Source organism: Onychomys torridus, chromosome 5, assembly GCF_903995425.1.
Source record: "Onychomys torridus chromosome 5, mOncTor1.1, whole genome shotgun sequence".
Classification (NCBI taxonomy): domain Eukaryota; kingdom Metazoa; phylum Chordata; class Mammalia; order Rodentia; family Cricetidae; genus Onychomys; species Onychomys torridus.
The window spans coordinates 12,113,171-12,248,340 of NC_050447.1; the positions used below are offsets into that span (position 1 = coordinate 12,113,171).

The 135,170-nt window shown below is 49.7% G+C and overlaps 11 protein-coding genes and 1 non-coding gene across 26 annotated transcripts; 8 read left to right on the forward strand and 4 right to left on the reverse strand.

Moving 5' to 3' along the window:
- The first annotated feature begins 6,237 nt into the window (after positions 1–6,237).
- Hook2 (hook microtubule tethering protein 2) lies at positions 6,238–18,654 on the forward strand. 3 transcript variants are annotated; one of them, XM_036189002.1, is made up of 23 exons: positions 6,238–6,397; positions 6,865–6,950; positions 7,021–7,093; positions 9,217–9,267; positions 9,350–9,482; positions 9,601–9,668; positions 9,993–10,055; positions 10,455–10,535; positions 10,717–10,877; positions 10,955–11,095; positions 11,734–11,935; positions 13,026–13,136; positions 13,229–13,316; positions 13,444–13,513; positions 14,090–14,227; positions 14,309–14,396; positions 14,489–14,494; positions 14,592–14,626; positions 16,069–16,151; positions 16,228–16,331; positions 17,852–17,962; positions 18,031–18,102; positions 18,192–18,637. In XM_036189002.1, the coding sequence occupies exons 1-23, from the start codon at positions 6,353–6,355 to the stop codon at positions 18,339–18,341; spliced, it is 2,160 nt and encodes a 719-aa protein (XP_036044895.1). In that variant the 5' UTR covers positions 6,238–6,352; the 3' UTR covers positions 18,342–18,637. The 3 variants fall into 3 exon arrangements, with proteins under 3 accessions (XP_036044895.1, XP_036044896.1, XP_036044897.1); XM_036189003.1 differs by lacking the exon at positions 14,489–14,494 and having other exon boundaries at positions 18,192–18,654; XM_036189004.1 differs by lacking the exons at positions 9,217–9,267; positions 9,350–9,482; positions 14,489–14,494.
- Positions 18,655–23,705: 5,051 nt separating this feature from the next.
- Best2 (bestrophin 2) lies at positions 23,706–29,667 on the reverse strand. Its single transcript, XM_036188999.1, has 10 exons — positions 29,386–29,667; positions 28,573–28,777; positions 28,381–28,475; positions 27,321–27,554; positions 27,092–27,246; positions 26,735–26,812; positions 26,086–26,238; positions 25,920–26,000; positions 25,623–25,777; positions 23,706–24,452 (listed from the first exon to the last, which is right to left on the reverse strand). The coding sequence occupies exons 2-10, from the start codon at positions 28,722–28,724 to the stop codon at positions 24,029–24,031; spliced, it is 1,527 nt and encodes a 508-aa protein (XP_036044892.1). The 5' UTR covers positions 28,725–28,777; positions 29,386–29,667; the 3' UTR covers positions 23,706–24,028.
- A 4,474-nt stretch (positions 29,668–34,141) lies between these two features.
- On the reverse strand, positions 34,142–41,457 carry Get3 (guided entry of tail-anchored proteins factor 3, ATPase). The gene is made up of 7 exons (XM_036187954.1): positions 41,260–41,457; positions 40,393–40,540; positions 36,174–36,322; positions 35,942–36,092; positions 35,213–35,320; positions 34,935–35,132; positions 34,142–34,481 (listed from the first exon to the last, which is right to left on the reverse strand). The coding sequence occupies exons 1-7, from the start codon at positions 41,418–41,420 to the stop codon at positions 34,350–34,352; spliced, it is 1,047 nt and encodes a 348-aa protein (XP_036043847.1). The 5' UTR covers positions 41,421–41,457; the 3' UTR covers positions 34,142–34,349.
- Positions 41,458–42,831: 1,374 nt separating this feature from the next.
- On the forward strand, positions 42,832–46,319 carry Trir (telomerase RNA component interacting RNase). 3 transcript variants are annotated; one of them, XR_004944996.1, is made up of 3 exons: positions 42,832–43,248; positions 45,495–45,688; positions 45,908–46,319. XR_004944996.1 is itself a non-coding variant. In XM_036187955.1 (3 exons), the coding sequence occupies exons 1-3, from the start codon at positions 42,913–42,915 to the stop codon at positions 46,013–46,015; spliced, it is 522 nt and encodes a 173-aa protein (XP_036043848.1). In that variant the 5' UTR covers positions 42,832–42,912; the 3' UTR covers positions 46,016–46,319. The 3 variants fall into 3 exon arrangements, 2 of the variants coding, with proteins under 2 accessions (XP_036043848.1, XP_036043849.1); XM_036187955.1 differs by having other exon boundaries at positions 45,611–45,688; XM_036187956.1 differs by lacking the exon at positions 45,908–46,319 and having other exon boundaries at positions 42,832–43,225; positions 45,611–45,687.
- A 5,862-nt stretch (positions 46,320–52,181) lies between these two features.
- Tnpo2 (transportin 2) lies at positions 52,182–73,239 on the forward strand. Of its 9 annotated transcripts, none has more exons than XM_036187154.1 (25): positions 52,182–52,308; positions 53,646–53,800; positions 55,551–55,626; positions 55,711–55,860; positions 59,668–59,774; positions 59,860–59,993; positions 60,080–60,161; positions 60,235–60,357; positions 60,455–60,573; positions 62,633–62,693; positions 62,796–62,961; positions 63,102–63,254; positions 65,355–65,580; positions 65,776–65,947; positions 66,340–66,426; positions 66,498–66,605; positions 66,687–66,845; positions 69,151–69,238; positions 69,439–69,537; positions 69,989–70,084; positions 70,350–70,455; positions 70,651–70,750; positions 70,828–70,902; positions 70,989–71,116; positions 71,191–73,239. In XM_036187154.1, exons 2-24 carry the CDS (start codon positions 53,702–53,704, stop codon positions 71,094–71,096), a joined length of 2,694 nt encoding a protein of 897 aa, XP_036043047.1. In that variant the 5' UTR covers positions 52,182–52,308; positions 53,646–53,701; the 3' UTR covers positions 71,097–71,116; positions 71,191–73,239. The 9 variants fall into 9 exon arrangements, with proteins under 9 accessions (XP_036043047.1, XP_036043052.1, XP_036043056.1 ...); XM_036187159.1 differs by having other exon boundaries at positions 70,380–70,455; XM_036187163.1 differs by having other exon boundaries at positions 70,380–70,455; positions 70,989–71,090.
- On the forward strand, positions 65,627–65,696 carry LOC118584940. Its single transcript, XR_004945107.1, has one exon. It is a non-coding gene; the product is annotated as a small nucleolar RNA SNORD41 (small nucleolar RNA).
- A 1,912-nt stretch (positions 73,240–75,151) lies between the features above and the next one.
- Positions 75,152–82,148, forward strand: Fbxw9 (F-box and WD repeat domain containing 9). The gene is made up of 10 exons (XM_036188844.1): positions 75,152–75,658; positions 77,350–77,489; positions 77,564–77,692; positions 79,456–79,568; positions 79,654–79,745; positions 80,865–81,013; positions 81,100–81,213; positions 81,316–81,405; positions 81,488–81,553; positions 81,633–82,148. The coding sequence occupies exons 1-10, from the start codon at positions 75,172–75,174 to the stop codon at positions 81,705–81,707; spliced, it is 1,455 nt and encodes a 484-aa protein (XP_036044737.1). The 5' UTR covers positions 75,152–75,171; the 3' UTR covers positions 81,708–82,148.
- Positions 82,149–82,575: 427 nt separating this feature from the next.
- Positions 82,576–83,091, reverse strand: Gng14 (G protein subunit gamma 14). The gene is made up of 2 exons (XM_036188845.1): positions 82,853–83,091; positions 82,576–82,766 (listed from the first exon to the last, which is right to left on the reverse strand). Exons 1-2 carry the CDS (start codon positions 82,943–82,945, stop codon positions 82,641–82,643), a joined length of 219 nt encoding a protein of 72 aa, XP_036044738.1. The 5' UTR covers positions 82,946–83,091; the 3' UTR covers positions 82,576–82,640.
- Positions 83,092–86,626: 3,535 nt separating this feature from the next.
- Positions 86,627–90,528, forward strand: Dhps (deoxyhypusine synthase). Its single transcript, XM_036187960.1, has 9 exons — positions 86,627–86,932; positions 87,342–87,506; positions 87,973–88,094; positions 88,174–88,270; positions 88,357–88,443; positions 88,835–88,940; positions 89,018–89,121; positions 90,160–90,285; positions 90,359–90,528. Exons 1-9 carry the CDS (start codon positions 86,726–86,728, stop codon positions 90,452–90,454), a joined length of 1,110 nt encoding a protein of 369 aa, XP_036043853.1. The 5' UTR covers positions 86,627–86,725; the 3' UTR covers positions 90,455–90,528.
- A 130-nt stretch (positions 90,529–90,658) lies between these two features.
- Positions 90,659–97,876, reverse strand: Wdr83 (WD repeat domain 83). Its single transcript, XM_036188272.1, has 9 exons — positions 97,586–97,876; positions 97,385–97,505; positions 97,196–97,301; positions 96,884–96,932; positions 96,676–96,802; positions 93,062–93,129; positions 92,859–92,967; positions 92,655–92,769; positions 90,659–90,955 (listed from the first exon to the last, which is right to left on the reverse strand). Exons 1-9 carry the CDS (start codon positions 97,686–97,688, stop codon positions 90,806–90,808), a joined length of 948 nt encoding a protein of 315 aa, XP_036044165.1. The 5' UTR covers positions 97,689–97,876; the 3' UTR covers positions 90,659–90,805.
- On the forward strand, positions 96,508–99,345 carry Wdr83os (WD repeat domain 83 opposite strand). Its single transcript, XM_036188273.1, has 4 exons — positions 96,508–98,127; positions 98,240–98,345; positions 98,805–98,902; positions 98,974–99,345. Exons 1-4 carry the CDS (start codon positions 98,078–98,080, stop codon positions 99,038–99,040), a joined length of 321 nt encoding a protein of 106 aa, XP_036044166.1. The 5' UTR covers positions 96,508–98,077; the 3' UTR covers positions 99,041–99,345.
- Positions 99,346–100,328: 983 nt separating this feature from the next.
- On the forward strand, positions 100,329–118,864 carry Man2b1 (mannosidase alpha class 2B member 1). Of its 3 annotated transcripts, none has more exons than XM_036188645.1 (24): positions 100,329–100,540; positions 101,485–101,587; positions 101,723–101,896; positions 102,368–102,561; positions 103,547–103,679; positions 103,909–104,054; positions 105,416–105,532; positions 108,119–108,201; positions 108,284–108,404; positions 108,476–108,554; positions 109,314–109,423; positions 109,664–109,771; positions 110,001–110,117; positions 110,765–110,950; positions 113,913–114,010; positions 114,108–114,225; positions 116,361–116,479; positions 116,562–116,663; positions 116,754–116,841; positions 116,946–117,026; positions 117,465–117,692; positions 117,947–118,102; positions 118,195–118,297; positions 118,674–118,864. In XM_036188645.1, exons 1-24 carry the CDS (start codon positions 100,382–100,384, stop codon positions 118,781–118,783), a joined length of 3,033 nt encoding a protein of 1,010 aa, XP_036044538.1. In that variant the 5' UTR covers positions 100,329–100,381; the 3' UTR covers positions 118,784–118,864. The 3 variants fall into 3 exon arrangements, with proteins under 3 accessions (XP_036044538.1, XP_036044537.1, XP_036044539.1); XM_036188644.1 differs by having other exon boundaries at positions 100,339–100,540; positions 108,116–108,201; XM_036188646.1 differs by having other exon boundaries at positions 100,339–100,540; positions 103,909–104,021; positions 108,116–108,201.
- The last annotated feature ends 16,306 nt before the right edge of the window (positions 118,865–135,170 follow it).

Consider the following 135,170-nt stretch of genomic DNA (forward strand, 5'->3'; position numbering starts at 1 on the left):
GGAAGGGACTAGCCCAACAGGTTCCGCCTCATTCCTGCCCCGCCTCTCACTTCCTGGGTGCCAGCCCGGGGCAGGGGTGGACAGAATGAACCCCATGGCCTCAAGAGTGCGTGGGTGGAGCATAGAGTAGGTGTTTTCTGCTGGGCACCTGGACACCCAGGTCTGAGACACTCCTCCCTAGCTCTGTGTCCAGCTCTGAATTCCGAGCGTCCCATCTATTATTCATCTAATCAGCACGACTACTCAACGAGCTGGACAGAATTTTCAGACGGGGAAACAAGTGAGGGAAGAGACGGGATTTGAACGGAATTGAACTCTGCACGCAGCTACTGCTTCCAAAGACCCACAGGCAGCTAAGCAGCCATGTTCCCCCTCTATGCGAGGTGTCTGTGGGGTGCAGTAGGAGCCCCAGTCCCCGTGAGGCCAAGCTTTCAAGGGGGTACCCGCTTGCTCTGAGTCAAAAAAGCCCCTGGATGAAATGAATAAGAAAACGATTTTAACCGTTTCATTGCCACGCTAAGGCTCTGCCAAAACTTCCTGTGGGCTGGTGGGTGGGGGCACTGGGTTCCCGGAGCCAGGCCGGGAGAGGCCTGTTAATTCAGGCATGGGGGAAGTGCCCCCAATGAATTTCGCAATGGCCAATGAAAAGGGACGCCAACCTGGCCTCCAGTCATCTGAGCGGTAACCCTCTCACTCAAGGTCTTCAGAATCTGATTCCTAGTCCGGGATGCCTTGTGTGTGTGGGGGGGGGGGTCCCAAAGTCCCCTCCCCAGGGCCCTGAGTCATACACAGGGAAAGCCGCGAGGCATGAGTCACCCAGGCAGAGCAAGGCGAGTGAGGTGGAGTGCGGCCTGGGGACCCCAGGGCTGGCTTGAGTCACGCACGCCCTGGCCCTACTGACCCCCGAGCCCCCGCGGTGCAGAGATCAGGAGCGGGAAGCACATGGTCCGAGGGAGGACGGGTAGAGCGGGAGGAAGCAAGCGCGGGGCTGATCCAGGAAGCTGTTTCCATGGCAACGGGGGGCTGTCTCAGCTCTCCAGAGGAAGGTCTTCCCAGCAGGGACTGCCCCGCCCAGCGAGCTGGGGAAGCACCCGTTCGTTCGGCCCTGGGGCCCCAGTTTCAGATCGGGCAGGAAGGGGTTAACGGCAGTCCCCTCGGAGTTTCACCTGCGCTCCAAAGTCTCTGGTTCCGCAGCACTGGCCCCCCCGCGCGCTCCCGCACACGTACAGCCAACCCACCCCCGGCTTGCACTCGCACGCACAACCGCGTCGAGCTCCACGCACACAGCGAACTCCGTCGTGTCTCACGTCACGAACGACGCACGCGCCCCCGCAGTGCGGGGTGGAGTCCTCCCAGGCGGGGAGAGTTGCGAATAGAGGTGCGCATGTCCCTGCCTCCACTGAGTTGGCTGTCTGGTGTGACTTTGACACCCTCATCCACACACAAGGTCACAAAACAACTCTGACCCACAGTGTCACAGGGACACAGGATACACCTGCTGCACTCCAGCAGAACCCCCCTGTTCAGGCACACAGGGACTTACACCTAGAAGCAGTTTCTCGGCACAAGGGCTATATAAGGTGTGTGTAGATTCACAAACATAACCATATGCACACACAGAAGTTTATATATGCCACACCACTGAGGCAAAGTATAACAGCCTCTGTCACCTGGGATTTGGACTGTCCTGCAAGCACCCCTCACATGGAAATTATGGCTGAGACGCATGGTAGAGATAGCCATGTCCTCACCGAGTTATCACAGGTGACATACACAGTTTGATTGTTAAAGCCCGGACTCATGAGGAGGGCACATTATCACAAAAAGACAAGAGCTGGAAACAAGCGGAGTGTCTAATAAATGATGGCATTGCTCAGAAACATGGGCTCAACTGTGGAGCAAGGACAGCAGTAGAATATGGTTACAGACATAGATCCGAGGCACCGACTGTCCCCACACAAAGCATAACAGTCACAGACCCAAAAGAAGGGTCACACTGAGAAGCCTGTAACTGGCAGACACAGGAAGACAGAGTCAGAACAGAACAGTCTCTGGACTCTGTTTGGACCATGTAGAGAAATACAAGGGAGTGTGAATGAGGCTCCCTGGTACCCCTAAACCTGAATTTGTGTGTGTTTGGAGACAGAGTCTCACTCTGTAGCCCTGGCTGGGCTCACTCTGTCGTCCTGAAACGTGTTAAGGAGGTCAGTCTAGCCTTGAACTCACAGACCCACCTTCCTTTGCCTCCCTTGTGCTAGGATTAAAGGTGTGTGCCACCAAGGCTGGCTGACTGTAATCTCTGGTTTGTTGTTTTGAAACAGGGTCTTACTATGTAGACCAGCTGGGCTTGAACTCATAGAGATCCATTTACTTCCTTCTGAGTGCTGGCTTAAAGGCATACACCAAGTTGACCTGGGCTTACTATGTGTTTTGAGACAGTGTCTTACGAAGTCCAGACTCACCTCCAGCTTACCTTGAACTTGCAGATATTACATGTACACCCCACCACTCACTCCTAGCTTTTTTTTTCAAGTTTCTTTTTTAGATTATATTTTTACATTTTTATTTATTTATTTTTTGGTTTTTCAAGACCGGGTTTCTCTGTGTAACCCTGGCTGTCCTGGAACTCACTCTGTAGACCAGGCTGGCCTGGAACTCACAGAGATCTGCCTGCCTCTGCCTCCTGAGTGTTGGGATTAAAGGTGTGCATCACCACTGCCTGGCTTCTTTTTTTACATTTTTTAAAATTTTATTTTATTTTATTTTTTTTCCAGGGCCTTGTGCTTGCTAGGCAAGTGCTCTACCACTGAGCTAAATCCCCAACCCCTCTTTTTTTACATTTTTATGAGTATGAGTATTGGCCTACATGCATGTATGTGCACCAAATATGTGCCTCAGTATGTCAGATCTCCTGGTACTGAAGTTATGGATGGTCATGAGCCACAATAACCAAACTGGGTCCCTAGAAGGAGCAACAAGAGCTGTTCCCTTGCTGAGCCATCTCCAGCCTCCACACTCATCTTCTAAACTTGTGTGTTATGCACATATTGGTGCCCTGAACTTCCTGACAGCCATCAAGTCACATACACATACTCAGTTGTACAAACTCCAGGATCCCAAGACACCGGTGGAGGCTAACCCAATCATAAACCCACCACCTCACAGCTACACAGATATGAGCACATTTCCCTAACACAAAATGGTGGGGTGGGAGCAGGATAGGCTCCTGCAAAACAGGAGAAATTGAGTGCAGAAAGACTGTCAGTGTTCCCACGGTAAAAGTAAATGGAATTCACATGGAGGGTTTTCCATATCCAATGGGGGGGGGGGGGGTGGCCTCTGGTGTGGAACCCAGGGTCTCCATCCCAGCTGTGATGACTGGATCAATGTCCAGATGTGCAGGCTGAAGGGGCTGGGCTGGGGTCCAGCTGTGGCCTTGGGGAGAGGCTGAGTCACTCACTTCCCAGCAGCACAACCCAAGCTGGGCCCAGCTGTCCCTGGAAACAGTAGCCAGCTAGAGGTTACTGATCCAAACTTGCAGAGTGGGGCCTCTTGGTTCCTACAAGTGGAAGCCTACAGATCTCTGCAAACTTCCAGGTTCACTGTATCTAAAATGTGCTGGCATCCTTCTAAGTATGAGGGTAGTCCCAAAGGAAAGGTTTGTGGTTCTTTTGCAGAATTAAAGGTACTTATATCCACAACATGGCTCCTTGGTTGTAAAAACAGATTGCCAGCCAGGTGGTGGTGGCGGCGGTGGCGGTGGTGGTGGCGGCGGCGGCGGCGGCGGCGGCGGCGCACACCTGTAATGCCAGCACTTGGGAGGCAGAGGCAGGTGGATCTCTGTGAGTTCGAGGCCAGCCCGGTCTACAAAGCGAGTTCCACGACAGCCTCCAAAGCTACAGAGAAACCCTGTCTCGAAAAAACAAACAAACAAAAAAAACCCCCCAAAAAAACAGATTGCAAGTCTTCCCAGCTGCAGACATCACAGCCTCCTTTTCGTCCCAAAAAGGTGGGACTCCCTGCTGACCCAAGAGAAAGGTTATAGCTCCTTCCCCAACAGAGAATGAAGCACCTTCATTTATTTATTTGTTTATGTATTTACTTACTTATTTTGAGATAGGGGCTCTCTATGTGGCCCTTGTATGGACCTTGACATAGTAATCATTTGTCTCTGCCTCCAAAGTGCTGGGATTACAGGCAGGCACCATCCCACTCAGCTTCCAACCTTCATTTAAATCTTTTTTTTTTTTCCCCCTGTTTGTTTGTTTCTTCCAGACAGGGTTTCTCTTCTTAGCCTTGGCTGTCCTGGGATTCTCTCTGTAGACCAGGATGGCCTCGAACTCAGAGATCCATTGGCCTCTGCTCTCTAGCTTCATTTAAGTCTTGACTTTCTGAACATCTAGGATGCCTATAACATCAAACCAACATTGGAACAATTTAAGTCACCCTCCCAACAGGGCAGCAATGGCACACACCTTTGATCCCAGCACTCAGGAGGCAGAGGCAGGTGGATCTCTGTGAATTTGAGGTCAGCCTGGGCTACAGAGTGAGTTCTAGAGCAGCTGGAACTGTTACACAGAGAAACCCTGTTTCAAAAAACCGAAAAAAAAAAAAATGAATAGAAAAGCCAAATACATAAATAAATAGTAAGTCACCCTCCCATACATAAACACCTGGATTCTCAGATTTCTTCTAAACTTCAAAATCCCTGCAACTCTTCATTCCAAATTTTTGTGTCCCAGATATTCACCATACATTCTTGTAATAGTCATGGCTCCTGGCTATGGTGTATATGTGTGTATATGTGTGTGTGTGTGTGTGTGTGTGTGTGTGTGTGTGTGTGTGTGTAGGGCAGCATAGCTTTGTTTCTGTTTTGAGGTATGTATCAGCTCCTCTGGTGGATGTAGGATGGGGGAGCCAGCAGCAGCTGCCATGCCCACGGGAAGCCAGTCCAGTCCCAAAGCAAGTTCTTCTCTACCCCTCTGCACAGGTTCCCAGAGGCTGGAGTCTGGAAAACAAGGCATGAGGGTTGTGGAAGTGTGAATCAGCCTCCAAGCTCTCCTGTGTGTGCAGCGGAGAGTTTGAGTGGGTTGTAATCGAATGTCTGAGGTAAACTGACAATTCTCTTGTAAGACAGGGCGGGAGGCTGATGTCACTGGGCTCACCCCACTGGGGCAGGGGCGCTAAATGCTCAATGCGCTGAACCCGGGGGCTCAACATTCCCCCCCCTCCTGAACCCTCCCTAAGGCAGAGCTGGCTGCACTCCTCCCTCTGGGTACATCTAATAGCCTCTAATTACAGCATATTACCCCACCCGCCTGCGGGGGAGGGGCTTTCAGTGGACCCAGAGGTCAAAGGGCGCGGTCTGGGGCTCTAACCGGGCGTCAAAGCCCGGGTACTTTGTAGCCATTTTTTACTCATCTACAAAACGTGGGATTTGCAATTTTTTAAAATAACAAAGTTTCTAAAATTAAGGAAACAAACCCGGGCATTAAAGTAGCCCTTGACCTCTAGGGTTGTGGAGGGCATTCAATTGTCTGACTCTATCTATAGCTAATGTAAAGATTGCAAATAGTAAGCACTCCACAAATGATATCTTGAGACTATTGTTGGCAATTGATTTCTTTCTTTTGAGCCCCCTGCGATCCTCTAAGCAGGCTCAACCGGTGGACGCACCCTTTCCCTGAAGGTTTACCTGCGGTTCGCGCGCCCCCTGGTGGGTTTCAGAAGACTCGCAGCTTTGGCCTGGCCAAGTGTTTTCAGACAAGATGCTCGAAGCCCTGGCGGCCGGGAAGGAGCAGGGAGCTCAGTGGAAGGCGACTCCAGCGGGTATATCCTTTACTCAGGATATGTGCCTGCTGGACCCTTCCTGCTCCTGACCACACCCGTTCCTTCTTGAAGGACTCCAGAGTCACTGCTCCGGGGAAGACTCATTTATTAATATCTCTCCGCTCATATAAAGAAAGGCTCGGGTCATAACGCGGCTAAACCGGAGGATTTCTTTCAGCTTTGAGGAAAGAGCATGCATGTGCTCCTGAAACTGGGTGCCGGAGAGGAGCCGAGGCCACCGCTCTCCCAGCGGCACGGCTGGGCCGAAGCGACACCTAGCGGCAGGATGCGTGCCCGCCTGCGTCCCGTACCCAAGATGGCGAGGGGGCGGGGGGCGAGGCAAGAGCTCGCGTTTGGAGGAGATCACGTGTCTGGGGCGGGGTCTTCTAGGGGGCGGGGTGGAGCGGGGCGGCGCTCTAGGCCGAGCGGGAGGTCTGGGCTTCGGGCGCTCGCTGGTGGCGGACCCGGAGGCTGCTGCTGCGCGCCGGGGCTCCTTGGCCCGGATCGAATTCGATCCGGAGCCATGAGTGTGGACAAGGCCGAGCTATGCGGGTCTCTGCTCACCTGGGTAGGTCTGGGGGGCGGGGCTGGGTCAGGTGTGTGCCCTCTCTTCTTGCCCTGTCGTGGTCTTCTCCTCTGTCTTGGTGCTGAAGGGAGGAATAGGTCGTAGGCTTGCTGGGCCGGTGGACTCTGACCTGACCACCTGCCTCTGTCACGTGGGCAGGCCTGAGAGGCAAGAACAGGTGAGGCCCCGCCCTTCTGGGGCACAGGCCTGGTCACATGTTAGCTAGCAGTGGGGACCAGGTGGCTCTGGTAACGCCCTGACTTAGACTTGTAGGGTTTGTCCGGCTAGGTGAAATGAGGCCACGCCCCCTCCTGCCCAGGTGTGTAGAAGCCACGCCCCCGCAGAGTTGATGTGGAGCTACAGGCTAGTGCACTCCCAACCCTGTAAAGTGTCTGATGGCTGGGGCGAAGTCTGCAAAAGAAGTGTTCCAGATCTTGAATTTTCCTGTTGCCCCTCCCGGCCCTCTTTAGTTGCAGACGTTCCAAGTTCCACCTCCCTGTGCCAGCCCCCAGGACCTGAGCAGCGGACTCGCCATAGCCCATGTGCTGAATCAGATGTGAGTTGGGGCTGAGTGGGAGGATCCCCAAGGGCTCCCCAGCCAGCTCATCCCACCTTTCCGCCCCTAGAGACCCTTCTTGGTTCAACGACGCATGGCTCCAGGGCATCACAGAGGACCCAAGTCCCAGCTGGAAGTCGAAGGTGACAGGTGGACTCATGTCATGACTAGGGAATAACTAGAGGATGGACTTATGAGGTGATCGTAAAGGGACAGCTAGACATATGTCCTGCATAATGGACAGGCAGACCTGCCAGGAAAAGGGCCCAGATGTCTGGTGATCAGCAAGCTATTTTTGTTCTTTATATTGAGCACCCACAGTAAGATAAAAACTTGCCATCATTCTTGTGATGTGGGCAAAAAGCATACACACAAACACATGTTAACTTCCAAGAGGTATGGTAGCAAATGCCTATAATCCCAGCTATTTTTGGTATGGTGAGTATGGAGGATGGCAAATTCTCCATCCACCTGGGGAACTTATTAAGATCCTGACTCAAAACTTTAAAAAGGGGGTCATGAATGTAGCTCAGCAATAGGGAATTTTCTCACCCTACACAAGGTCCTGAGTTCCATCTCTAGTATCAGGGGGTATAGTGGGAGTGGTAGACAGGCCAGGTGGCATACATGGGATCCCAGGACTTAGAAGGCAAGAGGATCAGGAACTCAAGGTCAACCTTGGTGGCTACATAGCAAACCAGAAGTCATTCTGAGCCACAAGAGATGCTGTTTCAAAAACAAAACTGGGTGGAAGAATGGTCGAGTGGTCATGAATACTGCTCTTCTAGAGGACCTGAGTTCAATTCCCAGCACAGATATTAGGATATTAGGCAGCTCTGAACCACCTGTAACTCTAACCCCAGGAGACCTGACACTTCTGGCCTCTGCAGGCACACACGCACGCACACGCACACGCACACACACACACACACACACACACACACACACAGTAATTTAAAAAATAAAATAAGCTGGGTGGCAGTGGCACATGCCTTTAATCCCAGCACTTGAGAGGCAGAGCCAGTTGGATCTCTGTGAGTTCGAGGCCTGCCTGGGCTACAGAACAAGATACAAGACAGGCACCAAAACTACATGGAGAAACCCTGTCTCAACAAACCAAAAACAAATAAACAAAAAATAAAATAAAATAAATCTTAAAAAAACAACAACAGTGGGGTGTTGCAGCGCACACTTTAATCTCAGCACTCGGGAGGCAGAGGCAGGTGGATATCTGAGTTCAAGGCCAGCCTGGTCTACAGAGTGAGTTCTAGGACAGCCAAGGGCTACACAGAGAGAAACTCCAAAAACAAAAACAAAGAAAGGGTATAGGAGGTGGGTGGGTGCTTTCTTGAGATGGGCCTATCTCCATGCCTGGGGAGCAGTGATTGCAGATCCTAATGTGGGAATGAGCTGAGTGAGGAGGAAGGGTGAAGAAGTCAGAAGAAAGGAGATCACCAAGGGCCTAGCAGGCCTAGCAGGCCAGGGAGGCAGAATGGATTCTCTCTCTCTCTCTCTGGCTTTTGTTGCAGGGTTTCTTGTATGGCCCTGGTTGTCCAGAACTTGTTCTGTAGACCAGGTTGGCCTCAGGTTCAGAGATCTGCCTGCCTCTGCTTCCCACGTGCTGGGATTAAAGGCGGAGGCCACCGTGCCTTTTTGTTTTATTTTTAAGTACTATGGAAAGAGGGAACAGTTTTAGCAAAAGAAAGACACAACCTGGCTCAGCCATTTAGAAGCTCCCCCTAGTTTCTTGGGGAGGAATGGGGTGTAGGCAGCAAGAGTAGGAGATGAAGGGCTGGGAATGCAGTTCAGTGGGCAACAGCTTGCCTAGAATCCAGCAGTGAGAGGCAGGAAGCATGGCTCAGTGGGAGAGCCCGTGCTTAGATATACTATGGAGGGCAGGGGAGTGGTTCCATGGGAAAGCCTGTGTCTACCATACCTAAGGCCCTGGGTTTGATCACCAGAACTCCTACCCCCCCCCCAAAGGTGGGAGATGAGAAGCTGTGGGTACAGGCATCCAAGTGGGATATGACATTAGTAGTGCCAGGTAGTGAGAAACTACTGGATTCTGGGACTTGTGAATAATGATGGGGAGGTAGGCGCCGAGTATAGGCAATGCAGGTCAGCCCTAGAGGAGAAGGATATTTAGAACAGGACCAGACAGCTAGGGGATAAGCAGGGAAAGGAAATTGAAGGGGGAGGGAGTGAGGATGGATTTGGGGGCACTGCCCTAGACCTCCATGTGTAGATAACTCCTTGGCCTCACCAGGTCAGGAAACTGGAGAAGATCTTACAGAGCTTGATGGAATACTCCAAGGATGTGAGTACTGCAAAGGGATTTAGGGGGCTGGGTTGGGAGACAGTTCATTCTGAGTCCTGACATCTCCTCTCTGTGTTCTCAGGTTCTAGGGCATCCTGTATCAGAGCAGCACCTTCCAGATGTGAGCCTCATTGGTGAACTCTCCAATCCTGCAGAGCTCGGCAAACTGCTTCAGTTGGTACTGGGCTGTGCTATCAGCTGTGAGAAAAAGCAGGGTATGAGGAGGGCTAGAGGGGAGGAAGTCAGAGAGCCCCCAGAGGACACCTGGGGAAATATTCTTTCCTGTCTAACCCATCCCTGGTCTCAGCCTCTCACCTCCACCTTCATCCCCAGAGTATATCCAGAGAATTATGACACTGGAGGAATCTGTTCAACATGTAGTGATGGAAGCCATCCAGGAGGTAGGTGAGAGCATCCCTTGGGGCGATCCAGAAGTGTCAGGGGAGGGGACACTGGGCAACTGGGCACAGCCCCTGCCCTGCCTGGTAAGGTCTGTCCTCTGCCTAGAAGTCAGAAGTTCCAGATCTGTGTATGTCGGCTGTAAGTCAGAACCCTGTAGCCTCAGAAGTGTTGGCCTTTTTCTGCATTGGCGGGAGCCTCTGGGCAGGAGTTATCAGGCTAAACTAGCCTTGGGGAGGGGCAGGAGAGAGGTTCTTTGGCTGATTTGCAGAAGCCTTGAAGGTTGTATCAGAGAGCCTAGCTCATCACAATGCCCCCTTCCGCAGCTCATGATGAAAGACACTCCTGATTCCTTGTCATCAGAGACTTACGGGAACTTTGATACACAGGTAAAGATAGAAACTTGCTAAAGGTCTTGCTCCTGCCCCTGCTTCTCTGGTTGCTAAGGTGAACAGGCTTGACCTTATGTAGTCCAGGCAGCAAACGGGTGAACTTTAGATCTTCCTGGCTCAGCCTCCTTGTAGCTGGGATCACAGGAGAGCAGCTGATAAAGGGTTTGTTATTCTTAAGCTTAAATGACCCTCTCTGTTTCTCCAGCCTTAGCCTCTCGCCTTGCCCCATCTCAGGGGTTAGAAAATTACTCTTCTTCCATTCTCTTAGGACCCCAGCCCACTCTTAGATCTTGGGGTTCCTTGACCCCTCCCCAGGGCCCCTGGAAATCACAGCTTTTCTACTTCATCCCTTCTGACTGGAGCCCTTCATCTCCCACCTCTTGTCCATCTCCTCAGTCCCGAAGATACTATTTCCTGAGTGAGGAGGTGGAGGAGGGTGATGAACTTCAGCAACACTACCTGGATCTGGAACGGCAGGTGGGTGAGGCGCAGGTGGGTGAGGTGCAGGTGGGTGAGGCGCAGGTGGGTGAGGTGCAGGTGGGTGAGGCGCAGGTGGGTGAGGCGGAGGGAACAGGGCCATTTACATAAACCCACCTTCATAGACCCATCTACATAAAACCTGGTTCGTGCTCCAGTTCACCTGTCTTCCCGCCCACAGCTTGTGCTCCTTTCGGAGGAGAAGCAGAATCTGGCACAAGAGAATGCTGCCCTGCGGGAGCGGGTGGGCCGCTCGGAAGTGGAGAGTGCTCCAGGCCTCACTGCTAAGAAGCTGTTGCTCCTGCAGTCACAGCTGGAACAGCTGCAAGAGGAGAACTTCAGGTATGGTCAGCTGGGTGGGGCCAGGGCAGTGGGGCCAAAGGGCGTCCTTCTGATGTGTCTTTCCCCTGACACCCCAGGCTGGAGAGCAGCCGGGAAGATGAGCGGCTGCGATGCGTGGAGCTGCAGCGGGAGGTCACTGAGCTGCAACAACGGAACCAAGCACTGACCAGCCTATCCCAGGAGGCACAAGCGCTAAAGGATGAGATGGACGAGCTTCGGTAGGCAGCAGGTCCTGAATGCCCACCACATACCTGCAGCATTGGCACAGAACGCTCTCCAGTGCTGTGACACCTCCAAGTCCCAAGGAGGCAGTGCTTCCAGCTACACTAAGGCCCACTACAGAGAGACCTCCTGGATCCATGGAGCCCCCTTGGTTTTACAGTGTCATTCATTAGCCAACACCCAACAGCACAAATACAGCCCCTCCATTTAATATTCTGCAGACCCCACTGCACCATTTGGATCCCATCATGCCCCTAGGTTCCAGGATGTCCTCTAAGACTGTATCATCACAGCGCCCTGTGAACCTACTGTGCCTTCTGTATCTTTAAAGACCTCTCCTATAACCCTATATATTCTTATATATAACCCTATATATTCTTAGAACTGCTAACACACCCAGCGAACCATCCCACCTCGCTTCTGAAGACTCCTCGCAGCTCCCCATGACCCCAAAGTGTCCTTATCACTCACTCTGTTATCTCATAGTTCTTTAATCTATTACTCTAATGACCCCTACCAGAATTACAGACCTGGCTGACACCTTCACCTTGAACCCGAATCCCTCAGGCTGAAACCCTTCCCTGCCCAACATCCCAGCCGACCTCTGAAATTTCCACTCCCTATGCCTTCTCAGGCAGTCCTCCGAACGTGCGAGGCAGCTGGAGGCCACTTTGCACAGCTGCCGTCGCCGTCTGGGTGAGCTGCGGGAGCTCAGACGGCAGGTGCGGCAGCTGGAGGAGCGCAATGCGGGCCACGCGGAACGCACGCGGCAGCTGGAAGAGGAGCTGCGCCGTGCGGGGTCCCTGCGTGCCCAGCTCGAGACTCAGCGCAGGCAGGTAAGGCAGGCAGGGAGCGCCACCCCATAACGGCTGGACCCACTCCCAGCACCGCTCTGTAGCCAACCCTCTTGTATTACCAGGCCATGCCCTCTAGGAGCGCCCCTCCCCTGGCTGGGTTTGTAGGTCCCACTATCTCTTGAGCACCCTTCCTCCCAACTTCTTGTTACCACCATGTCCTATCTGGCCCCACCCTCTTCTGGCTCCACCCTCTTCTGGTCCCACCCCTCTTCTGGCTCCACCCCTCTTCTGGCTCCACCCTCTTCTGGCTCCACCCTCTTCTGGCTCCACCAGGTCTTCTGATGCTGCCCCTCCTATCTCTGCTGTCCGCCCTCCTGCCCGTTCCCCCTGGTCTCTCTGTGTAACAGGCCTGGCTGTCCTGGAACTCACTCTGTAGCCCAGGCTCGCCCCGAGCTCACAGAGATCCACCTGCCTCTGCCTCCCAAGTACTGGGATTAAAGGCGTGTGCCACCACTGCCCGGCCACATAAATTTACTTATAAATTTATAAATAAATAAATAAGAGCCAGGTGGTGGTGGCGCACACCTTTAATCCCAGCACTCGGGAGGCAGAGGCAGGGGGATCTCTGAGTTTGAGGCCAGCCTGGACTACAAATCGAGTTCCAGGACAGCCAGAGCTGCAACACAAAAAAACCCTGTCTTGAAAAAACAAACACAAAAAAAACCAAACAATTTATGTGTATGGATGTTTCCTCTACATGGGTGTCTGTGTACCACATGTGGTCCTGGTGCCAGAAGAAGGCATCAGATCCCCTTGGTCCAGAGTTACAGACAGTTGTGAGCCACCACATGGGTGCTGGGAATCGAATCCCTGTCCTCTGGAAGGGAGAAGCCAGTGCTCTTATCTGTTGAGCTATCTCTCCAGCCTCTAACTTTGCTTCTTTTCTTGTTACATTTTATTTATTTTGTGTGTGAGTTTGTGTATGTGTATGAGTGTGCAAGCGGGGTTCAGAAGACAACTTGCAGAAGCTGGCTTTCTCCGTCTACCCTGTGGGTTCCAGGGATGGAGCCCGGGCTGTCCGGCTTGGTGGCTTGCGTCTGCCAGTCTCAGGCCCACTCCTCTCTTGCAGGTGCAAGAGCTGCAAGGGCAGCGGCAGGAAGAGGCCATGAAGGCCGAGAAGTGGCTGTTTGAGTGCCGGAACCTAGAGGAGAAGTGTGACTTGGTGACAAAGGAGAAGGAGGTGAGGCCCTCTGTCCAGGCTCTGCCCTGTGTGTCCTGGGATAGCCCATCTCCCAGGAGGTCCAACGGGCATCTTGCATCCTGTCCCTGTAGCGGCTATTGACAGAAAGAGACTCCCTGAGGGAGGCCAATGAGGAGCTCCGCTGTGCCCAGCTGCAGCCGAGGGCATTGGCTCAGGCGGGTGAGTTTCAGGTCGGGGTTGGGGTGGTCGGGCTGTGCTTTAGCCCTCAAAGATGACCCTTGAAAAGAGAACCCCGGGATAGAGACTGCGGGTGCACAGAAACCTGAAGATTTCTTGTTTTCTTCAGACCTCTCGCTGGATCCTACCCCTTCTGGCCCGGAAAACTTGGCCTCAGAGATCCTACCTGCAGAGTTCAGGTATACAGGGACCTCTTAAGGCTCTGGACCCATCCAGGCTAGGCTCTTGCCCAGCCCCACTCCCAGAGTGCAAGCTTACCATTCCTCTTGGTTGCCTGGTTTAGGCTTCCCTGTACCTGCTTCTGCTCTGGCCACGGGCTCTTCTATTTCAAAGGCTTTCAGTGCACAAATTAAGTCCAATCCACGTGGTTTCGCTTCAGATGCAAAATTCCTACAGCTCTGCTTACTTTGATCTGAGACCTAGGTTCCTGCCCTGGTATCACTGGCCCCTACTAGGTCCAGTTCCTTTTACCCTGTTCTAGTAACCCCACCCTAGCTAGCTCTTACTGTTTCTGCAGCTGGATGCAAGTGTTCGAATCCTCTCACCCCCACCCGCGCACCTCTTTGGAGCCCCGCCCACTTTGATTTCCCTCCTTAGTCCCCCATCCCGGCCCACGTCAGCCCCCAGAGCCTGAGCCCCTGGAGTGGGCGGGGTCTTCAGTACTCCTACCCGAAGGCAGGCTGGGCAGCATTTGACCCAGAGTTTTCACCTAATGGGCGGTCTAGGAGCCCAGCAATACTCCTCCCTGTCCTCAGGGAGAAGCTCCTGCGGCTTCAGCTGGAGAACAAGCGGCTGTGCCAGCAGGAGGCTGCGGACCGGGAGAGACTGGAGGAGCTGCAGCGCCACCTGGAAGAGGCCAACCGCGCACGCCACGGGCTGGAGACGCAGCACCGGTAAGAGCCCTAGTCGGCTTGTTTGGAGAGGAGATCCACAGGCACGACCAAGTGCAAGTACTGAGCACCCTTCCCCACCAGGCTGAACCAGCAGCAGATGTCTGAGCTGAAGGCCCAGGTGGAAGAGCTACAGAAAGCCTTGCAGGAGCAGGGGGCCAAGGCTGAGGACGTGAGTGCCCACCTCCTCCCTGCCTGGCCCTCGTAGTGCCCCCCAGTAATCTTCCTTTCTCCCCAACCCCTGCTGCCCGATGCCCGATGAAGGCCACTGTGAGTACCACGGTCCAGGGAGGCACCCCATCGTTACCCGCACAGGTTTTCAGACCTGTCCCCCATCCCTCACTCCCTGCCTGCTTCTCTCCCCCAGCCCACCTTGCTGAAGAGGAAGCTGGAGGATCATCTGTAAGTGCTATCACTCCTGGGGTGGGAGCCCTCGGGGCGAAGGTGTGGAGAATTGTGGGTGAGGAGATCCAGTCAGCTAGGTCAAGTTCAGTCTTTATTTTGAGACAGGATGTCATATAACTGAAGCTGGCCTTGAATACCTGCCCTCCTGGCCCTCTGCCTCCCAAGCGCTGAGTTTGCAGGTGTAAACTACCAGGTCTTGCTCTCAAGTATGATCTTTTGTTTGCTTTGATTTACTTATTTTATGTGTATGAGTGATTTGTCTTTATACCACATATGCCCCTGGTGTTCAGAAGAAGGCCTCCCATCCCCCGAGTTACAGGGTAGCTGTGAGCCACCATGTTTGTGCTGGGAACCATACTTGGGTCCTCTACAGGAACCGCGAGTGATCTTAACCCCTTCCTTTGTTTTATTATGAAACAAGTTCTCTCTGTAGCCCAGACTGGCCGCGGCCTTGTAATCTTCCTGCCTCAACCTCCCTTCTGTGTGTTCATAGCATGTACCATTAAGCCTGGCTCAGAATCTCTTTTAGAAAAAGTAGGGGATGTGGTATGGGCCTGTGATTCCAGCACTCAGGAGAGAAGGAGGAGGGCAGGAGTTCAAGGCCATCCTGGGTTATGTGAGACTATCTCAAGCCAAGGGGGGGGGTGTCAAGGTACACACAGGGACTGCCCACCTCTACACGGGGCAAACCCCCAGCCAAGCGACCATATCTCTGACTTAGTGGTAGAGCACTGGCCTTGTATCTACCAGGCTTTTGGGTTCTATTCTTAGCACCGCAAGAAGTAAAACATAGAGACAGCCCTGAGGCTTGAGAGACAGCTCAGTAGTTAAGGTCACTTGCTGGTCTTCCAGAGGCCATAAGTTTGAATCCCAGTCCTCATGTCAGGTGGCTCACAGTGACCTGTAACTCCAGCTCCAGGGACCCCAATGCCCTCTTTTCCTCTCCCAGGCACAGACGCCATGTGATATACACTCAGATCCATACACACACACAAATAATAATTCCTAAAAAAAAAAAAAAAAAAGCTCCAAACAAAACCCTGGCTGCTGGGTGGAGAATGAATCTGAGGTACTGAAAGGAGAAGAGATGGCCAGGGATGAAGGGATGGGTGATGAGGACCAGACCAACTTGGGGACCATAGGATGGGGAGATAATTAGACAGAGCAAGGAGGTTTAAGAGACCATAATGAAGCTTCTGACTTACTGGGACACCACTAGGAGAAAAGAGAAGCCAGTTGGCTGGGAGTGTGTATCTGCTGTAGAGATTCAGCCTAGAGTTCAGTGAGATGCTGGAGCGTGGTCAATGGTAGAGCACTTGTATAGTATGGACAAGGCCCTGGGTTATACCCCCAATGCCACAGGTGGATGGATGGACGGACGGACGGACAGACAGGCAGGGATGCCAGTCCACGGCCATCCACTTCTTCCATGCCCGCAGGCAGAAGCTGCGTGAGGCTGATCTGGAGCTGCAGAGGAAGCGGGAATACATTGAGGAGTTGGAGCCCCCCACCTACAGCAATAGTAAGTGGGGTTCAGCAGTAGCCAGGGCTAGAGGGAGCCCAGAGTGTAGCGTGCAACTTTAGACCTTGTTCTGCAGCGGCTCGTCGGATTGAGGAGCTGCAGAACAGCCTGCAGAAGAAGGATGCAGACTTGCAGGCCGTGGAGGAACGCTACCGCCGCTATGTGGATAAGGCACGCACGGTAAGGATGCTCAGTGTCCCCTGGCCCTCCTGCCTCAGGTCCTACTTCCTGTGCTTCCCGTCAGTCCACATCTCCTGCCAGTTGTACATCCCTGCCTTCAGCGTTCACACCCTTCGTATATACCCATGATATACCATATATATACACCCATGATATACCATATATATACCCATGATATGCCATATATATACACCCATGATATACCATATATATATATACCCATGATATACCATACATATATACCCATGATATACCATATATATACCCATGATATACCATATATATACACCCATGATATGCCATATATATACACCCATGATATGCCATATATATATATACCCATGATATGCCATATATATATATACCCATGATATACCATATATATACCCATGATATACCATATATATACACCCATGATATGCCATATATATACACCCATGATATGCCATATATATATACCCATGATATGCCATATATATATACCCATGATATGCCATATATATATACCCATGATATGCCATATATATATACCCATGATATGCCATATATATATACCCATGATATACCATATATATACCCATGATATACCATATATATACACCCATGATATGCCATATATATACACCCATGATATGCCATATATATATACCCATGATATGCCATATATATATACCCATGATATGCCATATATATATATACCCATGATATACCATATATATACACCCATGATATACCATATATATACACCCATGATATGCCATATATATATATACCCATGATATGCCATAGCCTTCTGCATGGTGCTGCTGCTAAGAGCTGTCTATCCCTTGCACTCCATGTGTCAAGGGGTCTACAGAGAAGCTTTGGGGCATAGCTCAGTGGTAGAACTTCTGTCTTAGATCTACCAGTGAGGTTCTAGAGATGTGGCTAAGTGATAGAGTGCTTGTCCATAACCTGCTAGCTGGGGACTGGGTATGTGGCTCACTGACTGTACTTGCTTAGCAGGCAGGAGGCCCTGGGTTTGGTCCCTAGCATTTCAAAAAATAAGTAAATATATAATATTAAGCCAAAGCAAGGGGCCTGGGTAGTTCAAGTCTGTGTTCCCAACTATTCTGCAGGGTTAGGCAGTATGGAAAATAAAGAGGCAGGCATGGCGATATATACTCCTTTAATTCCAGCACTAGGGAGGCAGAGGCAGGTAAATCTCCATGAGTTCAAGGTCAGCCAGACTGCATACAGAGACCTTGTCTCAGATAGGTGATAGATAGATAGACAGATAGACAGATAGATAGAAAGAAAAAGATCCAAGCGTGACTCAGAGGCAAGAGGATCTTAAGTTTGAGGCCTGATCTGAATGAGATAGACTCTGTCTCAACAAAACAAGATAGTGCTAGTGAAGTAGCTGTGTTGCCTGGCATGTGTGAGACCTTAGATTCAACCAGTCCCCAGGACTGCAGAAAGTCACTACCATTCTAATCATGCTCACTCTTTTGTGATTTGGTTTTTTTTTTAATCCCTAGGTCATTCAGACCCTGGAACCCAAGCAGCAGCCACCTCCTGGGGTGTCCCAGGAACTCCACACCCTGAGGACACAGCTCTGGGAGAGAAACATGCGAATACGGCACCTGGAGGTGGGTAGTCTCATCCCTCCATGGGGCCCTCAGCACACCCAGGCCCCTGACTCTTGCTTCCCTGGCAGATGGACTATGAAAAGAGTCGGGGTCAGCGGGAGCAGGAGGAAAAGCTGCTCATCAGTGCTTGGTACAGCATGGTGAGTAGGCTGCTTCCATGGCTGGTGGATCTGGCTCACACGGCTTAGGTAGGCTCACTCACTCCCTGTCGATCATACCGCCTCTCCAGGGCATGGCCTTAGAGCAACGGACTGGGGAAGAGCAGGGTCCTGCCCATGCCCAGTCCTTCCTGGCACAGCAAAGACTGGCCACCAATGCTCGCCGAGGACCCCTGGGACGCCTGGCTTCTCTGAGTCTTCGCCCCACGGACAAACACTGACAGACCTCAACTTCCACTGCCTGCTGGAGTCCTCCAGTTCCCATGATACCCAGCGTGGGCCCTTGACCTTAATTGAGGCTATGGCCTCTGCCCTTTGCTTCCTTAAATGGGAAAGAAGGGGAGAGGCAGGTAGCAGGTGTAGGCTATTCTTTTTAACAATGTGATTCTTCTCCTGGGTCTCATGTACAACCTGGGAAGAGCCTGATTTTATATTTGAAAAGAATAAAGACTTTAATAAATCTGTCATGAATGGACTCTGGATATCATGGTGAGGAATAAAATGTCAGCTAGGGTCACAGGCCATTGCTTTTAAGAAAGCCTTGTCTTGTCTTGGATTCTTTTTTCTCTACCTTTTTTTTTTTTTTTTTTAACATTTTTTTTCTTTACAAGTATGAGTGTTTTGCCCTTGTGTATGTTTGTGTACTATGTGTGTACCTGGTGCCCACAGAGGCCAAAAGAGGGCATCAGATCCCCTGAAACTAGAGTTACAGATGGTTGTGAGCTATGATGTGGGAGTTGAACCCTGGTCCCTGGAAGAGGAACCAGTGCTCTTAATCACTGAGCCATCTCTCCAGTCCTTGTCTTGCATTCTTGTGGGGTTTTTGTTTGTTTTGTTTTTGAGACAGGGTTTTTCTGTGTAGCCCTGGCTGTCCTAGAACTCCCTCTGTAAACCAGACCCTCTACAGAGATCTGCCTGCTTCTGCCTCCTGAGTGCTGGGATTAGAGGCATGTGCCACCACTGCCTGGCTCCTGCTTTTCATTCAGAATGAGTGAATAGTAACACACAGTAACAGATGTGAATCCTATGGTATTTTTGTTGTTATCATTTTTTTTAAGATTTATTTATTTATTATGTATACAGTGTTCTGCCTGCAGGCCCAAAGAGGGCATCAGATCTCATTACAGATGGTGTGAGCCACCATGTGGTTGCTGGGAATTGAACTCGGGACCTCTGGAAGAGCAGTTGGTGCTCTTAACCTCTGAGCATTCTCTCCAAACCGTAAATGCTTTTAATCTCAGCACTTGGGAGGCAGAGGCAGGTGGATCTCTGAGTTCTAGGACAGTCAGAGCCACATAATAGACCTTGTCTTCAAATAAATAAATATAAATCTTAAAAAAAAAAAAAAGAAAAGAAAAAATAAGTCCAGGAAGGTAGTCCTGGCTAGAAAAGGTAATATTTAAGCAACATATAAGCAGGCAGAGATTAGGGTGGGGCCATCTAGACCCCTAGGGAAGAACAGTCCATTTGGGGGACTAGCATGTGCAAGGCCCTGAGATGAGCTGTCGTTTGGTAGGTGGAGGCTAGTGTGGCTGGAATGGAGTAAGGAAGGAGCGAGTGCTTCAGCCTGGTTCTAAGTGAGAAGATTGAAGGGAGGAAGCCTCCCTTCAGTAGGGTGTTTGTAGGTGTTCTCTGGTGGCAAGGCTGAAGGGTCACACCCAGAGCAGAGGTCACTAATCTAAGTGACCTGTAGAGAGTGATGTTAGAGCCTTCAAGGTTTGCTGCTGGGTGGTGTGCTTAAGAGGAAGGTCCGCAGCTACTCAGACCCAAGTAAACACACAGAGGCTTATATTAATTAAAACTGCTCAGCCATTAGCTCAGGCTTACTACTGACTAGCTCTTACACTTAAACTCAGCCCATTTCTGTTAATCTATGTTTCCATGTTTTCCGTGGCTTTACCTATCTGCCATTACATGCTGCTCCCTGGACAGCAGGCTGACATCTCCTGACTCAGCCTTCCTCTTCCCAGAATTCTCCTTATCTCTTATCCCACCTATACTTCCTGCCTGGCTACTGGCCAATCAGTGTTTTATTAAACCAGTGTACAAAAGCATTATTCCATAGCAGAAGAATCCCAGTAGGTATGGTTTGGGATTGATATCCTGGAAGTGTAGAGAGCTGTGCACAGCCACACCCATAAGATGGCGCTGGCTTCCGCCCCCACCTTCCCGATGGTGAGTGCTCTCAGGAGTAAACAACTCCATATTTGGCTTAGTCCTAGGATCTGGCTTGCTTCCATGAACCTGGACCTATCTGCAGTACCCACGTGGCAGGCTGGGGTTGGCCACCCAGGGACTATTTAGGTTGTGGGCGGGCTTTCCCCGGGGTCAGAAGATTGTTCAAGGTTCCTGAGTAAACTGCTGAAAGAAGAGCTCGGTGTTGCGTCTTCCTTGCTGGTCGAGGCGGTCGTGACATGGAAGTACACATGTGGCCTGGATTGGGGAACCACTGGCAGCTGATTTGTGGGATTTAGGGGAGGATTATCTTTGAAATGCTCAGGCCAAACAGGTGGTCAAGGAAAGGGTCCCTGCTAAACTTCTAAATGTCAAAAGTCAATGGCATATAAGAGCAATTCAGTTAAGACCTGGAAAGTAAGCAGGGTGGTGGCGGCGAACGCCTTTGATCCCAGCACTGGGGAGGCAGAGGCAGGCGGATCTCTGTGAGTTCGAGGCCATCCTTGTCTACAGAGTGAGATCCAGGAAAGGCACAAAGCTACACAGAGAAACCTTGTCTTGAAAAACCAAAACAAAAAATAAATAAAATAAAATAAAATAAAGACCTGGAAAGCAGTGGTCCTAGCCCTGAAGAGGCTGAGCTGAGGCAGTAGGATTGCTGTTGAGTTTAAGATCATCTAAGACTAACAAGCTTTAAAAAAGAAAAAAAATAAGTAACGAGGAGGTAGTAGTACATGACTTTAATCCCAGCACTCAGGAGGCAGAGTCAGGGGGATTTCTGAGTTCGAGGCCAGCCTGGTCTATGGAGCAAGATCCAGAACAGCCAGGGCTACACAGAGAAACACTGTCTGGAAAAACCAAGAAAAGAAAAAGAAGAAAGGTGCCCTGGCCAGCAGGGTTTCAACGGGGGTGACCCACCTGTGGGAGTGAATGAAAGAAATGGGACACAAGAGACAGCAGCAAGACAGTATTCTGATCAAGCTGCCAAACTATTTTCCTCCGCATGGCTATTATCGCATAAGAGGGGAAGGGGTGGGAAGGAGGGAAGGGGAAGGGACGTGGAAGGCGTGCAGTATGTGGGAGATGTGCAGGTTGTGCAACTGCAAAAAGTCTGCTAAGGTAACTGGTCAGGGGCCATTTGTTCTGTTGCTAGGCTACCTGACCATGGAATGCTCTTTACATTCGGTTGCCATGGCACCTGACTGTGGAATGTTCTTATCTTTGGGAGCCTCCAGTTAGCAAACAGGTGTTACTGCTCTAAGGGAGGGTGGTGGGTTTATGACTTGTTCTCTGGCTTAGCTAGTACTTTCCATGGCTCATGTTTGGTTCCTGAAATCTTGGTCCCTAACAGAAAGGAAGGAAGGAAGGAAGGAAGGAAGGAAGGAAGGAAGGAAGGAAGGAAGGAAGGAAAACCCTGCACTTGGGAGGTGGAGGCAAGACCAAGAATTCAAGGTCATCTTTGGCTGTATAGTGAGTTTAAGGCCAGCCTGGGCTATATGAGTCTCTGTCCAAAAGAAAAACAAATCAGCGTGGAGAAATGGTTCAGTGGATGAAGGAGCTTGCCATTAGGCCTAAAAACACAAGTTTGGTTCCTGGGACTCACATGGTAGAGAATTGACTTCTAGCTCCTTGCACAAATACACACACACATACACAAATACATGTTTGAGAAAATGTTAGGAGCTATTTTTATTTATTTATTTGTTTGTTTGTTTGTTTGTTTGTTTTTCGAGAAATAAGTTTCTCTGTGTAGCTTTGCACCTTTCCTGGATCTTGCTCTGTAGCCCAGGCTGGCCTCGAACTCACAGAGATCCACCTGCCTCTGCCTCCGAGTGCTGGGATCAAAGGCGTGCACCACCACCGCCCAGCTACTTTATTCCTTTATAACACAACTCTCTAGCCTCAGTTCCATCCTGAGCCTCAGCTCCTTTTGTATTGACTTGTTCTGCCCCCACAGCCCTGGTAATGGCTCTTCCATTCTTGGTCCCATCTTCATCCTCTGTTCCTTTGCCCTCCATCTATCCTTCCTGGATCCTTACCCCTGGCCCTGATACACTTTACAAGAGATCTGCCTTACCCTCTACAGAATCTCCGTATTCTCCTCCCTGGCTACACAGTCTGTCTGCCTCTGGAATTCTGCTCCAGTCCTTACTGCCCCTGGTTATGCAAAAAACCCTCTTGTTCTCAGTCAATCTCTCTGCCAAGCCCCTAGTTCTGAAGGAAGGGGATGGTTTGAGCTTCATTTGCACAAGAAACAAAGCTATGCATCTCCAGCCTGCTTGTCTCCTAGGCTCAGGAGAGAGTTAGTTACTTAGAGGTTCAGCAGGTCTGAGAAGCCGAACTGTTTGTCAAATGGTCTATAGTATATGGGCACGCAAGAATTTCATAGCGAGGCACAGCTGAATATTAAGGCGGTATAACACCAAATATTCTGTGATAAATGGCTCCCCATTTGACAGACCCTTGGACGGTCAAAGTATAGCTTTAATACACAGCTGAATCTCTATAACATGTTCTTGCAGCCAGCAAGACATAGTAAGTTCTGGGACAGCCAGAGCTACATAGTGGGCATCATCTTGAAGAGACAAAATAGGGGCCAGAGAGATGGCTCAGCAGTTCAGGGCTGAAGAACTTGAATTTGAGTTCCAGCAGCCACATAGCCGCTCACAGCTGTTTGTATCTCCAGTTCCAGGAGATCCGACATCCTCTTCTGGACTCTGAGGAACCAGGCAAGCAAGTGGTACACAGACTTACATGTAGGCAAATGCTCATATACACAATTGCCAAACCAAGAAAAATAATTACTAAAGCAAACAAACCTGGCATATTTGGACTGGGGCAGCACAGTGGGCAGAGCAGTTGCCTGGCTTAGCCGGTGTGCAAGAGGGCCTGAGTTGCATCCCCCAGCACCATACACACAGGAGTTGGAGTGCAGAGAGAATATTTGAGAATGCAGGAGCTTGGAGCAAGGGGGAAATGGTCGCTTTGAAACAGTGGCTAACTTACTGATGAGTAGGCCTGGCGATATAACTCAGTGTTGCCACTGCTTGTCTTTCATGCTAAGGGCTCTGATCACCAGGCAGCATTTCTCTCTCACCAGTGAATAAAACCAAAGGTACTACATCAAAATTTGGGGGGTGGGGATGACTAGAACATCAAGAAAGTTTGGAAGGCCAGGTGTGGTGTCACCTGCCTTTAAGCCCAGCACTAGGTAGGCAAGGGGGTGGATGTGAGCTCCAAGACAGCCTAGTCAGGAGGTACAGGCCAGCTGCAATTTGACACCCTGTATCAAAACAAAACAAAAAAGCCATAGGAATTTCCAAATCTTATAAATGATCTGGTTAGAGACACCACTTCAATGTTAACCATTTATTGAACACCTACTATAAACCATCCTCTTCAAAGCCATCATTTTGTTTATTTTTGTTTTAGCCCTCACAAGTTCATGAGGTAGGCACTCAGTTCCACTAGAAGGGAACAACCCAGGCGGCTGGTCAGGTGGTGGTGCTTGGGAAGCAAAGCCACTTAAAGAAGCTGGGAGGAGGGGAAAAAAAAAAGCAACAGCAGCTGGGAGAGCATGGACCCCTAACACCATCAGCCCCAGTGGGAGACATAGCTGGTCAAAACGGGCAGGTCAACTTTGTGCAGGCCTAGCTAGCTTGTGCAGACCTTGGTGGTCGCCAGCATGCCGTGTGCAGGATTGGGTGTCCACAGGGGTCCTGGTCCCAGGGTCTCAGGCCGGACTCTCTTCCTCCTCTCCAATAGGGCTGGGCAGCCAAGGCGGTGCCGGAGCTCGGGGCCCTGGAAGTGGTACGACGGTGAAAGGTTCAGTAGTCAGACCCAGGACCGGGGCAGGCGGCTCAGGACATGCCGGGGACTCGAGCTCCGACTCCCGCAGGCTGGGGTCGAGCAATGGCTCTCCACAACCGCACTCAACGCCTCCGCTCTCCGCGGCGCCTGCACATCCGCAGCTGGCGGCGGTGGATGCCTCGGACACGCAGCTGTTCTTACGCCTTAACAGCGACAGGCGCCGCCCCAGCGGACCCACAGTGCCCGCACCCGCCGGCAGGAGGCGCTGCAGAAGGTCCCCGTGAGCCTCCCCCAGAGGGCCGTCCACGCCGTCCAGCCGCTGGAACTGCATGTCCTCCTTAGCCAGCCTGCGATGGACAAGGGGTCAGCACTGAGGCCTCGCTCTCTTGTGTTGATTTATTTAGCTTTCCCGTGTTTTTGTTCTGTTTTTTTGAGACAGGCTTTGTGTAGCCTTGGCTGTCCTAGCACTAACTTTGTAGACACAGGGTTTCTCTGTGTAGTAGTTCTGGCTGACCTGGAACTCTCTTTGTATATTAGGCTGGCCTCGAACTCACAGAGATCCGCCTGCAGACACCCCCCCCCCTCGCCCCCGCCCCACGCGCTGGGATTAAAGGCGTGTGCCACCTCTGTCTAGTTTTGTGATATTTATCTAGTTGTTGTTTTATTTTTTAGTAGAGGGAAGGTAGGTTAAGGAAAAGGAATTCTCAGGAGAGGTTCCAAAGGAGGAATGTGTTCGTTCTCTCTCTCTCTCTCTCTCTCTCTCTCTCTCTCTCTCTCTCTTTCTCTCTGTGAGTGTGTGTGTGTGTGTGTGTGTGTGTGTGTGTGTTACCTGTTGTTTGTTTTGACAAAGTCTATTATGTAGCTCTAACTGATCTGAGATTCGCTATGCAGTTCAGACTGGCCTCAAACTTGGTGAAGGAACCTTTGCCTCTGTCTCCCCTGTCCTGGGACTGGCTACAGATGTGTGCCATCAAATCCGGGGCTGTCTGTCTATCTATCTATCTCTCTATCTTTCTATCTATCTATCTATTTATCTATCTATCTATCTATCTATCTATCTATCTATTGAGGCCTCGATGTTTGAGGTAAAGGCTGGGACCTCTTGCATGATAGACTAGACCCTACCCTCTTCTTGATCCACAAAGCGGATCCAAAGCGCCTGAGATTTATCTTTCTCACCCACCCACTCCTTTGTATCACTCTGAAAGACCTAGCCATATTCTCTGGCGCTGCAACCTCAACCGTGGCCGCATCTTGTCTCTGAAAGTCTTTAGATCTGTCCCCAGTCTCCAACTGATGACCTGTTCCCACCCCAGTCACAGCCCAGAACTTGATCTCTCTATGTAGCAGAACTCCTGATCCCCTTGGCTCCACCTCCCGAGTGCTGGGGTTCCTGGTTTACGCCACATTTCTCGGCCAAATTGCCTAGCTTGGTTACTGGAGTCCCCAATAACCCCACAGACCCCAGACCCTCCTAGGCCAGCAGAGCCTAAGCCCCGCCCACCGCGCTAGCTCACGCTATATCAAAGGTGGAGCCCTGGAAGGACGGCTGCTGCATCAGGAAGGCCGTGGCCGCCGTGTAGGGCGCGCGAGCCTCGGCCGCATCCCAGTATAGATCTTTCTCCAGCATAGCCAAGTCGTCATACATCTCGTCCACGGCTAGCATCGACACCTGAGGATGTGGAGACGCAGGCTGGGGTGGGTGGAGCCCTCATGGCGCGTGATCAAAGAGAGAGGGGTGTTTAGGGTGAGGACTCGGCGCGCGAGTCCGGGACCACTTCGAAAACTAGGGCCACCAGGAGGGAGACTCTGACCTGGAAGTTGCGGTCAATAAGAAAGTTGGTCTCAAAGTCGTCGTCGTCCTCTCCGAAAGGGTTGATGAGCTGTTCTGCTACCTGAGTACAGAGAAGAGAGGCAGGAGGAGCTTGGAGAATCGTTCAGACCCCACTCTTCCGGCCACACCTCCCCGACCCCTCCCACCTTAAGCCAGCCAGCGTAGAAGAAGAACTGCAATAAGGTGAAGATGGGGATGCACAGGTCCAAGGTGTGGTCTTTGTAGCCCTGGGCAGGGTCTAGGAATTGACGGCCGATGAGGCAAGCCAGGAAGTAGCTGTACACTGCGATAGTCACCACCTGGGGGCCAGACAAATGGAAACGACATCACTGCTGATCCCCCACCCCATGTGCCTCAGAGAGTCGTGGAAAGATTAGGATCAGCAATGAACCTCAGGATAATTGAGTTTTAGCTGGCTTTCAGTCCCTACACTCTTTTCAGTTGAGAAAGGATCTTGATATGTAACCTAGCCTGGTTTCAAACTCTGGGTCCTTTTGCTTCAGCTTTCCAAATGCTGGGAGTGAGTACAAATGTGTGCCATTATGACTGACTTCCATTTTCCCTTAAGTGGAATAGGGAGGCCGGGCAGTGGTGGCGCACACCTTTAATCCCAGCACTCAGAGGCAGAAGCAGGCGGATCTCTGTGAGTTCGAGGCCAGTCTGGTCTATAGAGTGAGATCCAGAACAGCCAGGACTGTTTCACAGAGAAACCCTGTCTTGAAACACAAAACAAAACATCAACATCAAAATAGAGGACTCCTATGCTGAGTGTAAATGGAGGCATGGAGAAGTTACCTGGGTGTAGACGAGGGGTATGCTAATCCAGTCGTAGTGAAACAGCATCCCACATTTGCTCCGAAACACATTCAGCTCCTATAGGCAGATGCGGGTCATGAAGGGGTTGAACCCTCATTCACGTGGAGATTACATATGAGTATTCGGATAGAGAAGGGTCGTATATTAGGAATTAGGCGACTATTTGGTGTTGGTATACAACTGGGTGGGGGTACCACACGCTACAGGGCAGCCGCCGTAGAAATAAGTGCATTGGTAAGGGTGTTTGGAATACAGACTTGTGGGAGATGCAGGGTCAGCCGCCCTCGACCCACTCCAAAATGTTATTCTATAAGAATGACTTCTTCTCAGGCCCACCTCCAGCAGCAGCTTAAGGGCACTGTTGTCGCGGATGCGTCCCTCTCGCCGCGCCTGCGCGGCCAGGCTAGAGAACCACACGCAGGGCACCCAGTATTTGTTGTAGGATGAGTTCAAGTTCTCGAACTTCTTACGCTCCTCGCGGGTCATAAATCCTGGAGGGGTGTGACCCGAGGTTACTCTCGGTGCTTTTCTGTCTGGCCCTGTCATCCCCTGGCCAGAGACTCACCAGCCTCGACCACGTGGTCTATGGTGGGGAACCGCTTGAAGACTGCTGTGCTGACCGAACGCAGGATCAGCACCGCGGAGAGCCCTGCGTAGCGCATGAGCGTGCGCCGGTAGAGGCGGCCTCGATCGTCGCGCCCATGCACGGTGCCGACCACCACGCACATGAGTGCGTCCGGCAGAGGCATGCACAGGTACTGGTTCCACCAGCGATGCACCACCAGAGTAACGTAGAAGCCTGAGGGCAAGCCGGAGATGGAAGCTCAGCAGGGATTCAGGGGCCAAGAATTTGGGAGCCCAAACCGTGGAACTGGGATGACAGAGGATTTGCATCAGGGGCACCTGGAAAAGGCTGGTCACCCTGACCACACGGGCCATTTGGCTTAAGAACGTGGATATTCAGCCCTGAAGTCAAAGTGATTGGAGCAGCCTGGGGTACCCCGAGATGGGGGATTAAATCCCAACATGGATGTGGAATCCTAGGGCCCATGTTAGGGGCATGAAGGAACATGTTTCTCTGACCCCAGGGAATCACTGGGCTTGGGGTATCTGGATTGGAAACAAGGTGGAACATTAGTGTGTGGACTTGGAATGAACGAACACCAGAGACAACTAGATAGATTTACCGCGACAGCCATTTAGTCCCTGAACCTTGGTTATGAAAGAGTTTTTCCCTCAGCCTGAGTTACGTAAGGAGTTTCAGGTCGGCCAAGGTTACATAGTGAGAGACCCTGTCTCAAACCAACAAACAATACACACCTAGAAGGAGAGGGATGGCTCTCAGGATGTGTGGGAGGTTAGTAATCTGATGTAAACACAACTAGCAATAAGTCTGTGGGTGAGGTGGAGCTCCCACGGGGGCACCTCGGAGTGTACCGTAACCAAGTGATATCCAGTGTCTCAGGATGTAGGGTCATATGGACATCTTCGAGGTGTGGATTCAGAAGTGGGAAGCCCTGGAGGTTAGATTTGAGTGAGGGTAGGAATGGGGGTCTCCAAAAAGCATGGATGGAAAACAGATCTCTCCCTTAAGTAGTAATGGGACACTCGGGACGCAACCTCACCAAGCACGAAAGAGATGGGGATGAGGCTGGCGTACTGGTCGCAATACAAGACAAGCTTCTCAAAGTAGCGCTTCTGTTCTTCTGCCAGTAAGAAGCTGCGGGGTAGGGAATGCAGTGGCTCCAGGGCTCTCCTCCACTCCCAGTCCCTTCCACAGGGCGCAGATCCCCAGGCCCCACCCCAGGTCTTCTCACCGATAGGCGGCGCTCAGCGCCATGTAGAGCCCCAGGAAACACAGCAGCTCTCGCCACAGGAGCTTGTAGATGCTTCCGCGCCACAGCAGCAGTAGCTGCGAGAAGCCGCCGAAGCGGGCGTTCGCCACTCGGGCTGTGTAGGTGACGGTCATGGCTGTGCCGGGCCAGTGTGGTCAATGGAGAGGGGGTTAGCCTGAGCCCTGACCTGTGAGCCAAGGGAGAAAGACCGGGAGGGACTGGTCTTCACTGCACTGGAGCGGTCCCCACCCGCGTCCTGTTACTCCGTCCCCCGCCCGGGTCCTGCTCTCTCCCGAGTTCCCTTCGCCCAGGCTTGCTCTATCCTCCCCTAGACTGTTGGTCTAAGCCTTTTGGATTTTTAGTTAGATCCCCCACCTCCTAAGCCCCTGGATGAATCTAGTCACTTTTTGAGCGGTCTCCCACGTCCCCTCCCTCCATCCTTTTTACCTGTACAACGCTCAACCTCCTTGACTTCCCGAGTCCTCAGTTTCTAAACTCTCAGAGCTTCAACACCCCGCCCCCCCCCCGCCCGACTCATTGCCCACCTTCCTCCCAACTTTGGTTTCCTCTCTCCACCGCCTTGAGCCTACAGTCTGCCCCAGCTGACTCCTAGTCTGGAGCTACTATCTCCCCTCATATTCAGAACTACTCCGAATGCAGTCTTTAAGGCTCCGGGTCCTCAGTCTGTCCCTCAGCCTCCCTATCTTCCGATGGGAACCAGACCCCTCCAACCCTCGCTTAATCGTCTGGCCCTGACCCTGCCGGTTCTACCCCAGACACTCTTGTCTCTTCTGCCTCCCCTCCTTTCTCGCTGCCCCTCCTACCCTTGCTCCCTGTCCCCTAGGAGCCCTGCCCAAAGCCTGCCACTGCAGGGCCTTTTTCCTCCCAGGCCTGGTCCTTCTCACCTGTGTTGAGGGTAGCAGTACAGGGACAGGCAGGGACAGAGACTGAATGGGAGGGAGGGTGGCTTCAGTTTTGGGTGAGGCTGAAGCCAGACTCTGTGCGGGAAGGGAGCTGGGGAGTGGAGGTGGGCAGCCCCTCCCAGGTCCATCCTCTCTAGCTCAGCTACAGTCTCAGAACTTTGTTTGGAGAAGGTCTGCCAGTTTGTCTCCTGGGCAGGGGGTGGGGTTGGGTAGGGTGGTGTGTGTGCCTTGTACTTCCTTGCTCCTCTTTGTCTGGCTCCCTAGTAGGGAGAAGGAACCTACAGCTGGAAGTGGGAAGAAGCTCCCCCCCCCCACACACACATACATACACACACACACACACACACACACACACACACACACACACACACACAGCCAACAAGACTGGGTCACCTTTCAGTTACCTGTGCTCAGCGCTGTCACAAAGATGTAGAGCCAAGCACACGTTTAGCTCCCCTAACACAGCTTTACTTTACCACAATGGCCGTTCACAGCCACACACAGCCTTTCAGGATCTGCCAGGTATGTTGGCAGCTAAGATAGGACTGTCATGAATTCCAGGCTAGCCTGGGCTATAGAGTGAGAATGAATCTCAAAAAGCCAATAGAGGGGTTGGGGATTTAGCTCAGTGGTAGAGCCCTGGGTTCGGTCCTCAGCTCCGACAAAAAAAAAAAAAAAAAAAAAAAAAAAAAGCCAATAGAGGGGTTGAAGAGATGGCTCAGTGCTTAAGAGTGTATACTGCTCTTGTTAAGTTTGTTTCCAGCACCCACTCTGTTGGCTCACAACCATCTGTAACTCCAGCCCCAGGGGATCCAAGGACACCCATACTCTATACTACACAGTTATAGAGACATATACCCACAATTGAAAAAGTAGGGCTGGGGATATGGCTCAGAAGTTAAGAACTCACTGCTCTTGTAGAGTCTGGTATCCAGCACCTACACTGTTGCTTACAACTGTCTGTGACTCCAGCCCCAGGGCTTCTTATGCTCTCATTAACCTTCTTGGGTATTTATTCATGGAGTGTATTATGTGCATGCAGGTAAAACACACTTACAATAAAATATAAACAGCCCAGTGGTGTTGGGACACACCTTAATCCCAGCACTTGGGAGGCAGAGGCAGGCAGATCTCTGAGTTCAAGACTAGCCTGGTCTAGAGTTTCATCAGAGTGAGTTCCAGGACAGCCAGGGCTATATAGAGAAATCCTGTCTGGAGAGGGTAAAAAAAAAAGTCACCTCTTTAATTCCAGCACTAGAGAGGCAGAGGCAGACAGAATATGTGTGTTTGAGACCAGCCTGATAGAGAAGACAGTTCTACATAGAGCGTTCCAGACCCCTCTCCAAAAAGTATAAAGGTGCATATCTATGATCCTATCATTTTTTGGGGGGGGGCAGAGGCAGGAGGATCACCGAGAAGAAATAAAGACACCAACCTGGGCTACATAGTGATTTGGGGCAAGCCTCAGTTTGCTACATGGTAGGATTCTATATAAAAAATAATGCTGGGGGCTGGAGAAATGGCTCAATGGTTAAGAGCACTGACTGCTCTTCCAGAGGTCCTGAGTTCAATTCCCAGCAACCACATGGTGACTCACAGCAATCTGTAATTAGATCTGGTGCCCTCTTCTGGTTTGCAAGGACACAAGCAGGCAGAATACTGTATATGTAATAAATAAATAAATCTTAAAAAAAAAAGGATTATGTTTAAAAAAAATAATGCTGGACAATAGTGGTTCATGCCTTTAGTTCCAGCACTTGGGAGGCAGAGGCAGGCAGATCTCTGTGAGTTCGAGGCCAGCCTGGTCTACAGAGCGAGTTCTAGGAAAGGCGCAAAGCTACACAGAGAAACCCTGTCTCGAAAAACCAACAAAACAAAACAAACAAAAAGAACCCCCCCAAAACCCCCCCAAAAACAAAAAACATGGCATGAGTTTAATCCTTGGAACTCATATAAAGAGAACCAACTCCACAAAGCTGTTCTCTGACCTACACACCTACACACACACACACACACACACACACACACACTATGTTTGGAGTCACACAAGCTCCACCCCCTTCCTTCCACTGGAGCAAGTGAAACCTGGAAGCAGCCAGTCCTCAGCTCATGGACCCACACCAGCTCCAAACAGCCTTCTGGGAGGGCAGAAGCGGGTCAGGGGCCTGCCTTCCTGTAAGCTCTCATCACATGACAAGAACTCAGGAGAGCACACAGCAACCGTGCCTTCCCATCCCTAGCCACAGACATTCATATTTAGTTCGAAGTCTCCCTTTCTTCTGTACAAAGACTCATCCAAAGTCACTTGAGAAGTGTGGGGAGATCTTCCTCAACACAGTGGGATAGTCCTAGGGTCAGAGCAGGACCTTGGTGGTTCCCAACACTTGCCAATTTGCAAGAGTAGCTTAATGGTAGAAGACTTGCCAAGCAATTATGAAGCCCTGGGGTCCATCCCTAGCATGGCAGGGGGATGACAACAGGGACCTTTCCTTACCATTATCACCAACTAAAACCCCAGTGATATTAATGCATTTGTACAGTAATGTATTTTAGGCAGGCATGGTGGTGTATACTCACAATCCCTGCATTTTGGAGGCTATGCATTCAAGGACAATCTAAGTTATAAACTGTCTAAAATGAAAAAAAAAAAAAACAGGCCTTGTCTCAGTGCTTCCTCCTTTATGTGCTGTGTACTGAAACACCCAGACATATACTCAGGTCTCATACTCAACAATTTCCTGAACACACAACCAGGGACATAAATCTTTGTGCGTTTGGTACTGACTCAAGACAGATGTTCTGTCTTCAGAGACACACCAACAGGAGAGCCACTCCCAGCCTGGCACACAGAGCACTTCCCACTGCCACCCCCAACCTCAAGCACGTCCAGATACGTGGGTATGAGAGGGGCAGAGGCTCAGGGGGCCGACCTGGGAGGGGTGCTCAGAGGTCCCCATGGGTCCCTTGGTATCCACCTGCCTCGAAGCACAAGTGAGAATTGACCCAGTGCAGCACCACTGGGAGGCCCATCTGGCCAGGACAGTGTTCCTAGGCTGGCAGATGTCTGCTCTACCTGGGTAAATAAGAACCAGCTCGGGCTGGTCACCCTTGGACTTATATCTCCGCTGTCCAGCTGCCCAACGCCTATAAACTCCAGCAATGATAGCTGGCTGGGCCGACACTGGCAGCTGAGGCCCGGGGACTGGACAGGCTGTTCTTGGACAGGCTGCCCTGACTGCCTAGCAGGTGTCCTTGTGCTCCCTGCGGCTTATCCCTTCTCCCCCAGCACACACACATTCCCACAGTTCCTCCAACCCCCAACTAGTTGGGAGGGCAGGTTGCCTGGTTCACATGCCCTCTCTCGGAACTAGCACATGACTCTTAGCGAGGTCTGAGCTGGGTGCTGGAGAAAACCTGTGCCAGCAGGGGAGATGGTTCCTGTTATTTCCACCAGCCTCAAAGGCTAACTACGACTCTGATGACAGTCAGCAGCTAGGCTCTGAACCCAGGCAGTCTGGGCTTGGAGTCCTTCTTCCCTATGGCTGCTTTCTTTTGTTTACACCTGTCACTCCAACGTGCCCATACCGGCTCACACACACCCAGAGTCCAGTGGAGGGCAAGTCTAGGCGCGAGAATGGGTTCCCCTTACATGCATTCCCGGGCATGCCTAGACCCTGGTTGTACCAGGAACATTTCTGAGTCATGTGTCTTCCAGCACCCCTTTTTGTCCCCTCACACCAAGCAGCTGTGGCTGGAACTTGGAAAACATTCAGAAGTCATGTTTTATTCCCAGTCTTTCAGGTGTCCATTGTAGTGGTTGTTCAGTGGGTGCAGGGAGAAGGGCAGGGGTCTGCTAAGTAACTTCCTTCAAAGGTGTGCTGAGAATTCATGCCACAGTTCAGGTCCCCAAGGACTATAGGAGTAAAGCTCGGAACAGCTGGAGGCCTGTACTGGGGGAGCTTCAGGAAGCCTTCCCTGAAAGCAGGTCTAGCCTTAAGGGAACCCCCAGCATCCTCTGCCAACCAACCAGTACTCATTAGTCCCACCCCAGGAGGGGCTGAAAGCATCCTAGGAAGGCAGGAACTAGGGGTGTGCATGCAGATCCTTAATCCCCAGTCTGGCAGGAGCAGCCTCTGCCCAGGGCGCCCACAAATTCCCAAACTAAACAGCAGGTGGTGTTGGGCTCAATGCCTGCTTAATCTGTTCTCTAGCCTGAGGCTGGCCACCGGGCCTAAAGATTCCCACACTCTGATTTCTTTTTGTTTTTGGAGACAGGGTTTCATCTGTGTAACAACCCTGCCTGTCCTGAATGTTGCTTTATAGACCAGGATGGCCTTGAACTCAGATCCCACCTGTCTCTGCCTCCACACCTGGCACACCTGAGTTTTTAAGGAAGGGAGCAACTGCTTTCATTATAGGCTTTGAAGCCTTAGAAAGGGTATCGTTAAGACCAGGCTTCTCTTTTACCCAAGATAGCCTCTTCCCACAACTGTTACCATAAACACGTATCATCCCGGGTTTGCTCTGGCCGGACCCGGGTGACAGGGTGACAATGACTTTTGTGCAGTGTATGACCTAAACGGCTGCATATAGGTGCTTTCCTACCCACGCCTCCATTGACAAGCAGCTGTTTAAGATTATTTTATTGAGGAGTGTGAGGCAGGGAGAGGTAGGGGGCATTGCAGCCTCCCCAGGCCCCACCAGGGGGAACAGACCTCCTCCCAACTTCCCACCTCCTAAGTGGCTCCCCCTGTACTATGGGGGACTCTGTGCAAACTCTGCCCCATGGAGAGAGAGGAGGCTGTGAAGTGGCAGCAGCTGGCATGGGGAGTGGTGCTACTGGGTGCTGGGGGGCTTGTAGGGCTCCAGGAGCAGGGCAGAGAAGGTGTTGACTTTATCGGCTCCCCGAACCTCGTGGGGTAACAGTGGCAGCTTCACAATGTGAAAGTCTTCATACAGGTCTTCCATCTGTAACCAGGTCAGAAAGCAGAAAGCAGAGATTAAGGGCAGAAGGGGTTTTCAAGGGGGTGGCAGGTTGGGGCAGAGGCCTCTTCATATAGTAAGTGGGAGTGGAGCTGGCGAGTCCAGGACTGGACTAGATGTCATGCCTCCTAGTCCAGCCTCAGTCCTCTAGATACAGAAGGACCAGGAGCTGGAAGAGGGCAGGTCATCAGGAGGCAGAGGTCAGACAGGATGGGGGGGGGCGCGCACGCATGGCTCTACAGAAGAGTATTGCTAAGCATGTAAAAAGCCTCAAGTACTATCCACAGCAAGACCAAAATGAACTCTCTCTCTGTCCCTCCCTCCCTCCCTCCATTCCTCCCTCCCTCCGTCTCTCTACTGAGCTACCCAGCCCTCAAAGATAGTAACGGGTAAAAGACAGGATTCTTGGCTGGGCTGGGGCAGGGCAGGTGGACACACCTGGTCCAGGTATTTGGCCTGGATCTTGTGGCGAGCCTCACACATCTTGCAGGGTTTTTCAGGGTCAGGGAAGACGAGCTGGTTGACGATGATGTTGTGGGTGTCGATCTTGCACTTAGCCAGCTCCTGGATCAGCCGCTCTGTCTCATACAAGGATAAGAATTCAGCGATGCACACACAGATGAAGGTCGTCTGTTCCTGTGGGGCACAAGACAACAATAAGGAAGGGATCTAGCTATCTTCATGAGCCTCTCACCACCTGCTGGATCACAACTCACAGGGTCCTTGAATTGCTCACTAACGGATCGGATGACAGGCAATGTCTCTTCTAGCTTGGAGGCCAGCTGGTCAGCATTCATGTCTCCCAGGCCCAGCATGTTGCACATCTGTGGGGATGAGGGGACAGGTTTGTCACCTTCCTGGGCCAATCGGGCTTGCTGAACACTGCAGCATTTCCATGAAAGGTGTGGGCCCTGGGGCCAATTCATGGGGCAGGTCTGTGTAATTTTAGTTCTCCCACTTCGTGAGCAAACAAGCCAAGATATCTGACCTCTTCAATTCTCAGTTTTTCCACCTCCACACCTTACCTCCAAGAGCTGTTTGCTATGTGAGCTGCTATGTGTTTTATTACAGACTGGGGCTAAGCACTAAGTAGATACCTAGCAGACACTACTATCTGAGTGAGGCTGGAGGAAAGTATATGCATGCTCTAGACACGGGAGTGGGGGCAAGTGTCATACTATTGACAATCCACAGAACCATTCTTGGACCTTCCATTTTTTTTTTTTTTTTTTTTAAAGTGTATGTGCTGTTGGAGCATTACAGCTGACAGAGAAGGAAAGGAAGACCCAGAGAAGTGAAAGGTTGACTTGAGGTCACACAGCGGGTGAGATTTGGAGGGAGGCAGTCCATTTCACAGTGGGGAAGGCAGGGGGACCATGCTTCTTGCTCTGCCACATGGAACACAGTCCGGCAAGACACCGACAGAAGGAGTGTGTGGCACCTGCCTGTGAGATGAAGGGGCTGATCTGGTTCTTGATCTGCATGAGGCGGCCCAGGCCTCGCTCCACGATGGTGGGGAAGTTCAGGAGTCTGAGTGTGTGGCCGGTGGGTGCTGTGTCGAACACTACCACTGAGAAATTCATGCCTTTCACCAGCCTGAGGGGAAATGAAGGTCAGGCTCACACCAGAGGCCCTCCCAGGGGAGGCAGGCAGCCCTCCAAGCCCTCCCAGGCTTACCTCATGACCTCAGCATAGCTCATGGCCTCATCGATGCCAGGGAAGGCGCTCATGGCCTCCTGCATCATCTTCTTGCCCATGCTCAGCACGTTGTCCTCCTCGAAGAACTCGTCAGGAAGCTCTGCCACGCCCAGGCTGGGGTCTATCTCCTGGGGGCCGAGGGGACCAGACTCAGGCTGTTGCGTGACTGACTCCCAGAGGGGGGGTCTCAACTGCTAGGTGCAGGCCAGAGGAAGCCCAGGTAGGGCTCCAACCACATAGGATCCCGGGTCTGTCCTTCAATGGTTTAACCTTCACAATCAACTAAGAAATTGCAAACTGGGACGAGGGGAGGCCCCAAAGATAAGCTGAAACCCATGCCCATTGCAGGATTTGCATAGCTGTCTGCCACCCAAAATTTGCCTTCCCAATATACAACCACAGCTAGCTCCAACTATTTTTCAGATCATGCCTCTATGTGGGCCGACTTTGAATATAATTCTATTATTTACTTATTTGGTTTTTCAAGACAAGGTTTCTTTGTGTAGCCTTGGCTGTCCTGGAACTAACTCTGTAGACCAGTCTGACCTTGAACTCACAGATATCCACCTGCCTGTTTCCTGAGTCCTGGGATTGAAGGCGTGTGCCACCAAAGCCTGGCAGATTCTCTTATTTATTTATTTATTTATTTGTTTGTTTATTCACTCATTTATTTATTTATCTATTTATTTATTCATAGATTTATTTATTTATTATGTATAGTGTTCTATCTGCACATATCCCTGCAGGCCAGAAGAGGGCACCAGATCTCATTACAGATGGTTGTGAGCCACCATGTGGTTGGTTGCTGGGAATTGAACTCAGGACCTTTGGAAGAACAAGCAGTGCTCTTAACCTCTGAGCCATCTCTCCAGCCCTTGCTTTTATTTATTTGTTTATTTATTTATTATGTATACAGCATGTGTCCCTGCAGGCCAGAAGAGGGCACCAAATCTCATTACAGATGGTTGTGAGCCACCATGTGGGTGCTGGGAATTGAACTCAGGACCTCTGGAAGAGCAGTCAGTGCTCTTAACCTCTGAGCCATCTCTCCAGCCCTTTTATTTTTTTAAAGAAAGAAAGTAATTACTATGTCTGGAGGCTGGCCTTCTTCAAGCTCCGGAATGCTGGGATTACAGGTGTGTTCTACCAGGCTTGGCTATCTCCAGTGGCTCTCTGCAGCTCACTCTGACCTTGTTTCTTCTCCCTGCCCATTTGCTGTCCCTCTTGGTCAGTATTCTATTCTTTTTTTTTTTTTTTCCTGGCAGGAGGACGGAGGGGTTGGGGGTAGTGTTGCAGGTGGAACCAAGGGCTTTATACAGGCTAGGCCAGTGCTTCCATCAAGTTATGCCCTATAACTGGGAGAGTCTAAGCAGAGTCTTTACCACTGAGCAATTCCCAAGCCCCTTAAAGGTGGATTCTAGCTGAGCACTTGACCCCATGGCCCCAGCCTCTGACTGGTAGATTTTAGATAAGAGCTCTACTACTGAGATACAGCCCCAGCCTTGGCCTGCTCCCAGTCTAGGCTACATGGGAGGCTTCTGCCAACTTCCTTTTACTTTACTGTTGACAGGCTCCTCACTCTGTTTTTCCCTAGCTGTTTGTTATTGCTGTTTTGGGGGCAAAACTATACCTCATCAGTCATACCTGCCCCCATTCCTAACGACAGATCTCCAACAGATGCTTGAAAAGCCACACAATTCTGCCTGCTACCCCTACTCTCTCCTCAAATGTCTCCTGTCTCATTCACTGTGGAAGGCCCGGCCTCTGCAAGAAAGGAAGCCCCTGGCTGGGCCTAGTGGTATAGGCTTGTAATCACAAATACTCAGCAGAATGAGGCAGAAAGGTTGCAAGATCTACCAATGCTACAGAGTGAGCTAAAGCTGGCTATAAACTTAGTGAGACCCAGCCTGAACACAGCAAGAGCAAAACACAAACAAACTGAGAAGGCTCAACAAGTAGAGAAACTCACTCCATGAGCCCGAGGACCCGAGTTCTATCCTGGACTCCACTGAAGGGAGAGGAGAAGAAGCACTCAGTCATACACGCAACAATAACTGAGAAGAAAAGGGCTGGGGAGTTCAGTGGTGAGTCTGGCCTAGTATGCACCAGGCCCTGAGTTCAATCTCTATTTCTGGAAAAAAAATTAAAAAGGAAAGATGAGGAGCTGGAGAGATGGCTCAATGGTTAAGAGCATTGGCTGCTCTTCCAGAGGTCCTGAGTTCAATTCCCAGCAACCACATGGTGGCTTACACCCATCTGTAATGACATCTGGCGCCTTCTTCTGGCCTGTATACATAATACACAATAGACAAATAAAATTAAAAAGAAAAGATGAGCCGGGTAGTGGTGGTGCAAGCCTTTGATCCTAGCACTTGGGAGGTAGAGGCAGGTGGATCTCTGTGACTTCGAGGCCAGCCTGGTCTCCAAATCATTTGCCCCAGGAAGAACCACAGTTCCACATACTACCCCCCATCTCCAGACAGGGTTTCTCTGTGTAGTTTTGGTGCCTGTCCTGGATCTTGCTCTGTAGGCCAGGCTGGCCACAAACTCACAGAAACCCACCTGCCTCTGCTTCCTGAGTGCTGGGATTAAGGCGTGTGTCACCACCCTGGGCCAGGCACTATAATATTTTTAAAGATAGGGTCCTACTATGGAGCCCTGCTGGCCTCAAATTCATAGCGATCCACCTGCCTCTACTTCTCTAGTGCAGGGATCAAAGGTATGTGTCACCATGCCCAGACCTTTACAAAGCATGAACTTGAAAGCTGGGAATGAGATTGAATAATGGTGTAGCATGCTAGATGCCCTGGGCTTCATCTCAAGAAGCAGCAGCAGCAGCAGCAGCACCTCCACCACCACCACTACCAACAACACAATAATAACAACACAAAAACATAAGTATGGGGCTAGAGAGATGGCTCAGCAGTTAAGAGTGTGTACTGCTTTTCTAGAGGACCCTCATTCAATTTCCAGTACCCACATAGGGGTGGGAGGTCACAACTGGTGGTAACTCAAGGGGAACCTGATACCTCTGGCCCCCTGCTCATAAAACTAAAAATAAAGTTAATCTTCAAAAGAATAGCTTTCTAAAAAAAAAAAAAAAAAAAAAAAAAGGCCTGCAGGGGAATGTCTTTCTGTACGCTGTGAATATATATTGTATAAGCTGATTTGGCCTTTGGCAAGCAGCTTAGAGGCAGGTAGGAAATCCGAGAGAGACAGGAAAGAGAAAGGCAGAGCCTGGAAAGAGAAGCTGAGAGCTGCCGCCAGGAGACGCAAGATGTAAAAGTACTGGTAAGCTACGAACCCATGTACCAATGCATAATTTAATGCATATGGGTTAATTTAGGATATAAGAGCTAGCTAACAAGAGGCCTGACCCATAGGCCATACAGTTTGTAAATAATATAAGCCTCTGTGTGTTTACTTGGGACATAAGAGGTTGCTGGATGTGGGAGGGAGAGATTCATCCTAACCAGGCAGGACCAGATGAAACCTTCTGGCTTCAAAAGCCTTATATCAAATTTAGACTCAAAGCCAAACTGCTTGCTTGGCCAGCAAACCCCCACAGTGCCTACCTCTGGTTGGTTCTTCCTCCTTCTCCTTCCCTTCCCTTTGCTTGCTTAGCTCCATTTGGTTACCTTCCTGTTCCTTAATGGTGTCCTTCCCACATGTCCCTCTGGGGGTATGCAGGGAAAGGGTGACTCCAAAGAGATGAGTATGTAGACTATGAATGGCCTGGTGGCTGCTGGTAGGTATGCCTCCAGAAGACCTGGTTGGAGTTCAAAGGTTAAGAGCATTGGCTGCTCTTCCTGAGCATTTGGGCTTGATTCCCAGCACCCAGATGGTGGCTCATAACAATCTGTAACTCCAGTCCCAGAGGATCTGATGACCTTTTCTGGACTGCATGGGTATCATGCGTGCATTCTGGGTAAAACACCTGTCATTAAAATAAAACAAAACAAAACAAAACACCAGGTGAATGCCTTTAATCTCAGCACTCAGGAGGCAGAGCCAGGCAGATCTCTGTGAGTTCAAGGCCAGCATGGTCTACAGCATGAGATCCAGGACAGGTACCAAAGCTACACGGAGAAACCCTGTCTCAAAAAACCAACCACGAAACAAACAAACAACAACAACAACAACAGGAACAACAACAACAAAGGGAACCTCAGCCAGAGCCAGTTCCAGCTTTACCTACCATAGCAAAGAGGTTGTCATAGCCTTTGACCTTGGTAGGCACCTTGGAGAACTTCTGGTCAAAAGCATCTGAGATGTTGTGGGCTGGGTCTGTGGAAATGATTAGAACACTCTCACGTCCTTTAGACAGCTGGACCGCCAGGCTGCAGCTGCACAAAGGAGGGAAGGAAGACCAGGAGTGAGGAGCCAGCCTTGGTAGTAGTGTTTGTAGCAGGAGATGCAAGGTCGGGCCACAGGGACCTTAAGAGCAAGTATGGGAGCATGCCTTAACATCTGCAGAGATCACCACCTGTCCCTTCCATTTGGATTGGACTGGTGTGCAATGTTCAGTTGACTGATTCGTCCTGTTAGAGTGCCTGCTTTTTTGGTATGCAGTGGCAGAGTCCAGCTGTTCCACCAGCACAGATTGCTCTCCCTCCCTCCCTCCCTCCCTCCCTCGTTCAGGGACAACACGTACTTCACCTCTCAATGGACTCTGTAATCATGTGCCTTTTACACTCCCTTCTACTCCTTCCCGCGCTGGGCATCAAATGGAAGGTTCGTCATACTACAATAGCTTGTATTAGTGTCCCTCCGTCCACTATCAACTTCCTAGGGTACTGTCCAGGCGACTGTGATATGTAAATGTTCCTCTGCACACCACGCGCTGGAGTCACAAGCCCCAAAGAGGGATAATCCAACTCAGGACGCCAGGCTTGCACTCAGGAGGTATCTTCGGCAAGCTGCAGTAACTTCCGGAGAGTACAACCCCAAAGAGCCCCGCTCAGCTCGCTTTGCCCCGCTCGGGATGAAAAAGCCGGTCCCTGTCCTCCCCTTCGTCCGGTGGTACATCCCACCCGTCTTCTTGGCCCCACCAGAGCCTCCTTACCTGCAGGTGGTCTTACCCACGCCACCTTTGCCCCCGACGAAGATCCACTTAAGGCTGCGCTGCTCGATGATATTGCTAAGCGTGGGTTCCAGCGGCTCCACATCAGGAGCATCCTCGAACTCCTCTGCCTCAACCCCCCACCCGGCCACCCCTGCCGCCATCTTGGCGCCGGCTCACGTGATCAAGCGGGACGCACCACGTCCTAAACACCTACAGGGAAATGAATCTGCCACATCCCTGTGGAGGCGGGAAGCCTGACTTATTCTACTTCTGCATTGACATTTAGGAACAATGGACGCTATATTTTCACCGTTGTACGCGTCGAGGACTCATCCTGGTGAACTTTTGGCTGTAGTTGTCTAGGAATTCCCCTGTCTTGTGAGTATATTGGTAGGACTCACAGTATTGCCCTCCAGTGATTGGATCCTAAGTCTTGTGGTACTCTTTTCATTGGCTGGAGCTTGTTTCACTTCCACTAGTCACGCTCAAGTCCGTGCCGGCGGCAACCTCTCGCTCCTTAGCAACCAGCCAAACATCCCGTCTAAGCTCTTTGCAGTTAAAGCAGAGGGGTCTCTTGGCTCGATTCTACAGGCTCAGTTTCCTGATGATCATTCCCCCCTTACTGTCTGTTTTGTACCTCAACATCTCTTCTTGTCCGCCAGTTACTCAGTTGGTTGTGGGCCACCTGGCTCCTGCTGCAAACCAATCACGAACGAACTGGTTAGTTGGCTGAGGGTCGATAAAGGGCAAAAAGACTCCATTCGTGGCAGGATATGCAGGCTTTGCCTGTGTGCCGGGAATACCCATGCTGGGCAGGAATGATATCTGCAACAATGGTCTCTGTAGAGAGAACTTTAGTTTCTGAAACTCTTGTTGCGCTTGGCGTTGTGCTCCCCACTTGTACACGTGTGTGCTCCAAGTTCCGCAAACGCTGTTTGAATTGAATCCCTGTTCTTTGGAAGGAATACAAGGGTTCTTAGTCAGAGACTCAGACTAAGTGAGACTCAGGTGCAGAACCCAGCGCAGAACATTAAATCTTAGAGGAGGACTCAGCCTAGAAATATCTTCAGCTTCATTTGCGTGTTCAGCTTGTAAAATACTACTCTCAGACAGGGCATCTAGCTGCACGCAGCCCGCAGTATCCTTATTTAAAGGTAAGAGATTAAATTCCAAGATAGATGTCCAACCTAGAGAAGCTTCCATTTCTTATAGGAGGTACCAAGTTAGATAGATACGCTTTCCAGACCTAGTTAGAGGCCACCCAAGTTCCCAAGAGTCGATAGAGCACGCAGCCCCCAAACAAGATCCTTTCAATTACAGAGTTCTGGTGGCCGACTGGGACTGTGCTCTCAGCCTTTAGAGGGGACGCGGGTCCCAGACGATGGTTTTGTGCTTCTGTCTGCTTAACCAACTCGTGCTGGCAGGTTTTGGAAAATCCGAGGAGTAGAAGGAAAGGAACCCGGCTTCTGGGCTCCACCCACTGGTCGCCAGGTCCGAGCACCTTTGCCCCCCCAAGCCCCGCCCACTCTGCGTTGGCTTCTGGGATCACTCCTCTCTTCCCAGCATGCAGTGCTTCAGACGAAGCCAGTCCCGCGCCAAGCGCGCGGTCTGAGAGCCTTTCCCGAAGTCCCTTGCGCGGCACCTGGCGACAAAATGGCTGCCCGAGGGAGACGGGCGGAGCCTCCGGGTCGGGAGGCGCCCGGCCCGGCGGGCGGCGGCAGGAGCCGATGGGCTGAGTCGGGACCAGGAACGTCACCCGAGAGCGGGGACGACGAGGTATCGGGCTCGAGTCCGGTGTCCGGCGGTGTGAACTTGTTCGCCAACGACGGCAGCTTCCTGGAGCTGTTCAAGCGGAAGATGGAGGAGGAGCAGCGGCAGCGGCAGGAGGAGCCACCCCCGGGCCCGCAGCGACCCGACCCGTCGGCCTCCGCCGCGGCGGGCCCAGGGAATCCGAAGAGGAAGGGCGGCCCAGGCCCCACACTCAGCTTCGTAAGGAGCCGCGGGGGTGGGGGCGGGCGCCGGGGCCCGTGTTGGCAGGGGGAGTCGGGCCCGGGAAGGGGCGTCCTGGTTCCAGGCAGTCCTCAGCCGGGATGCCCGGACGGTCCCGGTCGCTTGCTGAGAATGTTGAACCTGGATCCCGCACGAGAGGTGTTTCTGGGTGGTAGTGGGAACCCCCAGGTCTTACTCGCGGGACCTGGGAACCGGGAAATTGCATTGGAAGCAGCGCTCTGGGGATAGGGACCCTAGATGTCAAGATTCCTGTTTGATTTGTACCCAGACTTTGAATAGTGGGGACCCAAACACACAATTTGTGGGAAAAGGAGGGGACAGATTCAAATTCCGAGTCTGCTGTATTCGTTAGACTCAGACCAGGGACCGTAGCCGGGCGTGGTGGCACACGCCTTGCAATACCAGCACTCCGGATTCAAGAAGACCGAGGATTCGAAAGTGAGAGCCTGTCCTAATTAAACAAAACCAACCGACCGACCAACAACAAAAAGCAAGTCACTGACTTTGTGACCTTAGGAAGATCATTCGATTTCTTTCTATATCACTTAACTGTTGTTCGTTTTTTGAGCACCTTACCTTGTGATGGGTATTCAGTGGTGAATTTGACAGAACAGAACGTTGTTTGTTTGGAGCCTGGGTTGCCTACCCTGATTTTCTGTAGTTCTAATAATTGACCTTTTGATATGATTATCCCATAGAAAAGTCAGTACAGACTCTTGGAGAAAGAGCTAGACCAGTGGTTCTCTACCGGGGACAAGTCTCCTTACCCTCGTGTATTTTGTAAAGTCTGTAGACATTTTGGTTGTTAAAACTCTTAGAGGAGATGCTAGTGACATCTATGGGTAGGTACAGGAATGCTGTTCAATATCCTACAGTGCGTGGGGTAACAAAGAATGAGCTAACTGAAAAAGCCGAGACTACCCGGTTGAGCTCTAGCTTAAATAATTTGGATATATAATTTTTGTCAGTTTTGAGCTTGCTTGGTCTTAGGCAGTGCATTAGAGTCCCTGTGGTAGGGAGGAGGAAATGTTGGTTTGAGAATAGCAGCCGGCTGTGGTGGCGCAGGCCGGTAGGATTTGCTGAAGGAGGCGGAGGCAGGAGGATCACGAATAGCAGATCATGAGTCAAATCCTGGATCCAGCTCTGTGGTTTGGGGCAAGGCTCAAGTTTCTTTACGTCTTAAAAGGGTGTATGAGCCAGACAGGGTGGTACATACATGTAGTCCTAGCATTGTAGAGGTTGAGACAGGAGGATTGCAGAGTTTGAATTCAGCCAAGGTTACATAGCAATAGCCTGTTTGTAGAAACAACACCAAAAGGGTGTGCTTGTGTGGGTGGGTCTCATAGTGTACCCTGTAATCTCAGCTACTCAGGAGCTGAGACTGGAGGGTCTCAAGTACAGAATGAATTCAGAGCCAGCCTGAGAAACTTTGTGTGACCCAGCTTAAAGTACAAGCAAGAGGTATGGGGATTTAGCTCTGTAATAGATTGCTTCGAGTATGTGAGAGCCTAGACTCTGTCTGCAGCACCTCACAAAAAGTGTTGAGTGGGGCGACATAGTCCCAGCAGTGTCTGATGCCTAGTTGAAGGGTGAGCTCAGGGTGTTGTCTTAGAGGCCCCCAGTTAAGGGGAGAAGATGGGATACCAGGGTGAAAATCCAGAGCAGGACTGTTCTTAGAGGAAGTAGAAAGTCACAGGGTCTGGGTTGATGTGACGGTCGAGGGTAGAGGCTGGAATCATTTCCATTATTTTCATTTGTTCATGAGTAGCCATTGTAGTTACACCCCTAAAAACGCCAGGCCAGATCAGGACAGGAGAATTAAGGATACTTTGATTCAGGATGCTCTGCCTGGCTTTGCACCATCTGCTCATGAGTATTGCTCTCTTGTTGACAGCCATTTCTGTCCCTTCCAGATACTTGTGTTTTTCTCTAAAATGGGGTAGTTATTACCTTTCAAACAGCATAACTGAATGTGAGAGGAGGTAACATGACCACAGCACCCTTTGTGTGGCATACAAGGCCTGGTATATAGTAATGCTCAATGAAGGTATTGCTACCTGTATCGTCAGGGTGAGGCCTGGGCAGAAAGAGTGAGGATAGAGCCAGTCCCCGTAAGGTGAGCACTCCTGGTCCCTGGGAGGGTAGCCTGGGGCCCAGGACTGCCTGGGCATGGCGGCCCAGGGCAGACGCTGAGTCCAGTGTGCTCCTCTCTGATTGCTGCGCAGGTCGGCCGGCTGGAGGAGCTGGGCGAGGCGTCGATAGGAAGGTGTAGTGGGCCTCAGCACCGCCAGGGGCGGGCCCGGCTCCTGTAACCCTTGCAGTCTTCTGTCCCTTCACCCAGGTGGGCAAACGCAGAGGCGGGAACAAACTAGCCCTCAAGACGGGAATAGTAGCCAAGAAGCAGAAGACGGAGGATGAGGTGAGTGGGCTGGCTAGGGGTGCCACCTTAACTGCCTTTTCCTTCCAGACTCAGGCTTTGGATGGGTGGGCCTGGTAGGGTGGTAGGTCCCCAGATAACCTGCCTCGGCATTTTAGTGTGACATTGGGGGTGGGGTAGCTGTCATGGTGTTCCTGACTCTTGTCCCCAGCTTCTTGGTCATCTGTCTTCCAACCAGTCCTCCCCTCCTCCAACCCACAGGTATTAACAAGTAAAGGTGACGCATGGGCCAAGTACATGGCAGAAGTGAAAAAGTACAAAGCCCACCAGTGTGGTGACGATGATAAAACCCGGCCCCTGGTGAAATGACCCTCCCGGGAGCTCACTGCCTGGGACTCTGCAATGTACATAACTATTTAATGCGGTAATGGCGGCAGCGGCTTCCTGGAGGACTGATACACAGAAGGAAACCAAGACGCTTCCCGTGGCCGCAGACCATTCTCCAGGACTCTTTTTTTACCTTGAGCACTTGCCTCCTGAGACTTACTAGACCAGTGGTTTCCTGTCCCCTCTCTTCCCACCACCTGGCTCTCTCTGGCTCTGTCGTCTCTTCTTGCTGTCCTTCTCCTTTAGCAGTCACTTCTGAGAAGTAAAGAACCTGAGTTAGTCTGGAGTTGTGTGCTTGTTTTGTCGTCCTTTGCCCCCTGGTGGCTACCATACCTACCAGTGCAAGAGTGGACCCATTGTGAAGAGGGGAAGGGGAGTTCTGTAGCCAGGGACACATGCGGCCTGTCATGTACTCTCAAGACCTTTCTTCCCTCGTTAGTAACTGGCACTTAAAGGCCCGTCTTCTTTGTGTTTTTATTTGGAGCAGGGTCTTCAGTGCACGGGGTTTGTTCCCTCCCTTGGCAGCATGGTATGGATATGTACTGCCTTCTAAGTCTCCTCACAGCCTGCTTACTGTCACTTGGGTTGTACTTAATTGTGAGTCCGCTTGTCCAGTGCACATAAGGCACTCTTCAGTCTCTGGCACTCCATCGTGTGCAGTGCACTAATCTTATGTTTTGGTTAATTCAGAGCTGCTATTTTATTTATTCCCCAGATAATGACCAAGCACTTACCACCATATGCCAAGGCTATTCTGGACTCTGGGGATCAGAGCACTAACCAGCCTATACTCTCCCTGTCCTTACAGGAGACAGATGGGAAGAAAGCAGGGGAAGCTTTTTGGACGGTGACTACTAACAAGGATAGGATCGAGGCTTGTTGGGGAGAGGATGTCTGTTTTAGGCCACTTTTTATATTTTTTGGTTGTGAGCCTAGCCTTTAGTGCTTGATAGATTCTCTCCAGCCCATATGGCACTTTTTAAAAAATTTATTTTTTGCTTTTATGCATGCCTGGTACCTGTGGAGACCAAAGATAGCAGCAGATCCCCTGGAACTAGAGTTACAGCTGGTTGTGAACTGGCATGTAGTTGCTAGGAATTCAGCCTGGGCCCTCTGGGAGAGCATCAATGCCTTTAACAGATAAGTCATCTTTCCAGCCTCCTTAGGTGATATTTGATCAAAGTCTGGAGAGAGGGAGGTGAGGAAGTGTCTCAGTAGAGGTCTCAAGACACTATGAAGCCAGGTTGTACAATAATAGCAAGCTCTGATGGGACCCGAGGAAGGACAGACCTGGAGTGTTGAGGTGGTGCCCCGACCTTTCTGACAAAGCAGTCTGAAGGCCCTGTGTTTATTCACTCAGTTAACACATACGATGAAGGAGTGGGCATGGTGACTCATGCCGTGAGCTCAGTGCTTGGGAGGTGAGGGCAGGTGGATCAGGAGTTTAGGGTAACCCTTGTCTCATGGAGACTCTCCAAAAACCACATACAAAAAATAAAGTTGGTCAGGGTTGATAGCTTGAGAATTCTGCTCTAGATCCCAAAGGTGGCAGGATGGTGTGGAAGGCCCTTGGAAGTGCCCCAGGCAGAGGTGATAGTGGGTGTGATCTCCTAGGGTTCGTAGGTCTTCAAAGCAGTTGGCTGGGTCTGTGGAAGCCCGCAACAGTTGGGTCTTGAGCACACATAGACACAAGTAGGTCGCTGCTATAGCAGCTTGGCCTCTATTTTGCAGTGTGTCAATAAGCAGGGCAAGTTGAAATCCAGGCCCTTCCTGTCAGAGTCTAACGAGGTATGTGACCTAGGAAAAGTGAAAGGAAATTCAAGTACAAGTTTGGGTGAGTCACAGCCCTCTTTTGCCTGTTTTTGTGCCTGTTAGCTGTATGATTCTATATAAATCACTTAATCCTTTTCAGAATTAATTTTTTTCATTTATATGTCTATGTCATATATGAATAGGTGTGTTGAATCCTCTGGAGTTAGAGCCAGTTGTCAGCCACCTGACAGGGATACTGGGAACTGAAATCTGGTCTCATGGAAGAGCACTAAGTGCCCTTATCCACTGAGCCATCTCTAGCCCATCACTCAGCGTTTCTATGGCTCAGGTCTTTTGTCTATTTTCAGCCACTTGAGACAGATTTTCTCTATGTAGTCCTGGATGTCCTGGAACTTATTATGTAGACCAGACTGGCCTCCAAGACACACAGATCCACCAGTCTGCCTGCCAAGAGCTGGGATTAAAGGTGTATACCAACATACCTGTTTTTTGGGGGTTAGAGACAGAGTTACTGTGTGTATTCTTGGCTGTCTCGGAACTCACTCTTGCAGACCAGGCTGGCCTTGAACTGACAGAGATCCACCTGCCTCTGCCTCCTGAGTAATGGGATTAAAGGCGTGCGGCGTGCACCGCCGTGGCCAGCCCCACACCTGGCTTTCTTTTGTCTATTTTTAAAGTTAGGGAAGCATCTTTAAATTCAAGTTGTAAAGAGCCAGGGCTGGAATGTAGCTTAGTGATGCAAGGCATTTCCCTGCCATTTGAGATGATGTCCATATATATGATCCCCATCACTTGCAAAAAGCAAAAGAAGATACATGTATAGTTGGCTATAACTGGTTAAAACTGCTTTCATTGCATCTCTGAGAGAAGTTAGCTTATATTTATAGGTTGTTTTACAGTTCTGGATGGAACCTATTTTCCAATGCATGCTGGCAAGCACACTAACATTGACCTACATCTTGGAGGCCTTGTTTAAAAATTAGACTAGAGCTGGAGAGATGGCACACTGGATGTGAGCATTAGCTCTTCTTGTAGAGGACCTAGGTTTGGTTCCCCTCCAGCTGTTGTTAGAAGTAGTTCCTTGTTGCCTGATTTTTAAGTCCTGGGGACTGAACCTAGGTCCTCTGCAAGAGCGGTACGTGAGGCTTCTTTCCAGCCCTTGTAACTTTTTTTTTTTTCCCCTCGAGACAGGGTTTCTCTGTGTAGCTTTGCGCCTTTCCTGGATCTCGCTCTGTAGACCAGGCTGGCCTCAAACTCACAGAGATCCACCTGGCTCTGCCTCCCGAGTGCTGGGATTAAAGGCATGCACCACCACTGCCCAGCAACATTTTTTTTTTTTAAATTACACTTATTTGTGTGTGTGCATATTTCTACTATGGCACATATGTGGAAGTCAGTGGACTTGCCTTAGGTCAGTTCTCTCTTTCTACCATGTGGGATGGAACTCAGGTTGTCTGGCACGGTGGCAAGTGCCTTAATCTGTTGAGACATCTTTCTTTCCAACCTTTCCCCAACACTCCTTTTGAATGACTGAGACAGAACCCAAGGCCTCATGGATGCTAATGACCAGTCCAGAGACCATGAGTTACACATTCTTTTTTTTTCTTTCTTATTTTTCTTTTAATTTTTCAAGACAGAGTTTCTCTGTGTAACAGCCCTGGCTGTCCTGGAACTCACTTTGTAGATCAAACTGGCCTCGAACTCACAGAGATCCGCCTGCCTCTACCTTCCGAGTGCTGGGATTAAAGGTTACGCCACCACCGATTGGCCAAGTTGCACATTCTAAAAACCAAAACTGTTTGTGATGAGATACTCTGGTAGAGAGACTCTGTAAACAGAAAGTTTATGTTCTCCCATTAGATCCAAAGTTGGGCATGAGCTGAATGCTTTTAGCTGAAATCAAGTAAATACCGAGTGCACAGGGCCACTGTGAGAATTGCATGGAAAAACAATACTATTTGGAAACCTCATGGCAGGGAATAAATGCTAAAAAAACGGAAGGGAGAGATCAGTATAGTGGTGCTCAATTGTAGTTATCCAGGAGGCTGAGGTGGATGGATGGTTTAAGATCAGCCTGGGCAATACAGGAAGACACCAACATCAAAAAAGCCTTGTCCTGATTCAAATCTCTGTGGAGAAAGGAAAGGGACTGCTACTAAACCTGCAGTGTTCACACTAGCGTTTGTGCCTACGGCAAGAAGACTGCAAGGTGGAGGCAACAGGTAGACCCTGCCTCAGGAAAAGAGATTTTAAATTTAATAAATGGACCAGAGATGGCAGGGTGGATCAAGGAGCCTGAAGAGTTCAGTGCCTTGGACCAGATAGTGCGAACCAGCTGTGCAAGTTGTCACATCCATTCAAACACATTTTAAAAAATGTATTAAATGGTCTGTATTTCATATTTGCTCCACATGGCTTCTACCTGGAGTCAATGCCCATGCTTGATCAAAACCATTCTGCCACGTCACTCCCCAAAAAAAGATGAAAAAAAAAGTTCGTCCTGCAGCCTTCCAACTCTGAGGGACCAGCCCCTACTAAGAATAAATCCTGTGTTTGGCGTCCTGGACCCACGGCACTTTGGAACTTGTAGTTTCAAGGGTCATGGATGTGTGTGAGTTGTGGCAGGGGGCAAGAAAGTTCTGCGCATGTGGAGTGCGTCTTGTTGCACGTGTCTTTTCAGGAGGGTTTCTGATTATATTGAGTTTTTAAAACTAGTTTATTCGGGAGCTTTCCTTTGATTCTCTCAACCGAGCCTAAAACCGAGTAAAAAGCTCCATTTCTTGCTTTTCATGAGTGAGTGTCGCTGGGACTGATTGTGCTAATGGGGACGTGTGCTAAGTTTCCCTTCAAGTTGAGGCGTTCTTGGTCCTGTCCCTCACCTGAAGGTCAATAAAATTTAGGATAGGCTCGGTTGTCCTTTGGGATTAGTCCTAGTTGGCTTAGTAAATATTGGTTTAGGCAGGGCGCGAAGACAACGAAAGGTCAGTTTTGTGCTGTGCAAAAGCCAAATTTTCGAAGACTAATTTACGACCTGTCAGCTAAATTTAACTTGGATTATCTCTAAGGGAGCAAATTGTAAAATATCCACTGAAATGGAGGCGAGTGGCAGGAGAGCGCGCTCCTTATCAGCGACAGGACTAAGGGGAGGAAGACAGGAAGTTAGAGGAAAGCACTGGGGTCCCCAATTTTCGACTACCATGCTTTGCGGTTGAAAAGGAAAAACAGTGTCTATGGAGTCAGTTGGCAGAAGCATTCGTGATCTGAATTCTCTGGGCAAGGCTCCTCATCTCACTTTTATCTTCAGGTAGGGAAGGGATTAGGTCTCCTGTTCGAATTTAAAAAGTTATAGCCAAGGGTTGGAGAGTTGACTCAGCGGTTAAGAGCATTTGTTGCTTTTCCACAGGACCCGGGTTCGAGTGCCAACTGTCTGGTAGTTCTAGCTCCAGGAGATCCAATTCTCTCTTGTCTTTCACTGCCACTAGACACACATGCAGGCAAAACATCCACATAAAATTTAAAAGTTATAGCCTTGTAGGTTTTTTCAGTTCTATGCAAAAGTGTTGCAGTATTGAACAATGACAAAGAGCAGAGAATTGTTCGTGTCTCAGGGACAAAATCCACCCCAATCGGCATCTTGTCCTGCGTGTGGATCGGAGGCTGTTTAGGGGAGCTGAAGAGAAAGAGCCATTTTAATTTGTTTTTATTTATTTATTTTCTTTCTTTATTTCAAGACGGGGTTTGTTTTTGATGAAAGGGTTTCGTGGTTGTAGCCCAGGCTTTCCTGGTACCAGTGAGTATACTGTTGTCTTACTCCCTGTCTCCGCTCTCCCTCTCCCCAAGTCCTGAGGTTACAGACTTAGGAGTCGCCACCCCGAGCTGAGAACAGTCTAATTCTTAGGGAGTGTAGTAAGGGCGAAGTTAGCTGTGGTTGAGGGATTCCTAGGCCCAATTTATATACCGGGAGCACCCATGCACTTGCAAATTTCCAGCTCCAGCAACAAGCTGCAGTCAGGAGGGCTGGAGGATAACCAAATGGTTAAGAGTACAGAAGACCCGGGTTTGATTTCAACATCCATATGGCGGCTCACAACCATCTGTAACTACAGTTCCAGGAGGGTCCAATGCCCTCTTCTGGTTTCCACGGCACTACGCACACATGGTTCAGGTAAAATACCGCTACACATTTAAAAAGAAAGGAAGAAGAAAGCGGCAGTAAGAAAAGGAAAACGAGATGCTGGGAGGACCTAACCGCTAGAGAGGCCTAGAGGCAGCACTTATTCCGTCACGTGACCTACCATGGCCAGGGTCGCGCTGCCAGATCACGTGTGACTGCTGCGCCCTCCGATTGGCTTGGCTAGACCAGTTTGAACGGCCTACGGAAGCCGAAGCTACTCATTTCGGCCGCGTTTATTTTTTTATTCCCAGCCTTTGGCTCCCTCCTTCCGCGCGATCCTCTGGAGAAGCTGCAGCACTTAGGCGCCGTCGCTGCCTCCCGGGGCCTGGTAGGTGGGCCTCGCACGGCCGGGGCCCCTTGGCTTCAGCTCTCCTCGAACCTCCCTGGGTTCTGGGCCTGCGCCGCGCGCCGCCCAGGCGTCGGGGTCGCGCCCGGCTGAGAGGCGGGGAACCGGGTTGGGCCAGCTCGCGTGGCCGGCAGAACGGGCCGGGCGGGGGAGGGGGAGCAGAGCCGATCTCAGGGGGTGGGGCCTCGGCGCCCGGGCAGGTTTGGGTGCCACGAGATGCGGGCCAGTGGGGCGGCTGGGGTCGGGCTGGAGGGGCCCTGATTGGGGGAAATCGTCGGGGGACGTCGCGAGGATCGGGTGTGTGTGGCTCTGTTTCAGCGGGGTTTGGTTGGGTCTGATTGGGAGAGACAGCCTTGAAAGTTGGGCGGGGGGAGATTGTTAGGTCCTGGTAGGGAGGGGCGTCAGACTTAAGCCTAGAGGGCTTTCCTGGGTCTGACTGTGAGGCGATGATGGGATCCGTTGAGGGTAACGCTCCGGGTGAGTGTTTGTGTGGGACTCTTGAGGGGAAGCTGCAGGGATTGGACGGATGGTGGTCTCCGACACCAAGTGGTCAGGGGCTAAAGGGAACTTGATTAGGGGGGCTGCCAGAGATCCGTGATCAGTAATTACTGCTGACTTGGGCGGAGGGTGAGAGCTGGAGGCTTGGCCAGACCTGATTGGGGCTGGCAGCGGGCACAGGTTCTGGGGGCTTTGGTCGCGGATTGAGTGGTTTTGACTGGCTCTCGTTCAAAGAGACATTGGAGAGCTGTCGGGCATTGCTTGTATTCTGGTTAAGGGGAGTCACTGGACCGCGTCCAGACCAGAAACGGGGGCATAAGCGTCTGCCGAGCTTGTAAGGCTGGTTTAGAGGAGGTAGCAGGCATGAGAAGGATCTAGGAGCTTAGGGACCTAGAGGAACTCAGGAACCTAGGAGGCGGCTAGGATCTACCGGAGCTTGAAGGCTGGATTTTGGGGGAAGGAATCCTCGTGGACTGAGCCTTCACCTGGAAGACCGCTGGGGCGGGGCCCTCGTCCTCGAGGGAGGCGGAAGCCGTAGGGCCCGTAATCGGGGGCGGCGGCATGGACCGCCCAGGGAAGAGGGTTCCACGTTAGTCTCGCCGTGGATCCATCGCGCCCCCGCCACCAGTCCTGATGGCCCGCTTTTATATTCCCCTCACTCGCACTCCCGAGCCCGCGACTGCGTGGCCGAGGATGGCTTAGCTGGCGGGGACCCTGCACTTGGACGGGCGCGGATCCGAGGCCTCCGCTTGTCCGCGGAGAGCGCTTGCATCAGCGTGCATCCGCCTCTGCCTTGGGGACTCAACTTGGGTCTCACACAGAACCCCGGCGACCCAGCGCTGACCCAGGCCCCTACCCCTGCAGTTCGCCTTGCGCCATGGACTGGCAGCCAGACGAGCAGGGCCTGCAGCAGGTCTTGCAGCTTCTCAAAGACTCGCAGTCGCCCAACACAGCTACTCAGCGCATTGTGCAGGATGTATCCTTCTTTCCTTCCGGGGCTGATGGAACAGGGCTGATGTTTGAACCTCCTGAAGACTAGAGAGGGAGGGACTACTTCTTGATCCCCAGACTCTGCTGCAAGAGAGAGAACATGACATGAGCGGAGAAGTAAAGGCTTAGATCCCTGGGTTCCATTTCCAGAGGTGCAGAAAATGATGGGAATGCCTGATGTTCACTGAGCACTTAATCCTGTAACTGTTAAAGTGAATGCTGTTAACTGTCTTTACAGAGGGGACCTGGAGGCTTAGAAAAGGTAAAGGTTTGGCAAAACCTCAGCTAGGAACCAGTGTGAGAAGCCCAGCCTTCTCAGATTTTAGTCCAGTCTGCCTTGTCAGAATGAGGGTAGATGGGGAGGGACGCTGGAGTTGCACCATATGTGTTTGTGGTTGAAAACTTTTCTTTTCCTAGTTGCTTGTGTTAATGTCTTGGTTAGTTCTGTTGTCAGTTTGATACATCTATGAAGAGGGACCTTCCTTGAAGACTTACTCCTTCAGAATGGCCTGTGGGAATGGGTGTGGGGCAGTTTCTTGATTGATAATGGATGTGGGCAGGTCTGTCAGTCCAGCCCTGCCCATCCCATTGTGGATGTTATCCCAGGGCGGGTGGCCCTGGGCTGTATAAGAAAGGTAGCTGAATGTGAGCCTTGGAAGGAGCCAGCAACCAGCTTTGCACAGGGGTTTCTGCTTTGGGACTTCTCTCCATGATGAATTAAAACAAACCTTTTACTCTCTGCCTTGGTCTTGGTCAGTGTTTTAACACAGCCAACAGAGAAACAAATTAGAATAATGAGTTCAGATTTTTAAATGAAAATTTTTAAATGAAATGACCATGATGGCATAAACCTTTAGTCACAGTATTTGAGAGGCAGAGGCAAGTGAATCTCAGAGTTTGAGGGCAGCCTGGTCTTATGTAGACCCCGTCTCACTTGGAAATAGGGTAAGTGCCTCCTTTTCCTGCAGCGCTGAGGATGGAACGTAAAGGCCTGGAGCATACTTGCCACTTGCTTTATCACTGAATTGCACCCAGTCCTGCTCCCTGGGCCTTAGCTATTCTCTCTCTGCCTTAGGGCTGGAGACTGTCTGTATGGCCTTGCACATGCTAGGTGTGTGTTTTACCCCTGAGCTGTATCCCTGGACTGCTTTTTTGAGTCAGTGTCTCTCTAACAGAATAAAAACTGAATATGTAGCTCAGGTTGGACTTGAACTCGGGGGTGATCTTCCTTTCTCAGCCTCCCTGGTGCTAGGATTATAGGCATGCACCACACCCAGGTAGCCTTCCATTCTGACTGTGAAAAACAGGCATTACTGGTGTGCCGAAGTCAGAGGTGAATAGCAGCTGACAGTCTGAATAGTCTTTTCCAACCCATTCCTGCTCTGGAAGGACATGGCCGAGGTGCAGGAAGCTCAGACATGTACCCTAGTCCATGTGTGAACCTGGTCCTCCTGGAAAGGCCCTTAGGTGCTATAGGGATATAGACATCCCAGGAGCTGGCTGCCTAAATGCTGTAGTCACTCATATTTTGAGCAATGTGGCAGTGAGAGAATATTGCCTAGGAAAGGTTCCTGTCTCTCAAGTTCTTTTTTTTTTTTTTTTCCCCTTGAGCCAAGATCTTGGGATATGGTCCATGCTGGCCTGGAATTCAAGATCTTGCCTCAGCTTTCCTAGTTCTGGGATCACAGGGGTGCCCCAATACACCTGGCTTTCCAAGTCCCTTAACAGGTTGGCAGAAACTTAAACAACTCAACCAGTTTCCTGACTTCAACAACTATCTGATCTTCGTCCTGACCAGACTCAAGTCAGAAGGTATGTTCTCTGTCCCTCTGGTGATGCAGATCTTGCTTTTCTAGTCACTGCCACAGCCCTCTGACCTTAGCACGTTTCCTGCAGATGAGCCAACCCGCTCTCTCAGTGGCCTCATCCTCAAGAATAATGTGAAGGCGCATTACCAGAGCTTCCCGCCTCCTGTGGCCGACTTCATCAAACAGGAGTGTCTTAACAACATTGGCGATGCCTCCTCTCTCATCCGAGCCACCATTGGTGAGGGGGCTGTGGGGGTCGTCATCAAGGACACACTAAGGGCTTGCTCTGGGCCAAGAAGCTATTCAGCGTGTTCAGGGTATTGCTTACTGAATGCTCCAGCACCCTCTGATAGCACTGTTGCTACTGCCATCTGACTGGAGAGGAAACTGAGGCACAGATGATAAAGGGACTTGCCTGGAAAGTAACAGCTTGGAAACAAGCCAGGCAGTGCAGGTCAGTCTTTTTTCCCCCCTTTTTTCTTTTTGAGACAAGGTAGTCCAGGCTGGCCTCAGACTTTCCAGTTTTCTGCTTCAGCCTCCTGAGCGCCTCAGTAACTCAGTGTCCATGGTTTTGTGATGTAATTTCAAACTGTGACTGAGGTTCATCAGTTGTAATACTTGCTTCCTCTGTCCACACGGAGTCTGTCCACCCCTCAGCTGATTTCTCTTTAGTGAGAGTTAGTTAATGGAGGCTGCTTGCTGAGGAGGAAACACCTGAGGGAATGACAGCAGCAAGGAGCGTTAGGTTTACTCAGGCCTTTCTCCCGGAAGGCTGTTCGCTGCCAAGATGAATAGGTGATTCCTAGCAATGCTTTAACATTTCTAGTTAGTTCTTGTGAGGGAGAGCACACACTGCTATCCCTGAGCCTGGAGGTCAGAGGAAACATTGGAGAGTCAGTCCTCACCTTCCACATTGTTGAGATGGGTCTCTTGTTTTGGCTGCTCAGTGTATTCCAGGCTTATTGGCAAAATGGCTTCCTGTCCTTTCTTCCATCTCCTCCCATCTCAGAGTAGAAGTGATGGGATTACAGATGCACACCACTGCATCCAGGTCACGTGGGCTCTGATTACAGATGCACACCACTGCATCCAGGTCACGTGGGCTCTGATTACAGATGCACACCACTGCATCCAGGTCACGTGGGCTCTGATTACAGATGCACACCACTGCATCCAGGTCACGTGGGCTCTGATTACAGGCGCACACCACTGCATCCACGTCACGTGGGCTCTGATTACAGGCGCACACCACTGCATCCACGTCACGTGGGCTCTGATTACAGGCGCACACCACTGCATCCACGTGGGCTCTGGGGAGAAAGTATGGGTCATCTGGCTTGGACAGTAGGTGTTTTTACCTGCTGAGTCATTTTCCCAGTTCCCACTTCTGTCTGCCTGCTTGCTTGCTTGCTTCCTTCCTTCCTTCCTTCCTTCCTTCCTTCCTTCCTTCCTTTCTCTCCCTCTCTCTCTCTCTCTCTCTCTCTCTCTCTCTCTCTCGCCATTATTTTCTTGAAATCTGTCAACTAACTTGGTTTATTTTTACTTTTCGTGTGCTGTCCCTAGAGACTAGAAGACAACTTTGGAGGTTGTTTTTTTCTGTTATGTGGGCTTAGGCCATCAGGGTGGCTGCAAGTAAGTGTCTTCAACTACTAAGCTAGCTTGCTGGCCCTTCTATAGAGTATTTTAAGGAAAAGACAGCTATTTATTTATACCTCAGGAAGGGAAGCCTTAAAAAATAAAGGCTGGGTGTGGTAGCACATGCTTGTAATTTCAGCACTCACTGGGAGTTTGAGGCCAGCCTGGTCTAAATAGTTCTAGGCCAGCCATAGGTGAGATCCTGTCTCAAAAAAAAAAAAAAAAGTAAATAAAATGACTAGGTATGATGGCCCATGCCTTTAATTTCAGCACTGGGGAGGTCTCTGAGTTCAAGGCCAGCCTGATCTTCATAGTGGAGTCCAGACCTGCAAAGTCTATACATGTCTAGATTTTGTTTCTTGTCATTTTCCCCTTAGCAATATAGTTTTCTATAGGGTAGAGTGGGGTGTATAGTGCCACTATTCCTGTGTAGAGGTCTGAGGACAACTTTGGAGAATTGTTCTCTCCTACCTGTGGGTCCAGGAATGTCCAAGTCAGGTTGTCAGGCTTGGTGGCAAGCACCTTCACGATGGCCCTACAGTGTACTTTTATAACTGTATTATTGACATTGTTACAGGAATTTTAAGTCACATAGAGGTGATTTAAAGCCTGTGAGAGGTTGGGGACATAACTCAGTTGATGTAGTGTGCCTGTTATCTACAGGAGGATGTACATAGGTTCTATGCAAGCACCTTGCCACTTCCTGTAACACACTTGATTTTGGCATCTCTGAGGATACTTGTACTTGAAGAAACTTTGGAAGAGCTTTAGGGCTCTGGTACTGTTTTTGAAACAGGGTTTTGCTGCTCAGCCTGGGGTTTCAATCTTCTGCCTCAGCCTCCCCACTATAGTGCTTGACCAAAGCCATCCATTGAAGGCTGAGATCCACGTGTACAAGAGAGGCTCTGTGATGTGGCCAACACCTGAAGGGGCTGTCCCATTATGGGATGGCATTGTCCTCCAGTCTATTCAGTCACTTCAGAGACTTCAGTTTTAGGGGTTGGCATCATTTGAGAGTGGGCAGTGGCAGCTCCTGCCCTTGTGAAACACTGCCATCTTGTGTTGATGAGTGGTGTGTGCATTGGCCACCATGTCCAGCCCTGCCTGGCAGCTCCGTTGCCCTCAGGCCTCAGATGAAGCCTTTTGCTTAGTACCTGTGGATTTCATTATTCTAAATCAGTTTATTGTAATATGAACATTAGTTCAACATCAATATACTTGCTACCTTAAACAAGCATTCTCTGTTTTATGTGTGTGTGTGCATGCTCATGAGCATGTGGACAGGTGTGCACACCTGTACACATACACGGGCCAGAGGAGGGCATCAGGTATTCTGTTCTTTTACTCAAAAGCATCTGGAGCTAGGCTGGTAGCCAGCAAGCCCCAGAGACCCTCCTGTCTCAACTGATTGCTCCTGGGATAACAGGTTCGTGCCACCACACTGGCTTTTTAGCTGGGCGCTGGGAACTGAACTCAGGGCCTTCATACTTGCCCAGCAAGCACTTTTACCCACTGAGCCGTCTCCCCAGTCCCCATCCATGGATTTCTACTAGTCAGTAAGGCCGTCTCTTGTCTCTTGAGATAAAGAGCTTTCATGACTTGACTACTTGACTCCACTACCTGCCTACAACCTCTCTCTCCCCACTCTGGCCTTTGTTTTGTTACTACGCCAGGCCTGACGTACTCTAGTCAAGACACCTTTGCCCTAGATGACTGAAGGCCGCCTCCTCTTCATCTGTTTTAATTTCCCTCAGGTCTTTGCACACATGTTAAGATGTCCCCTGACCACCATTTTAAAGTTGCTCCTCTCTAGCTGGGCCTGGTGGCACAGGCCAGTAACCAGTTACTCAAGAAGTGGAGGCAAGAGGACCTGCAATTTTAGGTCTTGCCTTGGCAACTTGTGACCTTAACTCAGATGGTTAAAATAAAAAAAGCAGGGTTGAGTATTTAGCTCAACAGCAAAAATGCTTGCCCAGGTGTACTGGGCCCTGGGTTCAATCCTCGGAAGTATGAAAATGAAAATAATTGAAAAACAGTTTACTCTCAGCCCTTGGCTTGTGGCCACCCAGATCTTTGGCTAATGCATCTTCACCTTCCACCTTCCCTCCAGTTCCAAGAGTGGTGGTTTTGGGCGGATACCACAACCTAGAACAGAGCTGGCTCATAGTGAGGCTCAGCGTGTGTGCTGAGTCACCACGTACTGCCAGAGGGCCTGTCACTCTACAGTAGGGTGCTTACTTGGCATTCATGTGGCTTGGGTTTCATCCCCAGCACCCCAAAGGATCAAGGTGCCATGAAGGACTTGATTGGGAGAGAAGGGAGCCAGTGAGCCTGTTCCTTGGTGGGGAGGTTGGAGGGACTGCCAGGCCCTTGCCCAGTCTGAGCGACCTCCTTTCCCTGGCTGCCCCAGGCATTCTCATCACCACCATCGCTTCCAAGGGTGAGCTGCAGATGTGGCCCGAGCTGCTGCCCCAGCTGTGCAACCTGCTGAACTCAGAGGATTATAATACCTGTGAGGTAGGTGACAAGCAGTCTGTGGCCTGGCCCACGCAGGGGCTGGATTTTGGAGTAGGACTCAGCAGCTATCTCTGCCTCTGCTCAGGGAGCCTTTGGAGCCCTGCAGAAGATCTGTGAAGACTCTTCCGAGCTTTTGGATAGTGATGCTCTCAACAGGCCCCTGAACATCATGATCCCTAAGTTCCTGCAGTTTTTCAAGCACTGCAGCCCCAAGATCCGGTATGTGAAGCTCCCCGGGCACAGGGGTCTTAGAGCTGGTAGGCAGGCGCAGTTCAGAAGTGATCCGTGCCTTCACTGACTACCAGGTCCCATGCCATTGCCTGTGTGAACCAGTTCATCATGGACCGGGCCCAGGCACTGATGGACAACATCGATACCTTCATTGAGGTGGGTCACTAGGCTTGGGTGGATAGGGAGAAGCCGAGGGTCCTCAGGCAGCTGACCTTGTGCTTTCTTACAGCACCTGTTTGCCTTGGCTGTGGATGATGACCCTGAGGTGAGGAAGAACGTGTGTCGCGCTCTAGTGATGCTTTTGGAAGTGCGAATTGATAGGCTCATCCCTCACATGCACAGCATCATCCAGGTATGCATGGCAAACACCAAGGGCAGATGGGTGGCAGGAGGGGGTTGGGGAATCCCTCCTAGTTGGGCTGGGTCTAAGCCTCTCCCCATTGCCCCAGTACATGCTGCAGAGGACCCAGGACCATGACGAGAATGTGGCCCTGGAGGCCTGTGAGTTCTGGCTGACGCTGGCCGAGCAGCCCATCTGCAAGGAAGTCCTGGCCTCCCATCTAGTCCAGTGAGTGCTCTAGCCCCATGCTCCACAGCCTCTACCCCTGACTCCATTTGCTTCCCATAGCTCATGTAGTGTATGCCGCTTTACTTTGAATCCTGTGTACATTGATTTTTATGGGATTGTAACTTTTTTTTTGGTTTTTCGAGACAGGGTTTCTCTGTAGCTTTGGACTAGCTCTGTCCTGGACTAGCTCTGTAGACCAGGCTGGCCTCGAACTCACAGAGATCCACCTGCCTCTACCTTCTGAGTGTGGGGATTACAGGCGTGTGCCACCACCGCCTGGCGGGATTGTAACTTTTAATGGCTTCAAAAATTAGGTAGCAGGAACTGAGTGAGGTGGCTCATACCCATCACTTGGGAGGCTAAGGTGGGATGATTGCCACAGATTTTTGAGGCTGGACTGGGCTACATAGTGAGTTCTAGGCCAGTCCAGTTATATAACCAAAAAAAAAAACTAAACAAAACAAAACAAAAACCAAAAACAAAACAAAGCTACTAACTAGGCAAAAAGATGAGAAAACAATCTTTCAGCAAACCAAGGCCTCAGCCTGGCCATGCCCAGGTGCCCAGGTACTTAGGACAGGAAAGGTGTCTCCTGGCTTTCCCTTCAGGCATGACCTTCCTGCATAGGTAATGCTGTGGCTCTGGCATTCTTTTCGTTTGTTTTTGTTTTTGGAGACAGGGTTTCTCTGTGTAGCCCTGGCTGTCCTAGAACTCGCTCTGTAGACCAGGCTGGCCTCGAACTCAAAAGATCCACCTGTCTCTGTGCTAGGATTAAAGGCGTGCACCACTACTACCTGGCAGGCTCTGACATTCTTCAGTTTAGGAGTTCAGAGGCTTGAGTGATACTTTAATTAGAAAAACAGGAACTTTTTTGGGTTTTTTAGACAAGTGGGCCTGGGACTCAGGTTCTGACTCCCTCAGACTCTAAGTGCTGGTGTTAGGGCTGTTTGGAGCCCCTTTTCTTTGATCTGTCTGGATGACTTGCCTATCTTAAGTTATTGATAACAACTAGGAGGTGTGGCTGGAGGGACAGAGAACTTTGAGGAGGATTGAGACACCATTGTCGAGCGGGGCAGGATGGTTGAGTCAGTTCGATGCCGAAAGTTATGGTACTCCAGTGGGTAACTGCTTTTCCTGCTCGTTCCCTGCCACGGGCCCAGGACCTTCATTCATCTCAGCAGTACCTGGATATTGGGTCAGATGTTTGTGCTTTGTGTAATGCTGTGGTACAGCATTTTCAAGGTTTCCAAGGTTCTGGCATGTTTTGGGTTTGGGTCAAGAGCTGTTTGGTGGTACTTAACGGTAAGAGTGATAGTTGGAACAGCTGGATGTGGCTGTAAACACTTGTAGTCACAGTGTTTGGAGGTCAAGGCAAAAAGTTCATGATGTCCTTTTTTTTTAAATGTGTATCGGGGGCTGGGGATTTAGCTCAGTGATAGAGAGCTTGCCTAGCAAGCACAAGGCCCTGGGTTCCATTCTCAGCTCCAAAAAAAAAAAAAAAAAAAAACAAACCATGATCTGCCGGGAAGTGGTGGCACACGCCTTTGATCCCAGCACTCGAGAGGCAGAGCCAGGCAGATCTCTGTGAGTTTGAGGCCAACCTGGGCTACCAAGTGAGTTCCAGGAAAGGCGCAAAGCTACACAGAAAAACCCTGTCTCGAAAAACCAAAAAAAAAAAAAAAAAAAAAATGTGTATGATGTTCTGCCTGCATGTGTGTGTATGTATTACAGTGCCTACAGACAGGCCAGGATATTTGATTCCTGGGGCTGGAGTTAGAACAATTGATGGTCTTAACTACTGAGCTGTCTCTAGTCCCAGTGGCTACATAGACCCTGTTTCAAAAGGAGTTGCGGGGAAGATTACATCTCTTAATCATAGTGGCTGGAAGTATGTTGTTAGTTCCCTGAAGGCGCTGAGCAGACACAGGACACAGGAAGATGGGTGTGTTGAGCAGAGCCTGTCCCTTGCTCAGCACTCCTACCCACGCCTGCTTCCTCTTCAGAATGGGCTCCTCAGCTAGAGTCCCTACATTCTTCCCAACAGTCTCTCTCCCCACAGGTTGATCCCGATTCTCGTGAATGGAATGAAGTACTCTGAAATTGACATTATCCTGCTTAAGGTCAGCTGGGGTATCCAGGGTTGGCTATGGGTTGCCAAGACCAGGGGTGTTGGGTTGGAGTCTCCAGCCAGTGCTGAGAAATCTTCCTGGGCTGGTCCCTAGGGGGACGTGGAGGAGGACGAGGCCGTACCTGACAGCGAGCAGGACATCAAGCCACGCTTCCACAAGTCACGCACAGTGACACTGCCCCACGAGGCTGAGCGGCCTGATGGCTCTGAGGATGCAGAGGATGATGATGATGATGACGCTTTGTCCGACTGGAATCTGAGTAGGTTGTAGGCCACCTCTGCAGGGAGAGGGTGAGAAGCTGGTGCCAAGCAGTTTGTGAAAAATTGGTAACATTTGGTCCCATGGCTGAATACCTGCTCCACAGGCCTCTCTGAGCCTGCATCCCATTGTCCCCTTCAGGGAAGTGCTCAGCTGCTGCGCTGGATGTCCTTGCTAACGTCTTCCGGGAGGAGCTGCTGCCCCATCTACTTCCCCTGCTCAAGGGCCTTCTGTTCCACCCCGAGTGGGTGGTCAAGGAGTCAGGGATCCTGGTGCTGGGTGCCATTGCCGAGGGTGAGTCTGCAACATTTGATCAGCGTCTACCTGGGCTGATGTGGGCATGCCAGTGATGAATGCAGCACAACACAGGCCCTCCAACTCCCAGAGATCCGCCTGCTTCTACCTCTCCTGGGATTAAAGGCGTGCGCCACTACTGCCTGGTTTCCTCATTCTTTCCAAAGAGCTCTGTTATCTGTCTTCCCCTTGGCCTGAAAGACACATCCTGATCCCACCCACCACCCCTGCCATTGCCAGCAAATTCTCAGCACATCAGTCCTCTTCCTGGTTCTCACAAGCAGGTGATTCTGTGATGGTTCAAGCATAGGACAGCAGGTGTAGTGCCCACTTCAGGTCCTTCCTCAGTACCCACCCCACTGGGGTACCCCTTGTCTGTGGGGAATTCCATCTGCATATCCAGGGCCAAGCCCAGGCTTCAGACATGGGCAGACTGAGCTCCACAGGCTGACACCACTTTCCTCATGCCCTGGTGTACATTCTTGCTGTTCGGCTGCCCACCGGAATTAGAAATGTCTAGTTTTGGAGTTTTTTAAAATTTAACATAGTGTAAAGAGCACAGTGGTGTGTATATCTGTAGTTACAGAACTGGAGAGGACTACTTACGGCAAGTGTGAGGCCAGTGTAGTCCATACAGGGAGTTCAGGCAAGCCCATAGTGTGTCTGGGAGTTGGCATAGCTTTGGGGCTTTTCCTCCACAAGACAGACATAGGGTATGTGAGCTGTGGCCATTTTGGCCATGTGACCATCTCACCACCCAGAATTGTCACCTCAACTCTGTAAGAGCTTTCAATCTGGAGAGCTTTTAATGCCTGTGAGTGAGGCCTAGGGTTTAGAGTAGGATACAAAGTCTATCAGTACAACACTTGTATGGATTTCAGAAGGCTGGAGGTTCCATCCAGAAATGGTTTCATGACCTCTACTTCCTAGGTGACTATGACATCTCAGATACTATGCAACATGTGCATGGTTATTTTTTGTTTTTTGAGATAGCATCTTGTTATGCTGTCATATCCTGCCTCAGACTTCCTAGTGCTGGGTTAGAGTACAGGGAGTATCTATCACCTTATCACTTGTGCATATGTTGAGACAGTCCTGTTAGGTGTACTGTGTTCTGTAGACCAGTGAGGGAGCTAGAAAGTTGATCCCAAGGTGGTAAAGAGGTGTGTCCAAAGTCTTTTAATTCCAGTTCTTAGAGATAGGCAGATCTCTGAGTTCAAGGCCAGCTGGTCTAGACATCAAGTTCCAGAAGGGTCAGGGCAAAAGAAGGGTGGGGGACGGACTAATAATGTGCATGAGGCCTGAAGGTTTTTGTTTGTTTGTTTTAAAGAGGGTTTCTCTTTGTAGCTCTGGCTGTCCTGGAACTCACTCTGTAGACCAGGCTGGCCTTGAACTTGCAGAGATCCACCTCCCTCTGCCTACCGAGTGCTGGGATTACAGACATTAGTTAACCACCGCCCAATGAGGCCTAAGGTTTTATTCCTTGTTTTGATTAACAAACAAAACCTCTGTAAATAATTAACTAAACAGTAATGGTAAAGATGAAAAAATGAGGGTTCAGTGGTTAAGAGTGCTTGATACTCTTCCCGATGATCGAGACTCATTCCTAGCACTCACCGGGCCTCTCACAATTTTCTGTGACTCCCGTTCCTGGGCATCAGCACACTCCTTCCACAGAAATAATGAGCAAGAGGGGAGGGAGTCAGAAGAACACAGCCTCAGGGTTCAAGTTGAGAAGCACTTCCTGTCCGTCTGGGTCCTTGCTGCCCCATGAAGTCTCATATAATCCTGCATGTTTTGATTAGTCCTGTGTTATTTTGAAGGTTGTGTGTGGGGGTACTTTTTCTGTGATATGCTAGCCTTGAACTGTGGCATGCCTCCTGCCTTGTTCTAAGTGGTGGCATTATAGGTTTCAGCTACCGCCCAGCCAGAAATTGAGCCACCTCCAGCTCCATTGTATCTGCTGTGTCTCCTCTTGCTCCTGTCTTTCATGTGCTCTTTAATGCCTCCAAGCCTCAGTTTTTCCACCTGTCATGTTGGATTGGGTATGCCTAAGCCCCAGCCTTTTCTTTAAACCCCCCTGTCTCCGGGTCACTGCAGGCTGCATGCAGGGAATGGTGCCCTATCTACCAGAGCTGATCCCACACCTCATCCAGTGCCTGTCAGACAAGAAGGCCCTGGTACGCTCTATTGCCTGCTGGACGCTGAGCCGCTATGCCCACTGGGTAGTCAGCCAACCACCTGACATGCACCTTAAGCCTCTGATGACAGAGCTGCTCAAGCGTATCCTGGATGGCAACAAGAGGGTGCAGGAGGCAGCCTGCAGGTGAGCCTTGACCCTTGACCCCTGTCCCTACAGTGGCCCCTCACCCTGGGAAGTGATGAAGCCTGTGACTGCTGACAAGACACTGATTTCTGTCGTATTCGTACTGGCTGATCCCATACACATCCTCCCCAGCTGCCTGTGGTCAGCTCCATCTGTTAGAGTCATTAAGCTTTCCTTCCTGTCTTCATTCACCAGTGCCTTTGCTACCTTGGAGGAGGAGGCATGCACGGAGCTGGTCCCCTACCTCAGCTATATCCTCGACACTCTCGTTTTTGCCTTTGGCAAATACCAGCACAAGAACCTGCTCATCCTCTATGATGCCATTGGCACGCTGGCCGACTCTGTGGGCCACCACCTTAATCAGCCGGTGAGACCCTAGAGACCCTCTGCCCTATCCTTGTGTCCCTTGGCATCTGATTTTTACCCTGTGTCACATGCCGGGACATGACCACAACCGTGACAGGCAGGCTGAAGCACTTTACTCTGCCTCTAGTCTAGTGTGAAAGATGGACAGTTATAAGACAGCATGGTCGGTGCTGTGCTCTGGGAGTGCAAGGGCCTGTGGAAAGCAGGAGGCCCTGCTCAGGTTTCTGGGAGTGGGGGAAGGGAAGGATGCACCAGACTGGTGAGAAGCATCAGGAGGGCTTAGAGATCTTGGAGTGTGGCCAGGAGCTTGGATGCCTTCCTTGACGGGGCAGCATTGACTGAGGTAGGCTGCCACACCTCTCTAGGAAGCTCAGCCTCCCACTCCTTTTCCAGGAGTACATTCAGAAGCTGATGCCTCCACTGATCCAGAAGTGGAATGAGCTCAAGGATGAAGACAAGGACCTCTTCCCCCTGCTGGAGGTGAGTGGGCTTAGGTCCTCCCTAAGTCCTTCCTCCTGGCCAGGGCTCACCCTTTGCCTTCTCTCTGCCAGTGTCTGTCATCTGTAGCCACTGCCCTGCAGAGTGGCTTCCTGCCCTACTGTGAGCCTGTTTACCAGCGCTGTGTTACCCTGGTGCAGAAGACACTGGCCCAGGCCATGGTGAGTACCCTGGGCCCCTGCACACTTGCTCTACTGCCTAGACCCTAGCCTACCCATCTCATCTGTCCCCTTTGTATCCAGATGTACACACAACACCCTGAACAATACGAGGCCCCTGACAAGGACTTCATGATCGTTGCACTGGACCTACTTAGTGGCTTGGCTGAAGGCCTGGGTGGTCACGTGGAACAGCTGGTAGCCCGAAGTAACATCATGACATTGCTCTTCCAGTGTATGCAGGTGAGTACATTCACCAAGTCAGGCCACACTAAACAGGCCAAGGAGACTTTTTCTAGGCCATAACGGTTTACATAGCAGCTGCTATAGTTGACCCTGGTGTCAAAGAAAAGGAGCCCTTAAACAATAAAATTTTATGGGCTAGAGAGATGGCTCCACAGTTAAAAGCACTTGTTGCCCTTGCCAAGGACCTGGGTTTGGTTCCTAGCACCCACATGGTAGCTCACAACCATCCAAAACTCCAGCTACAGGGGATAGCATGCCCTCTTCTAGTCTTTGTGGACACTAAGCACACATGTGGTGCACAGATGTACATGCATGTAAAGCTAATCATACTAAAGACGAAAATAAATACATGTTTTTGTTTTTTTAAGACTGGTCATTACATGACTATTACATGACTTTAAACTCAGCATTCAGGAATCAGAGGCTTGTGGGTCTCTGAATTTTAGGCCAGTCAGGTCTAAATAGTGAAGCCTGGTCTCCAAAATCAAATAATCAATTCTGTGCAGTTGAGATAGCTCAACAGGTAGGGATGCCTACCACCAAGTCTGTGACAACCTGGCCAGAGAAGCCCAGGACCCCGTGAATGAAGGATGAGCCATTCTTACAAGTTGACCTCTGACCTCCACATGTCTGTCATGGCCCTTGTGCCTCCTACTCAGAGACAACACACAAAGGTGAATACATACAAATTCTAAGGCTGGGAACATACCCTGTAAACATGATGAGCTCCACAAACTGGTTTTTGTGTTTGTTTGTTTGGTTTTGGTTTTTCGAGACAGGGTTTCTCTTTAGCTTTGGAGGCTGTCCTGAAACTTGCTTTGTAGACCAGGCTGGCCTCGAACTCACAGAGATCCACCTGCCTCTGCCTCCCGAGCGCTGGGATTACAGGCCTGTGCCACCACTGCCCGGCTGTGTTTGTTTGTTTTTTTTAAACAGTTGTGTCTAGTGGCACATCCTTGTAATCCCAGCTGTGGGGAGACAGCCAGAGGCAGACTTCTGGGGCTTGCTGCTTAGCCACTGTATTCCAATTAGAGAGCTCCAGGCCAATGAGAGACCCTGTCTCAAAAGACAAAGTGGAGGACTGGGATAGTCAGTGGGAGAGCTTTTGCCTACATTGTGTAAGGCTCTAGCAGTCTCCACCACTAAAAGAAATAAAAACAAATAAGTAAATGTTGGTGGTTTCTCGGGAATGTCACCTGGTTTTTGCCTGTCCTCCCATGCACAGGTATCCACCCATACTCTGTTATACACAAATACAATTCTTGTCAGGAAATGTAGTACAGGTTGACCTCAAAAATAAAGTTTGGGCACATGCCTTTAACCCAGCACTGAGGTCTGGGCTGAGCAGAGCGAGGTAGTTAGGTGGCTTCCTCAGTAAAGTGCTTGTTGGACAGGAATGGGAGCCTCGTTTGATCCCCATTGCCCGGGGGCAGGGGCTGAAGTGGTGCTTCGGTTAAGGGCACTTGCTGCTCTTCCAGAGAGCCCAAGTTTGGTTCCAGCACCACATCAGGTAGCTGACAGTGACAACTGCCTGTCACTCCAGCTCTGGGGGAATCTGACTCCTTCCAGGGACACCTGTACAACTCTTCCCCAGAATATACACATAATTAAAGATAAAAATACGAGTATAGTTACCCAGAGGTCCCTGTGATCCCGGCACTGGGAAAATAGAGACAGGATCCCTAGGGTTCTCTGGCCAGGTTGTCTTGCTGAGGTTTAGTGAGCTTAGTTTTAGAAAGAAATTATGCCTTGAAAATAAAGTTGGGTGGCAGGTGAGGATGATGACCCCATGAGCATGCACACTCGAGCCACAGACAGAAGTTAGCCTGGTTTGTGCCGTGGACCCTGTCAAAGAAAACTTAGGAGTGTATGTATGTATGTATGTATGTATGTATGTATGTATGTATGTATGTATTTATTTTTCGAGACAGGGTTTCTCTGTGTAGCTTTGGAGCCTGTCCTGGAACTCACTCTGTAGCCCAGGCTGGCCTTGAACTCACAGAGATCTACCTGGCTCTGCCTCCTGAGTTCTGGGATTAAAGGCATGCACCACCACCGCCCGGCGAAGAGTGTATTTAATACAACTGTTACTTTGTGGTGTGGGGACTGGGTTCTGGAGCATTTTAAGTAAGGTCCTGGCAACAGGCTATGGTAGAGTGGGAGGTGGCTAACAGAGTAAGGGACAGCCCTGCACCTCAGCCCGTGTCTGTGGTCGGGATGTGCTCTAGGGATTGTGCCACCTCGGCTGGCTTGGATGGAAGGAGTGGGAGCCCTGTCATTTTGCCACCTCTCCCAACTCCAGGATTCCATGCCGGAGGTCCGGCAGAGCTCCTTCGCCCTTCTGGGAGACCTTACCAAAGCCTGCTTTATCCACGTCAAGCCCTGTATCGGTAGGCTACCTACCCCCTTTGCCCTGTCCTATGGCTCCAGTACTGGCTGGCTTCCAGTGATGGAGGCATACCCTGGGAGGCCCATGACTTGACTGAGATGTATTTGTACTGTCTGATGGGCTGCCCAGCCAGTTCTGGGAGCGTGGCCTCAATGGCCTTTCTGCCAGTTTTTTCTTTTTCTGCTCGTCTCTTTACATTAGCTGAGTTCATGCCTATCCTGGGCACCAACCTGAACCCGGAGTTCATCTCTGTCTGTAACAATGCCACCTGGGCCATTGGGGAGATCTGCATGCAGATGGGTGAGTGCCCTGAAAGTGGCAGACTATGTTCCATTGGTCTGTTTCTATTCTGGGGGCCAGAGCTTGATTCTCAAAGGACCCTAAGAGAATGCCTCTGATTGGCCAGGGACAGGAACATGCTTCGATTTCCCTGACAGGTGAAATCAAATAACTAAAAGGTGGAGGAGATGGTCTGTTTCTGCTGGACGATCTCATGTAATTTGTCTTCCTGAAAGGCCCAGTGGGATCGGACTTTGGCCTCCTCACCTTGTGGGTAGTGACTTGAGAGAGTCCTTTGGGTGGGTCTGTTGTGTCTGTGGACTTCACTGGGAGCTTCCCGAGGAGGCTCTTTGTTTACTCAGGTGTACCTGTCTGCATGGAACTGGGGACATGGACTGAGGTCAGCCATACCCAGCTGGCCTCCTTTGTGGGTGGAGTGGGCCATGCAGGGCTCTGAATGGCTGGTCCCTAGGGGCAGAGATGCAACCCTATGTGCAGATGGTCCTCAACAATCTGGTGGAGATCATTAACAGGCCCAACACACCCAAGACACTACTGGAAAACACAGGTGAGTACCAGGCCTCGGCTGAGAGGGGAGTTCCAGGAAGGGTGTCAATACTTGAAATGGGATTCTGGGAGGGGCCCAAGAAAGAGTACTGGCTTTAGAATATATGGGAAGAGATCCAGGCTGGGCAGGGAGGACACCTGGATGGGCCAAACTCAAAGGCCCAGGCTAGCCACAGGGTCGTTCAGTTGGGGCCTATGGGGCGGGGCTCGGTGCCTCCTGTCAGAGGCCCCGCCACGTACCGTCCCGGGGCCACTCGGGGTTGCAGGTCGCCTGACGAGTCCCTCTGCCATTCCAGCCATCACCATCGGCCGCCTGGGCTACGTGTGCCCACAGGAGGTGGCACCCATGCTGCAGCAGTTCATCCGGCCTTGGTGTGTGCCTGCCTGGGTGGGGCCTGCTGGGGGTGGGCAGGACAGCTGTGCTCCCCAGCGCCCCTCATGGATGCATGTGGGAGACCTCTACCCACGGACACCCCCACCCCCACCCTCTTCCCTCCATCCATGTTTCATCTATGCTTGTCCAGCCCCAAGTCCATCCACTGACCTGCTGCCCTCCTCCATGGCCAGGTGCACGTCCCTTAGGAACATCCGGGACAACGAGGAGAAGGATTCTGCCTTCCGAGGCATCTGTATGATGATTGGTGTCAATCCTGGGGGTGTTGTGCAGGTCCGGGCAGCGGGGCTCAGAGGGCAGGGCGGGGGCTGGCTTGGGCGGCCCCTCACATGGGATCCGTCATGTTTCAGGACTTTATTTTCTTCTGTGATGCTGTAGCCTCCTGGGTGAGCCCGAAGGATGACCTTCGGGACATGTTTTATAAGGTGAGGCTCTTGCTTGTCCCATGGGAGTCCTGGGGAGTGGATGCCACAGGCTTGCCCCCAGCCCATTGTCCCCCGCCTCACTGCAGATCCTCCACGGCTTCAAAGACCAGGTTGGGGAGGAAAACTGGCAGCAGTTCTCAGAGCAGTTCCCACCTCTGCTCAAGGAGAGGCTGGCAGCCTTCTACGGGGTCTAGGTGAACGTGGAGACCACCAGGTGAGCAGGGCTTCCAGTACTCAGCCTGTCAGAGTGAAGAGGATGAAGGCCCTGACTCTCCCTCTCCCCTGCAGGTTTCTGTCTGCGTCATCGTCGGAGGGTGTGCTGGGGAATGTGCTGCTTCCAGAAGTCACTGTGCCCTGGTCCAGGGGGGTTAGGGAGGAGTGAGTGGGACCTAAATCCAGATGCTATCTAGTCTGTGCATCTGTCCATCTGTCGGTCCACTTGCCCCACCGGGCCTGATGAGTGGGCAGGTGGGTGGGGACTCCATGCTCATCCTACAAATAGGGAGGGGGGTGGGACTTCTTGGTGGGCAAGAGTTCTCTGGGCTCTAATCTGGGTCATCTCAGGCAGCCCGTTTGGGCCAGCCACGTGGGAGGGAGGAACCCTAAGGCCTACCGAATCCGGTGTCAGATAAGGCAAGGGGATTACAGGTGGGGAGGGGGGTTCCCTGTAGAGAAGCATACACTCACATGTACACATGTGGACACACGCATGTGCGGGCACCACAGCCAGCTAGGCTGGGCCAGTCGCCCCACCATTTCCTCGACTGCATGGAGACAGTAGAATTAGTGAACCCCCAAATTATGCCTATGGCCTTCTGTGTACCTTGCATCTAGAGTATATGAAGCTTCTGCTGTTTTGCCAGAATTGGCGGTGATTGGGAGGGCTGGGAGGTTTGGGGGACCTCAGCTGGGCCCCCAGGGCCAAGGGAGGAGGGCGGTCATTTGGGGGCTGCCCAGCACTTGCACACTTTGGACCTGCTCCATATACTTCTGCCAGCTTCATGGCAGCCACATCTAGTGTGTCCCCATCTTTGTCACATCCCAGCCAGCAGCAGGGTGGGGACCATTGGAGCGGCGGGGACTAGCTTGAGGCTACCCTAGATGCTTTTCCTGTGCTCCAAAGGTATTTAAAGGCACAGGCCTGGGACTAATTTTCCTTAAGAGAGCTAAGGGCAGCCAGAGCTGCCAGCATGATTTCCTGGATCCATTGAAACAGCTTCAAGGATAGTCCAGCTCTCTGCTCCTGAGAACTCCCTTCTCAAGAGCTAGGGCAACAGCATGTGATTGGTGAGGACAAAGGACAAAGGTTTACTGGGTCCAGCAGATTTGAAGGCTTGGGGGCGCAGAGTATACCAGGGCCTCAAACTTTGTCCCTTTTGGGACTTAATGTTCATCACAGTGTCCACTGGACTCAGACCCCCCTCCCCCACCAGATGAGTACACTGGCTCTAAAAATCCTTGAAGAAATTGGTGAGGGATGCCATCAAAATGGGAGTGGCTTTCTGAGAGGAAGGTGTGTGTGTGATTATTTCCAAATTGGCTGTGGAAATCAGCATTGCAAGATCCCTGAACGTTTTCCCTCCATCCCCTTTCTTGCTTCCTACTTCTTTGGGAGCCCATTATATTTTGGGCTTTGACTGGAGTTCTGCATCTTAAGGCCTGCTCCATCATCCCTCTGAGGACCTGGACCTTAATCCCATCCAGGCCATGTGTCTTCTCTCAAGTAGGGTCAGGCCCTACCTCTATTCCCAGGGACACTTAGTGCACATTCCATAACTCAGCTAGTGGTCCCCATCCCTCCAGCCTCAAACTTGAGCAGGTCTCTGGAAGCCATTTGTAGGGAAAAAACTTTTTTTTAAAGAAAAATACCATTAGCTTTCTGGTAATTCCACTTCTTTGGAGCATCCTCTGCTGGGTCTTGGGGTGTATTGATGGATTGACTGTCTGATGGAGTTGTGACTCCCTCTGCCCAAGGTGGGGGTTCCAACGAACTTCAGGAAAGGGGAGCCCAATTCTTGTATTTTCCCTTTTTTTATTTTATTTTATTATTTTTTAAAAGAAATTATTTAATTCTTTAATTTATTTTTTAGTTGGTTTTTGCACAATAAGTTTCAGTTTCTTAACCTTCTTTGCCCAGGCTGCTGACACAGACTGACCTTGATCTGCAGCCCCCACCCCCCACCCCACCCTCATTTCCCTGAGTCTTTCATTACCATTAGCCTGTGGGCTCCCAGGTGTATCCATCTGTTACTGTGCTGTGCTGGGGACTGGCGCCTAGGTGGCGTGAGATTCCACTTGTGTAGAACTTTGTTGAGTAAAGGTCAGTTTCTTGTGAAACCCTTGGTGTCTGGTCTCCTAGTCCTTGGTTTGGTGGTAGAGGGTGTGGAGTGGGCTTCTATGTGACTCCGGTGCTGTGGGAGTGTTGGTAGGAGAATCCGTGGGCTCTGGGACACCTGAGGTTTTTTCTCCAGGACTCAGTTGGTCCTGGTGGACCTGATTGAGGCAGGAGGACATCAAATTTGAAATCAGCCTGGGTTGATTGAGACATTGTCTCAAAAGGGAGCTAGTAGTTAGCTTAGCTAGAGACCGAAAGCCCTGGCTTTAATTCCCAGTGGAGATGAGTGACCAACGAAACCTGTTTTCAGTCTTTGTAGTGTGGGAAGGTGAGGGTGAAAGGGTGATTAGATGTTCATGATTAATAACCCAGTAAAGGGCTGCCATTCATTAAACCTAACTGCAAAGCCTAGCCTTACAGCAGACACAACTTTAGACCACTGGGCAGGCTAATGGAGATATTAAAATAAGAATAGCTGGCCCGGGCGGTGGTGGGGCCTGCTTTTAATCCCAGCACTCGGGAGGCAGAGGCAGGTGGATCTCTGAGTCAAGGCCAGCCTGGTCTACAGAGTGAGATCCAGGACAGCCAGGGCTGTTGTACAGAGAGACCTTGTCTCGAAAAACCAAAAAAGGAAGAAAACCAAAACAAAACTGAATGTGACAGTGTGTGCTTTTAATTCAGCTACTTGAAAGACTGAAGCAGGATTGTTGTAAATCGAGACCAGTGTGAAGTTCTCAGAAAAGTCTTTTATGCCAGCTATGTTGGCCACCTTTAATGCCAGCATTTGGAAGTCAGAAGCAGGCGAATCTCTTGAGTTTGAAGCTAGCCTGGTCTATATAGTGAGTTTGAGACCAGAGGGGACTACATAAATGAGACCCTTAAAACTAAGGGGTGAAAAACCCACTTATGTGTTAAGGTTCTACATGACCAATTAGGAATTTGTGATTGTGGGGAGCTGTACATTGTAGATGCAAAATTATCCATTAATCCTTAATAACCATTTATTGCTCACATCTGTGTCTGATCTAATCTTACTTGGGGCAAACTGAGTCAAGAGTTCCTGGGCCATTGTCATTCAACCCCAAAATAAACTTCATCTCTTGGAGCTTAATTGATGAAGTGCTTGCTGGGCACAGTTGAAAACCTAAGTTAGGATTCCTAACATCCACATAAATGTTGGGGACAGGAGAGCATATCCAACTCCAGAGCTGAGGAGCAAAAATGGATGTATTCCTAAAGCTCATTCTTTGAGCCAGCCTAGCTGGAATGGGTATCGGTGACAGACCTGTTTCAAGATAAATGATGGGGGGTAAGAGAATTCGCTGCCTGGTGACGTTTGATTCTCTGTAGGACCCACCTGAAGGTGAAGGAGAACTGACTCCACAGAGTTGTTCTCTGGCCAGTACATGTATGCTGTGGCACATAGAAGCACAGACCTCACAATAAAATTCAGAACAACAAAAAACTAAGATGTAGATTGAAGAAGACACCCTTCCTCTTTTGACCTCAGGCTTCCGAATGCACACAAAGCATAAACTCCGGGTTGAGCTGGAGTGGTAGATGGTCCAGTGGTTAAGAGCACCTTCGGCAAGGTGTCATGGTGCATGCCTTTAACTGCAGCACTCGGGAAGCAGAGGCAGACGGATCACTGAATTCGAGGCAATACATGGTGAGGCTATGTCTAAAAGCACTTGGTCTTGCAGAAGACCTCAGGTGCGTTTCCAGCACCCGCACCAGGCGGTTGCCGCCCTGTATCTCTAGCTTCATGGGATCCCAAACATAAAAGTGAAAATATGTCCTTAAAAACAACAAAAGACTTCCTCTGAGATGACAGTCGCACAACCAAAAAGTGACCAGTTTGCGATTTAGACATCCGGTTTCCATGCTAGGCTCCCGCTTCCAGTGGTTTCTGACGTCACCTAAAAACGCCGGAAATGACCTCGCGCTGCCTAGGAAACAGGACGCGGCCCAGTAGTAGCCAAACCTGGGACAGCCGCACCTACCCGGTCGCCATGGAGCCTCCCTCAGGGCGGTGCGGGGATCCTCGCTCTTGTGACGACGAGTCGGACCCCGAGCCAGACCCGGACCCTGACGCTCAGGCTGAGGCCTACGTAGCCCGTGTGCTTACCCCACCCAAACCTGGCCTGACCCCGCGGCGCTCATCGCTGCAGTCCACGCTCTCCGCGTCCCTGGGGGCGCCCGAGCGAAAAGCTGCCTCCAGAGTCCCGGCCGCGCGCCTGCCGGGCCTGCTGAGCCTTCCCCCGGAGCTGCTGCTGGAGATCTGCGCCTACCTGGATGCGCGGGAAGTGCTCCATGTCCTGCCGTGCGTGTGCCAAGCACTGCACGACCTTGTGCGTGATCATGTCACCTGGAGGCTACGCGCTCAGCGCCGCGTACGCGCACCCTATCCAGTGGTGGAAGGTACGCACACCCCGGGGAACAGGAACTCCTGCCCAGGTCAGGCTTGGGGTGGGAGAAAGAGGTACCTGGTCTGCGGGTGCACACAGCTTCTGGTGCAGAAGTCGAGGGTGTCCCAGCTCTGACTGGAGGCGGAGGAAATTTCGGATCTTGCCTAATCCTTATTATGCCACAAGTCAGATACTTGGCTTCCTCAGGCAGAGCTCTGAACCTGGGCTCTCTAAACTTAGAATTTAAAGGTTTCCCCGTTTTGGGCTTTGTTAGCACTAAGGCCCTAGCCCTGATGGGGATAACTCCAGGGCTTTTTGGATTATACTTGGAGTGAAAATGGGTCCAAAGAATCCTCAGGCTCTGGATACAGCCCGAGACACAAGCAGCAACTGGCTTAACGAAGCCCCCAGGATAGGCGAAGCAGAGGTTCTGAATCTCTAGATTCCCAAACCTGAACTAGTGTCGTGATGTAGAAGTTGGAATCGTTGGTACCAGTGGAAGTTGATACCTGAGTCTAGCCTGTCAGCTTTTCTTTTTATTTTTCATTTTGAGACAGGTTCCCGATTCTTCTTTGGCCTTAGAAGTGCTGGGCTAGCCTGTCAGCTTTGCAGAGCTGTTGTGTTATTCCTTCTGCCCCTGAGTTCATTGGTTTGTGGAGGAAAAGAAAACTTGAAATTGATGATTTTGAGTTTTTGTCCTTTAAAAATTTTTTTTAAAAGGGCTATATGTATGGAACTCAGAGCTTTGGGTATGCTAGGCAAATGCTTTATTTACCACGTGTTACATCCTCAGCACAACTTTGAGATAGTGTTGATCCTGATGTTACTGGGTCCTTCCTTAGGCTCTTGAGACAGACACATAGCAAGCTGAATGGTTTATTCCTCTGACCTGGAAGAGTTTGAGTCTGCAGACTTCTGGATTAGGGAGTTGACCTCCAACCCCCAGTCAGATTTCCAAACAGCTTTGATAAAAGCAGGTGCTTGAACCTCATCCAAACCACTGAATGGGTGACCTGGGGTTTAGAATCTGTCTTGGGAGGGAGGGAACTATTAGGAATACCCAGGGTCCTGTGCTTCCTAGGTAAGTTCTCAACTGCCAAGCCATACTTTCCACTCCTTGGCTTCTGTGTCTTGATGTGGCTTCCTGGTTTACAGTTAGAAGTTTAAGAACTGTGTCCCGGCTGGGCTGTGGTGGCGCACAGTTTTAATCCCAGCACTCGGAAGGCAGAGCCAGGTGGATCTCTGTGAGTTTGAGGCCAGCCTGGACTACAGCATGAGATCCAGGACAGGCACCAAAACTACACAGAGAAACCTGTCTCGAAAAACCAAACAAACAAAAAACCAACCAAAACTGTGTGCCTGAGTCTGGGGTCAGGTGGCTAAGGCCAGAAGGGTTGGTTTAGTCTTGAGGCCTTGTAGAGGACTGAGGGGGAGGCTGTTGTCACCTGGGCTCGGGTTGTGGGAGGAAGGTTGGAAAGTGTAGTTTAGGTTTCTTAGAGTTGGGTAAGTATTCCTAGTCCTCCATGGGAGATGGGTGGTCAGATCGTCTGAGGCAAGGCCAGAGTCTGTGCCTGCTTAGGGTAGGGGATATCATCCAGGTGACATTCTATCCAGGTCTGGTGAAGGTTGGGCTCCCTGGCAGCCAGGGCTGGACTCTCTCAGCTGATGCCACTGAGCTGATATCCTGCTCATGGTGCCCCACAGAGGAGGACTTTGACTGGCCAGCCGCCTGCATCGAGCTGGAGCTGCATCTGGCCCGCTGGGCAGAGGATGGACAGCGAACTGAGTACTTCTGCCTGGCTGATGGTCACTTTGCTTCCATTGATGCAGTGTTGCTCCTGCAGGTGAGGGGGTTTAGGTGGGAGGCCAGACGAGGTGAAGGGTGGGGAACCTCAACATTTCCATGCTCTCCTGCCAGGGTGGGGCACTGTGTCTGTCAGGTTCCCGAGATCGCAATGTCAACCTGTGGGACTTACGACATCTAGGAAAGGAGCCTAGCCGAGTTCTGGTGAAGGCCTTGGGCACCCAGGGCAATAGCACACACAAGGTGAGCCATCTTGGGAGCATTAAAGAGGCTGGGAGGGTGCTGCAGCTCGGGTTGGGTTTTGATGGCAGGGTGCATGGACTCGACTCTATCCCTGCTGGTGGTATAACTTTTGGTGAGTTCAGATTTCGCTGTTTAGGGGGCCGTAAGATGAAGCTGGGTTAAGTATTGATATGCATATGCCATGAACTCAGTCTTTGGCACACAATAGGTGCTCAGTAAGTTGTCAGGTATACCTCAAGAGGCCCAGTGCAGAACAGTTATGAAGACTATCCTTTCATGAGAAGTGGCTGGTAAATGACAGTACTACCCATCCTTAAGGTGATCTGTGCCCATGACCAACAGATTGAGTGCTGAGTTCAAATGTCCTGGCTGTGTGTTCTTGGGTGGGGAAGTCACCCTCTCTGTGCCCAAGCTGCATCATTTATCAAACAGCATGTATTACCGTGCCCTTCACAAAGGGAACGTCCTGGCCAAATGCCAGCTCACTACACATAGTAACTGATAAGGCAGGAACTGGGTTTTTGTTTGTTTCCTATTTTTGTAAATAGAAAAGGGAAAACATTTGATTAGTTAGGTTCTGGAGTAGAAGCTGCACTTTTCTTTTTTTAATTAAAAATTTATGTGTATGGGTGTTTTAGCTGCAGGTATGTCTGTGCATCAAGTGTACATCTGGTGTCCATGGAGGCCAGGAGAGGGCATGGGTCCCTTGGAACTAGAGTTATAGGTAGTTGTGAGCTGCCATGTGAGCGCTGGGAATCAACCTGGGTCCTCAGGAAGTTCATAGATGTTGAGCCGTCTTTCTAGCCCTGGAGGCTGCATTATTTGTTTGTTTGTTTGTTTTGGTTTTTCGAGACAGGGTTTCTGTGTAGTTTTGGTGCCTGTCCTGGACTAGCTCTGTAGACCAGGCTGGCCTCAAACTCAGAGATCCGCCTGCCTCTGCCTCTGCCTCCTGAGTGCTGGGATTACAGGCGTGCGCCACCACTATCCTGGAGGCTGCATTGTTCATCCAGTTGTTTGAGGCTTCAAACCTCCATTAATGTGGGCCTCTGAAGGCCTTGACTTAGACCGTGATGGCCCATGCCAGTAATACCAACACTGTCAGGAAGCTAAAGGTAGAGGATTGTTCTGAATTCGAAGCTAGCCTGTGTATTCCTTTAGCCTTTAAGCAGTCTCTGTGGGTATCTTGTAATAAGCCTGAGCTACATAATGAGTTCCGGGCCAGCCTGGACTGTAGAGTCAGACTCTTTCAAGAGCAGAAGACCAGCTATTGAAAACTGCTGGAGTGTAACAGCTCAGTGATAGAGCACTTGCCTAGAATGTGTTGAGGCTTTGGATTCTATCTTAGCACAAAGAGAGGCATGAGGGGCACTGAGAGAGAATGAGAGGTCTCTCTAGACACCACTGGGGATGTGTGTTCTTGTCCCCAGGCTCTGACAGGCTTGCAGACCCAAAACCTGACCTCCCACACTGGGATTTGTTGAGTTTGTTGGTTTTCTCCTCCTTCTGACTCTTCATTTTTGTTGTCTGTGGGAAGGGATGTTTACATAGAGTGGAAATTATGTTCATTACTGAAGTGTTTGCGGAAGTGGACATGAGGGGGGAATTGCTGTTTGGCTTTGATGAATCTGTTCATCTCTTGGATTCTTCTCTGCAAAAGCGGGAAGGTCCAGACTTCCTCTTGGGCTTTGGGGAACAGAAAGCCATGAGCTGTTGTACAGCTCTTAAAGTGAGTTGTCTTGTGTGACTTGTGTCTGCTCCCACAGGGCTGGGTGTGGTCGCTAGCAGCACAGGACCACCATGTGTGCTCCGGCTCTTGGGACAGCACTGTGAAGCTGTGGGACATGGCAGCTGATGGGCAGCAGTTTGGCGAGATCAAGTGTGAGGGGGCCCGGGCAGGGGGCCTGGGTGGGTAGGGCCCTGCCCAAGCCATCACCCCAGCCTTGTGTGCCGTGTGTCCCCAGGGGCAAGGCGGCAGTGCTGTGCCTCTCCTACCAACCTGACATCCTGGTGACTGGTACCTATGACAAGAAGGTGACCATCTATGATCCCAGAGGTGAGCTTTTAATTCCAGTGCTTAGAAGGCAAGCAGATATCTGTGAGTTCAAGACCAGCATGGTCTACATAGTAAGTTCCAGGCCAACTAGGGCAACACAGTGAAACCCTGGCTCAAAAACAAAACAAAAGAAACACAAAACAACAACAGAAAAGAACTCTAGGGTTGGAGTGGGGGGCAGGGGCTGAAGAGATGACTCAGCAATTAAGAGCACTGGCTGTCCTTCCAGAGGACCTGGGTTGGGTTGGGAGGCACCCACATGGTAGCTCACAACCACCTGAAACTCCACTTTAAGAGGATTAATTGCCTTCTTCTGGCCTCCATGGGCAGTGTATGCGTGCCATGCACAGACAGACAGATACATGTAGGCAAAATACCCATACACATAAGATAAAAACGGAATCTCAAAAACATTGAGTCATTTGAACAAAGAACTCTGGTGCGTGACAGAAATCTAACTGCACTGTGATACCTTGTCCTCATTGCAGACTGAACCTAGCGCCTCCTTTATGCTAGACAAGTGCTTTGTCCCCCCGAACTGTTGCCTTTGTACTTGTTCATCTCGAGATAGAATCTCACTACGTTGCCCAGGCTAGCCTCAAGCTCACTCTATAGCTTAGGCTGGCCTCCACCTATTATATATTAATCCTCCTGTCTCAGCCTCTAGGTTCCTAAGTAGTTGGGATTACAGGGCTGCACCATGAGGTCTGACTGATGATTAATCTGCCCCTGCCCCCATCCTGGGATGGAAGCCAAGGCCTTGTGCTTGCTAGGCTATTGCTTAGCTCCTGAGCTATATCCCCACCCCAGCCATGACTGAGTCATCTTACTCCATTAAACTGAAGGGATCCTGAGATGGACTTAGGCTTGGGTGGAATGAAGTGCTTGGCTCTGTGTTGGGAGGGACTAATGGGGTGGGAAGGGACAGTGGCATGGAGGCAGGGCCAGGAAAGGACAAAAGCCTGTGGGTCCCCATTCAGGTGGCTGCTGAGGGGAGAGGAGTGATCAGGTGAGAGGTTTTCCCAGGTGAGATGGTGGCCCAGATCCTCAGGTGGGCCTGAGTCTCTGAAGGGCTCTGATATCCTCCTTCCCCCTGGCCCATCCATCATCCCACTCCAGCTGGCTTGGCCCTGGTGAAGAGCCGGAGGCTGCACTCGAGCGCTGTACTAGCGGTGTTGGCAGATGATAGGCATATCATCTCAGGCAGTGAGGACCACAGTCTGGTGGTATTTGATCGCCGAGCCAACAGCGTCCTGCAGCGGCTGCAGGTGGGTTGTCCTCCCCAGTGGCTCCCAAGGGGACTGCAATGCGGCTTGCCATTTCTGAGCTGCTCTGTGCCTTGTCCTTCCCACAGCTGGACTCCTATCTGCTCTGCATGTCCTACCAGGAGCCCCAGCTCTGGGCAGGGGACAACCAGGGCCTGCTGCACGTCTTCGCCAACCGAGATGGTTGCTTCCAGCTTGTCCGGGTCTGCTAGGACCCTGTCTGTACCTCCCCTGTGACTCCTTGGGTGTGGAGGGCTAACCATGGGAGAGCTCTACCTGAGTGTCACCTATCCTTTCTCCCCTAGTCCTTTGATGTGGGTCACCAGTCTCAGGTCACAGGGATCAAACACTCGCTGGGGACTTTGTACACAACATCTACTGACAAGACCATTCGGGTGAGAACACTGGCCCATGCAGACACTCCCCTCCCCACTGGCCAGGTCACATATCCTGACCTCTGCCTGTTACCCTTCTCAGGTTCACGTGCCCACAGACCCACCTAGGACCATCTGTACCAGAAGCCACCACAATGTGTTGAATGGGGTAAGGTCCTGCCTCATATAGCCTGCTGGCCTACCAAGAGCCCCCGGCACCCCCTAAATTCATTATCACTGCTCCCCAGATCTGCGCTGAGGGTAACGTGGTGGTGGCTGCCTCTGGTGGACTGTCACTGGAGGTCTGGAGGCTGCTGGCCTAAACAGCTGGACATGGCTGTGGATGGATGTTGGTGTATACTGCCTGCTGAGGCTGCTCCTAAGCCTCAGCTCTGGAAGACCTTCCTGTTATTGGTGCTGCTTCTGCCCTGCTCCACAGGCCTGGGGCACAGGAAGACCTAGGGCTGGGCCCACACCCGTGCCTGTGGAGGCGACATTCTAGTTTTAGCCACCCAGGGGCCTATTCCCTCCCTTCCACCCCTGGATTGTTTTGTTCATTGAGACAGGGTCTCATGTAACCCAGACTGGCCTCATACCCACTATGTTTTGGAGGCAGGTCTTGAATGCCTGACCCTCCTGCCTAAATCTCCAAGTGTTGGGATAACAGGTGCACCCCCACGCCCAGATGATCCATTTTGTCAGGATTTGGGCGCCTTTCTCCCATAGGAGAGTGAGGAGAAATAAATGGCCTGCTGGAAACTGGAGTGTGGGCTCTCTCTGACCGCATGTCTGTGCCTTTTTGGGGTTGTACATGTGACTGAGTGGGAAGGGTAGCATGCTAGGGCTGGGGTGCCTGCTGCTCTGTGTGTGCACTCAAGGACATAGACACTTGGTCTGATGTAACTTAGTGAGATGCTTGTGGGCTATGTGGCATGTAGACTCTGACTCAAATCCCCAGTGTAGGTCTATATGGAGGGAGTAGACATCTGCCCCAACCACCCTGTAGGCATGTGGCAGGGGGCTATAGTGCAGGTCTCTTCATGCAGGGCTCTCTAGGTGCGTAGATGTGTGTGGCTGTGACTGTGGAAATGGGCATAGGAGGAAGCCTGACAGGTGTGCACTGATTCCCAAAAGCTATGGCACCCCTCAGCCTCCCGCTTCAGCACACACAAGTTGTAATACAGGAGCAGTCATGTTTATTGAGGCCCTTCTTCCTGTGGTATCCAGGGTCATGGGGTAGTAGCATTATCATGGGTTCATAGGATAGCACAGGGCTTCTTTTCCTTGAAAGGGTTGGTGGCAGCTGGGATGCCCACCAGGAAAGGGTCGCTCTTGGCCTGCTCCGTGCAGAACTGCAGCAAATCTGTGGCTGCCTTGGACACCTGCAGACCAACCAAGTCAGCCACATCTGGGTGTCCACCTGCCCCCTTGCCAAGCTGTGCCCACTCCAAGCCTGTCCAACCCTCACCTTTATGCGGTTGATGCCTGCCTCCATCCGCAGCTGCTCTACCGCCCGGCGGGCCTGTCCGATGTCACTGCCAGTGGCCACCTTGCTGGACATCTGGGAAAAAGTGAGCAGGGCTGTGCAAGCCTGAGCTTCCAAGCTTCTGCAACTTCTTCTGGGTCCCTGGCTACTCCTGGTTCCTGCACGTTCAGATACCTCAGCTGAAGACTCCTGAACACGCTTGGCTGCCTACTCCAGCCTCAGCTACCCCACTCTGGCTCCCTTCTCAATACTGGCCTCAACACTTCAAACCCCCAACCCCCACCCCTTTCCAGTCCCTGCAGAGACTTTGAAGCCAGGATCCAGTGAAATGTCACCAGCAACCACAGCAGCAGCTGCTGAGACAGAAGGGGTCCGTTCCCCAGGAGGCCCAGTGACTGCTTGGTGTCACATGTTTCTTGGATCTCCTGGGCTTGGCTGCAGGCCTGAAGGATGTGGGACTCTGACTTGCTAGATATCTGTGGACTGTCCCCAGCAGATCTCCCTCCTTCCCGCTGCCACCCTTTGCAGGCTGTGTGTGTATCCTGGCTCAGCTCTCTCCTGAACTCCAGACTGTCTTTTTAATAACTCTTCCTGACTCCATTTTTTTTTTTCAATTTTTATTTTAATGAGGTTTTGAGTCTCTTGCAGCCCAGGCTGACTTTGCTGTCAAGCCTGACATCACGCTTGTATGTTATACCTCTTACCATGTTCATCCCCAGACCTGCATCCCAGCTGCTCGGGCACCCATCTCCAAGGCCTCCATCCCTCCTCGGAGCCTCCGTATCTAACTGCCTCATGTACCATCATGTCAGCCTTTTGGTTTGTTTCTTTTTGCTTTCTTTTGTTTTTTTGAGACAGGGTCTTTCTGTGTAGCTCTGGCTGTTCTGGAACTTGCTTTGTAGCCCAGGCTGACTTCAAATTCAGAGATCCACCTGTCTCTGTCTTCCTGGGCTTAAAGGTGTGTGCCACCACCGCCCAGCCATATGAGCCTTTAAGTGAAGTTCTCAGTCTGGTTCCTGCTCTTATTGTTCACACCACTGGTCTTCCTCCCCAACCCTGACCCACTGGCCGGAACCGGTGCAGTCAGTCCCCTATGTGTCCTCTGCCAGCTCTTCTTTGCCTTGCCCTGGCTGTTTTGGGCATGGTGGTACACACCTGTGATCCTGTCACCCTGGAGGCTGACTTGGGCTACACAGTAAGACTTTATCTCAAACAAAACAAAAACAAAAACCAATCAAGGTGGGGGGGGGTGGTTGGCACCACGTATACTCTAAGCTACTCTAGAGGCTGAGGTGGAAAGATTGTTTACTGGGGGCCGGGAGTTTATAGAGCAGCCTGGACCACAGAAGGACTGTCAAGGAAATCAGAAACAGCTGTCCACCTACTCTGCAGTCTCTTGCAGTAAACTCATCCTTTGCATAGTCCACAGGAGGCTGCTGCCAGATTACCTCTTGGAATTTCCTTTGTTATTTATATGATCAACACCATTATTATCATTCATACAGCAGCTAGCTATATGGTAGGTTTCTCTCCTAGGCTACAACGTTCCCCCGCCTCATTTCCTCGAGTCGCTGGGACTCTAGATGCTCCCACCACACCCAGCCTCTTATTATCCCGCAGGGATTACCCTGACACTGTTGTTTATTTGTTCCTTTGTCCAGCCAGCCAGCCAGCCAGCCAGCCAGCCAGTCAGCAGTGTATTAGCTTTGAGCTGCTATGCTCAAATGCCACAGACTGACTTGTATAAACAACAGGAATTGTTTGTTGGCTGGGTGGCTGGAGGTCAAGGTGCTGGTTTTGGTTTTTCTAGAGATTGTTGTTTCGCCAACTTCTTTTTAAAAATTATTTTAAAATTGCATTTATTATCCCAGAAGCAGGCTGATCTCTGTGAATTGAGGCCAGCCAGGTCTACATAGTAAGTAGAAGGGCAAAGTGGCTGGATTTGTCAGCCACTCAGGCGAGTCAGAGTTACAAGGTGAGATTGTCACAAAAGTATTTATTTTGTGTGTGTTGTGGGGAGGGGAGGTGAATGTGGAAATCAGAGGATAGCTTTCTGGAGGCTGTTTTCTCCTTCTACCATGTGGGTCTTTTTTTGTTTGTTTTGTTTTTTCGAGACAGGGTTTCTCTGTGTAGCTTTGCACCTTTCCTGGAACTCACTCTGTAGCCCAGGCTGGCCTCGAACTCACAGAGATCTGCCTGCCTCTGCCTCCTGAGTGCTGGAATCAAAGGCGTGCGCCACCACCGCCCGGCCTATGTGGGTCTTGGGGATTGAACTCAGGTAGCCAGGCCTCCTGACAGTGGCCTTTACCTGATGAGTCAGGACTCCCCAGCACGGGAGGTCACCCGCCTGCTGTGTTCTCAGCTGCTCTTCTCTCTCCCGCATGTTCATCTGAGCATAACAGCCATTCCCAGTCAGGATTGAACCTGCTCCCTCACAGAAGACGGGGGTGAGGGTCATCAGACTCTCATCTGGGGATCCAGCCACTTTGCCCTTCTCCACGCCACTCCCAGATGTAGGCAGGTCTCCCCCAGCCACACATGGTATCAGGCAGTGCTAGCATATAGAGATCACCTGAGGTGGGGGCTCTATCTATGCATCTCCGGAGCAGTGTCTCTGAAATCTAGGTCTTCTGGCCTTGGCCAAAATGCCATGTGTTTGGCATTTTTCTTCAGTCACTTTCCTTCAGCTAAGGTTACCAACTCCTCCATCCACCTTTGTGTGTGTGTGTGTGTGTGTGTGTGTGTGTGTGTGTGTGTGTTAGGCCAGAGGACAACCTCAGATGTCATTCTTCAGGAGACATCTACCTGGTCCCCAGACCTTTTATTTTGTGCATGTATGAGCATGTGCATGCATGGCATGCTTGTGGGGGTCAGATGATTTATGGGAGTCCAAGGCTCTTTCCTTTTACCATATGCCTCTGGCCACTGAGCCCTCTCGCAAGCCCCACCCCCAAGGATCTGCCTGTCTCTACTTCTCCAGAGCTGGAATTACTGGCACTGCCCCCCCCCCCCCTTTTAATTTTGGGAATTGAACATCCAGTTTTACTGACAGCTGTTTCCCTAGCCCACACCGGTCTCACACAGGCTGTCCTGGAACTTGAGATTCTTCTGCCTCCACCTGACTGCCAGCTAGTGACTGCACCTCCTGACTGCTGCCTGGTGTGTGCCCCGAGTCTGGCTTAACCACAGTTTTCTGTTTCATTGTTTAGACTATGGACATCAGGAGGGCAGAGGTCTTGTTCACTGCTGAATCTTAGTGCCCAGCAGAGAGCACTGTTCAGTGTAGACTACACAAACTGTAGAATTAAAAGTGCTCCTGTGGCTTCTTGGGGTAAAATGTAATCTCTGCCTCCCACAAGAGGCCCGGGATCCGTGGGAGGGGACAACTGTGGCTGGAGTGTCCCAAGCGGAGGCAAACAAGTTTGCGGAGACGCTGGGGGGAACCAAAAGGAATCACTATTCCATTTGACAAGAGGCTGCAACTAACTCATTTTGCCTGATGCCCTAAATCTTGTCCAAGGGCTGCGTCTTAGGAACAATTATCTCGCTCATAGGGGACAGGAATATGTGGACAGACAAGTCTCAAATTAGGCCCTTTCATCTACTTGAAGCTGAGTCTGCCTACAGGAAATAACGATTCCCGGAGACGACCTACGGAACCCACGAGTAAAATGGCCGCTACCAGGACTGCGGGCTCTCTGCAGAGTCATGTGACTTAATAACTTCCGGTCCCCCCCCCCCCCCCCCCCCCGCGCGCTCTCGAGTCCCATTTCCTGGGCTGGGCAGACCACGCTGAGAGATTCAGCGGGTCCCGAGGCACCGGGGTGGCTGTGATCCGAGAGCCGCCACCGGCGCATGGAGGGGACCCCGCAGGGGGCGGCGCCCGCCGCGGCGCTGGCCGCCGTGCTCAAGCACAGCTCGGCGTTGCCGCCCGAGAGCGCCCAGGTTCAAGGGTACGACTTCAACCGCGGCGTAGATTACCACGCACTTCTGGAGGCCTTCGGCACCACCGGCTTCCAGGCTACCAACTTTGGACGCGCGGTGCAGCAAGTCAACGCCATGGTGAGGCGCTGGGCTGCCCAGGAGCGGGACGGGAGGGCGGGACCGCCGCGCAGGTCCGCGTGTGAGTGTCTGGACGGGGTGGAGTCCTGGTAAATTCACGTTCTGGGATGGGGGGTGCTTGGGGTTAGGAGGGCACTGTAGGAGGAGCTTAACGCCGGGAGAGCCCTGGGTTCGCTTTTCCCAGTGGAAGGAGACCTGAAGACGCTATGTGGTTGGTTCCTAAAAGGAAACAAACCCTAAGTGACAGACCTGGACCCGAAAGGGAGGCTAGGACCTACACAGGGGTTGTGCTTTGTTTTTGAAGTAGACCTGTATCCCTGAGTACAATCAAACTCTGGAATTCAATCCGTCTGGGGTTCCTCTACTGAAGTTTGGGGTCAGTGTGACTTTCCTGTGCCCTCATGCGCAGATTGAGAAGAAGCTGGAGCCGCTAGCACTAGATGAAGACCATCACGAAGACCTGACGCAGAGCCGCCGCCCACTCACAGGCTGCACCATTTTCTTAGGCTACACATCCAACCTCATCAGTTCGGGCATCCGTGAGACCATTCGCTATCTGGTGCAGCACAACATGGTGGGTCCACATTAGGTCTGTGGCTTCCCCCTCCTTGGGCTAGTGATGGTAAAGCTACTGTTCATTTAAGAGAAATGAAGAGGGGTCTGAAGAGGCTTAGAGGTTAAGAGTATTTGTTGCTCTTGTGGAGGACCTGGGTTTGGTTCCCAGCACCCATGTGGTGCCTTACAAATGTCTGTAACTCCATTTCCAGGGATGTAGGCAAAACACCGATACACATTTAAAAAAAAAGTAATTTTAAAAAAGGATGTGAGGAGATGGATTTTTGTTTTGGGACATGCCTTATGCCTTAGCCTCCTGAGTGCTGGAATCACAGGAGTGTTGGCTTTTTCTGGCTATGGGTCTGCTTTAAGCAGAGGAACAGGCTTGAGTTGGTTTTGTTGCATGCTTTGGGTCTGGATGAGCTCAGGCTGATGTTAGGGGTACCGCTTAGAATGAGGGTTAGTGTTGTTGCCTGTGATTATAGGTGGATGTCCTGGTGACCACTGCTGGAGGCGTGGAAGAAGACCTCATCAAGTGCCTGGCACCCACATATCTTGGCGAGTTCAGCCTCAGTGGGAAGGAGCTCCGAGAGAATGGGATCAACAGGTGGGGCTCTGAGCAGTGGGGGCAGGGGAGCTGGGCTGAGAGTCTTGGTGACTGATGCCCAGGAGCCTCCCATCTCCAGGATTGGGAACCTGCTGGTTCCAAATGATAATTACTGCAAGTTTGAGGACTGGCTCATGCCCATTCTGGACCAGATGGTGCTGGAGCAGAACACAGAGGTAGGGCTGGAAGGGTTCAGGAGGACCTGCATAGTGGATGGAGTCAGAAGACGTATGGGCTAATACTGATGTTCTCTTCCTTGTAGGGTGTGAAGTGGACACCTTCCAAGATGATCTCCCGGCTTGGCAAGGAGATTAACAACCCAGAGTCTGTGTATTATTGGGCCCATAAGGTGGGTTGGCGGGGATGATGTTCTTAGTCTTCCCAGACTTAGATGAGGAGCGTCAAACACAGAGGCTAGGTAATCTGTTGAATGAAGGGCTCCGATATCCTAGCTATGCCCTACACTATTGGGACCACTTAGGTGTATGCTTAAGAACCCATTGGGGACTGACCCAGGGTGTCATGCTCCCAGAGACAGTGGAGTGTGAGTCTGGAAAATAATGAGCTCAGTGTGCCAGACACTTTCTTAGAGGTGTGTATGGTTTTCCTCTCATCCGCCTCATGTCCGCCAGAGAAATAAGCAGCCTGTTGACGTAGAGAGGGAAGGATATCACTGCGCTGGGAATCAGTTTTTCTGGGCTATGAGCTGTAGCTGCTAACTGGTCCTGTCTCCACACCAGAACCACATTCCTGTGCTGAGCCCTGCACTCACAGATGGCTCACTGGGTGACATGATATTCTTCCATTCCTACAAAAATCCAGGCTTAGTTCTGGACATTGTTGAAGGTGAGGTGCTAAGGCCTTGGGAGAAGAGGGAGGAGGGCCCACTGAGACCAGTGCCTGACCTCAGCCCTCTCTCTCAGACCTGAGACTCATCAACATGCAGGCCATTTTTGCCAAGCGCTCTGGCATGATCATCCTGGGTGGAGGCATGGTCAAGCACCACATCGCCAACGCTAACCTTATGGTGAGTGGGGTGGCCCCTGGCAGGTGTCTCCATTGCAGACAAGGCATGCTAGGCATGGACTACAGCAGTGGACTAGATGGGCCAGAATCTCTGTCTTCTTGGGAGTGACGTTGGTGGGAGACAGTCAGACAGCAGTAAGTGACATGCACGCTGTGTGGTAACAACTCTTAAGGACATAAGTAATGTCAGTCAGGCAGGGTGACTATAGTCCCAGCTGCTTGGGAGACCGAGGCAGGAGGATGGCTTGTACATAGCTCATGGCCAGTCTGGAATGCTATAATGTGAAGGGAGTGCTGTTTAACAAAGGGAGTATTGGAAAAGGCTTCTGAGAAATGTGACCTTGCACAGACATTTTCAAGGTGTCTCCCACAGGCCTTATGGTTATGTTATGGGAAGAGCATTCCCAGTGAGTGAACAGCCAGTACAAAGGCCCTGAGGCACCTGAAGTAGCCAAGGAACAGCGTGTAGTGGAGTAAAGACCCGGAGGTTAGGCTGCAGAGCTAGCTGGGCCTGTGGAACAGAAGGAAGTGAGGACAGATCCAGGGGCTTGCAGAGGCCTGTGCTGGCTGTGGGTGTGAGTAATTATGTGTATATGTGTGCCTATGTGCACTTGTGAGTAAAGTACAGGTGTCCATGAGTGTCCAAAAGAGGGCATTGGATCATCTGGAGCTGGAGTTAGACATGGTTGTGAGCCTCCTGGCGTGAATATGGGAATTGAATTCAGGTCCTCGGTCAGAGCATGAAATACTCCTAATTGCTGAGCCATCTCTCCAGCCCTATACGCTATTCTCACGTTGCCTGTGGTTTAACTGACTTGTCACATGGGTGCTTAGAAGTGGTACATTTTGGCTTATGGAGGGATAGCTTGTACCCAGGGGTGGTTGTGTTGGAAACATGGACCAGCTCACCTGCCCAGTAACTTCAGGCTCTGATGGGCCCTTCCTAGAAGCTCTCAAGGCCTTCCACTGTGCCATACCCCTGCTTCCTTGGCTCTGGTATCTGTCTGTGGCTTCTGACCAGGCTCTCCTCTGCCCACAGCGGAATGGGGCTGACTACGCTGTCTATATCAACACAGCCCAGGAGTTTGATGGTTCAGACTCAGGAGCCCGGCCAGATGAGGCTGTCTCTTGGGGAAAGATCCGGATGGATGCACAGCCAGTAAAGGTAGAAGCTGCTGCCTAGGGTGAGTCCATGGGCTGTGGCCATGGGTCCCATAGCTCACCCAGGTTCTCTACAGGTCTATGCTGATGCTTCTCTGGTCTTCCCCTTGCTGGTGGCTAAGACATTCGCCCAAAAGGCAGATGCCTTCATAGCTGAGAAGAATGAGGACTAAGAAGATTGGTAAAGACTGGGGGTTCGCCGGGTGGTGGTGGTGCACGCCTGTAATCCCAGCACTCAGGAGTCAGAGGCAGGTGGCTCTCTGTGAGTTCGAGGCTAGCCTGGTCTACAGAGCTCATCTAGGATAGGCTCCAAAGCTACAGAGAAACCCTGTCTCGAAACCCCCCCATAACCCCCCTCCCAAAAAATCCACTGGGGGTTCTTGCCATGCCTTTATTTATTAACTTTATACACCCCTTCTTGGGCCCGCCCACTCCTTGGTCAGCAGCGTCTCTAGAATAAATGGTCTTTGTTGGGTCTTCTGAGTTGGTCTGGGTCCTTTGGCTTGGTGTCAGATCCTTAAGCCTCAGCTTGCTCCACCCTCTGCCTCATAGGTTTCTTCTCGCCAGTACTGGATGCTGCCCCCCATGGCTGTCAGCAGGCAGGGTTCCATGGGATGGTAAGCCAGTGACTGTACCACACTAGAACCCACAGGCAGGGCCAGTGCCAGGGCACCCTAAGGAATGAATGGTGGGGAGCAATTACTAGTGATCAGGCTGTCTCCTTGAGATCCAGCCTGAAGTCCTCAGTCACCTCTTTCCTGACTTCTTTTGGTGGTGCTGAGAATGTTAGGCAAATCTTACCACTGAGCCACACCCTCAGCCCAAAGACTCCTAGCCTTGGCCCAGCCAGGTGGTGGTGGCAAACACCTTTAATCCCAGCATTCTGGAGGCAGAGCCAGATGGATCTCTGTGAGTTCAAGGCCAGCCTGGTCTATAGAGTGAGCTCTAGGATAGGCACCAAAACTACACAGACAAGTCCAGTCTCGGAAAGAAAAAAAAAAGGCCCTGGCCCAATCTTCCGTGTGATCCCACCTGAATGTTAACTTTTTGGGGGTACTAGGGATGAAACTCCAGGCTCTTACATGCTAGGCAAGGCAAGTGTTTTAACACTGTTCCATTACTGGCCTGTAATGGACTCTAAGATACTACAGATATCACCTGGCTCTACTTCCAGGTGATAAGTATCTTCTTATACTTCACTTTTACCCTGTGGGCTTTTGTTTTTGTTTTTTAAAACAAAGGGCTCTGTAGTCCAGGCTGGCCTCAAATTTGCATTAAGGTAATAAACCCTTTTAAAGAAAAAACTTTTTTTTTGAGACAAGATTTCTCTGTGTAGGTAGTCCTGGCTCTCTTGGAACTCGCTCTGTAGCCCAGGCTGGCCTCGAACTCACAGAGATCTGCCTGCCTCTGCCTCCTGAGTGCTGGGATTAAAGGTGTGTGCCACCACTGCCTGACTCAGCAAATCCTTCATTATTTGCAATATAGTGTTGGGATTACAGGCTGGCTTGGAATTTAGCGTCTTCCTGCCATAGCCTCCCCATGCTCTGATCTTTTGGCTGCCATCTGCTCCAGACATGTCTTGTTCCAAGTCTCACTGTTCCTGACATTCTGAGCACTTCTTGTCAGACCCAATGATGGTCATCTCCCTTGTTAGCCCACAGCTATGATACTATAGTTTCTAACCTAGTTCTTTGTACTCAACAGTATCCTTTCGTGTGCCCTTCAAGGTGAATTTAGTCAGGAGCCTCAGAAGTTGACAGACTATTCCTACTAGTTCCCAAAGCAAGAGCTGGTCTCCAGGGTCCCCTAGTTTTCCCAATCCTCTTACCAAGCTTAATTCTGCCGACTAGGCTCCAGCACTGCTGTCTCCTTCCTGAAGGCCCTACAACCCTGACCTCACAAAGCCAGTGGTCTGTCTCTCACCTGGGGCATGTCAGGATCTGGGGGTTAGAGCCATATGAAACCCACATGCAGATCAGATTTCCTTAGTGATGCAGGCTTGGTGTCTGGCACTGGCTCCTCTCATTCAGGTTTGTTTCAGTAGCTCAGCCTGGCATTTACAGCCTGTCTGACCTGGAACCAGCTTCAGCCACCACCTTCTCCAAGTTCTTTATCATATGCTGTGTCCTTTCTTGAAATACCCTTCCTGCTTTCCTTCCTTTCTCCTTCAAATTCCAGCTTGGGAGGCTGAGGCAGGATGAATTCAAGCCTAGCCCGGGCTACAAAGTGAGACACACTCCTACCCCTGCCCTTACCACCCCTGCCAGAGGTCCCAGCTCAAATACCCAACACTGCTGCTCTTTTCAGGCCTGGGAGTGGCTGAGGTAAACACATAGCTGATGCCCTAACAAGGAATGAAAGGTGAAGGCTCACCTCTACCAGGTCCCAGAAGAACACCTTCCCATCCTCAGAGCAGCTAACCACATGTGTGTCACGCTCACTTAGGCAGCAGTCCAGCTTGTACTTTTGGTTCTTATGGCCAACATACCTAGCAGTGGGGGTGGGAGTATCAGGGGGGCTTGTTCCTCCTAGCCTCAGAAGTGGGGTGAGGGGGAAAGGCCAACTATGGAGACTCACTCGCCCAGCAGCTCCCCTGTGTCTTTATCTAGAAGCCTCAAAGTTGAGTCCAGGCTGGATATCAGAGTGCACTGTCCATCCCGGCTGAAGCAGGTGCAGGTGATGGGGCCTGGGAGAGAGCATGGCAGGCAGGTGAATCTGGGCGCTCTTGCCTGCCTCACCACCTGCCTTGACTGTCCCGCTGGGCCCTGGGGCACACTCACTGCCCACGTAGTCTGAGAAGAGCTGCCCCATCCTTAGGTCATAGCGCCTCACGCGGCCATCCACAGAGCTGCAAGAAAGGAGATAAGCCTAAAGCACTGCAACCTTTTGCTCCAGGGTAGGTAGCCCATGTCCCTAAGCAAGCCTGGTCATCTAGAAAAGTGCGAGCAAGGGAAAGATGCTCTCCTGCTTTGTGACCCAGGTCCAGGGGACAGCTTGGTCCCACTCCAGGACCACGTCCTCTTTTCCAAGCCCCCAAAGCTCTTTACATCCTGACTGGCACAACAGCCCTGTCTCTGGGTTCTCTTATCTGCACATTTGCTCCAGCTCATGAATATAGTTTAAGGTTCTTATCTGTCCCTCCCCCCCCCCCCCCCCCAGGGCAGGGTTCTCTGTATAGCCCTGGATGTCCTAGAACTCGCTCTGTAGACCATGCTGGCCTGTTAGCATACCCAAGGCCCTGAGTTCTATCCTTAGCACAGCAAGCAAACCATGTATCAGAATGTACAGGTTCTATGCGAGCTATTTTCTAGAGGACTGGAGCAGCTTAAAATGTGCTTTCCCTGGCCGACCCTAAAGCAGCCTACTATAGATACCAAAGCAGCGGTGTTCTCAGGGTGTGACTTCTTCCCCACCCACAGCACCACCACCATCTTATATCTATGAAGGGTTTGCCTGTAATCTCCTTAATGCCCAAGCCTACCAAGCAGCTTTCGTCCTTTTTGAGACAGGGTCTCCTCTAGTTCTGGCCAGTCTCCTTTTACTAGGTGACTCCTCTCCTGTGCTGGGATTACCAGTGTCCTAGCACACCTGACCCACCAGGAAACTTTCAGAGTACAGCCATTCCGTGCCAGTGTTTCCCTCAAAGAAATGCAGCTTTTCACTACTCCAAAAAAGAGGCGTTCAGATGCCTCCTGCAGCCCTTTAGACACCATTCCTGTCATCCCTTCAGCCTCTCTCATCTGGGCTGCTCCAGCTCACCAGTGGGTGGCTCTCACCACCTCACCAGGGCTCTCACTGCCAACAACCCTATCCTTCCTACCACCTAAAGCTACTGTCTCATAACTTCTTGTTCCTGCTGCCATTAGATGAGTTGCACTTCTGTTTTTATTGACTTGTTTGTTTGCTTATTTATTTAGTTTTTTGAGACAGAGTCTCTCTGTGTAGCCCTGGCTGGCCTAGAACTTGTTACATTGAACAGATTGGCTTGGAACTCAGGAGATCCCTGTCTTTGCCTCTCAAACACTGGGGTTAAAGGTGTGTGCCACCATGTCTGGCTCATGGTTGCACTTATTTATGTAAAATTTTAGGATTTATTTTTTATCTCATGTATGACTATTTTGTCTGCATTATATATGTATGTGCACCATGTGTGTGTCTGGTTCTCTGGGGAGGCCAAAAGAGGATGTTGGATTCCTTAGAACTGGAGTTAGAGATGATTGTGAGCCATTGTGTAGATACTGGGAATTAAACCCCTGGTTCTCTGCAAGAGCAACAAGTGCTCCAAACCACTGAAGGATGTTTCCAGCCCTGCGGTACATTTCTTACTGTCCTGTGAGACAGTCCTGGGAACTGTAGCTCTTTCTGTGGGAAAGCCTGCACAGCTTCTACCTCGATGGTAGGCCTGTGTTGAACAAGGGAGAGCTAGAGAGGTCCAAGTAGACGACATCCGAAGAGGGACCTGAAGAAGAGAGAAGCCAGCCAGGGTGGGCCAAGGAGAGGCGCACAGTGTGGACTGGCACAGGAGGCCATTTCTTTGCCTAAGTTCTTGAGCTGGGCCACAATATGGAGTCAACCACAATAAAGGTCCCTATCACCAAAGTGAAATTAAGTGATAGCTGTAGATCAGAGAGATGGCTCATCAGGGGACAAAGTAAGACTGATGATCCAGGTTTGACCTCTGGAACCTACATAATAACTGGATGAGGGAACAGGCATCTGAAATTCCAGCACTCCTATTGGGAAATGAGAGGTAGATACAAGAATTTCTTGGAAAGTCAAGGGCCAGCTAGCCTGGAGTATATAGCATGGAGAAAGGGCAAGAAAAACCTGCCTCAACATACTAAAGGAGAGAACTGACTCTCCTTTGATCTCTACACATATGCCTGCACACACACAATATTAAATGAAATTAAAAAACGAAACAGGCAATGGTGGAGCATGCCTTTAATCCCAGGACTTGGGAGGCAGAGGCCAGCTTGGTCTACAGAGTGAGTTCCAGGACAGCCAGGGTTACACAGAAACCCTGTCTTGAAAGACCAAAACCAAACCAAACCAAACCAAACCAAACCAAACCAAAGAAGCCCAAACCAAAACAACAGCAACAAAAGAAACCCCCAAAAAGCTGGGCACATCAGGTCGCTCACAACTACCTGTAACTCCAGCTCTAGGGGATCCAATGCCTTTGACCTCTGCCGATATTCCGCCCTGCCCCCCTCCCGATACACATACCCTATTTATTTTTCAAATGTCTTCTGTGTACTTGTGTTTTGCCTGCATGTATGTTTGTGTACCATGTGCATGCCTGGTGCCTACAGAGGCTAGGAAAGGGTCATCAGATCTCTGGAACTGAACTTACAGACAACTTTAAGTCATCATATAGGTGCTGGGAATTGAACCTTGGTTTCTTTGGAAGAGCAGCCAGTACTTTTAACCACTGACCAATTTCTCCATCCCCCATAGTTAACAAAAATAAATCTTAGGGCTGGAGAGATGGCTCAGAGGTTAAGAGCACTGACTGCTCTTCCAGAGGTCCTGAGTTCAATTCCCAGCAACTACATGATGATTCACAACCATCTGTAATGAGATCTGGTGCCCTCTTCTGGCCTGTAGTCATACATGTGATATACATAATAAATAAATCTTAAAAACAAAACAAAAAAACAAGCACTCGGTAGCCAGAGGCAGGCGGATCTCTGTGAGTTCGAGACCAGCCTGGTCTCCAAAGCGAATTCCAGGAAAGGCACAAAGCTACACAGAGAAACCCTATCTCAAAAAAAATCTTAAAAAGCAAAACAAAACTAACCTTTGTGCTCAGCTTTTTGGGATTTTATTTTGACTTTCACAATGAAATGTTGCCTAATTATCTGAGCTGGGCCAGGCTTTGAGGTGCAGCACTCAGGAGGCAGAGCTGGGAGCATTGCAAGGCCAGCCTGTTCTGTATAGTGAGTTCCAGGACAGAGTGAGTCCCTGTGTCAAAAACAAAACAGATCTAGGCTAGGGTTCAGCAAGGTGGTTCTTCTATTTTTATTTTATTTTTTATTAAAAATTTTATTTATTTATTATTTTATTTATTATTATTATTTTATTTTATTTTTTATTAAAAAGACAAGGTTTCCCTACATAGCCTTGGGCATCCTAGAACTCAACTATGTAAGCCAGGCTGGCCTCAAACTCAGAGATCCAGATGCTTCTGCCTCCTGAGTGCAGGGATTAAAGATGTGCCACCATATATGTCATTTCAGCACTTGGAGGTAAAGGCAAGAGGGTTAGGAATTGAAGGCCACCCTGGGTTACATAAGTCCCTGTCTCAAAAACAAAACAAAACAAAAAACAAACCACGGCCACTATGAGCTCCAGTGGTACAGGGCAGGAGTAAGCTTCTGGACCTACTTACCCTGCCAGGATCTCATGGTCTGACACCTTTACACTGGATATGCCATCTCTGGCTTCATCTAGCGTCTGCACGGGCTCCGGCTTCCGAGAGCGGCAGTCCCAGCATCGGATACTGGAATCGATAGAACCTGTAAGGCCAACAGGAAGGTGAGGCCAGGTATGGGTCTCTGGGCAACAGTTTCTTGCTGTCCTCCAGGCCTTAGACTCACCAGACAGGATGATTGTGGCCTCTTCGTTAAATTGAACGGTGTTCACCTTCTGAGAAACGGGAATTAATAATTTAGAGGAGGGGAGTTTTGGAAGATTGGGATAAAGGAGAGACTCCTAGTCAAGAGCAAGAGCACATACTACTGATAGGGAAGGTGAAAGGTTCTGGAGAAACTGGAAGACAGTGCTTGGTGACTGCCTGGGTGTAAGAGATGGGCACAGACTGCAATGGAAGGATCTTCCTCGACCACCTACGCACTAATATGGATCTCCATAATGCACGCGTTAATGAGAGTCGTCTGGCTTGTACTCACTCCAGCGTGGCCCCGAAATTTGCGCACGACCTGCCCAGATGCCACATCCCACAGCACCACCGTCTTGTCCCCACCACCAGAGCAGAGATGGCTGTTGTCAAAGGAGCTGGCGGGCAGGAAAGGGAAGGTCGATATCAACTCATGATCCAAGCCTCTGCGCTCCTTACCCCAGCCTGGCCCCCGGCTCACCCGGCCGCATCCAGCACTTCGTAGCCGTGGCCACTGTACGTCCGCAGCAGCGTCCCACGCAACGGGTTCCACAGTTTTAGGGTTTTATCGCTGCCACACGTCAGACAGTAGTTGCCATCCACTGGGGAACAGCAGGCGGGGGTTACCGGACCTCCGGCCTCAGGAGGCAGGAGGCCCGGGATGAAAAACGAGGACGCTTACCATTAAATCGCACGGCTCGCACCGCGCCCTGGCCGCAGTCCAGCGTCTTCAACCGTTTCTGCGGCAGCTCCGGGGCCCGCGGTTTTGGCTCAGGAAAAGCCATATTTCAAAAGCATTAGTCCGCCACCCGCATTGCTGGGGTCTGTATTGAGACTGCCTTGCTTCCAGGCTTTCAAAACCCTTGCACGGGTGTAACCTTATTATTGTCCCCCAGGATTTATTTCCTGCTTGGCACTTCCGTGTTCAAATTTTATCGCGTTAATGACCGTGTTGGGAATACTGAAGGTCCCTTTCAGTTTTTTTTCCCACATTGCCTACTTTCCAGGAGCTATTCTTTGTTTCTTATTCTCCATTCTTTGGCTGAGAGCAATCCTAGTCCCGGGAGCAAAAGCCTTAGGCTGCTGGTGTTACTCTTAAAAGACACCCTTCATTCCCACGCCGGAAGCTGCTGTTCTGGCCGTGAAAGAGGTACGGCGTGGTCTTTGGTTCGTTATGTCCACCAACAATATGTCCGACCCACGGAGACCCAACAAAGTGCTGAGGTGAGCAGTCCAGCAAGTCATAGCAAGGCGTCTCTGGTTGTGGCCGTGGGTCCACGCCAAGTTGTCAGCCCTGGTGGGACTTGATCGCTCCTGACCCTTGAACATGTCGCAGGTATAAGCCTCCGCCGAGCGAGTGCAACCCAGCTTTGGACGACCCGACTCCGGACTACATGAATCTTCTCGGCATGATCTTCAGCATGTGCGGCCTCATGCTTAAGGTGGGCGGGGTTGAATTTCCCTAGGCTTCTGTTGCTCCTCCAGGAGCAACCCCGGGGGGCGGGTTCAGAAAGAGGCGAGTCCTCTGGCGGTGCTGGAAGTTGGGGAAGGGTCAGCGGGGAGTGGAGCTACGGTGAATTCCAACATAGGGGAAGTTGGGATTGCAGTTGATGAGCACATAACTGAGCGGGTCTGAGGGTGGGTCCTCACTTTGAGGCAATTTACAGATGACTCTTGGAAAAAGGGCAGGGTCCTTAGCATGTAGGAATGTGGTGGAGTCAGAGATACAAGATACACACACATCGGGGTCAGAAGCTTGGGGTAGGGTTGGTACTGATGGGTTGGTACTTCCTGGGCCAAGGTCCAAGCTGTAGGTGGAACCTGATATCTGCGGATCTGGGTTGTGGGGGCTTCCTGGCATATTTCTCACTGATCCAATCTTCCCACCCACCTTTCTTCAGCTGAAGTGGTGTGCTTGGGTTGCCGTCTACTGTTCCTTTATCAGCTTTGCCAATTCCCGGAGCTCGGAGGACACTAAGCAGATGATGAGTAGCTTCATGTGAGGATCCTGAGTAAGGGGATGGGGTCCCATGCCTGCTATCTAGGACTGACACCTCTTTTCTGTCTCAGGCTCTCAATCTCTGCCGTGGTGATGTCCTATCTGCAGAATCCTCAGCCCATGACGCCCCCGTGGTGATGTCACTAGAAGGCTTGGATCCTGGACTCCTGCCCACCTTCTCTCTGGCCTAGCCTTTGACTGCTCCAGCCTGCCCTTGGCTGCTGTGTAAACTCGCCTGAGTGTTCTCTCTGGTGTCCCAGCTGAATGGAGGGAAGATGCCCTCTCTTTGGGGTCCTGCTTCTGCTTTGACAAAGGGGTAAACCCACAGACTTCCCTTTTATCTCCCTCCCCTGGCCACTGTTATGAGAAACACTGTTCATGTTTCCAAGTATTCGCTTGTTTTCTTGTTGAAACCAGCTGATAAAAAATTTTCCACTCTGGATGGCGTGTATTACTTCTCTTTTGTTCGTGGGGTGCTCTGCCCAGTGAAGACCGGCCTGTGTCTTGAGCTTTTTTTTTTTTTTTTTTTTTAACAAGTTAATGTTCATATTTCACAAGGCTCATGTCTTACATCAGGGGTGAGACAGTTATTTCCACACTTGGATGACTGTTGTCCCAGCCAACCTGACTAATTTTGGCTTTGGTTTTCTTTGTTTGTTTGTTTATTTATTAACCTACTTGTTTATTTTGAGGTGCTGGGTATGAAATTCAGGATTTTATATGTTTTACACAGGTGCAATACTGTAGAGCTACATTTCTAGGTTTTATTTATTTGTGTATTCCTATATGCCTCTGGCAGGCCTGGCAATCAATCCTGCATCCTAGGATGGGAATATTCGTGCCCCAAACTTCAGCATGCTGAGATTACACCTACACACCCACACACCAAACTCTGGCCCTGGGTTTTCTCATTAGAGCAACAGATTAATGGATAGACTGGCTGGGTTTGGGAAGGGTATGGAGACTCAGGGTTCTTCCTCCCCTACAAGGCCCTGTCAGTTCACAAGGGGATCAGTTTCCGTCCAGACCCGGCTGGGTGCCTCATCTCTGTCAGTTTGTTAAAGTCCCAATCCCCACAAGGGAGACCAGAACTGTTTTCCACTCCAGCATCTAGACACACTTGGCCCCTACAGGACCCAGCCCTAAAGAGAGCGCGATATCCTAGAGTCCCATCTACACTTCCACTCCTTAGGAAACACTGCTGTCCACTGGAAAAGTCGAATCCTTTGCTCACACTCATTATCAAAGCCTTACAGCTAGTCTTCAGCCAAAAGAGCCCTGAGTGGAATGGGGTTGCGGGGACAGACACAGTCCTTCCCTGTGCTCCAATTCCTCAGTACATAACTCCACAGCCTCAGTTTGTAGGTGGCCGAGGCCCTGCCCCCTTCCGCGCTGATTGGCTGGCTCGGGTTCTAGGGGCGGAGCGTTCGCGGGTACTTAGCTAGGCTGGGGAAACCCGCGGAAGCGTTCGCCGGAACTATGGGCATCCCACCTTTGGCCTCTGGTGTCTGTGCTGGTGGCAGGAGTGCTGGGTGGCTCTGGATGGGCTCCTGCACCCTAGGTTCGCCTGTCCTGCCTATTTCCTTTCTCTTTTGGTTGTTATTGGCCACACCTGGCGCTTGGGCCGCGGGCTACGAGGTGAGCTGGGGCCTGAGGGCGGAAATGTACTTGGGCTAGAGTTGAAGCAGAGGTGTGGGTGGCACTGATCCATAGGTGACTGCTGCTGATCTGATGGTGTAGTCTAAGTGCGTGCATTGGGTCTCTGGAAAGGTCTGGCGTGCGTCTGCGAACAGGGCTGCATGTGATTGTATCCACTTCCTGTGACTCCAGCTGGTGTGCTTGGACTTTGCATGCATTTAAATGTGATTAATGGGGCGATGGATGAGCAGTCACTCCAGACATGGCTCTAAGCTTGCACAGGTTGTGCTTGCTATGGTTCCACTTGCAAGGACTCGCTTTTTGGTGACAGTGCCCTCCCCAAACCCCCTCTTGGGGCAGCTCTGCTGGAAAGCCTGCCTTGCAAATCCTACTACATCACCTGAAAGAGCTTCCCCTCTTCCCTTTCTAGAGTTATGTGAGCTGGGGCGCTCATCCCCAGCTTCATCTCCCTTCAGGTTGCCTGGAGTCCCAGTTTGGCCTATCAGCTTCCTGGCTCTGGGTGCAAGTCAACTCTACACCATGCCTCCGTGTGGTGTCCCTGTCTGTTAACTAGAGCTAATATTGCCCCACATCTCAGGCTGGTTGCCAGATGTCTGCAATGCTTGGCTCACCCCAGCTACTACTAAAGTTGTTACTTTATGAAATCTGCTCTATCGGGTTTGTGCAAAGTGGGAATTGTGTCTATGAGCATAATACTCTGTGTGTCCTACCTGAGGCAGCCTGGGACAGATTATGGCTCTTTGACCTGTCACTCCAGACTCAAGACTTGTGCTTGTACTCCCTGCCTGCTTTGTAATGGTGGCCGTCAAGCCTACGGTCTTGAACATGCTAGGCAAAGATTCTACCTCAGAGCTCCCAACCTGCTGGCTTCTCAACTCTTGGATACTGACGGGGAATGTGTATGTTCTGGGGTCTCTGTGCAGACATGTCCCACAGTGAAGCCAGGCATGCTCAACGTGCACCTGTTGCCTCATACACATGATGATGTAGGCTGGCTGAAGACAGTGGACCAGTACTATTATGGCAGTGAGTAGAGAGTGGGGGCCCCTTCTAAGTTTTTCAGGGACCTGGACATTGGGATGAGAACAATGAGTCATCTGGACTCTTGTATCAAGGTATGTCTCCTAGTGGTCCCTCACTGCCTGACCTTCATGTCCACAGTCCTAAATGATATTCAGCATGCGTCTGTTCAGTACATCCTAGACTCGGTCATCTCCTCTCTACTGGAGGATCCCACCCGACGCTTCATCTATGTGGAAATGGCTTTCTTTTCCCGTTGGTGGAAGCAGCAGACAAATGCAACACAGGATATCGTACGGAAACTGGTGCGCCAGGGTGAGCATGCCCCAAGAAGTGAAAGGAGGAAGCTCAGTCCAGCTTGATCTCTGAGATTATTTATTACTGTTATTTATTGGGACACTGTCTTATTACATAGCCCTTCCTGGCCTGGAACTTGATGTGTACATCAGGCTGGCCTTGAACTTGTGGAAATTCTCCTGCTTCCCTAGTGCTGGAATGAAAGGCCTGGGCTACCAGGCATCTCTGGGATTTTTATCACGTCATAGTGTGTTCACACTGTACCTATAGTTCTACCTGCTTAGAATCTCTCTTCATGTGGAGACCTGTGTCTCACAAGGCCCTGACTCCAGTGGCTTCCCAGGAAGCCAGTCATGCAGATGTAAGCACCCTGGCTTGGAAACTCCCTTCCCCTCCAGATTCAGTAACAGTATGGTCTGTTTTCCTAGATTTGCCCTGGAGGGCCCTGTTCCTAACAGATATTCTTTCCCCTTTGCATTCCTTGTACAGGGCGTCTGGAGTTTGTCAATGGTGGCTGGGTGATGAATGATGAGGGAGCCACCCACTATGGTGCTATTGTGGACCAGATGACACTTGGCCTACGCTTCCTGCAAGACACGTTCGGTAGCAATGGCCGTCCACGTGTAGCCTGGCATATTGACCCTTTCGGCCACTCTCGAGAACAGGCCTCTCTGTTTGCCCAGGTGCCAGCCATCCTATTTTCTTTTGGACCTGCCCCTTATCTTAACTTCCAGTGTTCATTTAGCTGCTCAAACCCTGCCCTTCTCTGGCAATTTCGGGGACTGGACACTGGCTTGCTGAGACCCCACCTCTTGGGTGAATTTGACTTCTGTGAGTTGAGTTCAAGCCCTGGTCTGTGTCCCAGGGCACCACAGGTGTGAACTGCTTTGCCTCTCTCCAGCTGGTTTGCTCCCTTCCCTTGAGCCTGCTAGGGTTGAGGCTACCACTTGACAGTGGCCAGTGTTGCTACCCTGCTTTAAAACCAGCTGCATGTCTGTGCTGACCATCCCCACCTCAGACTGCAGAGTGGAAAAACCTCCTTTTTGCTCTAACATAACCAGGGAGGTGGAAGGGGGTTCGGCTTTAAAGCTGCCTCTTCTTTGCTGACCCTTCTCGAGCTTAGAAGAACACATCCAGGCTTTGTGGGACCCATGCCTGTAATGTCAGCACTTGGGGGGCTGGTGCAGGAGGACTGTGAACTTGAGGTTAACATGGCCTCAGATTGAGACCCTGTCTAAAAAAAATAATCTAGCTTTATTAATTTATTTTTTTAGTTTTATTATTTAATATATATGGGTGTTTTTCTGTGCCATGTATTATTTAATACACACACACACACACACACACACACACACACATACACACACACATATGAGTGTTTTGCCTGCATGTATATCTGTGCACCATGTATGAGCAGTGCCTGCAGAGGAGGGTTGTAGGGTTGTAGGATCTGCTGTAACTGGAGTAATGGATGGTTGTGAGCCACCATATAGATGCTGGGGTATTGAACCCTGGTCTTCTGGAAGAGCAGGTAGGGCTTTAACCACTGAGCCATCTTTCCAGCCCTGGCAAAACCTAGTTTTAGTTGTGCATGCTTCCTCTGTGAATTTCCCAACTGGACAAGAAGGACCTGCACTCACCCACTCCATCCCTTCTTCTGCACTTCAGATGGGCTTTGATGGCTTCTTCCTTGGGCGCATTGACTATCAAGATAAATTTTTTCGGAAGAAGGAACTGAAGATGGAGGAGGTGTGGAGGGCCAGTGCCAGCTTGAAGCCCCCAATTGCTGACCTCTTTACTGGTGAGGATGTGGGAGGGTAGGGGAGTCACACAAGACTTCAAGCTCAGAAGGGTCCAGGTGTTATTTTGTGATAAGCTGTGATTATCCTAGAATTTTAATGAGTTTTGAGCTGGGCTCTGTGTGTTCTTTTTGTACTAGCCCTTTCTAATTCAGAAGTCTGTTCTGGGTGGGACATGGCAGGCTCTGACCCCAGGGCAGGTCTGGGTGCTGAGTCCAATCTGGTTTACAGGTGTGCTCCCCAATAATTATGACCCACCAAAGAACCTGTGCTGGGATGTGCTATGTGCAGACCATCCCATAGTGGAGGATGCTGAAAGTCCTGAGTACAATGCAGAAGCTTTGGTCAGTTACTTCCTGAAGCTGGTCTCTTTACAGGTAACACAGATATGTAGACCATGGGCCATAGCATGCAGGCACAGGCACCTAACCTTTCCCAAAGCCCAGGGGAATGCCTTCAAGGGATTTCCCTTTGGGATTTATTCTTCATTAGAAGGATACTGAAGGAGCTGGAGTGATTGCTCTGCACTGAAGAGCACTTGCTGCTCAATTATGAGGACCAGAGTTCAGATGCCAGCACCACCCACATTATAAGCTAGTCTTCCTGACTGCAAACTCCTGTATGGGAATTATTTGGCGCACTGCACCAAGGGGTGTAGAGACAGGAGGACCACTGGGGCTTCTGAATTTCAGCCTAGCAAAGAAAATGCAAGTTCCAGGTTCAGGGAGAGACTCTGCTTCAAAAGAATAGGTGGAGAATGGTAGGGGACATCTGACACTGTCTTCTCATTTGTGCATATGTATAGAGGCAAATTATCCCTCACAAACATGTGTAAACACACACACACACACACACACACACACACCTTATTTAAGAAAGAAAACCAGATGTGGGCCAGCTGTGGTGCACACCTTAATCCCAGTACTGGGGGTAGGCAGAGGCAGTCAGATCTCTGTGAGCTCGAAGCCAGCCTAGGACTACATGGGGAGACCCTCTCTCTAAACAAAACAAGTAAACGAACCAAAGTAGTGGACCAGTGAGATGGCTCAGTGGATAAAGTTACTTGCTGCCAAGCTTGACACCCTGAGTTCAATTTCTAGAACCCACTTGGTGGAAGTGACATTGTACATTGTCCTTCAGTCTCCAAGCTGGTGCTGTAACATGCACACCATAGCATGTGTTCCCTCCTCCATAAATAAACATGAAGCAGGAGAAGGAGGAGGAGGAGAATGCATGAGAGAGTATGGCTCAGTGCCCTATAGTCTTGTCTGAGTAGTGGATCCTAGAGTCCCTCAGAACTACTGGCTGTTTTTGTTGTCATTTTCAGATAATGGTCTCATGTAGCCCAAGCTGGCCTTGAACTTGCTATGTAGGTGAGGCTGGCTTTGAGCTTCTGTTCCTCCTGCCACCATTTCCTGGGTGCTGAGAACATAGATGTGCACCACCATGTCTGATTCTGCAGTGCTGGAGATAAACACTCTACAGACTGAGCCACATCCCCAGCCCCTCACTGGTTGTTTTGTGTTTCCATCTGCTTCTACATGCCATAGTCCCCATGTATTCTTGAGTGTGGGTTTTGTTTTGTTTTGGTACTGGCGATCCATCCTGGGGTATTGAGCATGCTAGGCTAGTACTTTCACACTGAACTACACCCCTAGGCCCCATGTGTTCTTTTGCACACTTAGGTATAGGGACAGTCCAGGACACCCTGGCCTGAGGATTGCCTTCTCACCTATAGCAACAGTATTACCGAACCAACCACACTGTGATGACCATGGGTTCAGACTTCCAATATGAGAATGCCAACATGTGGTTCAAGAACATGGACAAGCTTATCCGCCTGGTCAATGAGCAGGTCAGTGTGCCTCTGTGTGTGTGTTAACCAGCTTTCTTTCACTGCAAACAAATGCCTGAAATAGTCAAGCGATAAAGGAAAAAGAGCCAGGCATAGTGGTACACTCCAGTACTAGGGCCACTAAGGATTGCTTTGAGTTGGAGGCCAGCTTGGGACACACACACACACACACACACACACACACACAAAGACCCTGTTTCAAAAACAAAATCATAAACAAAACTAAAATAGAGAAAATTATTTTAGTTTTAGTTTTTCTTTTTTTCTTTGAGACAAGGTTTCTGGTGTAGCCTTGGCTATACTGGAACTCACTTTGTAGACCAGGCTGGCCTTGAACTCACAGAGATCTGCCTGCCTCTGCCTCCTGAGTGCTGGGACTAAAGGCATGCTCCACCACGCTCAGCATAGTTTTAATTTTCTAAAATTGTGCGTGTGCAGGTGCACATGACCATGTTTGTTCTTGGAAGCCAGAGGAGGATGTTTAGTGTCCTGCTTTATTGGTCTCTGTCTCATCTCCTGGGAATTGAACCTGGAGCTAGGCTGGCAGTCAGTAAACCTGCACTGTACTCATACCTGGGCCCCCTGTAGTGCTGGAGTACAGGCTCATAGGTGGCTGTTCCAGTGTTGTCTGTGAGTTCTGCAGATTGAACTTGGGCTACCACACTTGTATGCAGGCCTTCTTACCTGCTGAGTCATTTCCCAGCCACTTTAGGTTTTTTAGACAAACTTTCCTGTAGATGAGGTTGGGCCTCAAATTCATTGTATAGCTGAGGATAACTTTGAACTCCTGATCTTCCTGCCTCTACCTCCCAAGTGCTAGTTTTTCCTTTCTCCTTTTCCTGTCCACCCCCTCCTGCTTCTTTTCTACATGGTCCTTTTCCTGTTCCTCCTATTACTTTTCTCTTTTTTTGTTTTTTTGAGACAGGGTTTCTGTGTGTAGCTTTGCACCTTTCCTGGAACTCACTTGGTAGCCCAGGCTGGCTTCGAACTCACAGAGATCCGCCTGCCTCTGCCTCCCGAATGCTGGAATTAAAGGCATGCACCACCACCGCCCGGCTCTGTTTTTTCTTTTAAGAAAATTTAGTTATTTTATGTGTATGGGTATTTTGTGTGTATATGTATCTGTGTACCTTGTACATGTCTGGTACAGAGGCCAGAAGAGGCCATTGGATTCCCTGAACTGGAGCTCCAGATAATTGTAAACTGCCGTGTGCTGTTGGGAATTGAATTTGGGTTCTCTGGAACAGCAGCTGGTGGCCTTAACCACTGAGCCACTTCTCTGTTTGTCAAGAGACAGAAAGAATCTCACTCTATATCCCTGGTTGGTCTTGAAGTCACAGAGATCCACCTGCCTGTACCCTTGAGTGCTGGAGTTAAAGTCCTTCCTCCTCCTCTTCCTCCTCCTCCTCTTCCTCCTTCTCCTCCTCCTCCTCTTCCTCCTCTTCCTCCTCTTCCTTTTCCTGTTGGGATTCATGTATGAGTTTCATATATGCTTCACACTCCAGCTCCCTCTTCCAGTTTTAAAGACCCTTGTAATTATTCTGGGTGTCCCAGATTATCTCTAGTTTAAGGTCAGCTGACAGAAACTCCAATTCCCTTAAAATTAAAAAAAAAATACCATTTTATATCCAGGCATGGTGGCGCATGCTTTTCATTCTAGCACTTGGGAGCGGAGACAAATCAATTTGTCTTTTGGTTGTCTGACAGTGCTAAAAAAACCTCCCAAAACCATGATTTCTACCTATAATGGCATACTTAACTTTCCCATAATTAATTAGTTAATTAATTAATTGTTTTTGAGACAGGATCTCCTGCAGCCCAGGCTGGCCTCTGCTTGCTGTGTAGCTGAGAATGACTTTGAACTTTCTCTAGGCCTGTACCTCTGGAGGGTTAGGGTTACAGGTGTGCTGGGGGTTAAACTCGGCTCTGTAGGAGCTAGGTGAGCACCGTACCAATGGAGCTACACATGCCCAACCTCTCCCTGTTTTCAATGATAAAGTTGGAATTATTTAAAAAGTTTTATAAACCAGCTAGGTGCAGCTGCCCATGCTTCTTGTCCCAGATACCAGGGAGTCTGAGGCAGGAGGATCACTTGAACTCAAAAATTCTAGGTCAGCCAGGGCAGCTGGATAACATGGGGAGATTGTCTCAAACAAAACAAATGAAAAAGAAGAAAAATTGTATAAAATTATAGGATCATCCCTGAAATCCTTTTAAGAGTGACTGACAGTGTGTGGTCTTGGCCAAGACATGTGCCCACATTTGACTACTGTTTTGTACTCAGAAAGGGTGTTTAGGGGCTGGAGAGATGGCTCAGAGGCTAAGAGCATTGGGTGCCCTTCCAGAGGACCCATATAGTGGCTCACAGCCATCTGCAATTCCAGTCCCAGGGAACTTCAGACTTTCGAGGGCATCAGGCATGCAGGTGGCGTATGAACACACATGTAGGCAAAACATTAAATATAAACGTTAAATAAAGAAATAAGAAGAAGAACAACAAAAAATGTAGAGAACTCAACCTATTGGATGCCTGTGGGCCCTGGGAAGGTCCAGATCCTGAGGCTCACACACGCCTTTCCCCAGCAGCAGGCAGAGGGGAGCAAGGTCCATGTTCTCTACTCCACCCCTACGTGTTACCTCTGGGAGCTGAACAAGGCCAATCTAACCTGGTATTTGAGGCAGGGGACTGGGGAGCTTGGGGTGGGGTTGGCGTGCTCCCTGGGTTGTGACTGCTCTCAATGCCCTGTGCAGGTCTGTGAAGGAGGATGACTTCTTTCCTTATGCTGACGGCCCCCACATGTTCTGGACGGGCTATTTTTCTAGCAGACCGGCTCTCAAACGCTATGAGCGCCTCAGCTACAACTTCCTGCAGGTGAGTGAGCATGTGGGGACCCAGGAGGCCCAGAGAAGCTGCTGCCTAATATAGCCCTTTCTCCTCCTCAGGTGTGCAACCAGCTGGAGGCACTGGCCGGTCCTGCAGCCAACGTGGGACCCTATGGCACAGGAGACAGTGCACCCCTTAGTGAGTGTCGTCTGTGGACCATGGAATTGAATGGGATGAGAGAGGGAAGGGTTGAAGCTAGAAACCAAAACCATTCCTAGGGCACTTTACTTTTGGTGGTGCTGGGGATCGAACCCTGGACCTCGAACCCTGGACCTCTTGAATGCCAGACAGGACTGTACCACTGAGTGCTGAGCTACATCCCTAGACTTTGAGGTTCTACTTTTTTTTTTTTTTTTCCCTTTTTCTTTTTTGTTTTGTTTTGTTTTGTTTTGTTTTGTTTTGTTTTTGTTTTTCAAGACAGGGTTTCTCTGTGTAGCTTTGCGCCTTTCCTGGAACTCGCTTTGTAGACCAGGCTGGCCTCGAACTCACAGAGATCCTCTGGCCTCTGCCTCCCGAGTGCTGGGATTAAAGGCATGTGCCACCAATGCTCGGCGAGATTCTTTCTTTTAAATTTATTTTTATGTGTTTTTCCTGCATGTGTATTAGTGCACCACAAGCATATCTGGTTACTTTGGAGGCCGAAAGGGTGTGTCACATTCCCTAGAGCTGACGTTATAGACATATAGACACTTATGATATTGGGAGTCAAACCCCGGTCCTTTGAAAGGTCAGCCAGTGCTCTTAGCCCGTGGGCCATCGATGGCTCCAGCCTTCCAGACCATTCTTAAATCTCCTAAGAACCCTGTTAACCTGCACCCGACCTTTTGTGTGTGCGTCCTTGGTGGTGGGGCTCAGAGTTCTGTGGGAGATGGCATCCGACTGATGTTCTGTTGGCAGAGGAGGCAGTGGCAGTGCTCCAGCACCACGATGCGGTCACTGGTACTGCACGGCAGGGCGTTGTAAATGACTATGCACGGCAGCTGGCAGCAGGCTGGAGACCCTGTGAGGTGTGAGGGGCAGGACTTTGAAGGAACTAAGAAGGGCATGATCCTGGGTGATGGGAGGGCCCCAGAGTACTCTTAGGGGTGGGTTTGGGAGGAGGAGGGGCCTGTGCTTGGGAGAGAAGGGGTGGGGCTTACAGGAAATGGGACTGGATCTCAGTAGGAGAGACTGGGTCTTGGTAAGGTCTTGACCAGGCTTCCAGGGGTGCAGACCTTGGGTGCAGGTCTTTTGGTGATCCTCACCAGGTTTTGGTGAGCAACGCTCTGGCGCAGCTCAGCTTCTACAAACAGAACTTCTCCTTCTGCCACGAGCTCAACATCAGCATCTGCCCAGTCAGCCAGAACTCAGAGCAAGTGAGTAGGGCTGGGAGGCAGGTGGGACAGGGGGCTCCAGAAGGTGAAGCCTGCAGTGAAGGGGATGGGGCGGTTGCATAAGTTATGTTTGGAGGGATTTGGGGTACAGGAAAAGTGGGACAGGATAGTTCATCACAGGGGGCACGGCTTGTCCTGGAAGGCCAGGACCGGAAGATGCTCCGCTAGGTGGGTGTGGAGGCCTGTTGTGACTCTGCCCTTCCTGCCATAGTTCCAGGTAACTGTTTACAACCCCCTGGGCCGGAAGGTGCATCAGATGGTCCGACTGCCAGTCAGTGAAGGCATCTTCTTTGTGGAGGACCCTAATGGAAAGACTGTGCCCAGTAATGTGAGCCTGCTCAATGACCCCCCCCTTCCAATGCGTTTCCCCCAGACCTTGTAGATATCTCTGTGCGTTTCTTCCTCTTCTGTGTGTCTCTCTACATCAGGAACACCCTCCCACAAGTGACAGCCCTTCAAATGTCCCATTGGAATTTGCTCTCCCTTTCTGATCCTCTCCTTTTTCTTTCCAACAGGCTTTCATGTGTAGCCCAGGCTAGCCTCCAACTTGTGATCTTCCTTTCTTAACCTCTTGGGTGTTAGGATTGAGGGTTTGGGTCACCTCACTGTTCCCCCAGCAGATGTCCTGTTTATGGACAGCCTCTTCACTCCAGGAGGTCTCCTTTCCTGAACCTCTCAGCCCCCTCCTGTCTCTGCTTCCTATTTCTGCCCAGACTCCTAGTCTCTCTGTATATACCCCCACCCTCTCCCCTTCTCTCTTCCCTCCTTCCTCTTCTTCCTTTCCTTCCTGTTTCGTCTTTGGTGAACCAGGTATAGAACGTGCTGGGCAAAGGCTCTTCTTCCTCTCCCTGTCACACCTAGGTTTCTTCTTCTGTCTATTCCTCCCCCCACCCACCCCCCAGGTTGATGCTGGCACCCATGACTGGCTTTAGAAGTGTCTTCGTGACTCTTGACTAGTGGCCTCTCTCTCTCAAGGTGGTGATACTTCCCAGCTCCTACAGTAAGAAGTACCGATGGGAGCTGGTGTTCTCAGCCTCAGTGCCTGCCCTGGGCTTCAGCATCTACTCTGTGGTCAAGGTGACTGTCCATAACTCCCAGGCCCAGAGCCTTCCGGCTAGCCCCAGGAAACCCAGGTCCTATGTCTTGGCCATTGAAAATGAGGTGAGACGTTATTTGAATCTCCTTGCTTGCCCTGTGATAACTTTAAAGAGTTATAAAAACTGCTTGGATTCTGGGCCAGTGGGTTCTAGGTCAGTCTTGGTTTGCACTCATCTCTCCTGATTGTGTGTTCTTTAGTGAGGAAAGTGATCTTTGAGCCTCACTTTCCTTTCTGGAGCAGTTGTGTAAACCTAGTGTAACCATGAGATTAATATAGGTATGTCAGGGCCCATGACAGGTAGGTGTTCAGGGGACATGGAAGGTGATGTGTGATATTTTGTTTGTGTTCTGACAAATAAACCTTGCCTGGAGATCAGAGGGCAGAGCTAGCCACTAATTAACCATAGAGGCCAGGCAGGGATGGCACACACTTATCCCAGCACTCTGGAGGAGGAAGCAAGAAGATCAGGAGTTCAAGGCCACCCTGAGCTACATGAGGTTGAACCAGTCTAAAGAGAAACAGAGCCAGGCAGTGGTGGTGCACACCTTCAATCCCAGCACTAGAGGGGTGGAGACAGGAATAAAAGGTGGGAGACAGGATCTTGCCCCCATTCAGTCTGACGATTTGCAGAGGTAAGAAGTTTATGGTGGCTGGCTGCTCTGCTTCTCTGATCTTTCAGCTTTCACCCTCACTATCTCACTCCAGGTTTTTCTTATAAGACTAATTAGGATCATGCTTCAGGAAGGCTTCTTTGATAAGGAGACAACTGAAGGCTCAGATTGTACCTCAGTGACAGACACTTGCCTAGCACCTGTGAAGCCCTGGGCTCCATCCTGAGCACCCCAGAAACAGTTATAAATGAAGAGCTAGTATCTTAATTAGGGTTTTTACTGCTGTGATGAAATACGATGACCAAAACCAATTGGGAGGAAAGGGTTTATTTTGCATACACTTCTAGGTAACCGTCCATCACTGAAGGAAGTCAGGACAGGAACTCAAGCAGGGCAGGAATCTGGAGGCAGGAGCTGATGCAGAGGCCATGGAGGAGTGCTGCTTACTGGCTTGCTCTTCATGGCTTGCTCAGCCTGCTTTCGTATAGCACCCAGGACCACCAGCCCAGAAGTGTCTCCACCTCTCATGGGCTGGGCCTTTTCCCATCATTCACTAATTTAGAAAGTGTTCTCCAGGCTTGCTGTTCTATCTTACAGAGTTATTTTCTCAATTGAGGTTCCCTCTTCTCAGATGACCCAAGCTTTGTGTCAGGTTGACATAAAACTACCCAGCACAGCTGGAGAAATGGCTCACCAGGTTAAGAGCATGCACTGTTCTTGCAGAGAACCCAAGTTTGGTTCCCAGTACCCAAGTCTAGCAGCTCATAACCAACTGCCTGTAAGTCCAGGTCTAGGCGGACACAGTGCCTCTGGCCTTGTAGGCACCTGCAGCCATGTCCACACACCCACCTATACACATAATTAAAAATAATAATAATTAGTCTTAAAAAAATGTCCTGGCCAGGTGTAGTGGTTAATGCCTTTAATCTTAGCACTAGAGAGAGGCAGAGGCAGGTGGATCTCTGTGAGTTCAAGGTCAGTCTGGTCTACAGAGCGAGTTTCAGGACAGCTAGGGCTACATAGTGAGACCTATCTCAAAACCAAACCAAAACAAAGAAAAAACCCCAAACCAAACCAAACCAAAACAAAAAACCCCAGGTAAGTGAAAGAAAGCAAAGCAGATTGTCCCCAGACCTGGCATATTTGCTATGTGGGCTCCGTCTTTCATAAAACATACTAAAAGTTGTATCAGGATGGTGTGGACCTCGGTATGGTGCAGTGTGTCTGTAGTCCTGATACTTTGTGGGCACAGTTAGGCTTGGTGGGGCTTGCTGGTTAGCCAGTGTTGTTGAGTTGGTGAACTCCAGGTTTAGTGAGAAACTCTGTCTCAAAAAACAAGGTGAACAGCCTGGTCTACATAGTGAGTTGAGGCTAGCCAGAGGCACATAGTGAACACCTTGTTCAAACAATAAAAATAAAAGGGGCTGGAGGGATGCCCAGTGGTTGAGATCACCAGCTGCTCTTCCAGAGGACCTGGGTTCAGTTCCCAGCACCCACCTGGCAGATCACAAATGTCTGTAATTCCAGTTCCAGGGGATCTGACACACTCACACCAGTGCATGTAAAATAAAAATAAATAGATCATTGAAAAAGATTAAAAAATATAAAAATTATGGTAGAGAACCATTGACACCCAGCTTCAGCCCCTTGCCTTCATATGAATCACATGAATGTACACACACAAACACGTACACAGGCAGACATACCACACACAAAAATAGTTATATGATGATACTTCTGTGAAGATAAGTAATGTCCATGCAAGTCTCTTTATGACATGTTCAGTGTTACTATTCAACTTTTCTTTAGATTTTAAAGGAAATGGAAATGTTCTTCAACATTTTGGGACAGGGTTTCATAGGGTCCAGACTGACCCTGAACTTGATACATAGCTCAAAATGACATTGAACTCCTAATCTTCCACCTCCACCTCCTGAGTGCTGGATTATAGGCATGTGCCATTATGTCAGATTTATATGGTGCTGAGGGCAAGCACTCTGCCAACTGAGCTATGATCACTATTACAATATAACAATATTTCTGTGAGCCACTGAAAGCCTTATGGGTTCTGGCATTCAGCTCATGGGTCAGATGAAACACTGGTCAAGCTCTGGAGCAGGTGGGGACTGGGGTCACTTTAGGCTACCATAGTTGGCTCTGCTGCTGTGGGGTATAGGGACTGAATCAGTATAGAAATGAGGGTCTCTGGAAAAGGCTGAGTTAGTCCTAGAGGGCCATGGTGGGTTAGAAGTGGCTAGAGGTGAAAGTTGATGGGAGCAATGGTTACAATAGTGTTTGCTTATTGGATCAGGCACAACAGAGGGCGAGATGAAGGAAGTGATTCCAGGGAGGGCTGGAGCTTTCGCTGCCGAGGAGAACCTTGTTCACATGTGTGCTCCATTTCCCCACCCAGTACATCCGGGCTACATTTGACTCTGAAACAGGGTTATTGATGAAGATTGAAAACATGGAACAGAACATCTCACTCCCTGTGAGCCAAGGCTTCTTTTGGTGAGGAAGGGCTGCTATGTCAGGGCTGGTTGGTGCACAGAGCTGGGGTGGGAGAGAGCTGAGGCCCGTCCCTGATGCTCACTTACTCTGGTCCCAGGTATAATGCCAGCACTGGGGACGAGAAGAGCACTCAGGCCTCTGGTGCCTACATCTTCAGACCCAGCCATCTTGAACCACTGCCTGTAAGCCGCTGGGCTCGAATCCATCTGGTGAAGGTCTGTAGCCAGAAACTATGAGTGGGTTTAGGGGTAGGGGTGGGAATGTGGAATCTGGGAACAGGATGTGCCACATGTAGGGTGTGGGTGGGAACGATTTCATCTTATTTATTATTATTTTAAATATTATTTTTTTTGTGTGTTTCTCTGTGTGTGTCTGTTTCTGTGTGCACATGTGTGGAGGTTAGAGGACAATTTGTGGGAGTCTACCACATGGGTCCCTAGGATAGAATGTGGGTCATCTGGCTTGGCAGCAAGCACCTTTACCTGATGAACCATCTCTGCTCCCCTGGAAGGTTTTCCTGTGTAGCCCACCTGTCCTCAAAGCTCTTGATCTTGCCTCAGCCTCTGGTGTGCTAGGATTGCAGGAGTGCATCACCATGCCTGGCTTTACTTCTCCTTTACATATGGAGTAAAGGCCCAGGCTTCACTGCTGACAGAGAAAACCTGCTTCTATAAAGATCTGTCAACATGTTCATGTCCATTCCTCGCTTTGGAAATTGGAGGTGAAGGGGGCGGCAACATATAATTGCTTAGTGTTCACCAAGGTCTATGAAATGAGTTTGTCTTGGAATGTAGTTTAGATCACTTGCATATGAGTAAAGGCCTGAGTTCTAGCTCCAAACCACCATGACAGGGAGGGGCTGTTATAAGAGCACAGGGGTGGCTAAGGCAGGAGGATCCCAGGTTCAAGGCCAGCCTAGGCTATGTAGTGGGACTTTCTCCCTCTCTCTCTCTCTCTCTCTACACACACACACACACACACACACACACACACACACACACTCAAATTTCAACAAAAACATTTATATGTGGGTATATATTTGATAATTCACTCTTAATTTTTCTTGAGAGTCTCAAGTGGCCCCTAATGATTTTCTGATGTTTCCTTCCTTGGAGGGAAAGGAGTAGATGCAGGCTTCTGAGGCTCATATTTGATGTGATTCCCCTTTAAGCCAATGTCTACATACCTGTATTAAAATATGGTTTAGAGGCCAGGCAGTGATGGTGCATACCTTTAATCCCAGCACTTGGGAGGCAGAGGCAGGCAGGTCTCCAAATTTGAGGACAACCTGGTCTCTAGAGTGAGCTCAAGGATTGCAAGGGATACACAGAAACCCTGTCTCAAAAAACAAACAAAGAAGATTCTTTTCTTCTGGGCCATGCATGGTGGTGCATGCCTTTGATCCCAGCACTGAGAGGCAGAGGTAGGTGGATGTCTGTGAGTTTGAGGTCAGCCTGATCTGCATAGTGAAGCCCTATCTAAAAAAACCAACAACAGCAATAGAAACATTCTTCTAACAGAATGTCTGGCTGGACATCCAGGGAGGTGGAGGTCTCACATTTGCCAACATTTCTTCGGTCTGGTTCTTGTCCCTTGAACTTCTTTAATGTTCCTCACGGTCCAAACAGACACCCAGGCTCCGGCCACCACGCCTGTATTTGAACCAGAGAGAGGGAAAGGGTCATGCACTGTTCGTACTACCTTGATCACTTTCCGTGGGGCAGATTGTGGCCGCACAGGTCCTGATAGCACAAGGAGGACTAGACATGCAAAGCTGGAATCCTGTTCTAAGGAGGGAAGATGGGGCAATAGTGGCTAGCAAGTATATGTGGATTCAGTCAAGGGCTGTGTGGCCTGTTGGGCATGGTAACACACACCTGAAATCCCAGCACTGGGGAGGTAGAGGCTGCAGGATCGGGAGTTCAGGGCCAGTTTTCAGTTTTGACTCCTGCAGAGTTTGAGGTTAGCCTGGAGTACTTGAGAACTCTATGTCAGAATGAAAAAAAAGAGGTGAGCTGGCCATGGCCAGGCTCTGGATTCCATCAGCAAGGGGCAGAGGTGAGGGAGTTGGGGTGGGAGGGTGGAGCTGGTAAGAAGGTTCAGAAGGTAAAGGTGCTTTCCACCAAGCCTACCTGTGTGCAATCCCTGAAACCCGCATGGTGGGAAGGGAAAGCCAGTCCCTGTAAGTTATGCTTTGATCTCCACATGTATCTTCCACACAAGAAAACAAAAGACCCAGTGAGAACTCCATACTGAGTTAGTCTGTGAGGTGGATGTTAGTGGGATATCCCTTTTGGGGATTCTTGGCGATTTGAACGTGGCTCACACCAGCCCTCCAATGTGCCTGTAGACAGCCTTGGTGCAGGAGGTACACCAGAATTTTTCAGCCTGGTGTTCTCAAGTGGTTCGCCTGTACCCAGGACAACGTCACTTGGAGCTGGAGTGGACGGTGGGACCAATCCCAGTGAGGTCAGTGGCATATTTTCTGGAGTGGGGAGCAGACACAGTGGTGTGTAGGAGTCTCACAAGGGTCCTTTTCCACCGAGCACAGAGATAACTTGGGGAAGGAGGTCATCAGCCGCTTTAAGACCCCGATGAAAACGAATGGAGAGTTCTACACGGACAGCAACGGCAGGGAGATCCTGAAGAGGAGGTGGGGAGGGTGTCGTGGGGAGTCTGTGGTGTGTGGGATGAGGAAGAGGAAGCAGGACTCCAAATCTGACCATATCACACCTCTTCCCAGACGTGATCATCGACCCACTTGGAGATTAAATCAGACTGAACCGGTGGCTGGAAATTACTACCCTGTCAACACTCGTATCTACATCTCGGTACCTGCCCTGCCACTGCCTCAGACTAGGAAGCACCTCCCAGATCCCTGGGGCAGGGTGGGCTCCCACCAGGGACCCACATGCTCAGTCCCCCTTACACCTAGGATGGGCACATGCAGCTGACCGTGGTGACCGACCGTTCCCAGGGGGGCAGCAGTGTGAAGGATGGCTCCCTGGAGCTCATGGTGAGAGGGGAGCCCCATCCACACTGGGTTTCTCCTATAAGGCCCAGCCAGACCCAGCCAAGCTTGGAGGCTGTGGTTGGTACCATGTCCTGTCTGTGACCTTGGTTCCTCCTCTTCCCTCCCTCCCTTTCTTGTGCTGGGATTACAGGCCTGCATCACCGCGCCTGGCTTTGGGATTGTGCTTCTAAGTTCCACTTTCCCTCCTCTTACCCAGTCCTTGCTCAGGCCTTGACTTGTCCTGTGATGGTGCTCTAGTTAAGCACTTACTTACCTTCTTTGTCCTGGACTCTTGTTGGTTGGGCCTCACGTCTGCTGGGTCCCCTACCAGCAGATCTGATCTTGGTCTTCAGTTTCTGTTGGAATCCTGCAAGCCTGTACCCAGTTTCTGAACGGGGATCACTTGCTCTTTCCTCACTCTTTCCTGTCCACTCCTCACAGGTGCACAGAAGACTATTGGCAGATGATGAGCGCGGACTGGCTGAGCCCCTCCTGGACTCAGGGACTGGGAAAATTGTGAGAGGGCGCCACCTTGTGCTTTTGAGTTCTGTTAGTGATGCAGCTGAAAGGCACCGCCTGCTGGTGGAGAAGGAGGTCCTGGCCCCTCAGCTGGTGCTGGCTCAGGGTGTTGGCAGTCCCTATTACTCCTGGGCAGCACCAAGGATGCAGGTGAGGGACAGTGAGAAGGGCAGAAAGGGAGATCCCGAATGACGCCTTCTAAGCCCCTCTTTTCAGGACTGAGCTCACCCCTGGTTTAAGTCTGTCCCCTTAGGAGTGAGCTCCTCCCTGTTGTAAGCAACATGCTTCAGTATTGAGTTTGGCCTCATCAGTGCCCTTCCATTCAGCTTCATTTCCTGCAAGTCAGTGCTGATTGGCAGCCAGGCTCCGACCAATCCCCTTAGACTTAGCCCTTCTTTCTGCAGTTCTCTGGGCTCCACAGGGACCTACCTCCCCAGGTACATCTGCTTACACTGGCCCGCTGGGGACCAAAGATGTTGCTGCTGCGCTTGGAGCACCAGTTCGCTGTGACAGAAGATTCAGGCGGCAACCTGAGCTCCCCTGTAACCTTGAACTTGCAGGTGAGGAGGGTTGAGCTGAGAAAGAGGCAGGATGAGAGAGACGGGCAAAAACTGTGCTTTGCGGCTCACCTGGACCCATCTATTCCCTGCAGAACCTGTTCCAGGCCTTCACTATCACTGACCTGCAGGAGACCACATTGGCAGCCAACCAGCCCCTGTCCAAGGCTTCCAGGCTGAAGTGGAAAACAAACACTGGTGAAGACCTGGCAGGATTCCTGCCTGGGGCTGGCAGCTGAGGGTGGAGTGTGAGGGTTGTTGTCTAGGAGCCAATGTAGAGCTTGAGGACAGGGCCTTAAGAGTGAGCAGCTCAGCAAACCAGCAATGCATCTGGAGTTTGGAGCATGGAGTTTTATCCCAAGGATGTGTTGATCTCCATCAGTGTCTAATCCTAGGATGGTGTCTGTCACCTTTGGGATATGAACACAATGGAGCTGGAGGATTGGGGGCATCTTGAGGTGGTGTTCAGGCATAGGGAAGTGGTTTAAAGGTCTGGAGGAGGCCCTGGGGCAGAGTTGAGAGGTGGGTGTGTATGGCTGTGTCTAGGCCTGAGTTCTGTTTTGCTGATCTCCAGGTCCCATCTCCTACCCTGCTCCCTCCAAGTTGGACCCTACCTCAGTCACACTGCAGCCTATGGAAATACGTACCTTCGTGGCCAGGGTTCAATGGCTAGAACTCAGCTAGGCCTGCCTGGAGGAGGGGCTGACCTCTCCCCTTCTCTTGCTGTAACCACTCACAGACGTCATTAAAAGGCTTCTACTACGACTCGGGTCACCCAGTGACTGCGTTATTTTTGAGGAGGGACTTAGAGTGTGAGATCTAGGGAGGTCTGCCGACCCTGGCTCAGCCCTGACCCCAGGCCCTGTCTGGAGGTTACCTTCCCATTGGAATTGCCACACCAGCATGCTCTCTGTCCATGTCACTCATCACTGTCTCCCTGTCCTCCCACTTTGACCCTTTGTCCACACAGGCTGTCTCAACAAGCACTGAGGATAGGCCTGTGCAGGACATGGCATCAGAAACCCAGCTGCACCCTGGGTCTTTCTTACCCGGCCTTTGGGTCAGATCCAGGCAAGGAATCTGGGAGGTTCGGAGGAGGAGGAGGGACAGAAGCAGTCCCCAGTCTTAGGCTCCTCACTGGTAGGAGGAGCCATCACTCCTTCCCCACGAGATTCTTCCTCTTCTCAGCTGCGCAGCCCTAGCTAGTCCTTCTGAGGCAGAGCCTAGTGCTCTCCGGGATTTCAGTGTGTTCTGCTGGCTGGTAAGTAGATGCTGGGGCTGGAGAAATGACCCTGATTAAAAGCACAGACCGTTCTTCCAGAGGATTTGAGGTCAGCTTCCAGCACCCATGTCAGGTGGCTCACCAGCTGTAACACCAGCCCCAGAGGGATCCAGTGCTGCTGGCCTTTGCCGTCCATGGTCGTCTGCACTCCTGCTCATGTACACACACCCACACATGAAATGGGAGAAAGTTTTTAAAGGCCTTTTCTTTTTTAATTAAAAATTTCCATATATCCCAACCACAGTTCCCCTCCTGCTATTAATGCCTCCCCATCCCTTCTCCAGATCCACTCCTCCATTTTCCTTCAGAAAAGAGTAGGCCTCCCAGGAATATCCACATGGTGTAACAAGTTACAGGAAGACCAGTCACAAACCCTCAAGTCAAGGCTGGGTGAGGCAACCCAGTAGGAGGAAAAGGATCCCAAGGGCAGGGGAAAGAGTGAGAGACACCCCCACTCCCACTGTTAGGGGCCCCACAAAACACCACACCAAACCATAACATATATGCAGAGGACTAGCACAAGCAGAGCAGATGTTGTAGCTGGTGTGTAATCAGTACCTAGGAGACTGAAGCAGGAGGTTCAAGTTCTAGGTCACGGTTAGTGAGACCCTCTCTCTTTCAAACAAACAAACAAATATAAAAATAAAAATAAAGATTTGGTGTTGTGGCTCAAGCCTATAATTCCAACATGAGAAAGGTTGAGTAGGATCACTGTCTTAGGGTGTATAACCTAATCCAGTGTTCTCTGGAGGAACAGAACTTATAGAAGTTATAGAATGAATGAATATATATGAATATATGTATGTATATATATATGGGGTTTAGTTAGGCAGAAAAGATGCATGCCTTTAATCCCAGCACTCGGGAGGCAGAGACAGGTGATCTCTGAGTTTGAGGCCAGCCTGGGCTACAGAGAGAGATCCAGGTCAGCCAGGGCTACACAGAAACACCTTGTCTTGAATAGCAAAATCAAGAAAAAGAGAAAGAAAAAAAAAAACAAGAAAAACAAAATCAGTGGAAAAAAGCAGTGGTTCTCAACATTTTTAATGTTGCAACCCTTTAATGCAGTTCCTCATGTTATGGTGATCCCAACCATAAAATTATTTTCATTGCTATTTCATAACTGTAATTTTGCTACTGTTATGAATCATTGTGTGGTCTCCATTTTTCTCATGGTCCAGTGGCCACTAGTCTTCGAGGACAGAGGGCACAGAGGTGTCATACAGGGCTTTGTGTGGCCTGTGAGTATGACGGAGTCAGCTTCTGGGAGTCAGCTCAACTTTATTTCAGGGTGAGGGGAATATGTAGGATGGGGACAGCAGCTGGGGCATCACCTCATTTGTGTTTGGCAGCAGGGTCCTATCATACAGCTGGAGCACAACACCTAGTTATCATGTGGGGCAGGGGGAGAGCATTTGCAGGGAACTGTCAAAGGTCACACTTGAGTCAGGCACCCAAGCTCGGGGACAGCTTCCAAATAAGTCAGGCACCAGGCCTAGAGACACTATCCAAATGATATGGAGAGGGGTCCTGCTGCACAGGGGGTCCTCCATATTACACCAAGCTCAGAGAGCTTCCGGACACGGTAAACTGCAACCTTAAATGCAGGGTGCCCCAACAAATTGTAATGTAAGTATCTGATATGCAGGATATCTGATGTGACCCCTGTGAAAAGGTTGTTCAATCTCCCAAAGGGATCATGACCCACAGGTTGACAACCATTGCCTCAAAGGCTTGTGGAGTGTGGAGCATCCTCAGCCCCTCTGTAGCCCAGCAATTCGCCATCACCCACCAAAAGTGGGCTTGACAGGGATCTGACTGGGTTAGGGAGGAGGAGCTTGTGGGGTGCTGATTCTGGGTGTGCCTTTTTGACAATTCCCAAACCTAGGAAGGCCACTAGGACACAGGCCGCCACAGGGGCTGTTCCTTATCTTTCTGAGGACAAGGACTGGACCTGGTGGACAGGAAGGCCAGGGCTTGGTAGATCCATGTTGGCCTTGTAATGTTTCCAACACTGGCATGGGCAGTTTAATACTAGAGCTAGGTAGAAGGAAGCACCGTGGATTCTGCTGTGGACCATGACACAAAACATGCCTCCGTTTTCGAAGTCTCCCTCTTGAAGGAATAGGCCAGATCTGCTAGGAGCCCAAGTAGGGCTCCCTGTACTTAACCATCAGATCAGGCCTGAGCTCCCTAGAGGAGACAAGGGACAAACAATGTCCACCCCTTCTTCATAGAGTTTCTATGACAAACCAAAGTTCCATCCCCCCAAAGTTCATCCTGAGGAATTGGAACAGGCCTGAGACCTCAGCACAACTGACTCTGTGATAGAAATAACATTCAGGCCATAAAACTCAGAATGTAGCCAGCACCATCTAATCCATCGCAGTCCATAGTTCTGGGAAAGTTCTAAATGGACTAACCTTGCTTTTTGGCTCCTGAAATTCTGCTTCTGGCTAACTGTTCTTGCTAGCTGAAGTGTGTCCACCCAGGATGTGGTTTTAAAAGGTCACCCGAGAAAGGCTCGGAGCTACAAAGGGATCCCAAACACCCAGTGTAGTCACCGACTGGTTGACAATATAGGTTTTCCACTGGCTTAAACTCATGTCAAACAGCCTTCTCTGGTGGATAGCCCACATCACTGTATCTTAGAGAAGCATTAATTTAGACTTGTTTGTGCATTAGACTATTTCCTCCTTCATTTCTGTGCGTTGCACAGGGCTGGAAAGTTTCTGGGAACTTAAGGCAGGGTAGCTTAGATCTTCACAGAATCACTGTACTTCTGAGCTGCTTCCAAACAACACATATTTAAACATGCATTTGGACAAACATGGGAACAATATGTTCTCGCAGACCCAAACAGTGCAACCTGCATCCAGCTATCCTTTAAGTATGTTAAAAGTACCATTTTGTGTATTATTTTATTGATGGCCACAGTAGTTTGATGGTGAATATTTTCATTAATATGAAATATAACGTTTAGCAATGCTTTCCTCCAAAAGAACAAAGGATCCCCTTCCTATGGCTGCAGAGGGAAGTGATTCCCAATCAGTTAAGGGTCGTTTCCCCAGAGACTTTCACTTCCCTTTCCTTTCTGTGATGGTGGAAAATTATCCAATAAAAGACAAGCAGATCACGCTTCATACTGACTACAGGACAGAAGTTAGACAGCTGCAGTGTTGATGACTACAGTGAATATGAACATCCACACTGGGGAAGGGGAGTTGGTTTCACCAGTCCCCTAGCTGAGCTTCATGCAGACATTCCTCTAGAAAGAGACAAAGGAAACAAAATATCCCAATAGGCTTGGGGGAAAGGGAAGTAAGAACAAACCTACTCCAACAGATTCACGAAACACAACAAGGGAACAGAAAGAATATGACACAACCATCACCCACAACCAGCTGCCATAAAATAGAATTTAAACTACAGAGTTAGCTGAATGAGGAAGAACTCAGAGTTTTGCTTTTGAAAAGAACCAATGATTATATAGAAAAGGCAAACAAATGTAAGAATTAAGGAAATCTATCCAATAAGACAGTCTCCAAAGTGAATTCATATAACTGTAAATTGGGGGTGAATTTCCAAAATATAGAGGAAAAACTGCAGCTGAGGGCCATGTCAGGGTCTGTGGCCCTACTGCAGCCAGGGTCTGTGCTGATGTCTGATGCTCCTGTTACCATCGAAGGCCATGAAGACACCCGAGACCAAGGGCTATGTTGGTGTCTTGGAGCCATACTGCCACTGGGGCATTGGTGACATCCAGACTCAGCTGTTGTTTAGTTCCATGTCGGGTCCATGGTCCTACATCAGCTGGGGTCTGTGCTTAAGTCTGGGCCCTGTATTGCTACCAAAGGTCACATAGAGGCCCAGGGCTGGGGCTGCAACCTGAGGCCTTGGTGGTGTCTGATGGCCATATGTCCACCAGAACCATTCCCACCCGAGTGGCCATGCCTTCCACCCATAGCCAGGATGTCATCAGGGCTCAAGCTGCTGCCAATGGCCATGTCTGGGTCTGTGGTCCAGCTGCAGCTGGGGTCTGTGTTGATGTCTGTGGCCTGTCACCTCAGGAGGCCTTAGGAACCATTGGAGATGAAATCAGAGTGACATGGTGAACTGGCCCCACCCTTCACTGCTCTGGGAAAGCTGGCCTTGCCTCTGGCTGGCTACTACAGCAAGAGAGCTGGCCCCCTCCCCTCACCACAGGGAGGGTGATCTGACCCAGAGGGCAGGCATGTAGGGAGTTGCCTCCACTACCTTGTCTGAAAAGGATGGCCTCAGTGGCCCAGAATGACCAGCTTGGCTACCACCCGGGCCCATAGCTGGGCTTTGGGTTGAATCACACTAGCATCTACCCCATCTGGGACCTGCTGGAGCTTGTGAAGGTACTGGTTCTATAGAACAATACTGGCAAGATCTCCAAGCCTCAGGAGGCCACAGGCTATCTATCCCAGAGGAGTTCTGGTGAGGATCTAGTGAGGATGATGTGCCAGAAACCAGAGACCTTAAACCAGACCAGTGACTCACTGCAATGGACATTTACCAGTCAAGCTGATGGGACAAAGTGGCATACTGTATGGTACACCGAAGCCTCCAGGGCCACCAGGACCAGTGAAGAGGTGTTGGAGAAGCAGGAAAGAAGGAGGAGGAGCAAAGAGATTTTTATTTTTTATTTATTTATTTTTAATGTTCTTGATTACTGTGTTTTGTTTTCTTTTGTGGTGGGATGTGGCAGGGATAAGGGGAGGATATGGGGGGACTGGGAGGTGAGCAGAATTGGGGTACATGATGTGAAACTCCCAAAGAGTCAATAAAGAAGTTAAGTAAAAAAAGATTTTTTCAAAAAAAAAAAAGAAAGAAAGAAAAGAAAAGAAAAGAAAAGAAAAAAGAAGAAAATAAAATAAAATAGAAAGGCCTCAAATTAGAGAAAGAAATTGGTATATAGAACTCCCCAAAGACAAAGAGAGAAGAAACTCTCCATAACATACAGCAGTCAGGATGTCAAAAATATAAGCGCGCGGGGGGGGGGGGGGGGGATTGTAAAAGCAGCTTAAAAAAACGACAACTCACATTCAAAGGCAGAAAGATCAGAATCGCCCCAGACTTTTCATCTGCCTTCACAAAGGCCAAAACTACATGAAATGAGTTACTTCAAGCTCTGAAAGCAAACTGCGACCCAAGAATTCTATATTCAGTAAAGCCGTCTTTCAACATTGATGGGAAAATAAAGATATTTCAAGACAAACACAAATTAAGGCCATTCATGACAACCAAGCCAGACACTGAAGAAGGTTTATAATGGAATACCTCACAGGGAGAATGGAGGGCAGCTGTCTTCATGTGAAGCATGAGCACACACTTTATGAAAACAATAGATAAGCTAGACTTGAGAAAGAAACAACCCCTTCAACACAGCAGCTCAGCAAACCCTCAAAACCAATATGGGAGAAGAAAAAAAATACCAATAATCCAGCAAAACAGAAGAACATCACCTCACAAATTTAGAGGAAATAGCAAGCCCCTTCTTTTTTTTTCCCAGTTTTTTTTTTTTTTTAAGATTTATTTATTTATTATGTATACAGTATTCTGTTTGCACATATCCCTTTAGGCCAGAAGAGGGCACCAGATCTCATTACAGATGGTTTTGAGCCACCATATGGTTTTTGGGGATTGAACTCAGGACCTTTGGAAGAACAAGCAGTGCTTTTAACCTCTGAGCCATCTGTCCAGCCCAGCAAGTCCCCTCTTATAGTAACCTTAAATGTAAATTGTACGTGGTCTTTCTTTCCTGCCTGTCAGCTTCTAAATAACAGACTTAGAGATTGGATATGAATTATAAATGCTCGGCTGATATCTCAGGCTTAAGTCTTACACTTAACCCATCTTTCTTAATTATGCTTTGCCACATGGCCTGGTACCTTTTCTCAGTCCAGCATGTCTGTCTTGCTTCTCTGTGTCTGCCCATGACTCTCTGACTCTGCCCTCCTTCCTGCCCCCCACCCCCCAGCATTCTCCCTGTCTCAGGCTGTCTCACCCAATTTCTTTCTGCCTAGCTATCAGCCAATGAGCTTTTTATTGACAATGAGAGCAACACATTTTCACAGTGTAGAGGATTTTTCCACAGCAGTAAATGGCCCCAGTTTACCACTAAAAACATATAGACTGATGGACTGGATTAAAAGCAAGAACCAACTAAACATTCTCTCCAAGAAACACACTTAGCCAGCAAAGAAACAGAATCCACAATGTCAAAGGATGGAAAACAGGGGCTGGAGAGATGGTTCAGAGGTTAAGAGCACTGACTGCTCTTCCAGAGGTCCTGAGTTCAATTCCCAGCAACCCCATGGTGGCTCACAACCATCTGCAATGAGCTCTGTTGCCCTCTTCTGGCCTGTATACATGCTGTATACATAATAAATAAATATTTTTAAGAAAGGATGGAAAACAAACTATCAAGTGTGATGGCTAATCTTGGTTGTCAACTTAGCTACATCTGGAATCAACTAAAACCCAAGAAGCTGGGCACACACGCAAGGCATTTCCTTGAATAAATCATTTGAGGTGGGAACACCTGCCCTAAATCTGGATATTTTGAGGTCAGAAGTACTATCCTAAATCTGGGCCATATCTTCTGGTGGCAGCCTATATAATAGGAGGAAATGGAAGTTAGAAGCTTTTGTTTTTTGCCTGGTTGCCCTCACTCTTGCTGGCAAGCTCATCTATCCTGTTGTTGAGGCTTTCCTTTGCTGGTATTACTTCTTCAGAATTCCAACACAAACTGAAGACTAGCAGCTCTCTAGGACTTCCTGGGGATTCCATCTGCAACTGGAACTGCTGAGACATCCAGTCTGTGGATTGAAGAACTATCAGGTTCTTATGTAACTACTTAGACCATAGTATGGAAGACACTCTAATAATTTACACACACACACACACACACACACACACACACACACACACACACACACACATACACGTTCTATTAGTCTGTTCCTTTAGAGAACCCTGACTAATATACCAAACAAATGAAAAATATAAACAAGCAGATGTTGCTATCTTTCTATAAGGAAAAGTAAACTTTGTAGCAAATTATTGAGCTGAACTTAAGAGATATATAAAATATTCCCCCAATAGATAAGAAATACACATTTTTCTCAGCAGCACACATAACCTTCTCCCAAAGTATTCAAGCCTCAACAAAACAGAGAACAAACAACAAAACTAAGATAATTCCTTACATATTATCAGATCACAATGAAAATAAAACTAGAAATCAACAATGAGAGAAATGACCCAAACCCCAAAAATACTTGGAGGCTGAAGGATGCATTGTTGAATGAACAGTTGGGGATCATTCAAGAAATCAGACAGGACATTTTAAGATTCCCAGAAACAAATAATAATAAAAACAGAACCTGTCAGATCTCTGAGACAGCCAAGGCAGCCCTAAGAGGAAAGTTTACAGTAAATAATGACACTGCACCCAAGGTGACTTTTCTACTGGGTTCTCATCTGCTGTGTCCTTTTCCTCCACATGGGGCAGTGGTGAGGCTCAGCAGCTTGAGGGAAAGATGCACTGCTTCTCTTGCTGGCAAACTTTCAGAATAAAGGAGGTGACATCAGTGATGCCTAAGTGCATAGAGCTGAAGGAATCTGTAAGAAAAAAGTCAAGAAATTAGCAAAGAGGAGTAAAGGAAGAAGTAACACACTTGCACTTTTTTTCTACAAAGCATATGACTTTAATTACTGTGAAAATGCTACACTCTGGGCCTTTAATCCCAGTACTACGGAAGCAGAAGCAGGTGAATCTCTGTGAGTTCAAGGCCAGCCTGGTCTAGAGAGTGAGATCCCGGACAGCCAGGGCTGTACAGAGAAACCCTGTCTCAAACAAACAAACAAACAAACAAACAAACACACACACACACAAAAACAAAATGAAAAATTGAAAAAAAAAGTCCCACTCTGTAGTTCCTTGTAGAGTCCTGACACACCCAGATGATTTGTGTTCATATTTCACACAGAACACACACAAAGTAGTCTAGAAGAGAGACTGTCTAGGGTTTGTGGTGGTCCAGGGCAATTAGGGTTGTTTAGGATCAGCATAACAGGTGCAGGTCAACAGTAGGGACTCAGATTGCAAAGCTGAGGTGCTTCCTGTACCCAGACATCCCTGGGAGCAGTGCGGTGGGAAGTGCCTGTGGAACTGTGCCAAGTGGTGCCCACCTCCAAGATCAGAGGCTCCAGACACTCTCACTGGTTATGGGAAGCTATCTGCGTTTCTCTGAGCCTCCCTACTTTCTAGAGTATTGTCAGGACCCAACAGCATGAAGTCAGAAAGTGCTTCCTCCAGGCTCGGCCCAAGCGACTGATGTGTCCCGAGCTGAGACTCTAATGAGTGTGGATGTTCTCTGCACCTTCAAGAAGCTCTCTATCCTTGGCCCAGTTTTTCTGAGCCTTGATCAAAGCACTTCTCCTATTGTAAAGGAGGTTCTAAAATTCCTATTGGAGTACCAAATAGAGATGTGTCTGGAGTGGAGACCTGTGGAGGGTAATCCAAGGGACCTCATGTGCACTGAGATGTCTGGATAGAGATGTTTGTGATCACCCACTGCACAAACATATTTGAAGCACCTACTTACTGTATGAGGGTGAATTCATAATTCTGAGAGCAGACAGGACTTCTAGGCTCTGGACTTGGATTCCACTCCAGGAATCAGGGTCTCCCTAGAGGTCTTTTGGATGGGGACCTGGGACTCTACAGGTGACATCCTTCCTGGTCTCCTCTAGGTATGCATACTTCTACCCTGATTGTGAAGAGGATGAAGAAGTTATGGAGTAAGTGGGCTTTGCAACAAGAGAAAGGCCTTGGCTCTCCAGAGTTGGGTCATTTGGGTTCTAAGGGTCAGCCTGGTCTACAGAGCCAGTCTAGGACAGGCTCCAAAAGCTACAGAGAAATCCTGTCTCGAAAAACCAAAAATAAATAAATAAAATAAAATAAAAATAAAAAAAGAACATAATCCCTGACCCCTGAAACAGGTTAAAGAAAGGGTTAAGTCAAAGAAAAACTCTCTGGTATAGGGAACAAAATGTCTACCTATAATGCCCATTGATATCCTAAAAAATTGGGCCCACACTTGTCAATTAATAGATTTATTAACTAAAATGGTTTTGCAATGAGATAAGATACTTGACCTCTAGCCAGGTGGTGGTAGCACACAAGGCAGAGCCAGGCAGATCTCTGTGAGTTTGAGGCCAGCCTGGTCTACAGAGTGAGATCCAGGACAGGTACCAAAACTACATAGGGAAATCCTGTCTCGAAAAAAACAAAACAAAACAAAAAACAAAAAACCCAAAAAACAAAACAAAACAAAATAACTCCAAAACACACAAAACCAAAAAACCCCCAAAACTCAAAAAAAAACCAAACCCTTGAACTTCTTTATACAAAACAAAAGAGGTATGATATGACTTTAAGAAATTATTATTTCTATATAAATTATTCAGGATTATAATCTGGCTGGACTCAAAGATCAGAACTACAGGGCCTTAAAAAACAACAGTAAAAGAATGTATGTCTAGCTTCCTTGTCTTTGCTACCATTGGTAAGCTGTAACTGATGGGGAATTGTGTATGTCTAGATTTGACTTATACTTGTTCTTAGAGTTAATTTATATATACCTAATAGATTTTGTTCTGTTGGTCCTCAAGCAACTTTAGAGATCTGAGAATATGGCATTTAATATAAAGGCTTTTTATGATAGAGAGACATGTCAGCTCCTGGCAGCATCCTGTATTTTCTCCCAGAAAATGGATAGCTGCAGAAAACTTCCACCTGAAAGCTTATGGCAAGTCTGGCCATACAGCAAAAACCTGAGATCCTGTCCAGACTGAATAAATGGAACAACAGAGGATCAATTGCTCCATGATGCGAAGTCAATGTGAGTCAGTCTCCCCAAATGCCTACTCCATTCACACACAAAATCTGTCAGATGTTCTGGGCTTAGCAGCTGAACAAGTGCTGCCTTTAGGGCTTCTGTCCCCACAACAACCACAGAGAAACCTGGGATAGCTGTCCTGGGTGGCTGGAAAGCTGTCTCACTTCTTAAATTTATCCTTCCCAGATCTGACAGTGTTTGATGACTAGGGTACCAGTTTAACAGCCCCAATCCCAAGACAACAAGCACCTTGATAACTCATTGATATGTTTCCTGTTAATAATACAAACAGGTATGCCTCATTCACAGACTTCATGGTATAGGATAGACTAGTTTCAGATATAACTCCAGAGGTTCAAAGTTTTAATATTGATAAATGCAGTTTTGATAAACTAATACAGCATTGACTACAAACAGTTCTTAAGAGTCCTTAAATTTCTATGAATTTTTAACCCTTTTGCTATGACACTAAGATGTAAATCTGTTTTAGCAGTCTGGCAGATACCTACAGGCTCCTGGAAAAGTTCTGATACTATATCAAGATATCTGGTCTGATGAAAACTAACAGTCTCCAGAGCCCATTTTGACCCACTGATTTTTGAGCATATTTTACAGTTTTACCCCTCCTGCTTGGGTCAAGGCCAATCTACAGAGTGTCCTCCAGATGCGCCAACCCCTGCACCAGCACTGAAGACACCAACTGGGTGAATACACCCCCATCTCCTGATAAACAGTAGATGCGATGTCTCATGTACTCCTGAAGAACACATCATCCCTCAATTCACTGCTGGTACCACCTCTCCAGGCTCCAGTGGACACCTACCTGGCAACCAGAACCTGGTTCTCCAAGATGTCCCAATAAAGGACATATTGGCTCTCATGTCTCACTCATTCACCCTTGCCTCTTCTGTACAACCAGGGGACCTCTCTGTCCCATACTTTCCAGCAGTTATCACTTTTCCCATGGCTAGCCCCGCTCATGGAGTCAATGATACTATTTTTCTCCTAGCAACCTGCCTTCTCAGCTGCCTCAAGGAACAGACACCTGAGATCCCTTAAAGAGGAAATATATAATTCCCTTAAAGAGGAAATGAAAAACTCCATTAAAGAGGAAGTGAAAAACTCCCTTAGAGAGGAAATAAAAAATTCCCTTAAGGAAATGGAAGAAAAAACAAAAAATTGGAAGAAATCAAAGAAAGCCAAGAAAAAGTAATTAAACAGATGAAGGAAACAATCCAAGATCTGAAAAATATAATTGAGACAATAAAGAAAACACACACTGAGGGAATATTGGAAATAGAAATCCTGACTAAATGAACAGGAACTACAGAAGCAAGTATAACCAACCAAATGCAAAAGATGGAATAGAGAAATCTCTGACACTGAAGACACAATAGAGAAAATAGATGTATCAGTCAAAGAAAACACTAAAGACAAAAAAGCCGTAACACAAAACATCCAAGAAATTTGGGACACCATGAAAAGACCAAACCTAAGAATAATAGGTATAGAAGGAGAAGAATACCAACTCAAAGGCACAGAAAACATATTCAACAAAATCATAAAAGAAAACTTTCCTAACCTAAAGAAAGAAATACCTATGAAGATACAAGAAGCTTACAGAACACCAAATGGGCTGGATCCAAAAAAAAAGTCCCCTCACCACATAATAATCAGAACACTAAACATACAGAACAAAGAAAAAATATTAAGAGCCACAAAGAAAAAAGACCAAATAACATATAAAGGCAGACCCATCAGAATAACACCAGGCTTCTCAACAGAGACTATGAAAGCTAGAAAAGGTCCTGAACAAATGTTATGTAGACACCAAGAGACCACGGATGCCAACCCAGACTATTATACCCAGCAAAACTCTCAATCACCATAGACAGAGTAAACAAAATATTTCATGATAAAACCAGATTTAGACAATACCTGTCCACAAACCCAGCCCTACAGAAAGCACTAGAAGGAAAAATCCAACCTAAAGAAGCTAAACACACCCATGAAAACTCAGGCAATAGCTAATTCCACACCAACAAACACCAAAGAAGGACAACACAACACAACCACAAAAATAACAGGAATTAACAATCACTGATCATTAATATCCATCAATATCAATGGTCTCAACTCACCTATAAAAAGACACAGAATAGGGGTTGGGGACTTAGTTCAGTGGTAGAGCACTTGCCTAGCAAGCGCAAGGCCCTGGGTTCAGCCCTCAGCTCTGGAAAAAAAAAGACAAAAAAAAAAAAAAAGGCAGACTAACAGAATGGATAAGAAAACAGGATCCATCCTTCTGCTGCATATAAGAAACACACCTTAACTTCAAAGACAGACACTACCTCAGAGTAAAGGGCTGGGAAAAGGCTTTCCAAGCAAATGGACCTAAGAAACAAGCTGGTGTAGCTATCCTAATATCTAATAAAATAGACTTCAAACTAAAATCAATAGAAAGAGATCAGGAAGGACATTACGTATTTATCACAGGAAAAATACACCAAGATGAAGTCTCAATTCTGAACATTTATGCCCCAAATACAAAGCCACGCACATTCATAAAAGAAACTTTACTAAAGCTTAAAACACACAGCAAACCCCACACATTAGTAGTGGGAGACTTCAACACACCACTCTCACCAAAAGACAGATATACCAGACTGAAACTCAACAAAGAAATAAAGGACCTAACAGAGGTTATGATTCAAATGGGCTTAGTAAATATCTACAGAACATTCCATCCTAACACAAAAGAATATACCTTTTTCACAGCATCCCATGGCACCTTCTCAAAAATTGACCACATGCTTGGTCACAAAACAAATCTCAACAGCTACAAAAACATTGGAATAACCTCCTGTATCTTATTGGACCACCATGCCTTAAAGTTAGACTTCAACAACAACAAAAATTACAGAAAGCCAAAATCTCTTGGAAACTGAATAATGCTCACCTGAAACATCAATGGGTCAAGGAAGAAATAAAGAAGGAAATTAAAGATTTCCTAGAATTCAATGAAAATGAAAGTACAACATACCCAAACTTATGGGACACTGTGAAAGCAGTGCTAAGAGGAAAATTCATGGCCCTGAACGCACACATAAAGAAGATAGAGAAATCTCATACCAGTGAATTAACAGCACAACTGAAAGTGCTAGAACAAAAAGAAACAAACTCACCCAGGAGAAATAGACGCCAGGAAATATTCAAATTGAAGGCTGAAATCAATGAAATAGAAAACAAGAGAACAATACAAAAAATCAATGAAACAAAGAGTTGGTTCTTTGAGAAAATCAACAAAATAGACAGACCCCCTAGCCAAATTAACTAAAAGGCAAAGAGAGAACACCCAAATTAACAAAATCAGAAATGAAAAGGGAGACATAACAACAGACAATGAGGAAATCCAGAGAGTCATCAGGTCATACTTCAAAAACCTGTACTCCACAAAATTAGAAAATCTGGAAGAAATGGACAATTTTCTGGATAGATACCACATACCAAAGTTAAATCAAGACCAGATAAACCATTTAAATAGACCAATAACCCCTAAAGAAATAGAAACAGTCATCAAAAGTCTCCCAACCAAAAAAAATCTCAGAACCAGATGGTTTCAGTGCAGAATTCTACCAGACTTTCAAAGAACTAATACCAATACTCTTCAAATTGTTCCACACAATAGGAACAGAAGGAACACTACCAAACTCTTTCTATGAAGCTACAATTACCCTGATATCCAAACCAAATAAAGATGCAACAAAGAAAGAGAATTACAGACTACTCTCCCTCATGAACATTGATGCAAAAATACTCAACAAAATATTGGCAAACCGAATCCAAGAATACATCAAAAAAATTATCCATGATGACCAAGTAGGTTTCATCCCAGGGATGCAAGGATGGCTCAACATACGAAAATCTGTAAGTGTAACATACCATATAAACAAACTGAAAGAAAAAGAACCACATGATCATCTCATTAGATGCTGAAAAAGCCTTTGACAAAATCTAACACCCCTTCATGATAAAGGTCTTAGAGAGATCAGGAATACAAGGAACATTCCTAAACATAATAAAGGCAATTTACAGCAAGCCAACCTCCACAATCAAATTAAATGGAGAGAAACTCAAACTGATACCACTAAAATCAGGAACAAGACAAGGCTGTCCACTCTCCCCATATTTATTCAATATAGTACTAGAAGTTCTAGCTAGAGCAATAAGACAACAAAAAGAGACTAACGGAATACAAATTGGAAAGGAAGAAGTCAAACTTTCACTATTTGCAGATGATATGATAGTATACATAAGTGACCCCAAAAATTCTACCAGGGAACTCCTACAACTGAAAAACTCCTTCAGTAAAGTGGAAGGATATAAGATCAACTAAAAAAAAAATCAGTAGCCCTCTATACATAAATGATAAAAGGGCTGAGAAAGAAGTTAGAGAAGCATCACCCTTTACAATAGCCACAAATAATATAAAATACCTTGGGATAACACTAACTAAACAAGTGAAGGACCTTTTTGATAAGAACTTTAAATCTCTAAAGAAAGAAATTGAAGAAGATATCAGAAAATGGAAAGATCTCCCATGCTCATGGATAGGTAGAATTAACATAGTAAAAATGGCAATCTTACCAAAAGCAATCTACAGATTCAATGCAATCCCCATCAAAATCCCAACACAATTCTTCACAGACTTGGAAAGAACAATACTCAACTTCATATGGAAAAACCAAAGACCCAAGATAGCTAAAAGAATCCTGTATGGGGGCTGGGGATTTAGCTCAATGGAAGAGCGAAGGCCCTGGGTTCAGTCCTCATCTCTGACAAAAAAAAAAAAAATCCTGTATGATAAAGCAACCTCGGGAGGCATCATGAACCCTGACCTCAAGCTCTACCATAGAGCTATAGTAATAAAAACAGCCTGGTACTAGTATAAAAACCAACATATGGACCAATGGAATTGAATTGAAGACCCTGACATTAACAGCTTAGATGCAAGATTGTAAAACATCAGAAGTGGGGTTGGGGACTTAGCTCAGTGGTAGAGTGCTTGCCTAGCAAGCACAAGGCCTGGGGTTTGATCCTCAGCTAAAAACAAACAAACAAACAAAAAAACCCAAAAAACCAAAAAAGCATCAGAAGCGAACTTCTGCCATCCGGGGTTCTCCCATTGTGCTGTAAGCCTGTATTTAAGACCTCCCTCCTTCAATAAATGGCATTCGGCATTAAAAGAAGAAGAAGAAGAAGAAGAAGAAGAAGAAGAAGAAGAAGAAGAAGAAGAAGAAGAAGAAGAGGGGGTCAAGATCAAGGTGGGAAAACCCACAGAGACAGCTGACCAGTGCTAGTTGGAGCTCACTGACTCTGGACTGACAGACAGCCTGGGAACCTGCATGGGACTGAATAGGCCTGCTGAATATGGGTGACAGCTATATGACTCGGTCTGTTTGTGGGGCCCCTGGCAGCAGGACTAGAACTTATCCCAGGTGCATGAACTGACTTTCTGGAGCCCATTCCCTGAGGTGGGATACCTTGCTCAGCCTTGATACAATGGGGAGGGGCTAGGCTCTCCTTCAACTTGGTATGCCAGACTTTATTGATTACCATGGGAGGCCTTACCCACTCTGAGGAGTGGATGGGGGTTGAGTGGGAGGGAGGTGAGGAGGCGGGAGAAGGAGAAGAAGGGGCAACTGGGGTTGGTATGTAAAATGGAAAAAATTTAATAAATAAATATATTTAACATAAAAAAATCACAAATGGCTGAAAGACATTTAAAGAAATCATCAACATCCTTAATCATCAGAGAAATGCAAATCAAAATGACTCTGAAATACCACCTTAC

What these genes read in the sequence shown, in the direction of transcription:
- Hook2 (XM_036189002.1), top strand. Translation starts at nt 6,353, where the DNA reads ATGAGTGTGGACAAGGCCGAGCTATGCGGGTCTCTGCTCACCTGG. An exon ending in ACCTGGATCTGGAACGGCAG is followed by an intron (nt 10,536 to 10,716) that starts GTGGGTGAGGCG and finishes TCCCGCCCACAG; the next exon opens with CTTGTGCTCCTTTCGGAGGA. An exon ending in TGCGAATACGGCACCTGGAG is followed by an intron (nt 17,963 to 18,030) that starts GTGGGTAGTCTC and finishes CTTCCCTGGCAG; the next exon opens with ATGGACTATGAAAAGAGTCG.
- Best2 (XM_036188999.1), bottom strand. Translation starts at nt 28,724, where the DNA reads ATGACCGTCACCTACACAGCCCGAGTGGCGAACGCCCGCTTCGGCGGC. An exon ending in CCCTTAAGCTGCTGCTGGAG is followed by an intron (nt 26,813 to 27,091) that starts GTGGGCCTGAGA and finishes ATCTGCCTATAG; the next exon opens with GAGCTGAATGTGTTTCGGAG. An exon ending in TTATTGACCGCAACTTCCAG is followed by an intron (nt 25,778 to 25,919) that starts GTCAGAGTCTCC and finishes CCACATCCTCAG; the next exon opens with GTGTCGATGCTAGCCGTGGA.
- Get3 (XM_036187954.1), bottom strand. Translation starts at nt 41,420, where the DNA reads ATGGCGGCAGGGGTGGCCGGGTGGGGGGTTGAGGCAGAGGAGTTCGAG. An exon ending in AGCTATGCTGAGGTCATGAG is followed by an intron (nt 36,093 to 36,173) that starts GTAAGCCTGGGA and finishes ATTTCCCCTCAG; the next exon opens with GCTGGTGAAAGGCATGAATT. An exon ending in AGGCCAAATACCTGGACCAG is followed by an intron (nt 34,482 to 34,934) that starts GTGTGTCCACCT and finishes ACCTGGTTACAG; the next exon opens with ATGGAAGACCTGTATGAAGA.
- Trir (XM_036187955.1), top strand. Translation starts at nt 42,913, where the DNA reads ATGGCTGCCCGAGGGAGACGGGCGGAGCCTCCGGGTCGGGAGGCGCCC. An exon ending in CAGGCCCCACACTCAGCTTC is followed by an intron (nt 43,249 to 45,610) that starts GTAAGGAGCCGC and finishes CCCTTCACCCAG; the next exon opens with GTGGGCAAACGCAGAGGCGG. An exon ending in AGCAGAAGACGGAGGATGAG is followed by an intron (nt 45,689 to 45,907) that starts GTGAGTGGGCTG and finishes TCCAACCCACAG; the next exon opens with GTATTAACAAGTAAAGGTGA.
- Tnpo2 (XM_036187163.1), top strand. Translation starts at nt 53,702, where the DNA reads ATGGACTGGCAGCCAGACGAGCAGGGCCTGCAGCAGGTCTTGCAGCTT. An exon ending in CACTGCAGCCCCAAGATCCG is followed by an intron (nt 59,994 to 60,079) that starts GTATGTGAAGCT and finishes ACTGACTACCAG; the next exon opens with GTCCCATGCCATTGCCTGTG. An exon ending in CCACGTCAAGCCCTGTATCG is followed by an intron (nt 69,239 to 69,438) that starts GTAGGCTACCTA and finishes TCTTTACATTAG; the next exon opens with CTGAGTTCATGCCTATCCTG.
- Fbxw9 (XM_036188844.1), top strand. Translation starts at nt 75,172, where the DNA reads ATGACCTCGCGCTGCCTAGGAAACAGGACGCGGCCCAGTAGTAGCCAA. An exon ending in ATGCAGTGTTGCTCCTGCAG is followed by an intron (nt 77,490 to 77,563) that starts GTGAGGGGGTTT and finishes CTCTCCTGCCAG; the next exon opens with GGTGGGGCACTGTGTCTGTC. An exon ending in GTTGCTTCCAGCTTGTCCGG is followed by an intron (nt 81,214 to 81,315) that starts GTCTGCTAGGAC and finishes TTTCTCCCCTAG; the next exon opens with TCCTTTGATGTGGGTCACCA.
- Gng14 (XM_036188845.1), bottom strand. Translation starts at nt 82,945, where the DNA reads ATGTCCAGCAAGGTGGCCACTGGCAGTGACATCGGACAGGCCCGCCGG. An exon ending in CAGGCATCAACCGCATAAAG is followed by an intron (nt 82,767 to 82,852) that starts GTGAGGGTTGGA and finishes GTTGGTCTGCAG; the next exon opens with GTGTCCAAGGCAGCCACAGA.
- Dhps (XM_036187960.1), top strand. Translation starts at nt 86,726, where the DNA reads ATGGAGGGGACCCCGCAGGGGGCGGCGCCCGCCGCGGCGCTGGCCGCC. An exon ending in TCGCCAACGCTAACCTTATG is followed by an intron (nt 89,122 to 90,159) that starts GTGAGTGGGGTG and finishes CTCTGCCCACAG; the next exon opens with CGGAATGGGGCTGACTACGC. An exon ending in TGGATGCACAGCCAGTAAAG is followed by an intron (nt 90,286 to 90,358) that starts GTAGAAGCTGCT and finishes GGTTCTCTACAG; the next exon opens with GTCTATGCTGATGCTTCTCT.
- Wdr83 (XM_036188272.1), bottom strand. Translation starts at nt 97,688, where the DNA reads ATGGCTTTTCCTGAGCCAAAACCGCGGGCCCCGGAGCTGCCGCAGAAA. An exon ending in GCGAGCCGTGCGATTTAATG is followed by an intron (nt 97,506 to 97,585) that starts GTAAGCGTCCTC and finishes GCTGTTCCCCAG; the next exon opens with TGGATGGCAACTACTGTCTG. An exon ending in GACCATGAGATCCTGGCAGG is followed by an intron (nt 93,130 to 96,675) that starts GTAAGTAGGTCC and finishes CCTTTCTTGCAG; the next exon opens with CTCTGTGGATGGCCGCGTGA.
- Wdr83os (XM_036188273.1), top strand. Translation starts at nt 98,078, where the DNA reads ATGTCCACCAACAATATGTCCGACCCACGGAGACCCAACAAAGTGCTG. An exon ending in AGACCCAACAAAGTGCTGAG is followed by an intron (nt 98,128 to 98,239) that starts GTGAGCAGTCCA and finishes AACATGTCGCAG; the next exon opens with GTATAAGCCTCCGCCGAGCG. An exon ending in TGTGCGGCCTCATGCTTAAG is followed by an intron (nt 98,346 to 98,804) that starts GTGGGCGGGGTT and finishes ACCTTTCTTCAG; the next exon opens with CTGAAGTGGTGTGCTTGGGT.
- Man2b1 (XM_036188644.1), top strand. Translation starts at nt 100,382, where the DNA reads ATGGGCATCCCACCTTTGGCCTCTGGTGTCTGTGCTGGTGGCAGGAGT. An exon ending in AACAAGGCCAATCTAACCTG is followed by an intron (nt 108,202 to 108,283) that starts GTATTTGAGGCA and finishes TGCCCTGTGCAG; the next exon opens with GTCTGTGAAGGAGGATGACT. An exon ending in GAAGTGGAAAACAAACACTG is followed by an intron (nt 118,298 to 118,673) that starts GTGAAGACCTGG and finishes GCTGATCTCCAG; the next exon opens with GTCCCATCTCCTACCCTGCT.